This window comes from Struthio camelus, chromosome 21 (genome assembly GCF_040807025.1).
Source record: "Struthio camelus isolate bStrCam1 chromosome 21, bStrCam1.hap1, whole genome shotgun sequence".
NCBI lineage: Eukaryota > Metazoa > Chordata > Aves > Struthioniformes > Struthionidae > Struthio > Struthio camelus.
The window spans coordinates 10,293,817-10,433,638 of record NC_090962.1 but is presented as its reverse complement, the minus strand read 5'-3'; the positions used below and the strand labels follow the sequence as shown (position 1 = coordinate 10,433,638).

Below are 139,822 nucleotides of genomic sequence, written 5' to 3'. Positions count from 1 at the left end.
CAAAGATGATGGAGAGTGGCCTAGCGATAACATCCACCAGCTCCCTCAGCACTCGTGGGTGCATCCCAGCGGGGCCCATGGATGTCAAGTGGATGTCAAGTTTGGACAAAAGATCTCTAACCCGATCCTCCTCGACCAAGGGAGAGTCTTCCTTTCTCCAGCCTTCCTCTCTTGTCCCCAGGGTCTGGAATTCCTGAGGGCTGGCCTTAGCAGTGAAGACTGAAGCAAAGGCAGCATTCAGTAACTCTGCCTTCTCTGTAGCCTTCGTTAAAAGGGCACCCACCCCATTCAGCAGCGGGCCCACGTTTTCCCTAGTCTTCCTTTTGCTTTGGATGTATTTGAAGAAGGCCTTCTTGTTGTCCCTTGCCAGATTTAATTCCAAAGGGGCCTTAGCCTTCCTTGTTGCATCCCTGCAGACTCTGACAATGTCTCTATATTCCTCCCAAGTGGCCTGTCCCCTTTTCCACATTCTGTAGACTTCCTTCTTCTGCTGGAGATTGGCCAGGAGTTCCTAGCTCATCCATGCAGTCTCCTGCTCGCTTTGCTCGACTTCTTACTCAGAGGGATGCATGTGTCCTGAGCCTGGAGGAGGTGATGCTTGAATAGTGGACTTCTTGTTGTCCAGCTTGAAGTCATGGGCCTTAACAAGCTGTCCTCTCTGGGAAAGGGGAGAAAAGAGGGCTGTGAAAAGAACAGGGCCTGGGTTTACGTGTGTATTCAGCAGGCATTCACCAAAGGGAAATGATGCTTAACCAACCTGACAGCCTTCTCTGATGGGACAACTGGCTGGCTAGCTGAGGGCAGAGCAGTGGATGTTGTCCAGCTGGACTTCAGCAAGGCTTTTGACGCTGTCTCCCACAACATCCTGCTAGGTAAGCTCAGGACGTGTGGAACGGATGAGTGGCTGGTGAGGTGGACTGAGAGCTGGCTGCATGGCAAAGCTCAGAGGGCTGTCATCAATGGCGCAGAGTCAAGTTGGAGGCCTGTAGCTAGCGGTGTCCCCCAGGGGTCAATACTGCGCCCAGTATGGTTTAACTTGCACATCAGTGACTTGGATGTAGGGACAGAGTGCACCCTCAGCAAGTTGGCTGATGATACTAAACTGGGAGGAGTGGCTGACACAGCAGAAGGCTGTGCTTCCATTCAGAGGGACCTGGACATGCTGGAGAGATGGGTGGAGAGGAACCTCATGAAATGCAAGAAAGGCAAGTGCAGAGTCCTGCAGCTAGGGAGGAAACACCCCATGGTCCAGTAGAGGCTGGGGGCTGACCTGCTGGAAGGTAGCTCTGCGGAGAAGGGCCTGGGGAAGTCCTGCTGGCAGGCTGCTGCTGGCAAGCAGTGACTGAAGACAGCTCGATGGAGACTTATGTTGTGCTAAAAGCTGACCTGGAGGAGAAGGCCATTTGTTGCCCTCCGGAGTTTTACCTTCTGCTATACCAGACCATGCCGAATGCCAATATATTTGCATAGGAATAGATTTGCATTTAGCATGGGGAGCAAGAACCCCTGCGGAAGATGTGGCGATGAGTCAGGGGACTGACAGAGTAGGTGAGAGCAGTGCCAGAGCGTGCTCTCTGCGCGCTGACCGAATTCCTGTCAAGGCCAGACGTGCGTGTTCCATTTTGTCAACAATGTCTAGCTGCTTCCCGGCCGGTAGCTCCTCAAAGTTAGCACAGCTGAGATAAGGAAATAGTTGTAGTCAATAAGAGGGGGCCTTTGGGTACGAGGTGAGTCCCGCCTGGGTGTCCGAGCCGTACATCCAGCAACGTCCCATGAGCAACCCCTCCGTGTGGTCCCCAGGGCTCCCTGTGCAGTTTGGAGTGCAAATCCTTTATTAAATCTATCCTGTTTAACCCCTCGCGACCCTTGAGTGTTTGTCTGCGCTGGTATCCGACCCTCCCTTTCCTGCCTTGCGGACACCTTTGGTGTAGTCGGCAGGATACTGCTGTGTCCAGCGACTTGGGCCGTTGGAAAGTGCTCCTGAAGCTGCTAAGGATGCTCGCCAGCTGACCCCAGAGGTTGCAAATGCAACCACGGCTCAAGCTGAGAAGCTGGAGCACCCATGTGCCTACTGCAACCATGGATCGAGCTGAGAAGCTCGAGCACCAATGTGCTGCTTGTGGCTGCCTGCATTGCACATCGCTGGTGGTGACAGAGGGGGCGGCGAGATGTCTGTCCCCTGGTGGTGCGGGCACTGGTGCAAAAAGCAGATGGGGATCCAGAAACCTGGGGTGGCAATATGTGGGACCCTGACAAGGCCCACAGTTCAGAGTCAGACACAGAGCCTGAGAGGAAGGTAGCTGCCCGGCTGGTGGCAGAGCAGCAGCTTACCGGAGCAAATGCAGCCAACTGGCAAGGGCCCACAACTGTTTGCAATTGTAAAGCATGAGAGGTGCAGGATATGCAGGGTGCTACAGGTAGCAGCCCTGTGAAGGGTTCTTTGAGTGCCTGTTAAGGTTGTGGGGTGATGGGGCAGATGCCTTTTACTTTACTAGAGAGGAGCTTGATAGGCTGGGGGCTCTGCCCCAGGATCCTAGGCTGTGCAACACCCTCCATACCCCGCAGCAGCAAAACTGAAGCGTTTCCCCCTCCCTAACGGACTGGGTGCTGGGTGCAGCACGTTTAACTTGGCCGACTGCCACAGGCATTGATGGCTGGCTCACCAAGTGGACTACTATTGCAGCAGGCATAAACTAGCTGTGACAGTTCGGAATGTTGTCTGGCATTTATTCCGCCGAGTTGACTGGATTGGATCCCCACGAGCAAAACCTTAGGTCCAAAGTCAGGTGCTGTGAAACAACCTTTTGAAGGGATGGTGCTCCCTGTTTTGGGGGGCGAGGAGACGGGGGGTGGTGACTGTGGGGGAAGTGGCAGTGCCGCTGTCTCTGCTAGCAGCGGTGTCCTCTGTGAGCAGAGATGGGAAGTCAGGAAAGAGGCAGGTAAACATGAAACAGAGACAGGGCGAGTTGCGGCACTATGTTCCGAGACCTGCTGCAAGCCGGCATACCGTGGTGGGAGGTGGACGGCGAGCGGAGGTGGACAAAGCTGCTCGAGCAGTAGCTGCAGCTTCAGCCAGAGCAGCATGCACAGCCCTCGAGGGTTGGGGAGCACAGCGGGCAGCCTGGAGAGGGCGGCGGGGACCAGCAGCACCCACTGCCCGGCCAGCAGTGTGCACGGAGGGGGATCTGCCAGTGGCACAAATGGGGCCAGGCAGCATTGCACCCGCTTAGCTCCACAGCAGTTGCGGACCCAAAAGGGGTATATCCGCAGAGGACAAAAGCCTGGGGATTTGTGGCAAGTTGATTATATTGGACCCTTCTTGGAAAGCCAGCAGCATAGATATGTCCTGACCATTGGAGAAACCTGCTCTGGTCTCTTGTACACCCACTCTTGCTCTGCAGCTACCCAGCCTCACACCATTAAAGTGTTAGAAGATGTGATTGGGTTACGTGGCTGCTGGTGGAAATCCAAAGGGATCGGGGCACTCCTTTAACAGGGAATGGCATTCAAAATTGGGCTGGAGAGCAAGGACTAGCCTGGACCTATCACATACCCCACCACCCGCAAGGGGCGAATGAACAGACTGCTCAGAGAGCAACTGTGCCAACTGTCCCCTCCTGGTACCCTCAGGGGTTGGAGTAAAAACATTTGTCAGGCAGGTGTCTGCCTCAGGGACCGCCCACCCCATGGCTCTACCCGATATGCTCAAATGTGCCAAGGGGGCCGCAGGTGCTTAGAGTGCACCGGCTGCGCCCCCAAGCCTACCACCCCATGCAAGCCATGCCCAGGAGTTCAGGGTTGGCTCTACGATTGCCACGCAAAGAAATAACCCTGGAACCAGACAGCTGTCACCTTGTGAGCATGGGGTTATGCTGCTTAGCCCCTCGTGAACCTTGACTGTCTCTCTACGCCAGTATCCGACCCTCCCTTTCCCACCTTGCAGTCACACCACGGGATTCTTCCAGGCAGGTCCCTGGAGAGGCCCAAGTCTGCTCTCCTCAAGTGCAGGGTTGTGATCCTGCTTTTTTGCCCTGCTCCCTCCTCTCAGTATCCTGAACCCCATCCACCATCTCATGGTCACTGCAGCCAAGGTTGCCCTTGACCTTCCCATCCCCAACGAGCCCTTCACTGTTGGTAAGTGCAAGGTCAAGCAGAGCCGCTCTCCCCAGGGGCTCCTTTCTCAACTTGTATCAGGAGGTTGTCATCGATGGTCTCCAGGGACGGCCTGGGCTTGCTTGTGCCCTGCGGTGCCGTCCCTCCAGCAGCTATTGGGTTGGGAATGAGGGCGGGAAGAGTATAATCTCCTTTTTCAGACCAGTTGCTGTGGCTGAAAGTCAAACAAGAGAAAGGCATGAGGAAACCACGTTCCTGAGGAAAGAATGGATCCAATTTAAAGGGGTCTTCATCTCCTTGGAGGGATCCAATTTAAAGGGGTCTTCCGTCCTTGGAGCTATTCAGAAGCCATCTGGGCAGGGTCCTGGGCAATGTGCTGTGGGTGACCCTGCTTGAGCAGAGGGGTTAGACTAGATGATCTCCAGAGGTCCCTTCCAACCTCAACCGTTCTGTGACTCTGGGCCTCTGTGGTTTTGCAGGTGCTGTGGACACATGTAACAGTGCACACCGCTTCTTCTCTGGCCTGCCTAGCCCTTGCCTTGGTGGCCACAGTTTGCTCTTCCTCAGCCCCTGCCCATGGCACACATCCTTGGGACTGGCTCCCCTGCCACTGTCCCCCCACTATCACAGAAGCTATGAGGGTGCTTGCATCCCCCCAAGAGGAATAAGGCCTGAGAACGTGAGGCTTCCCCCACCTGTCTGAAGACGACCTCATCTGCTTCTTCAGCCTGAGCAGGTGGTTTATAGCAGGTGCCTACTGCAATGTCACCCATGCTGCTCTGCCTGCTACTCCTAACTCTTAAGGTCTCAGCTGGCCCCTCACCTGTCGCCCCGTCTAGGAAAGGCAAGAGCACAGGATCCTGCATGTGAAGGGCACTGTGACCATCTCTCTGAGCTCCCCAGATGGCTCCACACGGCTCTTCTGGCAGGAGACTCACTGGCTGCCATATGAGCAGGCAACCAATTTGGAGCAGCCCATTGCACCACAGGAAACTTCTTCCTGAATGCCGGCAGCTCAGAGTCCGAGGTTGAGCCAGCACTTGCAATAGTGGGCATGCTGCTGCTGTGAACCATCCTGCAGTTGCTGCCAGCTCACTCCTGAGATTCTGCATGTTAGAGCATTTATCCAGAATGCCTCCTTCTTTCCTGCACAGCTTCTTGGGTGAGGAAGGTGGTGTGCAGTGAGAGAAAAGAAGTGTCTGTGTGTGTGTGTGTGTGTGTGTGTGTGTGTGTGTGTGTGTGTGTGTGTGTGTGTGTGTAGGTTTGTGCATGTAGAGGAAGGACATTGTTCCCAGTTGTTCTCTCTCCTGCTGTCCATCAAAGGACAAGCTGGAACTCTTAGTCATGTAGACAAATAGACACAGAATTTGTTTTTTTTTTTTACGTTATCTCCTCTTCAAGTGGCATTTGCCCAGCCGGAAGGCAACCTGTGCTGCCTGGGCTTTTGGGATCCAAAGTAGGCCCGGGCTTGTGGTAAATAGAGCTTCTCTGTTGTAGGTCCCACCTGTGACCTCTACCCTTTGGGGCACTTGCGTCCTTGTGCAAGTGACGGTGCCCCAGAACCAGTGCCCTGTCTTCAGTAGTGACCTGTAGCAGATGCTCAGGGAAGGTGTGAGAGAAGCAAGGAAAGCCGATGCCCCATGTGACTGCCTGTGAGGGAGGACTTGAAGGCAGATGCTGGCGCTGATCCTTGCTGGCTTAGCAAAGAGCTCCCTGGGGCAGGGGGTGGTGGGGTGGGGGCAGCACCCTAAACCACCCAGTGCCGCTGCCCTCACTGCTGTAGGGCCCACACCAGCAAGGTCTGGGGGTGGGATCCCTACAGCCCCTCTGTGACATGCTCAGTGACACGGTCTGAGGTCACTGTGGCACATCCCGCCTCACAGTGACACCTCCCCTCTGCCCAGGGTGTGCCCAGCCCTCCCCACACTGCGCTGGAGTGTGGAGGAGGAGGCAGAGGAGGAGGAGAGTGGAGGAGAAGTTTCCAGGCGGGAACTACAGGCACAACCATGCGGTTCCCGTTTGTGAAGCTGCCAGCGCTCAGGCTCCTCAGCCTTGATGGTGAGGCCTTAGGGGCTCTTCCAGGAGCGCGATCGTGTAGGACACCAACTCCCAAACCAGCGTTGTGTGGGGAGGGCTGGTGGCTGCCACGGGAGCCTGCCTGAGTGCCCCGTGCGGATCAGGGATCGAGGTGGCCCCCCAGGACTCCTGGTTCCCCAGGCAGGAGTCCCGGCCACCGAGGGTCACTGCTTGCCTCGCAGGGCCACTGGCCACCCGCAGTCGTGGCTGGGCCAAGGAGCTGGAGGTGCTCAGGTGGCCGTGAGCAGCCTGTGGAAGCAGGCACCGAATACGGGGGAGCTGGGCCCTGTGGGGAGACCCCTGGGGATGCTCTTGGTGCCCAAGGCTGCTGTGGAGCACAGCACTGTCCTCTGGCCGTGGGGAAATCCATGGCCACCTTTCCCCAGAGAGAGGGGCTGCCCTTGGAGACCAGCACCTGAAAGTGGGAGGCAAGGGGACTCCTGTCCGAAGAAGGCGGAGGGGTTGTGCACCTCTCTTGGGGCTTGGGAGACCGCCTGAAACGCCCGCGCTGGAAATCAGTCGCTTCCCTTTCGCTTTCTGCCTGGCTTCTCTTCTGGGAGTCCAGTCACTGCTTGGAGCTGGGGCACACCCTCCCCCTGCAGATGTGAGATGGTGGCATGGCCTTGTCCAAAACCCTTCCGCTGTCTCTCTTTGAGCTCCAGCCCTCTCCTGTGCTCGCTCTGTGGCCAGAGGCAGCCAAGACCTGGCCTCTGCAGCCCGTCCTGCGTGTGCTTATTCTGCTGCATGTGTGATTACACCTGCATCTGTCACTGTCCTGGCTGGGTACGTGCCGAACGTGGTGAGCTGGCTGGCTCAGAGCCTGATGTGTGTTTCCCTTGCTTTTCAGAGGTCGTGAGAATCTGGGAGAGTGTGTCGGAGTACATGCTACAGCAGATTGTGCTGAACAAGGTGGGTTGTCATCCTGCTCATCTCAGCCCCGGGCCCCATGCACAGTGTCGATGTGCGTCCCCTCCTTGGGAAGAAGAGAGAAGGTTCCCAAAGTGCACAAGGGTGTGACAGAGCAGCTCCTTTGTCCACTGGTCCAAAGGGTCCAGGGCAGCTGTGGGAGAAGAGAGGCTTCACCCCTTTCTGGGGCACTTGCAGTCCTCACTGCTGCAAAGGAAAGACCAGACACAAAGCCTGGGTCGCTCCGCAGGGCTGACTCCACTGCAGGCCACCCCTTGGCCCTTACGTAGCCGAGAAGGTCTCTTCCCTCAGGAACGTTTGTTCAGCTTTTACTTTGCATACCATTGAGAGGGTGCAGAGGAGGGAGGGGACAAAATCTGGCCTTCTCCCAAAGGCGTCTTCTCCAAAGCTTTGCAAGTGCCCCTCCAGCCCCCTTGTTCCTCCAGAGGAACAAGGCACCATCTCCTGAGGAACAAGGCACCATCTTCTGGCCCTGCTGACTCCTCAGTCCATTTGCCCACCTGAAAGCACTTTGTTCCTTTTTTCTCGCCGGGTGCCAGGGCGTGGCCCTCGATGTGCTTGGCATTTTCTATGTCCTGAGGAAGCACTGCAGTGAGGTGAACAGGGAGGTGATTATCCCGCGCTTTCACCTGTCTCCGAGAGTTGCACAGACTCATGGGCTCAGCTATGTCAACAGAGACATTCCTGGTAAGGCAGCAGAGCAAAGCGGTTGCTTCCCCTTGGGACATGTCTGGGGTGGGAGCTGAACGCAATGCAGAACTGACGGAGAGGCATCGCAAATTCCTCCCAAAGGGCCTGAGAGCAACTTCACCTTGTCCCAGCCCAACTGTTGCCCACCACGTAGTGACCTCTCGAGAGGGCGTTGGGGTATTCTTTTGTTTACTAGCACTGCATGCACGTAGACTGTCTGCCCCTGTCCTGCTTTGGAGCTGCCTCCATACCAGTCACTCTTAGGCCATGTTGGATGACTGCAGTCTGACGGAAATGTTTTGGAGCGGTTGTTTCTACCCCAGCTGAGAGGAAAGCAGTGCTGCCCCTGCAGACTGCACCAGAGCTTGTGCAGGCAAACGCCAGTGTTGCTGCTGGCTCTCACAGCCTCCTGCCAGTTCCAAGGGGGTGTAAGTCAGCTGTAAGGCACCTTGCACCCGATCTGGGAGCAAGAGTGTGTGCAAAGCCCCTCCCTGGCCAGATTTCCCTGGGCCTTCTGCTCCCTGCTGCCATGGCTGTGGCTGTAGTTAGACTTGGTTGATGGCTGTGTGCCACAGAGGCCTTGCGTTGGAGTGTGCAGGGGTTGTGAGCGGGGTCAGCCAAAGCTGGCACATCTGACGGTCAGCTCCGCGGGGACGGGCTGGCGGTGGCCAGACTAACCCTGAGGGCTGCTGTGCAGTCTTCTACGCATGCAGCGTGGGCCCAGCAGCCTCCCTGTGGCCATGGGAGCTGGCCACGTCTCCCCTTGTCGCCAGCTGTATTTCAGCTGCTCCCTACCCAACTGGCTTCCTCTTTTGCTGTTTCCTAGACGATCTTGAAATTGTCCCCCTGGACTATGCTCTGCTGTCATCAGCGACGTCCCTTCCCGAGAAGCTAGTGAAGGAGTGCGTGAATGACATTGTGGTGCTGTTCAGCTGGGGCGCGGGACTCGGAGAGGATTACGACCTTGTTTTCAAGGGCATCGGTCTTCTGATGAGCCGAAACAAGAGCCTCACAATGAGATATTCCAAGGAGTTTCTCCTTGCCGTGGATGGCCCTGGAATTGTATTGAAATGTCTCCTCTCTGTAAGTTGAGATTTGTCTCCCGGGCTCCCGAGAGTCCTTCCAAGCTCCTCTCAGAGGACTCTCAAGGTGATGTCTCTCGACCTGCTGCGGAGCACTTGGGAGAGACGTGACCTAGAGCAATGCAAGCTCCCTGTAGAGCTCCTTGCTCTTTGCCTTTGGTGCTCTCGGCAGCGTAGCAGAAGCTGGGAAGAGCTGTCTGCGGTGAAGCCCAAGCTCTTTGCAGCCTAGCGTCCTGTTCCCAAAGGCCTGGGGAAAGAGGCTAGTTTCCTGCACAGCTGCGCAGCTTCTCTCCATTGCAATGCAGGGCTCCTGTTTGTGAAAGACATCCCTGGGGCAGAGTTTCCCTGAGGCAGAGGCAGCCTCTCTCACCCTCAGAAAGCTTTGTGGCCTTTGTGAGTAATGCGATCCCTTCCTTGGCCTCACCTCCCGTGTCTCTGTCCTTTTTGCAGAACCCAAGCACACAATATTGGGTGTTATCAGGCAAAGACGCTGCTGCGTTTCCTGTGCTTCCTGGGGGGATCCGTGTGCTGCCAACGTGAGTATGTTTGCTTGTGTAGCCCGTGGCTGAGCAAGCGAGCAGCTTCTCAGCTCCTGCTTGGTGGTGCTGCATTGCCAGAGCTTGCCCGCTCGTGAGCTCGTTCAAGACTAGCTGGTCCAACGGAAGGGCTTCCAGCCAACTCCTTGCTTGCTCTTTCTTCTTTTGGCCTTGGAGAGGCTTCCCCTCGATCAACGTGGAAGAGTGCTGGGGTTTTACACTCGCAGCATAGACTGGACCGAGAGAGGAATGTCGGCATCCTTTCTCATCAAGCTTCACCTCCTCATTCCCTGTCTTTGGCAAGACATGGCAAAAAGCTGTGAAGTCAAGACTGTGTCTGCTTTTGGCTGTGTGTTGTCCTGGGCGTGGCCACAGCCTCTGTGCAGTGGTGGGTCCAAGACCTGACCTATGCAGGTCCCGTGTGGGGCATTGCCCTGTCTGTTGGGAGACTCCAGGGAAGGAAAGGTGTCCTAAAGGCCGCCTTCTGGGAGCAAGGGGGAGAGAGGAAGAGGAGGGACTTCTTGGCCCAGTGGGAGGCTGTGTCTAGCAGGGCTCTGCAGAGCTCGGTCCTGGCACAGTGTCCTGCGCACTGCTGAGCAGCACATCCCCTGATGACCCGAGGGTACAGAGCTGCCTCTTTACAAGCACTACAGCGTGAATCTGGGAGGGTGTGCCAGCGAGCTGGAGGGCAAGATGTGAATTCACACATGGATGGATCTGGGCACACTGGAGCAAAGGAGAGTACTCTGCTCTCCGTGGGCTCTGTGGAGGCGAGAGGAGAGAGCGTCAGAAGTGGCAGCCAGGAGGACTTGTGTTAGCATACCCTTGCTCCCAGGAAGGCGAGCAAAGCACTGGGACCAGCCCCTGGCAACTGCTCGGCCCATCGAGGCAGGAGCTCTTGGCTGTGTCGTGTGCTTGCCTGAAATGGGCCTCCACGGTGTTGAAGCATCTGCACCTTCTGCTCTGGAAATGTAGAGACCGTGCAGGGACTCTCATCCCTCTCTGAGCCTGCATGCTCCGCGCAAGCGGCAAAGGCAACGTGGAGTCCTTTCTCACAGCTGGGGTCTTCTTGTTTCTAGGTTTGAGATTAAGCCAGGGCCTGGGGGAAAAGCCAAAGAGCCTGGCCCCGAGGGATCCAAGCAGAGAGAAGGTAAAGGACCGTGCAGCTCCCAAGGCAGGACCGAGCAGGTCTGCACACCCTCTTGCTGGAGCGTTCCCAAGCATGCTGTTCTGACGAGGTTTCTTGGTGCACAGTTACAGGGAGTGCTCCGCAGCAGCCTCACCACCGTCGAAAGAGGCGTTCTGCGGGCCAGGCCAAAGGGGCCAAGGAAGGAAAAGGGCAGCAGGGCAGCAGAAAGAAGCCTCTTGACAAGTGAGGCTCTTGGGGAAGTGGAGGAGGGCAACGGGAGGGTCCCGTCCTTGTGGGAGGCAGAGGTTTCCGTTGCACACGCTGTCTGCATTAGCTCTGAAGGGCTCTTAATGCCTCTCCCAAAGGCTGGTGTTTTCTGGCTGGACAGCAAGTGTACAGCAGGTCCTTGTGCGACTTTGTTGTCAGCTCCATGTTCTTGTTCATCTTCTTCCCAGGGAAGATTTTAGCCCCCTCTTATCCAGCATGAGAGGAAATCTGCAGTCGGCTACAGAGGACAAGCTGGGAGAAGACCTGGCTACAGAGAGAAGGAGGCTTTCACCCGTGAAGCTACCTGGGCTCAACATGGACGCCAGCCTAGCCCAGCAATGCCTGGGCATGCAGCCCTCCGAGAGGTGAGGCATGTGGAGAATGGGGCTGGGGCAGCGATGCACTCTTGTCCTTGTGGCAGTGAGAGATTTCCGTTGGACACATTGCTCTCAAAGGCCCTTCACGTGTGTCCCAAGGGCCGGCACTGTCTTGCTGGAGGGCAAGTTTGCAGCAGCATTTTGTGAATCTCTACTGACCGCTTCTTTCTGTTATCTTCTTGTTCACAGATCAAAGGTTTCACGAGCACACTCGGCCACTGAGGGCTCTTTCAAGGCTCTCCAAGAACGACAACCCAAAGGAGGCATGTCGAAGGAGAGTGGGAAAGGAGGTAAAGTAATGGATGAGTCCTGAGACAGGCTTGCAGGTCACCTCTATGTCCTTACTGCCAGGGAATTAAAGGCACAGTCACAAAGTGAAGCCTGGGACAGGAAATCATCCCTCCTGTGGCTCTGTTTGGTGCCAGCCGTTACCCTTCAGGGGCTCGTAATGGCAGCCTGGTGCTCCAAGTTGCAGCTGATCTGCTGAAGGACACTGCCCCGCTGCACTCCATTCCCTCGCCTGTAGTGCCAAGGGCTCTTTCCTTCCAGCACTGACAGAAAGTGCAGCGGGGAAACGGGACTCCGAGGGAATCGGGACTACTGCCCCAGACAGTTCCCTACCAGGACAGAGCAGCCCTGCAAGCGCTTCTTGCCTGAGCTGCCTCAAAGAGGCTCTTGTGAAGAGCTGTCTCATGTCACACCTGCAGGGAGTCCTGCTGAGAAGCGCCTCCTTGCTCGAAGGAGGCTTTTGCCCGTGAAGTTACCTGGGCTCAGAATGGACGCCAGTGTGGCTCAGCAAGGCCTGGGCATGCAGCCCCCCGAGAGGTGAGGCGTGTGGAGAATGGGGCTGAGGCAGTGGTGTGCTCTGCTCCTTGTGGCAGTGAGATGTATCAAAGCTCACACACCCACATCTGCTGCAGAACCACCTGCTGCTGCAGAACCACCTTCTGCCCAGCTTGAGAGCACAGGGGGCAGAGCACACTCATGCTGTGCTGCTACAGACTCTGCCTGCTCTGTAATCTTAGGGTGCTACCAGCAACTGAGGGGAGAGCCTTGAAACAAGACAAGAGCAAAACAGAACAGCAAGGCAGCCACAAAGCGGAAAGCCCTGTTTGCAAAGGGCATCGCAGAATAGGACAGGTACGTGATCTGGCCCCATGTCACCACTGTGTCCTAGGGCACTGTGGAAATGTGGCGCCCTGTGGATACAGCTTCCCCCAAGAGCCCTTGCTAGGTGTTGACCTGCACATTCCGTGGCTTCTTGTGGATCTTGCTGCAGAAGACACAAGTTACTCTTGAGTCCCTCCTCACACCACTGTCTCCGGGCTGCTGCCCCTGGAAAGGGGAAAAGTTAGGCTTTCCCGGGAGAGAAAAGAGACTGGTGCTTTCTAGGGCCTTGGTCATAGCAGGAGGGCTTTTCAGGGCTGGCATTAGGCCCAGGCTATTGCTGTGAGCAAGGCTGAGGGCAAGGGGCAGGAAAACTGCCAGCGGCTGCAATTCCTGCTGCCTGCTTTGCTTGTCTCTGCCCTCCAGGAAGTCTGCTACCTCTGCATGCAGCAGGAGGAACGACGCCTCCAGGCAGCGCGGCGGGAAGAGCTGGCGAGGCAAGAAAGGGCCGAGTGGGCAGAGCACCTGGCCTGCCGGGCAAAGACAGCTGCCCTCAATGCCCAGGTACTGGAAGCGTTTTCAGCTGCTCCAAGGAACCACCTTTCCCTCTCCCAGGCACCACTGGAGGTGTGCTGGTCTGGTCTCCTCGGCATTGTTGTACTGTTGCCTCCCAGGCGTGGGGCAGGTGACTTGTCTTTGCAGCTCACCTGCTCATTCCCATGATGGGAGATTTTGTCAGTGAAAACTATGGGACCCAAAGAGCAATCTGCTGTGCTGCGGACACATGGTCCTGACGCCTGCCTCGAGCTCCAGGACACCCCCCAGCCAGGGTGCCTGCCCTTTGAGGTGGGACACGAGCTCTGCTCATTTTTAACCGATGCCTCAGGGCACACTGCCCACCCCCCGACATGAGAGGTAATGCCATCTTCCTGGGCTTCAGTGGCTGAAGGATGAAGCCTTTCTGGTTCCCGTGCTCGGGAAGAGCAGGCGAGGACTGAGTATGCTGAGAAAGGCTGCAGAGTGCCCGGGTGCCTTGCATGCTGTGCAGGGAGGGATACTTCCTTCAGTGGCACCTCAAGCTACTACACACACTTTTCTCCCTTGTGCAACAGAGGAGACACCGAGCTCCACTGGAAGCCAATATTTCTAAAACAGAGAAAAAGAAGACTACAGAAGAAAGCAGAGAGTCCCTGGTAAGAACTTTGGACAGAAGAAAACCTCCGCCACCTGGGAAGCATAGCCAGCCCCTGGTTGAACACTGGCATCTCCACGGGGATGTGCTGCGTTCATTCTCCTGATGTCCGTGCTGCGGCTGCCTTGTCCCTGCCGAGTGTCCCCCATGGCCTTGCTGTTGTAGGACACAGACTCATGCATTTACCCACTGCTTGATAAGCCTCTCTCTTGCCTTTCAGAGATCCTACTGCCCCACTCCTCCAGCCTCCGTCAGGAGAAGGCAGTATGACAGAGAGCTCCAGGAGAGGAAAGAGGCATGGGGAAAGGAGCCAAAGCGTAAACCGGCGCAGCTCTCCCTCCAGCAGTAAGTGTGCACAGCCCCAGCGTGGACAGGCGCAGCTTAACACCAGGGATCCAGGAGCGGGTCAAAGACGCGGAGCTGTGGGGCTGCATAGGACATCCTCTGATTTCTCCTGGCCAGGGAATGCCCCACATTAGCCCTTGATTCCGAGTTCCTCTCCAGAGCCCCAAGCGACTGCTTTGGGCTTGGCCTGAGTTGAGGACTGGGGGTGCAGGTGGGACTGTGGGGGCGCAGAGCTGGGCTGGGCTGGGCACAAAGGGTCTCAGCAGGGCTGAGAGTGACCTTGTCCCTGCCGTTGCAGCCACAAGTCCCTGCCAGCAAGGCAGAGCCACCGTCGGCTAGAGGTGGCTAAAGCCTGGTGGCAGGAGCCAAAGAACAGGGGAGAGCAAAACCCCTGCAAGGCTCACAGCGAGGAGCAGCTGCTCTGGTGCTTATGTCTGAGCAGGTCTGGGGCTTTTCCTGCCTGTGCTGCCCTGCCTTCCCCGGCCAGCAGCCCTGGGGACACCGGGGCTGTCACTGGCACCACCAGCGCTGAGATGGGGCACGTTTGAGCTTGGCCGTGAACCAGGCACCCTGACACCCAAGGGGACGTGCCTACACCTAACACTGAACACCTCTCCTTTGGCCTCCCTAGCATGGGCGGGAAGATGCCTTTGCAGCCCCGGAGGAGAAATCACTAGCAACTGCTGCTGTGTGAAGGGGAGACCAGCCTCTGCCTGAGATGGTTTTATCTGCAGGGAATAAAAAGGGAGGTGTTGCTCTGAACCCTGTGTGCAATGCCAGAGTGATTTTTACGGACAGAAGGGAATAACATCTGTAGACACCAAGCTAGACACCCACCCACAACACCAGAGCTAGTCCCTTGCGACACCATAGGTTGCCTCTGGCTGCCAACGGGGTCACCTGGGACCTCCACACCCCTCTGCTGCTGGGATGGCTTTTACTCTTGTGTCCAGAGTGCTCTTATATGGGAGGGGGGCGGGAGAGAGGGGAGGTTGCCTCCTAAACTGGAAGAAGATCCATCTATTTCCTATCCCTGCTAGACCCATGCAATAGGTAGCTGGGAGTAGCAAGCAGCTTAGCTCAGCCTGGACATGCTTGCAGAGCTGGTGAGGCAGCTGGGGTGGGCTTTGCTGGCCAGGCACTGGTCATGTGAGTGGGCCTCTCACCCTCCTTGGCACAGGCTGATCCTCCACACTGCTGCCGCCTGCCACCTGTCCTCTCTCACTTCCATTTCCAGCCATTATTCACCTCCATTTCTAGCTCTTTCCCGGGTGTGGGGGGTTCTCTCTCCTGTGTGCACATCTGTGCAGGGAGGGCTGAGTGCTAGCCATGGAGAAGAGGCCAGAGTCACTGGGGCCTGTGTATCTGCCGTGCCAGCAACTGGAGAGAGCAGAGCGCCTGCACCCTGCGGGGGTGTGCATGGCAGTGTGCCCCCTCGCTAGCAGACACCAGGCCAGACTAGCTGGCGAGTAGAGAAAGAGGCTTGGGAGACAAATCTTGGAGTGACCGTGAGTGTAGGCTGCACCCTGCAGCGAGCAGGAGGGTCAGAGAGTTGGCTGCTGGAGGCACTCGAGGGTCTGGGACAGCAAGTGGAGAGATCAGGAGCCTGGAGGTCGCCTACGGGCAAGGTCAGAAGAGTGGACCAGCAAGCGGAGACACCCATCCGTGAGTGTGCGTGTGGCTGTGCGTGAGGCAACCAGGAAAAGAGGGCATCCAGGGCCAGCTACAGCACAGATGGAGTGTCTAAGCCCAGCTTCTGGAGGGATCCATAATATATACGTGTATGTTTTCCACTCACAGGCTTCATACTGACCCGCCAGCGAGGGGAGCAGGATGAGGCCGCTGGGGCAGTTTGTGCGTGCATGAGTGCTGTGTTTGCCCATGCTGACCTGTGTGGCTGGCCGTTATGCATGTACCATGCCCTGTGTGCGTGCATGCACGTGTGCCTACTGGGAACACAGGCACTGTGTCGCTACCGGCTGGCCATGGAGCAGTATCAGCCTCGCCTCCGCTGGGCTGTGGGATTTGGCAACCCCTGACACGGCAGCATTTTTTCAATAGCCCCTGGTCCCTCACTCTGCAGCGCACACGTACGCTTCCTCTGGAGGGGAAAGAAGCAACTGCTGGATGTCACGGTGACGTGCTCCCATGCGGTTGTTTCTAGCCTATCGTCTTCAGCAGCAGGAAGCACCTCAGAAGCAGTTTCACCACAAGCTGTTCTGCTTCTGTTCCTGCAATGAGCTGCTCGGATTGAAGTCAAGTTACCCTCACTTTGCTGGCCTTGTACCTGCTGCTGGCCTATCAGGTACTCAGCCAGAAGCGACCTCACAATCAGCAGTGAAGCCATGAACCTGGTTCTAGCCTATCAGCAGCAGAAACGGGGGTGACTTCACAAGAACCTACATCACCAAGAGCCTGCTGTTGTCCTATCAGCTCAAGAGAAAGAAGTCACCTCACAGCCTGTATCAAACCCCTGGGTCTGCTGCTGGCTGTCAGGGCTGGCTGAGCCAGAAGTGACCTCACAAGCACCTGCCCCAGCCATGTGCTTCCTCATGGGCCTTCAGGTACTCCCACAGAAGGTCCCTCACATCTAACAGCCAAGCCACGTGCCTCCTCGCGGCCTAAGTTTGTTTCTGGCCTAGCAGCTGTGGAGAAAGAAGTAACGTCACAAGCATGTTCACCTGCCAGAGCCTGAGGTTGGCCTGCAACGTGCAGACAAAGGAGTCACCCCACAACCATGGACCACAGCCATGTGCCTCCAGCTTGCCTGTTAGGTACTTGCCAGAAGTGACCTCACAACAAACAACCAGGTCAGGTGCCAAGCACAACCAGCAGTATCCTGGCACCCAGGGCTCTCGGCACAACTCAAACCCTGCAGGGCAAGGGGGACCACGACACCAGCCAACCTTGCTCAGCAGCAGCTCTTCCAGCATGTCACTGGACACCATGTCCCAAATAGCAACAGGCTCTAAAAAGCAAGGAGAGATGTGTCAGGCCCCACATCAGCCACCTCATGACCTCTCAGCAAGCTCCTAACCCAGGGGATGACAGAGGCAGGCATAGGCTAACCCTCCAAAAGACCACTGCCCTCACTCCCAAGCTGGACTTTGCCCCATTTTCAGGCTGCCAGCCTTAGTCTGAGCCCAGAGGGGCTCCGGAGCGGAAACAGGGGCCTGGGAAGGATGCAGTGCCTCTCTGACCCCTGCAAGGGATGCCACCTCCAAGCCAAAACATCATCTGCCCACTGGAGTCAGAAGACAATCCAGTGGGAAGAAACAGAGGTTCTCCCAAATGAGAAGCCAACTTGGATTTTTTAAAAGGCAAAGGATTCATTTCCAACACAGGCATTTCTGGCAGGCACTGGAGGCACCTGTGGGAGCTCCAGGACATGCCAGCCTTGGGGAGGCAGGGCCCCATCCCTTCCAGAGACACTTCCCAAAGGGGGACCTGCTTCCAGGCACAGTTGGCCCTGGGCTGCCACCCCATGAAGGGGTGGAGCCGGGCCCTCAGGAGCCTCTGGGTGCAGGGCAGCCCCAGCACCAAGCCCCAGGAGTCCTCGTTCCATTTTGTCCCCCACAGTGGGCCACTGTCAAAGCTGCTTCTACCCGCCCTGCACTGACAAGCCTTTGCACTGGGCAACCTTTTGCAGGAAGCTGGGGGTTGAGGGGGGAGCGTTCACTCTAGGCTTTGGCCTTTTTCAAAGATGGCATCAAAGTCACATGGGACGCAACAGCCCAAAGTGCAGCCACGGGCTGAGATGCATAGCTGAGCCTCAACGCTGCATTTGAGTGTGGGTCACTCATTTTGTAGAAGTGGAATGTGCTCCCTGTAGGGAAATGTGGGGCAGGACAGCACAGGGCTGTCCTCCTGCAGGCATCAAACGAGGCTCTTTGTTTTTTCAGATTCTCTGCAAGGTTTCTCAGCCTGTGGTGCTTAAGATAGAGATGAAGAAGGGAGAGAAGAGTAAACACACCCTTCACATACATTGTCTTGAGGGCTTCTGGTCCCATCTGGATTATTAGGCCATGAGCTAGGCCAGGAGGGCAAATCTGGGGCAGTTTTCCCATTTCCTATAGCTTTTGAGCAGCTTTGCTACTGAGTGAATCTGGGGCAAGCCATTTCTCAGCTCTGGGTCTCGGGCTTTTCAGGGTCTCCCCAGGGCAATGCTTCTCCCCTGGCAGGTCTCTCCAGCCACCCACAATACCCACCCCCTACTTGGGACACAGGGCTTCTCCAGTCATACCTGGGAGCCCTGACAGCCAGATGGCAGGTCTTGGGTACCGCATGACACCACCTCACCCTCTCCGAGCCCTGCCTGCTCCCATGGACCCTCGGGGTTGGGGAGGGGGAGGCTGAACCCAAGGGCTGAGCTCTGCCTGAAGGGAAGGAGGAGGGCGTTGTGGCCGGCCAGCAGGACCGGGTGGGGGAAGCTGTGCTGCTGAGGACAGGCTGGGGAGGGGGATTTGTGAAGGACTGTGTGTGCCTCGGGCTGGTTGCGTGGCACAGGAAGGACCAGAGCCAGGACAACCTGCAGGATATCTGCAAAGGTGAGTGAGGGCAGCAAGGTGTCACCCAGGGCTGGTGGGGAAGGGGAAAGACCCAGCAGTGAGCAACAATTCCTGCCATGCCCCAGGCGAGGGGGCTGTGCCCCCCATGTGTCTGTGTGTGCATGCATGTGCATGAGCATGCATGCGTGTGCATGGGTGGAGGAGGGTATTCCAGGGACATTTGGGGCATTCCTGATGAGCAATATCCATCTGGTCCTGCTGCCCCCTCCTCCCCGCCAGCTCCCTCCTGGCCCTCGGTGAGCTGGGCGAGCCTGGCCCTGTGCGGAGGGGAGGCTGGGGGCTCACAGGGTCAGGGGTTCATCTCTGCTCTCTCCCAGCCCTTGGAGGCTTGAAGAAGGACACCAGCCCCTCGGCCTCTTCCCTGGCTACCCAACCCGCCTCCATCCAGAGCGGTCAACGTGCACCTGCAGCCCACAAGCGCTGCGCTACCGGCTCTGCAGAGCGGGCAGGAGGTGGCACCCTTGGCTGCTGCCGCAGCCAGAGCCAGTCCTGCAGGCGGCTGCCAGGAGGCACCGCAGGGACGGACACGCGCACACACACGCACACACATGCATGCATGCACACACACACGCACAAACACATGCACGCACACTTGTAGGCATGGGTGTGTACGTGCATGCACATGTGTATGTACACTTGTGTGCATGTGTGTTTTGGCATGTATGTACGTGTGTTTGTGCCTGCAGGTGCATGCCTGTTTGCGCACATGACTGCACATATGTGTGTACATGTGTGAATTTGTGTGCATGTGTGCATTTGCTCCTGTGTGTTCCTGTGTGTGCGCATGTGTTTGCCCTTGGTTTGCATGTGCATGTGTGTGAGTGCGTATGTGTGGGCATGGGCATACATGTGCATATGTATCTCTGTGTACATGTGCATGTGAATTTGCATGTGTGTGTATGTCTGCGTGTGCATGTGCATGCACCTCTGCTTCCAAGCATCTGTGCGTGTGTTCACTCATGGGTGTGTGCACGTGGATGTGCATGTGAGTCTGCACACTACTGCATGTGTGTGCATCTTTGCATGTGTGTGCACAAGTGTATGTGTCAGGGCTGCATAAGGAAGAGCATTACCAGCAAGTCAAGGGAGGTGATCCTTCCTCTTGACCAGCCATGGGGAGGCCACCCCTGGAGTGCTGTGTCCACTGCTGGGCTCCTCAGTTAAAGAAAAAAAAAAAGTCTGTGGGAGTGCTTCTGTGTGTGTAGTATGTCTGTGTGCATGTGAGTGTCCATGAGTGTGTACATGTGTGTGCATGAATGTCCATGTGTGTGCATGTGTGCATGTGTAGGTGCTTGTGTGTGCACGTGTGCTTGATCCTTTGCATGCACGGCTGTGTGCATGCATGTTTGCGCGTGTGTGTGTATGTGTGTTTGCGTGCATGTGTGTGCATATGAGCATGTGAATGTGCATGTGTGTGCACACATGTGCATTTTTCCCTCTGTGTGTGCGCGCACATGCGTCTGTGCAGATGGGGTGGGGCATTGCCAGCCACTCGAGGGAGGTAACCCTTCCCCTGGACTCAGCCCTGGGGAGGCCACCCCTGGAGTGCTGTGTCCACTGCCGGGCTCCCCAGTGGGGAGAGGGGGGGAGGAAAAAAAGACATGGACCTGTTTGTCTTTCCAGCACAGCTGAAGCGCTACCTGCTCTCAAAAATCCTTTTACAAATCTTCTCTTCAGCTGTCAGCTTTCTCTTGGGTAACCTCAGGAAGCTGACAGGTTTAGCACAAAAAGCATTTAGGGGCCTAGTTCAGGCTCTATGCTTGCTGTACGCCTTCTCATTCAAAGGCACCATGGAGAAAAAGTCATTCCTGGAGGTGACAGCACCCATGTGGTGCCTCCCTTTCTGTTTGTACAGACCCTTTGGGCTCCGGCATCACTCCTGCACGTGCCCCGAGCTGCCCAGGCCAAGCAGCTGGGAACAGAGCTCTCGCTTCAGCTCTGCCTTCAGCCTGGCACAGATGTAGAGCAGGCCTGCAGCACGCCCACTGCGCTGAACTCGGAACCATCCCAACAAGCAGAGCCACTTTCCATTAGAAATGACTGCAGCAAAAGTGGTGCGAGGACAAAACCGCCTGCAGTCGGCTCCAGCAGGCACTGCCCTCTGGCGAGGAAATGGGAGCAGCCAGAAAAACCGCCAGGCTGCCTGCAGTGGTCCCTCGGTGCTAATCAGAGCTACCTGCAAGGCAGAGTAAAGCCCACTCCTCCCCTCCGCCCAGCAAAGGGTAGAGGGAAATCGACCTTGACTCACATCGCTGGCAGGTTAGGGAGGATAGCACAAGACTAGCGTAGACTAGCTGAGGTTGGAGGTACATCACCTGGTCCAACCCCCCCGGCTCAACTAGGGTCTCCTAGAGCAGGTTGCCCAGGACTGTGTCCAGACAGCAGGTCAGCCCCCTGCCTGTACTGGTCAAGGGGACTATTCCTGCCCAGCCGGAGCGCTTTGCACTTCCCTTTGTTGAACGTCATGAGGTTCTTCTTGGTGCATTTCTCCAGTCTGCCAAGGGGCCTCCGAATGGCAGCCCAGCCTCCTGGTATATCAGCAACGCCTCTCAGTTTTGTGTCACCTGCAAACTTGCTGAGGATGCCTTCAAGCCCATCATCCAGGTCATTAGTGACGATATTAGAGGGGAAAGAGAAGGCGAAGGGCAACAAAATGCGTCCAGCACCATGGGGCAGGGGGAACTCCCGCATTGATACGCCTACTGACTGCTAGCGGGAATTCACTGGTGGTTTTAAGTGCTGATACCTAAGGCAGGAGCGCAAAGAGCTGCTCTGATGTCTCACACTCGACACGACTACTGTTGTCCCAAAGAAGGGTTCTTTCACCCGGTGTGCAATGAGCCGAAAACACACAGAGTTGAGATGTTTGTTTAATTCATTTCCGCGCAGAGGTGAGTGCTAGGTGGTAATTCCACAAAGCTAGCACACCTGATTGCTACACAGCTTACACTTTACAACAGTTTAAGCAACAGTTAGCAGCATAGTTTACAACTACATGAAGTCATCCTTACTCTTATTGCTTCTGTTAGGTCTCATCTTCATTTAAAGTCACAGCATCCTCTTTTTCTCCTGCGCATGCTCTATGGGGAAGGGGCTTTGATCAGCAGGGGGCTTCCCTGCTTGTGGGTGGGTTTTTTATTATGCCAATTAGGATAGTTCACCCGCAGTTCAAGTAGGTCTCTCCAGTTTTATCAACTGTTTTTGTTCTCTTCAGGTTTATTTGGGAGCTTCCTGATCTGCTTGCCTTATAGTGTTGTCTTGCTCCTTCCTTCAAGGCCTTGTTCATTGTTAACTGGACATGTGAAAGACTGACTAATACCCTAGGCTCCTTTTTTCCCATACCTCCAACAGTTCCCCCCTTTGAGACTTAGAGTAATAATTCATTATTTCCAATCAGTCTCGTGTAGTGTCTTTTGGTTTTTTCCCCTTGGCGTATATCTTGTTGGAATTCTTCTCTATTTCTTATAGGAAGACTTTTAGGGTGGGTTGTGGTTATCCTTACAGGTGAGGATTGTGACGTTGCAGCTCGGATGATTATACCCTTGATACATCTAAAGATTACGCAAATTACTCTAATCAACATTACAAGTATAACCAGGGTTTGGAGCAAATTTGGCAGCCATCTTGTTAAAGGGATTCCCATCCCGTGAAGGATGCTATTTAACCACTCACTTTCCATACTGCTCCTCAGATCACAGCGAGTGTTTGCCACTCGTTCTACTTGATCCAATTGTTTACCTAGATTTTCAGTGATGTTAGGGATATGGACACAGCAACTGTCATTTCTTAAGTCGGAATAGCCGCATACTCCATGTTCATGTAATACAAGCAAATCTCGGACCAAATGACTTTGCAAAGTCATTTTGGAGGGGGCCTGCAAGCGAGAATTTAGGTCCCCCATCCCAATTCCTGTCCATTTTAAAATCGATGTCCCTTCTTTGTTACGCCAGGTTATGGTACTATTGGGTACATTCTTCCACATATGTTCCCACATTGATGTTAAGTTACTTGCGAGTGTTCCCCAAGGTATTGGTGACTCAGCAGACTTTGGAGTTGGCAAACAAATAGTGATCGGAGTTACATCATGGATTTTTCCAAAAGACTGTATAAATTGTAAGATCAGATTTGCATTACTAACAGGTAAACATAGTAAAATTAAGAGTGTTCTTATCCATAGTCCTCTAGACATCGTAGCTTAGTTTGAAAAGATCCGTATTCTATAAGTAAATCTTATGACTACAGGCAGCAATATTGCCAACCTACAACTAGACAATAACCGCTCTCACGAGCACTTTAACTCAGTGTATGCACATTTTGGAGTTCTAAGTGCAATTCATTAACCAGTATAATTCTTAGAGAGCTTTAATTTTAGTGCTCCCGTCTGCGTAGACGTCCACTGCCCTTCTGGAGGAGCTTTTTTCACTCTCGTGTAGTGGATCCGGGAGCCTATCCCTTCCACCTTCACTGCAGTGTATGTAGTTAGGAGCACAAGATAAGGTCCTTTCCACTTTTCTTTTAACGGTTCATCCTTCCAGGTCCGGATATAAACCAGATCTCCAGGCTTGAAATTATGTACTGGAGAGTCTAAAGGAAGTGGAGCTCGCTGGTTGAGATACCTGTGTAAAGAGGATGATACCCGCGAAAAAGATAACAAATAATCTTTCAGGATTTTCTCACCCTTGATATGCATTTGATCGCTCCGATTTCCCATTTCATGAATAGGATATGGTTTTCCGTACAATATTTCAAATGGACTTACCCCTTCCCTTGCCCGTGGAGTAATTCTAATCCTCATTAAAGCAAGCGGTAGAATGTCTACCCATTTACGCTGAGTTTCTTGACACAATTTAGAAATTTCTCTTTTAAGGGTTTGATTCCTTCTTTCCACCTTTCCACTAGACTGTGGTCTCCAAGGGGTATGCAAGTCCCACTGTATTGGGAGGAACTTAGGCACTCCCTGAACTAGTTCTGAAACAAAGTGAGGCCCTTTGTCTGAGGAGATACCCTCAGGAACGCCAGATCTGAGGGTTATTTCCTTTAACAGGATCTTAATTACTTCCCTAGCCCTATTGTTGCGACAGGGGAAAGCCTCAGGCCATCCAGAAAACCTATCTACTAACACAAGTAAATGTTTATGCTGTCCACATTTTGGCAATTCAGAGAAATCTATTTGCCAGTATTCGCCAGGGGTTAGCCCCTCTCTTACTTCACCCATCGGTGGTTTCTTCTGAACTTTAGGGTTGTTTGCACAGCAAGTTTGGCGTTTTGTTACCGTTATATCTGCACTTGTTTGCATTTTCGGCCCTATGGCGTATCTCTTGATACTGCTCCCCATAGCATCTGATCCCATATGTGTGTCCTCATGGAACCTTTTAAGAAGACCCTCCATCATCCTAGATGTGATTAACACTTGTTGGTTTGGAGTTACCCACCGTCCTTCTTCACTTTTGGTACACTTCAGTCTTTCTGAATACTGTGGAGGTTTTAAGTCCAGTGTCCTGCTAGGTATGAGGGCACCTATCACTGATTTATGCACAGCTGCTCTTTTGGCAGCTTGGTCAGCCAACCTGTTGCCTCAAATTATTTCTTCTTGTCCTTTTTGATGAGCTCTGCAGTGAATTATTGCCGCTTCCTTTGGTTCTAGTATGGTCTGTAGTCCTTTTACAATCTCTTGTCCATATTTTATACCGTTCCCCTGGGAGTTCAACAGCCCACGTTCCTTCCAGATAGCTCCGTGAGCATGTACAACTCCAAAGGCATATTTAGAGTCAGTATAAATAGGAACCCTTTGGCCCTTTCCAAGTTCAAGGGCTCGAGTAAGAGCAATGCTTTCTGCTTTTTGTGCCGATGTGTTTCGGGGCAAGGCTTTAGCTTCTATTTCTTCCCAGAGGGTCACCACTGCATATCCGGCTTTCCTTTCCCCATTTTGCCTAAAACTGCTACCATCTGTAAATAAAGTCCAAATCTGCATTTTTCAATGGCTCGTCTTTCAGATCCGGCCTGCTGGTGTATACCTGTTCAATAGTTACTAAACAATCATGCTGTAGAGGTTCTTGTTCTGCCATTGGTCACAAAGTGGCAGGGTTAAGAGTTGATACCACACTTAGGGTAACATCTTGATCTGTCAGTGTGGCTTGGTACCTGGCTAGTCGATTTGGAGAAATCCAGGGCTGTCCCTTTTGATTTCAAATAGCCACCACTGCGTGTGGGACTAATACTGCTATTGGTTGTCCCAAGGCGAGCTTCCGAGCCTCTTGAATTCATAGAGCAGTTGCAGCTACAGCTTGGAAACAGGCCGGCCATCCTTTGCTTACTTCATCCAATTGTTTTGAAAAATAAGCTACTAGCCTTTTCCAGCTTCCAAACAGCTGAGTCACTACCCCCGAAGCCACTTGTGGTTTCTCATGTACATACAACTGGAAAGGTTTTGCTAAATCAGGGAGGCCTAAGGCTGCGGCCTCCATCAATTTTCTTTTAATTTCATCAAAGCTTTTTCGACATTCTGGAGTCCATTCCAGCAGCTCTCCCGGGCCCTTGGTGGCTGCATATACGGGTTTAGCTGTGAGCTCAAAATTGGGAATCCATATCCGGCAGAATCCAGCCATTCCCAGAATCCCTCTTAGCTGCTTTTTGTTTCTTGGTACTGCTATTCGGCATATAGCTTCCTTTCTTTCACCACCACCCCCCACCCCAGTGCCTGTTGTCCTTTTGATATATCAAACCCAAGATACGGGACTTTCTCTCTTGCAATTTGGACCTTCCTTTTCGAGACCCGCTATCCAGCCAGTCCTGGAAAGTTTAACAGGCCTATTGTTGCTTCCATACAAGCTTGTTCAGTATCCGCTCCAATTAAGATGTCATCCACATACTGCAAAAGGCTAACACCATCTTTACCATTTTGCCACTGTTGTAATTCTTTGGCCAATGCCTCACCAAACAAAGGAGGACTGTTTTTAAATGCCTGAGGAAGAACAGTCCAGCACAACTGTCCTTTCCTTCCAGTGGTCGGATTCTCCCATTCCGAGGCAAAAATGCTGCCTTTGCTTCCGTCTTCACTGCTAAGGCCAGTCCTGAGGAATTCCAGACCTTGGAGACAAGAGAGGAAGGCTGGAGAAAGGAAGACTCTCCCTTGGTTGAGGAGGATCGGGTTAGAGATCTTTTGTCCAAACTTGACATCCACAAATCCATGGGCCCCGATGGGATGCACCCACGAGTGCTGAGGGAACTGGCGGATGTTATCGCTAGGCCTCTCTCCATCATCTTTGAAAGGTCCTGGAGATCAGGAGAGGTGCCTGAGGACTGGAAGAAAGCCAATGTCACGCCAGTCTTCAAAAAGGGCAAGAAGGAGGAGCCAGGAAACTACAGGCCTGTCAGCCTCACCTCCATCCCGGGAAAGGTGATGGAACAGCTCATCCTGGAGGTCATCACTAAGCATCTGGAGGACAAGAAGGTGATCAGGAGTAGTCAGCATGGATTCACCAAAGGGAAATCATGCTTGACCAATCTGATAGCCTTCTATGACAGAATGACTGGCTGGGTAGATGAGGGCAGAGCAGTGGATGTTGTCTTTCTGGACTTCAGCAAGGCTTTTGACACTGTCTCCCATCACATCCTCCTAGGTAAGCTCAGGAAGTGTGGGCTAGATGAGTGGACGGTGAGGTGGCTTGAGAACTGGCTGGATGGCCGAGCTCAGAGGGTTGTGGTGAATGGCGCAGAGTCAAGTTGGAGGCCTGTGGCTAGTGGTGTCCCCCAGGGGTCAGTCCTGGGCCCAGTCTTGTTCAATATATTCATCAATGACCTGGAGGAAGGGACAGAGTGCACCCTCAGCAAGTTTGCTGATGATACTAAACTGGGGGGAGTGGCTGACACACCAGAAGACTGTGCTGCCATTCAGAGGGACCTGGACAGGCTGGAGAGGTGGGCGGAGAGGAACCTCATGAAGTTCAACAAAGGCAAGTGCAAGGTCCTGCACCTAGGCAGGAATAATCCCATGCACCAGTACAGGCTGGGGACTGACCTGTTGGAAAGTAGCTCTGCCGAGAAGGACCTGGGAGTGCTGGTGGACAACAAGTTAAACATGAGCCAGCAGTGTGCCCTTGTGGCCAAGAAGGCCAATGGGATCCTAGGGTGCATTAGGCAGAGTGTTGCCAGCAGGTCGAGGGAGGTGATCCTGCCCCTCTATTCAGCCCTGGTGAGGCCTCATCTGGAGTACTGTGTCCAGTTCTGGGCTCCCCAGTACAAGAGAGACATGGCACTCCTCGAGAGAGACCAGCGGAGGGCTACCAAGATGATTAGAGGGCTGGAGCATCTCTCCTATGAAGAAAGACTGCAAGACCTGGGCCTGTTCAGCCTGGAGAAGAGAAGATTGAGAGGGGATCTCATCAACGTGTACAAGTATCTGAAGGGGGAGTGTCAAGAGGATGAGGCCAGCCTCTTCTCCGTGGTGCCCAGCAACAGGACAAGAGGCAATGGGCAGAAACTGAACCACAGGAAGTTCCATCTGAACCTGAGAAAAAACTTCTTCACTGTGAGGGTGACAGAGCATTGGAACAGGTTGCCCAGAGAGGTGGTGGAGTCTCCTTCGCTGGAGATATTCAAAACCCGTCTGGATGTGATCCTGGGCAAAATGCTCTAGGTGACCCTGCTTGAGCAGGGAGGTTGGACTAGATGATCTCCAGAGGTCCCTTCCAACCTAAACGATTCTGTGATTCTGTGATTCTGTGATTCTGTGAAAAAGAGTTTGACTTTGCTCATCTACTGGAATGCAGAAGGCGGCATCTTTTACGTCTAATACTGTGAAATAGGCATTACTCTCAGGTGCAGATGCTAATAGGGTGTAAGGGTTAGACGCCGTGGGATGTCTATCTTTAGTCATTTCATTGTTAGCCCTCAAATCTTGCACTAATCGGCATTCCTGGGAGTGGGGCTTTTCGACTGGCAAAACCGGTCTATTATTTTCAGATTGACATTCTCTAAGTAATCCACATTGTATGAAGATCTTTATCAGGGGTTCAAGGCCTTTGCGAGCTTCCAGCCTAATGGGGTACTGAGGTACCCTTACCGGTTTTGCCCCATCTTTCAGTTCTATTTTAATCGGACTTAACGTTTTTTGCTCTTCCTGGTTTCTTAGAAGCGCACACCAGTGGAATTACCGCATCTAGTACGATGTTGGGGATATTTTCCTCAGGTTCTTCCTCAGTCCTGTCTGCCAGCAAGTAGATCTGGGCCTTCCAGGCAGCTTCAGGTGGGATGTGGAGAGCTGCACAGCATTCTCAGAGAAAGTTACCTGTGCATTTAATTTGCCTAGTCAGTCTCGTCCCAACAGAGGTAGGGGGCATTCTGGCACATATAGAAACTCATGAATTAATTTGGTGTCCCCAATTGTACATTCCATTGGCTGTAAGAATGGCCTTAATGTTCTTTTTCCAGTTGCCCCAACATGAGGTATAGTTACTTTACTTAGGGCTCCTTTACAACTATTCACTACGGCATGAGTGGCCCCACTGACAATTAGAAAATCTATAGTTTCATTCCCCAGCTTAACTGCAACCAGGGGATCAGCTGGGGAAACGTCACTATTTTCCCCGGTCCCCTTCCGTCTGAATCTTCTAACATAATGAGGTTAGGCTCTCCCACCTGATCCTGCCTTCTTACCCTCCTTCGATTTGGGCGTTCATTCTTCCAGTGTCCTCCCTGTCTACAGATCGCACAGTGATTTGGCCCCAATGGGATTCGACTTTCTGAATCTCTTCCCCTTGTCGTTCCACCTCGTCCCCCTCCACCTCTGCCTCTCCTGCTGGCTCTCCCTCTAATATTATTCCCACGTATTGCTGCTGCTAACAGAGATGCTTGCAACTTTATTCTATTCTGCTTCTCTTTTCTTTCCCTCTCATCCCTATTGTTATACACTCTATATGCGATTTCTATCAGTTGAGAAACTGACATCCCTGCTGCTCCATCAACTTTTTGCTACTTTCTCCTTATAGCCTGGGCTGACTGTCCAATAAACAACATATTGAACATTCTCCGCTTTGCCTCATCATCTGCATTCAAACCAGTCCATTTTCTAGCTACTTCACATAACCTTCCATAAAAGGCTGATGGATTTTCCTCTGAGCCCTGCCTCACTTCACACAGTTTAGACCCATTCTTTGGTTTAGGCACTCCATATCGAACCCCATATAGTGTCAATTGCTGATATTGCTTCCACTGAGCTCTTTCTCCCCCCACATTAGGATCCCACTCCGGGTCCCTTGTTGTAGGCAGAAAAGTCTCAGAGTCGCCCTGCCTACCGTTCCTTCTCTCTCCTTCTTCTCTGGCTTTTTCAGCAACCATTCTCTTTTCCTCTAGCGTGAAAAATGTATTTAACAAAGCTTGTACATCTCCCCAGTTGGGATTATGTGTTAGCATTATAGCTTCTAACGACTGGGGCATCTTGTCAGGGCTTTCTCTGTATGAGCCAACCGATTGCTTCCAATTCAACAGGTCAGAGGTAGTAAACAGAACATGCACAAAGACTGGCGGTCCCTCTGGTCCCGCTGCTTGTCTCAAGGGAGCTTGGAAAACTGGTTGGGCATGCCCTCTAGTCCGACTGGAAACAGGACTAAAATTTTCATTGCTCAATGGGGAGCTAGAATCACCTGGGCACTGCTCAATATCTCTGTATGGAGGCGGGGCTGTTGGGACCAGTAACTGTACATCCTCCTGTTCTTCTTCTCCCACAATTTTTCTATCACCCCCACATCGACCACTTTCCTTTTTCCCAGTAGCCGCATACATCACCGACTCAGCTGTTAGCTCACATTCCTGACTAACATCAGCCTCTCTGTACAGAGTCATAAAAGCATCAGCAGAAGGCACTTCATCCCACTTTCCCGTCCGACGGCAAAATAGCATCAATTGTAATATAGTATTGTAGTTTACCGATCCATTCTCTGGCCAGACCTCACCATCACCCAATTTATAAGTTGGCCACCATTGATTACAGTATCTTTTCCTCCTTTCTTTTGTCATCGGGTCGCCTCCAAACTTTTCCCAGTTCTTCAGAATACACTCCAAAGGACTACAGGGAGGGGCACTCGTGGAGTGGTTTGATCCCATAATTTTACTTCTACCTGTACCTGTACCAATTTTTATACCTGGGTGCACCCTGTGTGAGCGCAGCTCCAACAGCCCCCTGCTGCCACGCGTCTATGCACACCCGCTTCGCGAGAATAAAGAACCAAAACCCACCTTGTGTCTGTGCTCGGCTCTGGCAGCCCTCTGCCACCACGCGTCTGTGTGCGGACACACTTCTTATTCCGTGGAAAAACCAACCGTAAAAAGGTGACACTTACCAATCCAGGAGTTCACCCCCCTTTCGCCCTTGTACAAATATCTCTGTGAGCATTGCACCGTTGAGGCACTCACCGCCTCGATGCAGGAGGAGACCCGAAGGAGTCCCCAGTCAACTAGTCGGCACGCGCTGGAGTCCTGTCTGATTTCTCTCCTCCGCCGGGGACGGCAAGACGATCCGGGCAAGGCTTTACGGCCGTCCCGTCTGGGGTGCCTAAAATGTTGTCCCAAAGAAGGGTTCTTTCACCCGGTGTGCAATGAGCCGAAAACACACAGAGTCGAGATGTTTGTTTAATTCATTTCCGCGCAGAGGTGGGTGCTAGGTGGTAATTCCACAAAGCTAGCACACCTGATTGCTACACAGCTTACACTTTACAACAGTTTAAGCAACAGTTAGCAGCATAGTTTACAACTACATGAAGTCATCCTTACTCTTATTGCTTCTGTTAGGTCTCATCTTCATTTAAAGTCACAGCATCCTCTTTTTCTCCTGCGCATGCTCTATGGGGAAGGGGCTTTGATCAGCAGGGGGCTTCCCTGCTTGTGGGTGGGTTTTTTATTATGCCAATTAGGATAGTTCACCCGCAGTTCAAGTAGGTCTCTCCTGTTTAATCAACTATTTTTGTTCTCTTCAGGTTTATTTGGGAGCTTCCTGATCCGCTTGCCTTATAGTGTTGTCTTGCTCCTTCCTTCAAGGCCTTGTTCATTGTTAACTGGACATGTGAAAGACTGACTAATACCCTAGGCTCTTTTTTTCCCATACCTCCAACACTACCTCCACCACAGCAGCACGGTCCCTGCCCTTGAAGCTCTCCGAGGCGACCACAGAAGCTGTAAGCAAGATGTTTTCTCTGAAGGCAACCTTGCTTTGAGGTGACTTTCTCTTCTCGCCTTTGCTTCTCAGCACCTCTTTCTTGGCCTGCTGTGAAGCTGCAAAGCTCTCCTCCCCCTTTCCGAGAGGCCATGAGTTGAGCTGAGGTACAAGGAAAGTGCTAGAGAACACTTCTGGGTGGCTAATGAAGCTTGCCACAGGTGTCCTTCTGGACTATTACAGCCAGTAAGTCTTTTTCTCCAGTTCTGTGGTGCTATCCGCAGTCCCACTGAGCAGGCACAGGATCAGGGCAAGTCAGTCCACCCACAGAAAGAAACCCAGGGAGCTCTATGCAAAGTCTCTGCTGTCCTGCTTGTCTTGACTTGGCTGGCACCGGGACGTCCCCCTGAGCAGGAATGCGGTCTCCCAGCGAGGGCTTCTTGGCTTTTCTGCAGGGAAAAAGGGCACGCTGCGTGCCAGAGACACCTCGAGCGCCTTCTTCTATGGCTGACTACCTGGAGGCTCTCAGTGTCACCCCATGCTTGGAAAAAAAAGAGGAACTCAGGTTCGAGCTCTCATCTTCAGACATGTCTTTTCTGAGACCTCCTGCAGGAAGAGGCTCCCCCCCACCCATTCCCACCTCTGGAGTGACTTTGCTGATGGACGAGGCCCTGAGTTACACTCGCCTCCTGCACTCAGAGCCAGCAAGGGCAGCTTGGCCACACAGGAGTTTCTCAGGCCACTAGGGAGCAGCTTACTACTTTGAGAAAGGTCCCAGATGTCTGTCTACAGAAAGCTGTGAAAAGGAGGCATCTTTATAGAAATACCTATTGAGCCCAGCTGTCACGGCGGGCTCCTCCCCCTCCTTCATGCGCTCTTCCTCCCACCCCCCAGCCTGACCTCTCCATACACAGCACATGGGCAGCGGCTGCGCATGCACCAACTAAAATCCGCCTAGTATGCAAATATGCAACAGATCCTTGGTCAGTGACTAATAGCGGGCTGAAACTTTGCCAGCTTTGCTAAGTTGCCTCTCTGATTGACTGTGCACATAATCCTTAGGCACAAACCGTTGACCAAGTCGGGGACTAAGGCTGGATCCAGCCGCACCTAGACTCCTCTGAGAAGCAGTCTGGACAGCCAGGGGCTTCATTCTGAACCTCGTGACTCAACGGGAGGGTCTCCTTGACACTTTTATCTGAGCCAGTCCTCCTTGTTAAATCACTGTCTTGCTGATGACTGAACTTTGTTAAATCACTGCCTTACCTCTTTAAAGCATGTTGCTGCTTCTCTCTTAGGAGTGAAGTGCCTCACTCCTCACTCATCTCTTTGGAAGCATGCCAGCCAGAGGAGAAGCACTTACACGTGGGAATTCAATGTGAGCAGGCTCAAGGGAGAGGGAAAGACTAAACTTCACCACGCCTCAGCCAAGCAGAGATGCTGGGAAGGAAAGGCTGCAGGGCCTACTGCTTCCACAGGGGTCAGTCCCGCCCTGCCTCAGAGAGATATAGCGCAGCTGCCACTGCCCTCCTGTTCAGCAGAGCTAAGAGCACCTGCCAGCTCACGCAGGGCTCATGCCTTTGAAGCTCTCTGGGGCCTTTCCCCACATGTACCCACTGCAGTACGTCCCATCTGGCCCACCTTCTGCTACGGCATGCTGAACCTTGGCCCAGGAAGCAACTCCAAGGCACACACGACCCACTTTCACTGCTCATCTCCAGCCAAGTCTTCTCCAGGAGGTTGCCAGAGTCTTCACAGACTTGGAGGCCCTGCTTGAGGCACAGCAGGCTCTCCTCTTCATTACCCAGCGCTGGGAGAACGTAGGCTTTCAGGTGGTAGACTCTGGGGTAGAAGACGGGGCTTCTAGAGCACCGAGAGAAAGCTTCTTCTGCAAGCTGCCGAGAAAACAAGGGAGATGCGCGTCAGGAGAAGTCATGGAGCCTGGCGATGGCTTGGCCCTCAGAAGGGCACCAATTCCCCCCCCTCCAAGAGAAAAACCAGCCACAAAGAGACAAGGAGTGCACAGCTAGCAAGGCTGAGATACCACACAATTCTCTCCTGAGCCCTGAGACCTCATATGGAGCAGGCATTTCAGCAAGGCTCCCTAGGCATGGCTGTGCTAGTCTCTTCTCCTCTCTTGCAGATCACTCCAATGAGTGGGCAATTTTCACACGCCCACAAAGACCGCCTTCCCCGACTGCCTTCTCTTCCACCTCTTGCTGACACCCCCTGGGACAGCACTCTTTTGCCACGTTCCCCTCTAACCCACTACACTCTGGCGCCACCCTGACTCCATCCCGTCGGGCCTCCTTCTGCCTCCACAGGTCAACCCACTGCTGTTTGTTAGCAACACAGCTTTCTCTAGAGTGCCCTCGCAGCATGCGCCTCCCCTTCCTCCTCCTCCCTCACCCTGAGGGCCCTGGTGCGGTTCTCACGGGCCCTCGCTGATGCGTGCTCAATCTCCTTTTTCAGCACCAGGCTATGGCACTCCAGGAGCCGGCTGCATGCTTGGGGGGCCAAAAGGGAGGCAGCAGTTCCCTTCAGCAGCCCCTTGGCCTTTCCAAAGGGCTTCTGGAAGTTGTCCCACTGCCCAGGCCTTGCAGACCTTCATCGTCCATGGGGAAAAAAAAAAAAAAGCCCCCTCCCCCCACCCCCACATTTTGTAGAGAGGAGGAAGTAATCAAAAGGTCTCCGAGGCTATAGCCTCCAGCCCCAACCTGGCTTTCAGAGGAAATGTATCCTCCAGGAAAAGGAAGTTATCAGGGACGTGTTGCGGCGGGTGGGGTGTCAATTGCAGTGGGTCATAGCTCCTCTTGCTTAGCCTCACTCAGAGCATCGCCCTCATGCTGTCGTTCCCTCCCCGAGCCCTTGCACTTACTCAGCATTCGGCCTGCATCGAGACAGACCCTCGCCACTCCTCGCCTAAAGTTCAAGGGGAAAAGGAAAGCTGTGGCCAAGGGCCACCAGAGTCATCCTTCCCTGGCCGGGCTCCACCACAGCACATCCAGGAGCTCCTTGCCACCTTGCTCACAGTGCGCACCCTCCCGCCTCCCCTGCCCCTTTCACCACAGCGCCCCACAGGCGGCTGCCTTGGTGGACATGGGACAGGAGCATGTGACAAGCCCACAGCTCACAACTTCCCTGCCACAGTCACGGCCTCGGCTCCTCCCCACTCACAGCAAGGCTCTAACTTACCAAAGAGCCAGGGACAAATACAGTCCAAGCAGCATGCTGCTCTGCGACTTGACAACGCAATTGGCTTCCTTCTGCTCAGCAAAGCTCCGGCACTCTTCAAAGGACTTATACTGCCACCCTGGAATACAAACGTCTCTCAGAGGAGCACTGCCTCCCTCCCCGGCCTTGACTTGCCTCAAGCGTTCGTAGCAGCAGAAAGCTCAAGCACAGCTGGGGAAGGTCTTGGCAGATAAACCACTCAGAGAGCCAGCAAACCTCACAGCAAGGAGGCAAGGGCTGGCCTTCTACCCTAGCTCCTCAGGGCTACTCAGGCTCCACAGAAATGCCCTTGAAGGCAAGGGCAGACTACATCAGGAAGGGAAAAAAGAGGACTCAACTCCCCAGACAGCATTTTCCATTGCAAAACCAGCAGCTTTCTAGCCCTGGACAGAGCCACGCTGCCAGTGATCAGCAACAGCAGTGACTCCGTAGCACAGGCTCTCAGGTGCCTCCTGCATCTCCTGCACATCCCAGCACTGCTAGACCTGCTTCTGCGGGAGCCAGTGCAGAGTGACTCTGAGAAGAGCTTTCAGAACGGGCCGTCTCCAAACACACAATTGTTGCCCTGTTTCCAAAGGGTAGAAGACACTCTAGGAGTCTGCTATTGCTGGCTTGCTTCTGCCTGCACTGGGGAGGCTCTGCCTGCTTCAAACACAGACAAAGCCTCCACTTCTGGTCGACAAGTGGCTGTCTTGCCTGACCAGGAAACAGGCGGGAATCTTTGCAAGCCTCCTGGCTCTCTGGGACTCCCAGTCACTGAGGACTTCCCAGCGGCAAGCAAGAGGAGAAGAAGCACGCCTGCCCAACGATCCCGTGCTCTCCAGCCACCTGCTTCTCTAGCCTGCACAGCACTGCCTCACATTCAAGGTACCTACGGAGGAACACAGTGAGCCTCCCTGGAGCGTCTCCACGGGGAGGGAGCCCAGCCAGCACCAGGACAGGCGGGAGAACCAAGAAGTACCACCCAGGAAACAGGAGTGCTAAAGAGCCTTTCCTGGCACTATGGCCCACGGAGGTCAAGCAAAACTGGGCACTGCCAGCAACCCAGCTTGCACTTGCTTATGACCTCTGAGCTTCCTCTTCCTCACATCTCTCCTCCACCTACTCCTCCAGGCCCACCTCCTGCTGCTCTTGCCCACACTCTCCCTTCCCCTCTCCAGCCTCTCCTCCCTGCTAACCTCTCTCTGCTCGCCTAGCCTTCTTGCCGGCATCTCATCACAAACGGGTCACTCAAAGCACTGCTCCCAAGCTCAAGCACCTGCACTGCCCTCCAGCAAAACAAAGGCTCTCAGCAGCACCACCAAGAGCAGCTGCAGCCCTCACGATACAAGCCTGCTTTTTTACCCACAGGCATGCTTCCCTCGAAAAATTGTGCACGTGCCACTCTCAGGCTCTGTCGTTCCCGTTCTACCCAAACCTCGCTGCTTCGTGCCTCGATCTTGCTAAGACCTATGCATCAGCTGAAGGCTGGGCTTAAGTCTCAGCAGGCTGGGGCCTAGATGCCCGCGACCAGGTATGAATTGCCTCTTCCTTCCCTCCGCATCCCGTTCTGCTTCTTACCCTGCCTCCTGAGGAAGGGAGGAGTCTTTGTTCTTCTCGCAACCCCCCCGGAAGGCATCCAATCCCACCCACCAGGACAGCCCGCAAAGCCCCCCGCTCACCTTACCTCCCCTTTGAGGCTCAGGAAGGTGGCTTCTTCAAAGTACCCAAGCACATTGCCTTTCTTAGCCCCTGAGTTCCTCAGCACCTCTGCTTTGTTCAGGTTCAGGAAGGCCTTTGAACAAGCACACAAAGAGCAGCTGAGTGTCGCTGCCAAGCCTGCCCCCAGCCCCATCGTTCCCTGTTGCCTCCTGCATCTCTCTGAGGAGGCCCTGCACCTGCCCCGGCGATCTCCAGCCTAACACAGTCACGCTGCCTCTCCCACCACGGGCACAAGGGCTCCTTCGCACCACCTCCCTGCAGGTGCGCCTGGTGCAAAGGGCCTGCTTCACTGCCCTGTGTCTCTTGCCACAGGAGAGGCAAACAGGAGGCAAACTCTGCTTCTCACCCCAGCCATTCATCCCCGAGTCCCCACAAAGGCACACCCCCAGGCATGCCCTATTGCAGTGGGCCAATGGGCCTGCCCAGGACAAGGCAATTCAGAGGACTCCACGGGCAGGGGCCTCCGGTCAGCAGGGCAACTCACCAGGTACTTGCTGGAGACGTGCAAGTAGGCAGCCGCACGCTCCAGCAGATAGGAAAAGGCAATTCAGAGGACTCCACGGGCAGGGGCCTCCGGTCAGCAGGGCAACTCACCAGGTACTTGCTGGAGACGTGCAAGTAGGCAGCCGCACGCTCCAGCAGATAGGAAAAGGCTCTGGCATCATTGCCCGTTGCCAGGTGGTGGTGAGCCAGGGCCACAAGCACCAGTTCCACAGCGGCCTTGCAGCTGCACAAACACACACTGTGCATCCCTTCAGTCTTGCTGGGCACCTTACGCATCCATTCGCTCTTAGCCAGAAAACACTCTGCCGCTCTAGTCACAGACAAGATCCTGGAGAAAAAAAAAGGACATCAAAGAACGCACCAGCATCACCAGCGTTGGTCATTCAGACAACACTAGTGGCACGTCCGAGCACAGCACGAGGCCACATGCACGCAGGCATCACGCGGGGGCACTGTCTTTCACTGCCTTCCCAGGCATTGTGAGCGAGCTCGGCCAGTTATTCCTTCTGCCCCACACAACAGTGACCTGCACCCCGTATTTCCCCGTGGTGTTCCAAGCTACAATTGACACCATCACCATTGACTCCTGAGTGGGCTGGGGCCACCCATCCGCACGCTCTCTTCTCCCTGGGCTCCTTCCTCCCTTCTGCTCTTGCTTCTCTCCTCGCTCCAGACCTTTGGCTCTCCCCTAACAGCAAGCAAAGCCAGGACAGCTCACTCACACCGTGCTTTTTGACAAGCTTTGTTTCCTGCCATTGCAGTGATGTCGCCCAGTAGACTGGGCAGCGTGACGAGCCCCGGGGCCCCAGAGCACAGGGACAGCACGCTCAGGCACGGCACAACTGGGACGAGGAGCAACAGCTCCCCTTTCCAGCACCGGCAAGCTATTTGCTGGGCTACACCTGTAAGAAGGAAGCATGAGCACAGAGCCTGTTGGGGCCTTTGCTCACCCTGCTCGCGAGCAACACTGCTCTTTTAGGCAGGCAGAGACACAAGCTGGCATTGCTGCCACCTTCCACAAGGCCACCCTCCTCCCAGGGGCTGCTTTGCCCCTGCACACCTCACACCACTGCTCTCTAACAGATAGCAAGCCGGGCCTGCTCCACCCTAAAGTGACCATCATCACTGTGAGCCCGCTGGCTTCCTCAGCCATGCTCATCTCCACAGACATCTCAACCCAGCTCCCACCCAACACGCCCGCTCTTTCCTAAGCTGCAGCCCACAGGTGCAAACTCCACTTCTCTCCTCTGCACACCCTCAGCCCACTGCCTTCACAATTCATCATCAATACCTTCTCTCCTCACTCCAAACTCTCCTCCAAGAAGCTCTTCTCTTTCCTGCAACTCTTTCTCTTTCTCTTTCCTTCTCCTCTGAACAGAAAGCATTCGGTTAAACACCTCCTTGCCGCACACCGGGGCAGAGCTGCTTCCTGCCATTCTGCAGCAGGAAGAGGACACGAGAGCCACAGGGGTTGACGGCAGCTCCCTTCCCGGCCCCTTCCCCTGAGATCTGCTTTCCCTGTACGGCTGCTGTCATGTCCAATCCCCTTCCAGACAGTAACACAGGTCTCCCCCCTCTGGCTGCACCAGATGGCTACAAACTCAGCAGCAAAGACAGCCAGGGAGGGCCTGCCTTACCTCCTCCGGAACACTCCTGCTGCTCCTGAAAAGCTGCTCCTGACAACAACTGGTGTTTTAACAGCTCCAAGGGTTTCCTGCAGAACAGGCAGCATCCGACAGGGGAGGTTCCTGAAGAGGCTGAGCAGTCATGAAGGGAAGGAAAGTCTTGTGCTGCCCGGAACCATTCCCAAGAAGCTGGTGGGAAGGGGAAGTCAGAAGAAAGAGTGGTGGGAAAACGCCCTGCAGGAAGGAGAGCCACCTCCCGGGTGGCCTGGGCGTGCAGCCAGCAGGTCGAGGGCAGTGGGGCTGCCCCTCTGCTGGGCACTGAGGAGACCGTGCCAGCAGGGCTTGGTCCCAGCAGGGGCTCCCCAGCGCTCCAGCACACGCAGGGACACCCGGGAGCAACTCTGGCAGAGGGGGCCCAGGCCGCGAAGGGGCTGGAGCACACAGCCCCCGCGGGGAGGCCAAGAGCACCTCCCTGGCGCAAGAGCAGCTCTTCCCACAAGTAAGCTCGAGGGCCCACGCAAAGGAGGCCAAGGAGAGCAGCCTGCAGCCCCATGGTCCCCTGCCCACGGGGGCACCCTCCAGCCCCCACCATCCCCCTGCGGGGCACAGCCAGGCAGGGCCCCCACAACTGGGGAGCGGGTCAGGTGTGCCGTCACCACGGCTTCCCCGTGTCAACAGTGACCTCAGCGCCACTGTTCCAGAGCTGTCAAGAGGCCGGTGGTGGGACACGACCCGGGATCGCGCTCTCCACTCCTGCCTGCCATGAGCCAGCCGGAGCGACTGTGGGCCAGGAGGAAGGCGGCGCTGCGCATCAAGAGGAAGGTGGGTGCCACCGTCTGGGACCGCTGCGCCGCCCTCCTCCAGAGTGCCCCAGCTGCCTCGGAGCCCGTGGAGGAGGAGGAGGAGCCCATGGAGGTGGACCCCGCAGAGGGGCAGCTCGCCCTGTGCCTCGTGGACCTGCCCCAGGGGCCAAAGAGGAGGAGGAGGTGCTAGCCCGGCAGGAGGCCCCCCGCTGACCACCAGCCGGGGCACGCCGAGGATCACCAGGCCGCCCGTCACCTCCTGGACCGCCCTGGACTGCCGGGCATCAACATCTGCCCGACAGAGACAGGGCCCACCGCAGGGACACATCCCTCCCACGACTCCCCTCCACCTCCACTGCGGGACGGAGACAGTGCCCGGGAACAGCTCCCACCACCCTGCCACACCTCTGTTTAGGCTACAGGTTAGGTTATAGGATAGATTTTTTAGGAGTAGGATTATTATAGTATTTAGCATTAGGGTTACTCTAGGAGCATTAAGGTTCTTAGCAGTAAGATTTCTTAGTGTAGGGTTGGTTAGTCTATTTTTAGTGTGTAGTTGTTGGCAGTTAGTTACAGTTAGGTAGAGGATTCTTAGTTCACAGTGAATATTCTATGTGTAGGGCACAGTTCTTCTCATTATTATCATTAGGTAGAGTTATTACTTCTGTTCCTAGTAGCATTACAGTTATTAGTTATAGGTATTAGTCTTAGTTATTCTTCTGAGTTCTTCTTCTTCCTTCTTGTAGGGTAGTTCACGGTATAGGGTAGCATTAGGCTAGGTAGCTTCGCGTTGGTTACAGTAGTCTTAGTGTGTAGTTAGTCACAGTTCCAGTAGTCTTAGGGCAGTTACAGGAGCCTTAGTTCACAGTTAGTTCAGTCCTCCTCAGGGTAGAGGTAGTGTCTTTGGAGCCACAGCAAGAGAGGAACGCACAAGAAGGGAGGGACTAACCTGGGCCAGACCTTCACAAAGGCCACGCTCCCAAAAGGTCCTGCAGCACCGAGGCAGCAGCACTGCCACCAAGCACCATCATGCGCACACATGCACGGGGTCCCAGGGCAACTGGGCTCAGTCAGCTGGGCTACGAGGCAAGGCAAGAGTGTGTCTGTGCACAGCTGCTTGTCAGACTGGGCCCCCACAATCAGACTCTTTCCCACTACGGAAAAGCGGCAGGACTCTGGCATCTCTTGCACGACAGGACATGACATGAGGGAGTTTCACCAAACACGTGTCTTAAAGCCAGTGTCTCCAGGTGCAGGAGAACGCCCCATGCAAAGTGACTGCGGCCACGACCGTGTGGGGCATCTCTGCCTTCCTAAGAAACCTTGGCAGGAGCCTGGACAAAGCACTAACAACAGCAACTTGACTTCGTGTCTCTCCTCAACGCTTGCATCTCCTGAACCGCTCGCAGTGTCCCCTCACCGGTGGTTGATTTTGCATTTCCTATATCTCTACAGCAATCCTGGAATCTTTCTGCAGTGCACACTCAGAGGGGTGCACCTGAGAACCTGTAAAGTGGACACCTCAGAGAGATTTGGCATTGAAAAAAATTAAGGAGGCATTAAGGAAAGCGCTGGCTCTAGGGCTCCCTGATTATAAAAAACCTTCCCAGCTGTACATTCAGGAACAAGGGGTTGCCAGGGGAGTGCTGACTCCAATGCTACGTCCCCAACCCAAACCAGCCACATATTAGTTAGTACAAGTGGATGCCATCCTTTTGGGGACTCCTGGACGTATCCGTGCGGTGGCTGCTGCAGCAATCATTGTTGAGACATGTCCAACCATGCTTCTGGGACACCCTCTGACAGCACACGTCCCACACAAAGTGGAAATGTTATTGAAGAATTTTGTGTCTCATGTTCCAGCTCCACAGCGAGCACATAAATATGAACTACTTCTCTTAATGATGGGCAATGTGACTATACAACATTGTAATACATTGAATCCAGCTACCCTGCTTCCCTTGCCCAGCGACGGAGAAAAACATTACCGTGAATGCACTAGGGTACCAAAGTATACTAACATACTAAAGTATGCTTTTGGAGTTTGTCATGCAGTAGGGGCACTATGGAAAGAGTGAGGGTTCTTAACCTCCGGCGGAAAGAACATCGCAAAGGGCCCACAAGTCCGCAAACTGCTGGATGCTATTCAAGATCCTAAACACAGTGCTATTCCTCATTGCCCTGCACATCGCCAAGGTAGGCCCACCGTAGAAAAAGGGAACAATTCTGCTGATTCAGCTGCCCGAGCAGCTGCCTTGCAATGGGATGTTTTGTTATGCCCCACTGTGATGGATGGACCAGACGTGTCCCAGCTATCCAACATACATGACAAAGAATGTACCAAGGAAGAAAAGGAGAGGTGGGAACAGCTTGGAGGGGGACAAGGCGAAACTGGAATTTGGACAATAGGAGGTAAGCCTGTATTGCCTAGGAAAGATCTGCTACCTGTGGCACCATGGCTCCATGAAAAAGGACAAGGCGGAATTGAAGGTGTTGCGGCACAAATAAAAAGACTCCTGGGCAGCTCCAGAGAGATATGCAGTTTCAAAGTAAATAGTATCCAGCTGTGATCAATGTCACAATGAATAGGACAGCAAAAACAAAATGAGCAAAGGTGTGTGCAGAAACTAACCTAACCTAACCTCAAAATGGCCAGAGGTTTTAAGTTAAAGGTACATCCGAAAGCATACATGGGAACCAAAGTGGGAAGGAGCGTACACTGTACTTGTGTCTTCCTATTCTGCAGTTAAAATTGCTGAGCGGCAATCCTGGGCTCCTCATTCGCATGCTAAAACACACAATCCACCAGAATGCTTATCGGAAGAGTCTTCTTCATTAGAGGATGTTGTTTGGAAGCGATGGAAGGATGGAGAGCAATTCGCTGGGAGGCTCTCACCACAGATCCTTAGGTACGGCAACAGGCTGCTACCAAGAATGCCACACGTACTGCATGGGTAACTATGGTAGCCTCGACAAGGGGTTGCAGAGAAGCACATCTTTTGCTGTTTTGCTGATAAAACGGTTACTTTGGAAAGAGAAGAAGAAATGGGCCGTTGTTGTAGTAAGACCTGTCATGCTGAACAATGTTGTATAGAGGTATAGAGGTTCCTGTGAATGCTCGTGCGAGTCTCAATGACATTTCTATGGACGGTCGCATTGTGTGTCAGGTAAAACATGACTTAACTACTCCTACGATCACTAGTAGCATTACTCCCACTACTCAACCTCCCACCCCTAAACTAAAACTTTGGACATATCTAATAGGACCGTACGTGATGAAGAAAGGAGGTCAACAAACCGTGCTGCTTAATCCAACTTGGTCCTTCAAACAAGTAGAACTCAGCTTGCAAGTAAACATCACAGGGCTCAAGCCCCAACGCGCGCCTTTCTTGCAAAACGTATACGTTGCATGGGAGACATGGTTAAACAGCAGGGAACAAAACCTAAGAAAACGACACATCACGGGCCTGATGGGGACTGGCCTAGGTGTATTAAATGGTATCGATGCAGAAGTGCTGATGAATAAATCGGGCGCACCCACAACAGATTTGTTTAAGCTGCAACATCCGTTGCCATCATCGTTGACCGCAGCAGGGAAAGTACAATGGCTGATACCAGACCTGTTACCTCGGAGGGAGGAGATTAATGAGCAAGACCACCGATTAACAATAGACACGTTAGGGGTACTTCAAGGAAACACCTCACTTGCCCTTAGCTGCATTCAAGCCCAACTTTGGCTACAAACAATAGCTGCCTCAGGAATAAGGGAAGGGGAGAATGGTATGCTTCCAGCAGAAATCCAAACATTAATATGGGAAAAGAGTGCCGTATCGGACCGGAAATATCAAGCTGGGTGGCAAATGCCTAAGTTTACATTCAGTAAAGAGCAAAAAGTGGTAACTGCTTTTGCCCTCACTATTCAACAAGCATGGGGTAATGTTAGATCACAATAAGAGTTTAAATTTGCGCGTGTGTAACTTCACAATGCTAAAGGCACGTGGCTGCAATTATCCAAGCCCAGTAACAACTCCTCAGTTACTCCAGGAAAATTATTCATTGAGTCATGAATCGTGAGATCACCAGTACCTACTGGAATGAATCTCCATCTATTGAAGGAAGTACTACACCATGACCAACTGCGGACATTGCTCCACAAGGTCAAAGAAACAGGGAAAAGCACACTGATGACCGTAGAGCATGACAGAACAACAAATTCAAATGAGACTTGAAAGAGTCAAAAAGGACGCGGCACGTCAATGGTGGGAAACTTTGTTTGGGTGGTCTCCCACCGCTTCTGCCTTCCATAATCGTTTGCTGCATCCTGTAGTGATTCTGCTCTGTCTAGGCATCGTGTGCTTTGCACTCACCTTGGCATTGTATATCAAATTTCGGAGGCGGGCTGCTCGCCTTGGAAAATGGATAGATTACGAAGAGGAACAGCCAGAAAAACAAATGGGGGGTTTGTAAGAAAACCACTGTCATTTCCATTGGCATAACCTTGATTCAACTTAGCATCAGTGCTTGGAGCAGTGAAGCCTGCAGGCCTAAGCTTGAACTTTAACCAAACCTGTGGCGTACTGCTGACAGAACAACTGCAGAACCAGCTCAAATCAGCCCTCAAAGACACAGCACACAATGGACAGAGGTCTCGGTTAACCTCCAGATAAGATAAGGCGCTGTGAAGCAGGAACAGCAGCAACTGTCCTGGGATGTAGACATGAACCAATCAAAAGGATAGAGACCACCCACTCAGGAAAGAAGCCTGGAAGAGACTGTCACTGGCAGGCGGGGAAATAAGACTGTAAGGAGTATAATCACCCCCACATTTCTTTGTTCTCGGTCCCTCTTTGGAGGCACCCAGCTCGAGCTGAAATAAACCATCGTATAAGAGTCTGATTCAGACTTAGCGGTGAATGCCTGGGGACCTTTGTAACAATATAAAGCACATTAGTCCCTGTGGACATGGTTTTCTGGAAAGCTTGGGACATGCAGCTTACTTCACAACATATAATGTTTGTTGTCATCATTTCACTCTGTGCGGAGGTAACAGGTGTGTGCTCATACGCTAATCTTGTCCTGCAGTACACAACAACTGTCACAACTCAGACACGCTGAGGCTGCATCACACACCTCTCCCATCCCAATGTATCCTGGGATGCAGCCCTGCCCTTCTGCTGTGTCAGCCACTCCTCCCAGTTTAGTATCATCAGCCAACTTGCTGAGGGTGCACTCTGTCCCTACATCCAAGTCACTGATGTGCAAGTTAAACCATACTGGGCGCAGTATTGACCCCTGGGGGACACCGCTAGCTACAGGCCTCCAACTTGACTCTGCGCCATTGATGACAGCCCTCTGAGCTTTGCCATGCAGCCAGCTCTCAGTCCACCTCACCAGCCACTCATCCGTTCTGCACGTCCTGAGCTTACCTAGCAGGATGTGAATGCCTGGGGACCTTTGTAACAATTTGGTCTGAGACAACCAGAGGAGGAGGAAACTCCATATTAGTGCTGCTTAACCCTTGGCAGCGAGAATTACACTATGCTGCACCAACCACGGCCCTGTGGGGAAAAGCTAGCGCTAATTTGGGAAAGCATAGCCAATCCTACTCGTGAGGCTGTGCAAGCCCTTACTGCTGAACTATCAGCAATACAGCAAATGGCATTGTAAAATCAGGGGCACTCAGCTTCCTCCTAGCTGCCACAGGCACCTTTTGTACCCTCACTGGGGAAGACTGTTGTACCTTTATACCCCAAAATGACAATCCAGTGTTCCATGAGATTCAGAAAACACTTGGCGCTGTCAACACACTACATCACAGTGACCATTAGTCCCTGCGGACGTGGTTTTCTGGAAAGCTTGGGACACGGAGCTTCTCTTATTTCACAATGTATAATGTGTGTGGTCATCATTTTACTGTGTGCGGAGGGAACAGTTGTGTGCTCGTATGCTGATCTTGTTATGCAGTAAACAAGCTGTAAGACTGTAAGACTGCCATGTAGGAGCAAGCACTAAACACTTATAAGGGGGCAGCCGTGCTGCACCGGGAGTCCTTGCTCTTTACAGGTCCCTCAAGTTAGCGAACATCTGACAGCATGCTGGGCACGAGGCCATCCCTGGTGCAACGCCACATGGCCGTGCCCACCTCCCCGGTGCCGATAATGCGAGGGAGGGCAGGAGCCAGCATGGCCGGCCCCCGCGCACCCTGCGCATCCTCCCATGTGTGCTGCTGCTCCCTGCCTGAAAGCACCACTCGGGCTCCCCTGGGGGCTCTCCGACAGCCCCTGCCCCCTGCCACAGCCCAGGCTTCGGGGCCCAGTCCCCTCCAGAGAGCCTCACAGGCCCCCCAGCAGAGCGGCCCAGCAGCAGCCGCTCCCAGCAGGAGCCTTTCCCAGCAGAGGCTGCCCTGGCGGACAACTGCTCCCGGCCGGCCCAGCCCCGCCGCCCCCCACGCCCTCCCCACCCTCGGGCCCAGCGCCCAGGGAGCAGTCGCTGCCTCCCCGGCACACGAGCACGCCACAGGCTGCGGCATCGCTCGCGGCTCCCCGCGCGGCCGCCGGGAACGGCGCTTTCGGCCGCCGCGGCTTCTCCCGAGCCCCGAGAGCGGAGGCGCCGCCGGCCGGGGCCAGGGCCGAGCCAGCGGCAGCCGTGGCCGCCCAGGCCCCGCCCCCACGGCCTGGACGGGACGCCTCCCCCCCACAGACCCCGCCCCCTTCCGCCACGCGCTCCCCATTGGCTCCCGCGGCTCGTGGGCTCCCGGGGCGGGACACGCCCCAGGGGGAGGGCGGCACTGCGCCTGCGCCTGCCCCGCGGGAGAGGGGGAGAGGGGGAGAGGGGGGGTGGGCGGGGGGAGCGGGGCTCTGGGCAGGCGGGGCTCTGGGCATGCGTGCTGGCGCGGAGGAGGGGCACTGAGGGCCGGGGCGGGGCCGGCTCTGCGCAGGCGCTGTGGCGGCACGGCCAGGCGGGGCCGGAGCGTGCGGCCCGCGGCTGCCCCGGCCCCGGCGCCGGCGCCGGCCAGGCGGCGTGTGCAGCCCGGTCAGGCCGCGCGCGGCGGGAGCCGATGGGGGAGCGCGGTGGGGCTGGGGGGAAGGGCCGTGGGGCGGGAGGCGTCACTTCCGGCGCAGGCGGGCGGGGGAGCAGGTGTGGCAATGGCTGCCGCCCGGCTGGGCCTGGCTGGGCCCGGTTCCCCCCCGCCGTCCCTCGGCCCCCTCCGCCGACGCCGACCCGCGTGGCGGCTGCCGAGCCGTCCCGCCGCCTGCCCCCGCCCCGCTGCCTGGCGGCGCCCCCGGCGCGGGGCGGGGGCGCTGCTGCCGGGGCTGCCGCGCAGCCTCGCCCCGGTGTCGCGGCTCGGGCACTGCGTGGTGCCCGCTGGTGGCCCTGGGCCCTCTGGGTCGCTGGGAGGAGTTTTGGAAGTAAACCCTGGGCTGTGGCGGGGGGCAGGGGCTGTCTGTGAGGCGCCCGGTGAGCCCGAGTGGTGCTTTCAGGCAGTGGTGCAGAAGTGCAGCGCTCAGTTGTTTGGATGGCTGTGCTGTGTGAGGAGTGCCCTGCTTCTTGTGCAGCTTGAAGTTGTGGGCCTGAAGAAGCTGTTCTGTCGGGGAAAGGGGAGAGGAGAGGGCTGTGAAAAGGGCAGGGCCGGAGCTTGGGGACGTAGGTGTAGAAGGAGAGTGTTTTTTTAAGGGCCCAGTGAGTGTGGGATAGCCAGAGAGTGTGTTGCAGGTGTGCCCTGTGAAAAGGGGTCTCTTTGGTGACAATGCAGATACTCCTTGGTGGAGGAGAAGGGATGTCTCGACAGGCAGCTTCAATGTCTGTGTAGTTTTAAGGAGGTGTCAATGCAGGGCAGCCCGAGCAGCCTGTAATACCTGTGTGTCTGGTGAGCTGGTGCGTAGAGCTCTGTGGGCACTGCCTCTTTGCCTGTCCTACCATGGAAGGAGCACCTGAGTAAGCTTGTGCTGATGCCCAGTGTTGCCGTAGCTGTGGGGTCCTGAGCGTCTTGTGTGCGTCCTCAGGAACGCACAGAGACACGCGTGCGGTGGCCAAGGTTAGCCTGCGTACAAGAGAGGTCACATGAGGCAGCTTGCTAGCTCCGTTGAGCAAGGAGTGGGGGTTGTCGGTCACGTGGCTTGGAAAGGGCTAAGGAAAGAAGGGTCTAGTGAAGCCTGGCGACTAATGCTGCAGAGTGAGGGAAACGGGTGTTGTTTGTACTTTGTTAGGCCAGCTTCAGCCAAGAAGGAGCTGCTGTGATGGTGAGAGGCGCTGCGGTTTCTTTGCCTTCCTTAAGGAGCCTGGGATGCCGGGAGGCCTGTTGCAGTGAGTCAGCTGCTCAGCACGGAGTTCTGATTGCCTGACTCCAGTGTGGTCACGTGCAGTTCCCCCTGTGTTGTCCAACTCCAGGTCAGCCGTGAGGAGCTCCACCCGCTAAGGAAGGTCGCCTGGGTCGAGGCTAAGGTATAACTTGCTGCAGCGCAGTGGTGTTCTCATGCAGTGTGTATTGAAAAATACCCCTTGCCCAAGTATGTGAGGTCTCTTTTCCAAGTTGTGTGCTGACCCTTTTATGTGCCCCCAAGTCTCCAAAGCATCTGAGTGTGGGTTCTGTTTTTTCAGCCTTGAAGGGTTTGGTATTTCTGAAGGCAGGAGTCAGTCATGCTTTCTGCAGTGGCTCTGTGAGCACCTTCCTGCTGGCTGTTGCAAGGGCCTTTGTTGCCGCTTACTGAAGCCAGTGTCACCTTTTTGTTTCCAGGTTTGTGCATAAAGATGAGCAATCGGAAGAAGAATTTGCTGAGAAGGCCTGCCTAAAAGGTACTGTGGCAATGTGCTGATCCAGTGTAGAGATGCCAGAAGTGTGTTGCCCTCATAGGAACGTATCTTTCAGTCCTCCAGAGCTTGGAGAATGACAGCAGCCCCCAGGTGCGCTACGAGGGGGTGCAGACAATCTTCATCCTCCAAGCGCCCAGGAAAGTGCCCCCATCGGGCTTCTCCTGCTGAGGCCTGTGTGCCCGCCTGCCGAGAGCCTGGCAGCGATGGCACGCAGCTGTGGGCCCTGGGTCACCCTGAGCATCTGCAAATTGGGTGTCTCCAACTCTCCGATCCACCCGCTGTGCAGAGGACATGAAGTGAAGCAGGTGGCTCGGGGGCCACGTCCGGCTGGGCTTGCCCAAGGATGGAGACAGTGCAACCTGCCTGGGAAAGTTGTTCCCATGCCTGCCTACCCCCCTAGTCCTTTTTTTCCTCCCGTTTACCTGGAAGGCTGGGGCAGATAGGGCTGGCAAGGTGAGTGTATTGCGGGGAGCATGGGTGCCCGAGTTGGGCCCCGGAGAGGAGCTGCCTGCAGCTGGGAGCGCAAGTGGTGAGGGAGGGCATGGGAGCGTGTGTGCGCTGTGGGGCCTGGCAGCGAATGCGAAGGCAAAGCTAGTGGCTGTTGCCCTCACAGTGACATTGCAGGCATTCCAAGGCCCACTGTTTGCCTGACTTCCTGTCTTCCTTTTGGTGGGCCCCAAGGCTCTCTGTGTCCTTCCTGGTGCATCCCCGCTGCCCCCATGTGCTTTTCTATGTGCTCAGGCCACTCGGGGTGCCTTTTGGTGCTCCCCAGTAGCCTGAGGACAGCATGTGCCCCCTCAGTGCGCTCGGTGCTGTGTGGGTGCTCTGTGGGGCCGCATTCAGGGCATAGGGATGGCATGGCCAGTCCCCAGCACCCCAGTGAGCAGTAGCACACACAGAAGGATGGGCAGGGTGTGTGTGTGCCGGCCATGCTGACTCCTGCCCTCCCTCGCATTTTCGGCACCGGGGAGGTGGGCACGGCCATGTGGCGTTGCACCAGGGATGGCGTCATGCCCAGGATTCTGTCAGATGTTCACTAACTTAAGGGGGCCTGTAAAGAGCAAGGACTCCCGGTGCAGCACGGCTGCCCCCTTATAAGTGTTTATTGCTTGCTCCTACATGGCAATCTTACAGGCTGCTTTGCTTTGGCCAAGCACTAAACTGTTATCCTTCACTCCCCTTGGGCTCAAAGCTAAGTTGCTGTCTTGTGGCTCCCGATGCCTCGATGCCTTGTCAGTCACGGAGGAATGGCAGTGTGGGCATCCCCTTCTCACCGACTGGTGTCCAGGGGGCAGTCCGGAGCAGGGTCATCACCATATGGGGTGGCATTAAGCTTTCATAATTCTCCCTGTTGTTCCCCCCGAAAGCAGCAGCTTAAACCCCTCCCCAGCTGTGTTTTATCCAACAACTTCCACTCCCTACAACTCCCTTCTCTACTTCTTTATCTCTAATTTCCCCACTGTTTTCCCAGAAGTGGTGAGAGTTTCTGCAGTGCCATGCGGTTTTGCATCACTATGTTCCCCCACGGCTCTGCAGTGAGGTGCCTCAGGCCGGGGACACGCCAGGGGGTTGCCAACTGGAGGTAGGCACCAGCGCATGCTGCTGGCATGGGGGCTGTGCTCTGCAGGAGGCCCCGTCTTGCCTGCAGGCTGTGACATTGTCCACCCTTTGACACTGTTGGAAACCTTTGTGATTTGAAATATGTAGAGCTCAGTTTTGCCCAAACCATTTTTCCAGGATTCATATGCAGGATACATTGGGATGGGAGAGGTGTGTGATGCAGCCTCAGCGTGTCTGAGTTGTGACAGTTGTTGTGTACTGCAGGACAAGATTAGCGTATGAGCACACACCTGTTCGCTCCACACAGAGTGAAATGATGACAACAAACATTATATGTTGTGAAGTAAGCTGCATGTCCCAAGCTTTCCAGAAAACCATGTCCACAGGGACTAATGTGCTTTATATTGTTACAAAGGTCCCCAGGCATTCACCGCTAAGTCTGAATCAGACTCTTATACGATGGTTTATTTCAGCTCGAGCTGGGTGCCTCCAAAGAGGGACCGAGAACAAAGAAATGTGGGGGTGATTATACTCCTTACAGTCTTATTTCCCCGCCTGCCAGTGACAGTCTCTTCCAGGCTTCTTTCCTGAGTGGGTGGTCTCTATCCTTTTGATTGGTTCGTGTCTACATCCCAGGAGAGTTGCTGCTGTTCCTGCTTCACAGTGCCTTATCTTATCTGGAGGTTAACTGAGACCTCTGTCCATTGTGTGCTGTGTCTTTGAGGGCTGATTTGAGCTGGTTCTGCAGTTGTTCTGTCAGCAGTATGCCACAGGTTTGGTTAAAGTTCAAGCTTAGGCCTGCAGGCTTCACTGCTCCAAGCACTGATGCTAAGTTGAATCAAGGTTATGCCAATGGAAATGACAGTGGTTTTCTTACAAACCCCCCATTTGTTTTTCTGGCTGTTCCTCTTCGTAATCTATCCATTTTCCAAGGCGAGCAGCCCGCCTCCGAAATTTGATATACAATGCCAAGGTGAGTGCAAAGCACACGATGCCTAGACAGAGCAGAATCACTACAGGATGCAGCAAACGATTATGGAAGGCAGAAGCGGTGGGAGACCACCCAAACAAAGTTTCCCACCATTGACGTGCCGCGTCCTTTTTGACTCTTTCAAGTCTCATTTGAATTTGTTGTGTGTCATGCTCTACGGTCATCAGTGTGCTTTTCCCTGTTTCTTTGACCTTGTGGAGCAATGTCCGCAGTTGGTCATGGTGTAGTACTTCCTTCACTAGATGGAGATTCGTTCCAGTAGGTACTGGTGATCTCAGAATTCATGACTCAATGAATAATTTTCCTGGAGTAACTGAGGAGTTGTTACTGGGCTTGGATAATTGCAGCCACGTGCCTTTAGCATTGTGAAGTTACACACGCGCAAATTTAAACTCTTATTGTGATCTAACATTACCCCATGCTTGTTGAATAGTGAGGACAAAAGCAGTTACCACTTTTTGCTCCTTACTGAATGTAAACTTAGGCATTTGCCACCCAGCTTGATATTTCCGGTCCGATACGGCACTCTTTTCCCATATTAATGTTTGGATTTCTGCTGGAAGCATACCATTCTCCCCTTCCCTTATTCCTGAGGCAGCTATTGTTTGTAGCCAAAGTTGGGCTTGAATGCAGCTAAGGGCAAGTGAGGTGTTTCCTTGAAGTACCCCTAACGTGTCTATTGTTAATCGGTGGTCTTGCTCATTAATCTCCTCCCTCCGAGGTAACAGGTCTGGTATCAGCCATTGTACTTTCCCTGCTGCGGTCAACGATGATGGCAACGGATGTTGCAGCTTAAACAAATCTGTTGTGGGTGCGCCCGATTTATTCATCAGCACTTCTGCATCGATACCATTTAATACACCTAGGCCAGTCCCCATCAGGCCCGTGATGTGTCGTTTTCTTAGGTTTTGTTCCCTGCTGTTTAACCATGTCTCCCATGCAACGTATACGTTTTGCAAGAAAGGCGCGCGTTGGGGCTTGAGCCCTGTGATGTTTACTTGCAAGCTGAGTTCTACTTGTTTGAAGGACCAAGTTGGATTAAGCAGCACGGTTTGTTGACCTCCTTTCTTCATCACGTACGGTCCTATTAGATATGTCCAAAGTTTTAGTTTAGGGGTGGGAGGTTGAGTAGTGGGAGTAATGCTACTAGTGATCGTAGGAGTAGTTAAGTCATGTTTTACCTGACACACAATGCGACCGTCCATAGAAATGTCATTGAGACTCGCATGAGCGTTCACAGGAACCTCTGTACAACATTGTTCAGCATGACAGGTCTTACTACAACAACGGCCCATTTCTTCTTCTCTTTCCAAAGTAACCGTTTTATCAGCAAAACAGCAAAAGATGTGCTTCTCTCTGCGACCCCTTGTCGAGGCTACCATAGTTACCCATGCAGTATGTGCGGCATTCTTGGTAGCAGCCTGTTGCCGTACCTAAGGATCTGTGGTGAGAGCCTCCCAGCGAATTGCTCTCCATCCTTCCATCGCTTCCAAACAACATCCTCTAATGAAGAAGACTCTTCCGATAAGCATTCTGGTGGATTGTGTGTTTTAGCATGCGAATGAGGAGCCCAGGATTGCCGCTCAGCAATTTTAACTGCAGAATAGGAAGACACAAGTACAGTGTACGCTCCTTCCCACTTTGGTTCCCATGTATGCTTTCGGATGTACCTTTAACTTAAAACCTCTGTCCATTTTGAGGTTAGGTTAGGTTAGTTTCTGCACACACCTTTGCTCATTTTGTTTTTGCTGTCCTATTCATTGTGACATTGATCACAGCTGGATACTATTTACTTTGAAACTGCATATCTCTCTGGAGCTGCCCAAGAGTCTTTTTATTTGTGCCGCAACACCTTCAATTCCGCCTTGTCCTTTTTCATGGAGCCATGGTGCCACAGGTAGCAGATATTTCCTAGGCAATACAGGCTTACCTCCGATTGTCCAAATTCCAGTTTTGCCTCGTCCCCCTCCAAGCTGTTCCCACCTCTCCTTTTCTTCCTTGGTACATTCTTTGTCATGTATGTGGGATAGCTGGGACACGTCTGGTCCATCCATCGCAGTGGGGCATAACAAAACATCCCATTGCAAGGCAGCTGCTCGGGCAGCTGAATCAGCAGAATTGTTCCCTTTTTCTACGGTGGGCCTACCTTGGCGATGTGCAGGGCAATGAGGAATAGCACTGTGTTTAGGATCTTGAATAGCATCCAGCAGTTTGCGGACTTGTGGGCCCTTTGCGATGTTCTTTCCGCCGGAGGTTAAGAACCCTCGCTCTTTCCATAGTGCCCCTACTGCATGACAAACTCCAAAAGCATACTTTGAATCAGTATAAATATTAACAGTTTTACCTGTAGAAAGTCTTGCTGCTCTTGCCAAAGCAACCAGTTCGGCCCCTCATGCGCTCGTAGTAGGTTTTAGGGGCCGAGCTGCCAGTATGTCGAAATCAGATCCTACTGCGTAGCCACTTTGCCGCTTGCCCTCATGATAAGAGGAAGATCCATCTACGTCCAAAACTAAATCTGGGTTTGGGAAGGGAGTCTGTTGTAAGTCTTGGCGAGGTTTTTCCACAAGTTGCATTACCCTAGTGCACTCACGGTAACGTTTTTCTCCGTTGCTGGGCAAGGGAAGCAGGGTAGCTGGATTCAATGTATTACAATGTTGTATAGTCACATTGTCCATCATTAAGAGAAGTAGTTCATATTTATGTGCTCGCTGTGGAGCTGGAACGTGAGACACAAAATTCTTCAATAACATTTCCACTTTGTGTGGGACGTGTGCTGTCAGAGGGTGTCCCAGAAGCATGGTTGGACATGTCTCAACAATGATTGCTGCAGCAGCCACCGCACGGATACGTCCAGGAGTCCCCAAAAGGATGGCATCCACTTGTACTAACTAATATGTGGCTGGTTTGGGTTGGGGACGTAGCATTGGAGTCAGCACTCCCCTGGCAACCCCTTGTTCCTGAATGTACAGCTGGGAAGGTTTTTTTATAATCAGGGAGCCCTAGAGCCAGCGCTTTCCTTAATGCCTCCTTAATTTTTTTCAATGCCAAATCTCTCTGAGGTGTCCACTTTACAGGTTCTCAGGTGCACCCCTCTGAGTGTGCACTGCAGAAAGATTCCAGGATTGCTGTAGAGATGCAGGAAATGCAAAATCAACCACCGGTGAGGGGACACTGCGAGCGGTTCAGGAGATGCAAGCGTTGAGGAGAGACACGAAGTCAAGTTGCTGCTGTTAGTGCTTTGTCCAGGCTCCTGCCAAGGTTTCTTAGGAAGGCAGAGATGCCCCACACGGTCATGGCCGCAGTCACTTTGCATGGGGCGTTCTCCTGCACCTGGAGACACTGGCATTAAGACACGTGTTTGGTGAAAGTTCCTCATGTCATGTCCTGTCGTGCAAGAGATGCCAGAGTCCTGCTGCTTTTCCGTAGTGGGAAAGAGTCTGATTGTGGGGGCCCAGTCCGACAAGCAGCTGTGCACAGACACACTCTTTCCTTGCCTCGTAGCCCAGCTGACTGAGCCCAGTTGCCCTGGGACCCCGTGCATGTGTGCGCATGATGGTGCTTGGTGGCAGTGCTGCCGCCTCGGTGGTGCAGGACCTTTTGGGAGCAGGGCCTTTGTGAAGGTCTGGCCCAGGTTAGTCCCTCCCTTCTTGTGCGTTCCTCTCTCGCTGTGGCTCCAAAGACACTACCTCTACACTGAGGAAGACCGAACTAACTGTGAACTAAGACTCCTGTAACTGCCCTAAGACTACTGGAACTGTGACTAACTACACACTAAGACTACTGTAACCAACGCGAAGCTACCTAGCCTAATGCTACCCTATACCGTGAACTACCCTACAGGAAGGAAGAAGAAGAACTCAGAAGAATAACTAAGACTAATACCTATAACGAATAACTGTAATGCTACTAGGAACAGAAGTAATAACTCTACCTAATGATAGTAATGAGAAGAACTGTGCCCTACACATAGAATATTCACTGTGAACTAAGAATCCTCTACCTAACTGTAACTAACTGCCAACAACTACACACTAAAAATAGGCTAACCAACCCTACACTAAGAAATACTACTACTAAGAACCTTAATGCTCCTAGAGTAACACGAATGCTAAATGCTATAATACTCCTACTCCTAAAAAAATCTATCCTATAACCTAACCTGTAGCCTAAACAGAGGTGTGGCAGGGTGGTGGGAGCTGTTCCTGGGCGCTGTCTCTGTCCCGCAGTGGAGGTGGAGGGAAGTCGTGAGATGTGTCCCCGCGGTGGGCCCTGTCACTGCCGGGCAGATGTTGGTGTCCGGCAGCCCAGGGCAGGCCAGGAGGCGATGGCGGCCCGGTGATCCTCGGCGTGCCCCGGCTGGTGGGCTCAGCTCCCCGTGGCTGGGTGCTGGCAGCAGCCTGGTGTTGCTGGGGGGGCTGTGCCGCAGCTGGTGGTCAGCGGGGTGCCTCCTGCCGGGCTAGCACCTCCTCCTCCTCTTTGGTCCCTGCGGCAGGTCCACGAGGCACAGGGCGAGCTGCCCCTCTGTGGGGTCCACCTCCATGGGCTCCTCCTCCTCCTCCTCCACGGGCTCCGAGGCGGCTGGGGCACTCTGGAGGAGGGCGGCGCGGCGGTCCCAGACGGTGGCACCCACCTTCCTCTTGATGCGCAGCGCCACCTTCCTCCTGGCCCACAGTCGCTCCGGCTGGCTCATGGCAGGCAGGAGTGGAGAGCGCGATCCCGGGTCGTGTCCCACCACCGGCCTCTTGACAGCTCTGGGACAGTGGCGCTGAGGTCACTGTTGACACGGGGAGGCCGTGGTGACGGCACACCTGACCCGCTCCCCAGTTGCGGGGGCCCTACCTGGCTGTGCCCCGCAGGGGGATGGTGGGGGCTGGAGGGTGCCCCCATGGGCAGGGGACCATGGGGCTGCAGGCTGCTCTCCTTGGCCTCCTTTGCGTGGGCCCTCGAGCTTACTTGTGGGAAGAGCTGCTCTTGCGCCAGGGAGGTGGTCTTGGCCTCCCCGCGGGGACTGTGTGCTCCAGCCCCTTCGTGGCCTGGGCCCCCTCTGCCAGAGTCGCTCCCGGGTGTCCCTGCGTGTGCTGGAGCGCTGGGGAGCCCCTGCTGGGACCAAGCCCTGCTGGCACGGTCTCCTCAGTGCCCAGCAGAGGGGCAGCCCCACTGCCCTCGACCTGCTGGCTGCACGCCCAGGCCACCCGGGAGGTGGCTCTCCTTCCTGCAGGGCGTTTTCCCACCACTCTTTCTTCTGACTTCCCCTTCCCACCAGCTTCTTGGGAATGGTTCCGGGCAGCACAAGACTTTCCTTCCCTTCATGACTGCTCAGCCTCTTCGGGAACCTCCCCTGTCAGATGCTGCCTGTTCTGCAGGAAACCCTTGGAGCTGTTAAAACACCAGTTGTTGTCAGGAGCAGCTTTTCAGGAGCAGCAGGAGTGTTCCGGAGGAGGAAAGGCAGGCCCTCCCTGGCTGTCTTTGCTGCCGAGTTTGTAGCCATCTGTTGCAGCACTGCAGCTGGGTGAGCGGTCTCACTGCAGCTCACGTTCGCCAAGGATGCTGCTGCTGCGTGACCACAGGCAGAGCCTGAGTTCCTCCAGCTTGTTTCCAGGCTGTGTGCATTGGAGTGCAGAGACTTGTGGCAGGTGTGCTTTTGCCCTCTTTGGTCCTTCCCTCGCATTTATTGCTATGGCCTGACGTAGCAGTTGTGAAAGACCAGGGCCTGTGCGTGCCATGCCTGTGTGGTTCCCCCGGCCAGTGTAGACAACCTCTCTGGGAGCAGGGGGTGGTCTTCTTGTCTGGCAGCATGAAGAGCCGGCTGCTCTGCACAGGAGCCAGGATGCAGAGTGGTACGGCTGGGTGCAGATCAGGGCCCCGAGAGGGTGGTCAGGTCAGACAGAGTGCAGGGCTCAGCCAGCAAGCCTGTAGTGACGAGGCAGGTGTGAAGGCAGGCCAGGAAGCCCAGCGAGCAGGTGCTGCTCCAGGTCAGGCTCGCAGAGGCAGAAGACGTGGCACAGACAGAGGTGCTGCACAACTGCAGCAGAGCGCAGGCCGGGGCCAGCAGTAATGCACTCACTGCAGTACTCACTCGTGTGCAAAGCACATGCACTCACTGTTGGCATGGAATTGACCACTGTTACATGCACTTTGGGGTTGGGCATGGCTTTCCTGGGGTTTTTCGGGAGCCTTCCAGGGTGAGGTAACCATGACCAGAAACTTGTGGGCAGCCTTGTGGCCAGTGTACTGCCGGTGGTGCAAAAGTCAGGTTTCTTGACTCCAGGCCTGTTCCCTGGGGCCCACAAGGGATTGGCTTCCTGGAAGAGCTCTGCAGTTTCCATGTGTGGTGAGCATGTAGGGGACGGCGGGGCTGGGCCAGCCCTGGAGGAGCTGTCCTGCAGGGGAGCCTCTGCTGGGAAAGGCTCCTGCCTGGGAGCTGCTGCTGCTGGGCCCAGCTCTGCTGGTAGGGGGGGAGCGACCTGTGTGACTGTCTGGAAGGGGATTGGACACGACAGCAGCTGTACAGTGAAGGCAGATCTCAGGGGAAGGGGCCGGGAAGGGAGCTGCCGTCAGCCCCTGTGGCTCTCGTGTCCTCTTCCTGCTGCAGAATGGCAGGAAGCAGCTCTGCCCCGGTGTGCGGCAAGGAGGTGTTTAACCGAATGCTTTCTGTCCAGAGGAGAAGGAAAGAGAAAGAGAAAGAGCTTTCATTGAGGAGAGAAGGTATTGATGATGAATTGTGAAGGCAGTGGGCTGAGGGTGTGCAGAGGAGAGAAGTGGAGTTTGCACCTGTGGGCTGCAGCTTAGGAAAGAGCGGGCATGTTGGGTGGGAGCTGGGTTGAGTTGTCTGTGGAGATGAGCATGGCTGAGGAAGCCAGCGGGCTCACAGTGACGATGGTCACTTTAGGGTGGAGCAGCCTTGGCTTGCTATCTGTTAGAGAGCAGTGGTGTGAGGTGTGCAGGGGTAAAGCAGCCCCTGGGAGGAGGGTGGCCTTGTGGAAGGTGGCAGCAATGCCAGCTTGTGTCTCTGCCTGCCTACAAGAGCAGTGTTGCTTGCGAGCAGGGTGAGCAAAGGCCCCAACAGGCTCTGTGCTCATGCTTCCTTCTTCCACCCTTCCTCCCGCCCCCTCCCATATAAGAGCAGTCTGGACACAAGGGCAAAAGCCCTCCCAGCAGCCGCAGGGTGTGGAAGTCCTGATGCGGACTTCCTGAGCACGGGAACCAGAAAAGGCTTCATCCTTCAGCCACTGAAGCCCAGGAAGATGGCATTACTTCTCATGTCGGGGGGTGGGCAGTGTGCCCTGAGGCGTCGGTTAAAAATGAGCAGAGCTCGTGTCCCACCTCAAAGGGCAGGCACCCTGGCTGGGGGGTGTCCTGGAGCTCGAGGCAGGCGTCAGGACCATGTGCCCGCAGCACAGCAGATTGCTCTTTGGGTCCCGTAGTTTTCACTGACAGTCTCCCATCATGGGAATGAGCACTTGAACTGCAAAGACAAGTCACCCGTCCCCGCTCAGGGGGACGTCCCGGTGCCAGCCAAGTCAAGACAAGCAGGACAGCAGAGACTTTGCATAGAGCTCCCTGGGTTTCTTTCTGTGGGTGGACTGACTTGCCCTGATCCTGTGCCTGCTCAGTGGGACTGCGGATAGCACCACAGAACTGGAGAAAAAGACTTACTGGCTGTAATAGTCCAGAAGGACACCTGTGGCAAGCTTCATTAGCCACCCGGAAGTGTTCTCTAGCACTTTCCTTGTACCTCAGCTCAACTCATGGCCTCTCGGAAAGGGGGAGGAGAGCTTTGCAGCTTCACAGCAGGCCAAGAAAGAGGTGCTGAGAAGCAAAGGCGAGAAGAGAAAGACACCTCAAAGCAAGGTTGCCTTCAGAGAAAACATCTTGCTTACAGCTTCTGTGGTCCCCTCGGAGAGCTTCAAGGGCAGGGACCGTGCTGCTGTGGCGGAGGTAGTGTTGGAGGTATGGAAAAAAAGGAGCCTAGGGTATTAGTCAGTCTTTCACATGTCCAGTTAACAATGAACAAGGCCTTGAAGGAAGGAGCAAGACAACACTATAAGGCAAGCAGATCAGGAAGCTCCCAAATAAACCTGAAGAGAACAAAAACAGTTGATAAAACAGGAGAGACCTACTTGAACTGCGGGTGAACTATCCTAATTGGCATAATAAAAAACCCACCCACAAGCAGGGAAGCCCCCTGCTGATCAAAGCCCCTTCCCCATAGAGCATGCGCAGGAGAAAAAGAGGATGCTGTGACTTTAAATGAAGATGAGACCTAACAGAAGCAATAAGAGTAAGGATGACTTCATGTAGTTGTAAACTATGCTGCTAACTGTTGCTTAAACTGTTGTAAAGTGTAAGCTGTGTAGCAATCAGGTGTGCTAGCTTTGTGGAATTACCACCTAGCACTCACCTCTGCGCGGAAATGAATTAAACAAACATCTCAACTCTGTGTGTTTTCGGCTCATTGCACACCGGGTGAAAGAACCCTTCTTTGGGACAACAGTAGTCGTGTCGAGTGTGAGACATCAGAGCAGCTCTCTGCGCTCCTGCCTTAGGTATCAGCACTTAAAACCACCAGTGAATTCCCGCTAGCAGTCAGTAGGCGTATCAATGCGGGAGTTCCCCCTGCCCCATGGTGCTGGACGCATTTTGTTGCCCTTCGCCTTCTCTTTCCCCTCTAATATCGTCACTAATGACCTGGATGATGGGCTTGAAGGCATCCTCAGCAAGTTTGCAGGTGACACAAAACTGAGAGGCGTTGCTGATATACCAGGAGGCTGGGCTGCCATTCGGAGGCCCCTTGGCAGACTGGAGAAATGCACCAAGAAGAACCTCATGACGTTCAACAAAGGGAAGTGCAAAGCGCTCCGGCTGGGCAGGAATAGTCCCCTTGACCAGTACAGGCAGGGGGCTGACCTGCTGTCTGGACACAGTCCTGGGCAACCTGCTCTAGGAGACCCTAGTTGAGCCGGGGGGGTTGGACCAGGTGATGTACCTCCAACCTCAGCTAGTCTACGCTAGTCTTGTGCTATCCTCCCTAACCTGCCAGCGATGTGAGTCAAGGTCGATTTCCCTCTACCCTTTGCTGGGCGGAGGGGAGGAGTGGGCTTTACTCTGCCTTGCAGGTAGCTCTGATTAGCACCGAGGGAGCACTGCAGGCAGCCTGGCGGTTTTTCTGGCTGCTCCCATTTCCTCGCCAGAGGGCAGTGCCTGCTGGAGCCGACTGCAGGCGGTTTTGTCCTCGCACCGCTTTTGCTGCAGTCATTTCTAATGGAAAGTGGCTCTGCTTGTTGGGATGGTTCCGAGTTCAGCGCAGTGGGCGTGCTGCAGGCCTGCTCTACATCTGTGCCAGGCTGAAGGCAGAGCTGAAGCGAGAGCTCTGTTCCCAGCTGCTTGGCCTGGGCAGCTCGGGGCACGTGCAGGAGTGATGCCGGAGCCCAAAGGGTCTGTACAAACAGAAAGGGAGGCACCACATGGGTGCTGTCACCTCCAGGAATGACTTTTTCTCCATGGTGCCTTTGAATGAGAAGGCGTACAGCAAGCATAGAGCCTGAACTAGGCCCCTAAATGCTTTTTGTGCTAAACCTGTCAGCTTCCTGAGGTTACCCAAGAGAAAGCTGACAGCTGAAGAGAAGATTTGTAAAAGGATTTTTGAGAGCAGGTAGCGCTTCAGCTGTGCTGGAAAGACAAACAGGTCCATGTCTTTTTTTCCTCCCCCCCTCTCCCCACTGGGGAGCCCGGCAGTGGACACAGCACTCCAGGGGTGGCCTCCCCAGGGCTGAGTCCAGGGGAAGGGTTACCTCCCTCGAGTGGCTGGCAATGCCCCACCCCATCTGCACAGACGCATGTGCGCGCACACACAGAGGGAAAAATGCACATGTGTGCACACACATGCACATTCACATGCTCATATGCACACACATGCACGCAAACACACATACACACACACGCGCAAACATGCATGCACACAGCCGTGCATGCAAAGGATCAAGCACACGTGCACACACAAGCACCTACACATGCACACATGCACACACATGGACATTCATGCACACACATGTACACACTCATGGACACTCACATGCACACAGACATACTACACACACAGAAGCACTCCCACAGACTTTTTTTTTTTCTTTAACTGAGGAGCCCAGCAGTGGACACAGCACTCCAGGGGTGGCCTCCCCATGGCTGGTCAAGAGGAAGGATCACCTCCCTTGACTTGCTGGTAATGCTCTTCCTTATGCAGCCCTGACACATACACTTGTGCACACACATGCAAAGATGCACACACATGCAGTAGTGTGCAGACTCACATGCACATCCACGTGCACACACCCATGAGTGAACACACGCACAGATGCTTGGAAGCAGAGGTGCATGCACATGCACACGCAGACATACACACACATGCAAATTCACATGCACATGTACACAGAGATACATATGCACATGTATGCCCATGCCCACACATACGCACTCACACACATGCACATGCAAACCAAGGGCAAACACATGCGCACACACAGGAACACACAGGAGCAAATGCACACATGCACACAAATTCACACATGTACACACATATGTGCAGTCATGTGCGCAAACAGGCATGCACCTGCAGGCACAAACACACGTACATACATGCCAAAACACACATGCACACAAGTGTACATACACATGTGCATGCACGTACACACCCATGCCTACAAGTGTGCGTGCATGTGTTTGTGCGTGTGTGTGTGCATGCATGCATGTGTGTGCGTGTGTGTGCGCGTGTCCGTCCCTGCGGTGCCTCCTGGCAGCCGCCTGCAGGACTGGCTCTGGCTGCGGCAGCAGCCAAGGGTGCCACCTCCTGCCCGCTCTGCAGAGCCGGTAGCGCAGCGCTTGTGGGCTGCAGGTGCACGTTGACCGCTCTGGATGGAGGCGGGTTGGGTAGCCAGGGAAGAGGCCGAGGGGCTGGTGTCCTTCTTCAAGCCTCCAAGGGCTGGGAGAGAGCAGAGATGAACCCCTGACCCTGTGAGCCCCCAGCCTCCCCTCCGCACAGGGCCAGGCTCGCCCAGCTCACCGAGGGCCAGGAGGGAGCTGGCGGGGAGGAGGGGGCAGCAGGACCAGATGGATATTGCTCATCAGGAATGCCCCAAATGTCCCTGGAATACCCTCCTCCACCCATGCACACGCATGCATGCTCATGCACATGCATGCACACACAGACACATGGGGGGCACAGCCCCCTCGCCTGGGGCATGGCAGGAATTGTTGCTCACTGCTGGGTCTTTCCCCTTCCCCACCAGCCCTGGGTGACACCTTGCTGCCCTCACTCACCTTTGCAGATATCCTGCAGGTTGTCCTGGCTCTGGTCCTTCCTGTGCCACGCAACCAGCCCGAGGCACACACAGTCCTTCACAAATCCCCCTCCCCAGCCTGTCCTCAGCAGCACAGCTTCCCCCACCCGGTCCTGCTGGCCGGCCACAACGCCCTCCTCCTTCCCTTCAGGCAGAGCTCAGCCCTTGGGTTCAGCCTCCCCCTCCCCAACCCCGAGGGTCCATGGGAGCAGGCAGGGCTCGGAGAGGGTGAGGTGGTGTCATGCGGTACCCAAGACCTGCCATCTGGCTGTCAGGGCTCCCAGGTATGACTGGAGAAGCCCTGTGTCCCAAGTAGGGGGTGGGTATTGTGGGTGGCTGGAGAGACCTGCCAGGGGAGAAGCATTGCCCTGGGGAGACCCTGAAAAGCCCGAGACCCAGAGCTGAGAAATGGCTTGCCCCAGATTCACTCAGTAGCAAAGCTGCTCAAAAGCTATAGGAAATGGGAAAACTGCCCCAGATTTGCCCTCCTGGCCTAGCTCATGGCCTAATAATCCAGATGGGACCAGAAGCCCTCAAGACAATGTATGTGAAGGGTGTGTTTACTCTTCTCTCCCTTCTTCATCTCTATCTTAAGCACCACAGGCTGAGAAACCTTGCAGAGAATCTGAAAAAACAAAGAGCCTCGTTTGATGCCTGCAGGAGGACAGCCCTGTGCTGTCCTGCCCCACATTTCCCTACAGGGAGCACATTCCACTTCTACAAAATGAGTGACCCACACTCAAATGCAGCGTTGAGGCTCAGCTATGCATCTCAGCCCGTGGCTGCACTTTGGGCTGTTGCGTCCCATGTGACTTTGATGCCATCTTTGAAAAAGGCCAAAGCCTAGAGTGAACGCTCCCCCCTCAACCCCCAGCTTCCTGCAAAAGGTTGCCCAGTGCAAAGGCTTGTCAGTGCAGGGCGGGTAGAAGCAGCTTTGACAGTGGCCCACTGTGGGGGACAAAATGGAACGAGGACTCCTGGGGCTTGGTGCTGGGGCTGCCCTGCACCCAGAGGCTCCTGAGGGCCCGGCTCCACCCCTTCATGGGGTGGCAGCCCAGGGCCAACTGTGCCTGGAAGCAGGTCCCCCTTTGGGAAGTGTCTCTGGAAGGGATGGGGCCCTGCCTCCCCAAGGCTGGCATGTCCTGGAGCTCCCACAGGTGCCTCCAGTGCCTGCCAGAAATGCCTGTGTTGGAAATGAATCCTTTGCCTTTTAAAAAATCCAAGTTGGCTTCTCATTTGGGAGAACCTCTGTTTCTTCCCACTGGATTGTCTTCTGACTCCAGTGGGCAGATGATGTTTTGGCTTGGAGGTGGCATCCCTTGCAGGGGTCAGAGAGGCACTGCATCCTTCCCAGGCCCCTGTTTCCGCTCCGGAGCCCCTCTGGGCTCAGACTAAGGCTGGCAGCCTGAAAATGGGGCAAAGTCCAGCTTGGGAGTGAGGGCAGTGGTCTTTTGGAGGGTTAGCCTATGCCTGCCTCTGTCATCCCCTGGGTTAGGAGCTTGCTGAGAGGTCATGAGGTGGCTGATGTGGGGCCTGACACATCTCTCCTTGCTTTTTAGAGCCTGTTGCTATTTGGGACATGGTGTCCAGTGACATGCTGGAAGAGCTGCTGCTGAGCAAGGTTGGCTGGTGTCGTGGTCCCCCTTGCCCTGCAGGGTTTGAGTTGTGCCGAGAGCCCTGGGTGCCAGGATACTGCTGGTTGTGCTTGGCACCTGACCTGGTTGTTTGTTGTGAGGTCACTTCTGGCAAGTACCTAACAGGCAAGCTGGAGGCACATGGCTGTGGTCCATGGTTGTGGGGTGACTCCTTTGTCTGCACGTTGCAGGCCAACCTCAGGCTCTGGCAGGTGAACATGCTTGTGACGTTACTTCTTTCTCCACAGCTGCTAGGCCAGAAACAAACTTAGGCCGCGAGGAGGCACGTGGCTTGGCTGTTAGATGTGAGGGACCTTCTGTGGGAGTACCTGAAGGCCCATGAGGAAGCACATGGCTGGGGCAGGTGCTTGTGAGGTCACTTCTGGCTCAGCCAGCCCTGACAGCCAGCAGCAGACCCAGGGGTTTGATACAGGCTGTGAGGTGACTTCTTTCTCTTGAGCTGATAGGACAACAGCAGGCTCTTGGTGATGTAGGTTCTTGTGAAGTCACCCCCGTTTCTGCTGCTGATAGGCTAGAACCAGGTTCATGGCTTCACTGCTGATTGTGAGGTCGCTTCTGGCTGAGTACCTGATAGGCCAGCAGCAGGTACAAGGCCAGCAAAGTGAGGGTAACTTGACTTCAATCCGAGCAGCTCATTGCAGGAACAGAAGCAGAACAGCTTGTGGTGAAACTGCTTCTGAGGTGCTTCCTGCTGCTGAAGACGATAGGCTAGAAACAACCGCATGGGAGCACGTCACCGTGACATCCAGCAGTTGCTTCTTTCCCCTCCAGAGGAAGCGTACGTGTGCGCTGCAGAGTGAGGGACCAGGGGCTATTGAAAAAATGCTGCCGTGTCAGGGGTTGCCAAATCCCACAGCCCAGCGGAGGCGAGGCTGATACTGCTCCATGGCCAGCCGGTAGCGACACAGTGCCTGTGTTCCCAGTAGGCACACGTGCATGCACGCACACAGGGCATGGTACATGCATAACGGCCAGCCACACAGGTCAGCATGGGCAAACACAGCACTCATGCACGCACAAACTGCCCCAGCGGCCTCATCCTGCTCCCCTCGCTGGCGGGTCAGTATGAAGCCTGTGAGTGGAAAACATACACGTATATATTATGGATCCCTCCAGAAGCTGGGCTTAGACACTCCATCTGTGCTGTAGCTGGCCCTGGATGCCCTCTTTTCCTGGTTGCCTCACGCACAGCCACACGCACACTCACGGATGGGTGTCTCCGCTTGCTGGTCCACTCTTCTGACCTTGCCCGTAGGCGACCTCCAGGCTCCTGATCTCTCCACTTGCTGTCCCAGACCCTCGAGTGCCTCCAGCAGCCAACTCTCTGACCCTCCTGCTCGCTGCAGGGTGCAGCCTACACTCACGGTCACTCCAAGATTTGTCTCCCAAGCCTCTTTCTCTACTCGCCAGCTAGTCTGGCCTGGTGTCTGCTAGCGAGGGGGCACACTGCCATGCACACCCCCGCAGGGTGCAGGCGCTCTGCTCTCTCCAGTTGCTGGCACGGCAGATACACAGGCCCCAGTGACTCTGGCCTCTTCTCCATGGCTAGCACTCAGCCCTCCCTGCACAGATGTGCACACAGGAGAGAGAACCCCCCACACCCGGGAAAGAGCTAGAAATGGAGGTGAATAATGGCTGGAAATGGAAGTGAGAGAGGACAGGTGGCAGGCGGCAGCAGTGTGGAGGATCAGCCTGTGCCAAGGAGGGTGAGAGGCCCACTCACATGACCAGTGCCTGGCCAGCAAAGCCCACCCCAGCTGCCTCACCAGCTCTGCAAGCATGTCCAGGCTGAGCTAAGCTGCTTGCTACTCCCAGCTACCTATTGCATGGGTCTAGCAGGGATAGGAAATAGATGGATCTTCTTCCAGTTTAGGAGGCAACCTCCCCTCTCTCCCGCCCCCCTCCCATATAAGAGCACTCTGGACACAAGAGTAAAAGCCATCCCAGCAGCAGAGGGGTGTGGAGGTCCCAGGTGACCCCGTTGGCAGCCAGAGGCAACCTATGGTGTCGCAAGGGACTAGCTCTGGTGTTGTGGGTGGGTGTCTAGCTTGGTGTCTACAGATGTTATTCCCTTCTGTCCGTAAAAATCACTCTGGCATTGCACACAGGGTTCAGAGCAACACCTCCCTTTTTATTCCCTGCAGATAAAACCATCTCAGGCAGAGGCTGGTCTCCCCTTCACACAGCAGCAGTTGCTAGTGATTTCTCCTCCGGGGCTGCAAAGGCATCTTCCCGCCCATGCTAGGGAGGCCAAAGGAGAGGTGTTCAGTGTTAGGTGTAGGCACGTCCCCTTGGGTGTCAGGGTGCCTGGTTCACGGCCAAGCTCAAACGTGCCCCATCTCAGTGGTGGTGGTGCCAGTGACAGCCCCGGTGTCCCCAGGGCTGCTAGCCAGGGAAGGCAGGGCAACGCAGGCAGGAAAAGCCCCAGACCTACTCAGACATACATACCAGTGCAGCTGCTCCTCGCTGTGAGCCTTGCAGGGGTTTTGCTCTCCCCTGTTCTTTGGCTCCTGCCACCAGGCTTTAGCCACCTCTAGCTGACGGTGGCTCTGCCTTGCTGGCAGGGACTTGTGGCTGCAACGGCAGGGACAAGGTCACTCTCAGCCCTGCTGAGACCCTTTGTGCCCAGCCCAGCCCAGCTCTGCGCCCCCACAGTCCCACCTGCACCCCCAGTCCTCAACTCAGGCCAAGCCCAAAGCAGTCGCTTGGGGCTCTGGAGAGGAACTCGGAATCAAGGGCTAATGTGGGGCATTCCCTGGCCAGGAGAAATCAGAGGATGTCCTATGCAGCCCCACAGCTCCGCGTCTTTGACCCGCTCCTGGATCCCCGGTGTTAAGCTGCGCCTGTCCACGCTGGGGCTGTGCACACTTACTGCTGGAGGGAGAGCTGCGCCGGTTTACGCTTTGGCTCCTTTCCCCATGCCTCTTTCCTCTCCTGGAGCTCTCTGTCATACTGCCTTCTCCTGACGGAGGCTGGAGGAGTGGGGCAGTAGGATCTCTGAAAGGCAAGAGAGAGGCTTATCAAGCAGTGGGTAAATGCATGGGTCTGTGTCCTACAACAGCAAGGCCATGGGGGACACTCGGCAGGGACAAGGCAGCCGCAGCACGGACATCAGGAGAATGAACGCAGCACATCCCCGTGGAGATGCCAGTGTTCAACCAGGGGCTGGCTATGCTTCCCAGGTGGCGGAGGTTTTCTTCTGTCCAAAGTTCTTACCAGGGACTCTCTGCTTTCTTCTGTAGTCTTCTTTTTCTCTGTTTTAGAAATATTGGCTTCCAGTGGAGCTCGGTGTCTCCTCTGTTGCACAAGGGAGAAAAGTGTGTGTAGTAGCTTGAGGTGCCACTGAAGGAAGTATCCCTCCCTGCACAGCATGCAAGGCACCCGGGCACTCTGCAGCCTTTCTCAGCATACTCAGTCCTCGCCTGCTCTTCCCGAGCACGGGAACCAGAAAGGCTTCATCCTTCAGCCACTGAAGCCCAGGAAGATGGCATTACCTCTCATGTCGGGGGGTGGGCAGTGTGCCCTGAGGCATCGGTTAAAAATGAGCAGAGCTCGTGTCCCACCTCAAAGGGCAGGCACCCTGGCTGGGGGGTGTCCTGGAGCTCGAGGCAGGCGTCAGGACCATGTGTCCGCAGCACAGCAGATTGCTCTTTGGGTCCCATAGTTTTCACTGACAAAATCTCCCATCATGGGAATGAGCAGGTGAGCTGCAAAGACAAGTCACCTGCCCCACGCCTGGGAGGCAACAGTACAACAATGCCGAGGAGACCAGACCAGCACACCTCCAGTGGTGCCTGGGAGAGGGAAAGGTGGTTCCTTGGAGCAGCTGAAAACGCTTCCAGTACCTGGGCATTGAGGGCAGCTGTCTTTGCCCGGCAGGCCAGGTGCTCTGCCCACTCGGCCCTTTCTTGCCTCGCCAGCTCTTCCCGCCGCGCTGCCTGGAGGCGTCGTTCCTCCTGCTGCATGCAGAGGTAGCAGACTTCCTGGAGGGCAGAGACAAGCAAAGCAGGCAGCAGGAATTGCAGCCGCTGGCAGTTTTCCTGCCCCTTGCCCTCAGCCTTGCTCACAGCAATAGCCTGGGCCTAATGCCAGCCCTGAAAAGCCCTCCTGCTATGACCAAGGCCCTAGAAAGCACCAGTCTCTTTTCTCTCCCGGGAAAGCCTAACTTTTCCCCTTTCCAGGGGCAGCAGCCCGGAGACAGTGGTGTGAGGAGGGACTCAAGAGTAACTTGTGTCTTCTGCAGCAAGATCCACAAGAAGCCACGGAATGTGCAGGTCAACACCTAGCAAGGGCTCTTGGGGGAAGCTGTATCCACAGGGCGCCACATTTCCACAGTGCCCTAGGACACAGTGGTGACATGGGGCCAGATCACGTACCTGTCCTATTCTGCGATGCCCTTTGCAAACAGGGCTTTCCGCTTTGTGGCTGCCTTGCTGTTCTGTTTTGCTCTTGTCTTGTTTCAAGGCTCTCCCCTCAGTTGCTGGTAGCACCCTAAGAATACAGAGCAGGCAGAGTCTGTAGCAGCACAGCATGAGTGTGCTCTGCCCCCTGTGCTCTCAAGCTGGGCAGAAGGTGGTTCTGCAGCAGCAGGTGGTTCTGCAGCAGATGTGGGTGTGTTTGACAAGTTGCATTAGCATCCCCAGAGCAAGAGATGCCCTGAGCTTTGGCACATCTCACTGCCACAAGGAGCAGAGCACACCACTGCCCCAGCCCCATTCTCCACACGCCTCACTGTGGAAGGTATTTTGGGAAGTCGGCTACGTGACGAGAGACATGAAGACACGGCTGCAAGAACTGCTTGGATGTAGCTGTGTATCAGGAGGCAATGTGAAACGCGCCTGGGTCGCGTGGATTTGGGGAAGTGTCTGGTTGAGCGGATGTGGGGTTGAGGCTAGGTTTTGTATCAGCAAAAATGCCGGTACAAACAGGCTGACCGCATCTGGCTGTCGGGCATGATAAGTAACTAATGTTAGCAACCTATAAGGAGCTTGGCTGTTGCAATATGTATGAGCTAATTAACTCTATTATATAAGTCATGAAAAGGTGCAAATAAACTGAGGCTTGTGATCATCATCGGATGAGCATGTCTCCCGTTGCTTCCGACAAATGGTGACCCCGACGTGATCCACGGCGGAGCAACGAGGTGGGCAGGTCCTTTGCAGCGAGGACGGCTAAAACACAGCGAAGAAAACTGTGTCGAGCCCCGGGCGTTCGCATCGGCGTACCCGGCTGATACGCGCTGCCGAGACCTTGGAGAGCTGCAACAGCGCTGACGTGAATCAGGTATGCAGAGGCAAGCAGCGTATAACCTTTTTACCAGCTTCCTGCAAAAGAGGCAAGTCAAGGGGCTGGACCTCCAAAAAGAGCTTCCTGGATTACTGGCCTACGGACACTCCCAGGGCTGTTTTCTGAATCCTCATACAGTCCATGAGTTGTCCGAGTGGCGTAAGCTGGGTGATAAGCTCTGGGAGGCTGCGATTGATGGAGATAAGTTGGCCAAAAAGTTGGGTAAAACCTGGAGGGCCGTCCATAATGAGTTGCTGCAGTACCAGGCTGAGCAGCGGGCGGCAGAGCAGGTCTCTGCCGCACATGAAAAAAATAAGACTTATGGCACGGATTGGCCACGAGATATTCCCTTACCCCCGAGTACGTCTACTGTCTATTTGCCCCCTCCCCTTCCCCCCCCTCCCTCCCCTCCTTCTCCTCCTCCTGGCGAGTCGGCCCCTGCGGGCTCGGCCCCTGACGAGAATGCGACTTCGGCCCCCCCTCCCCCGGAGCCGCCCCCGGGGGCGGAAGCCGACTTGGCTGATGCCATGGCTAAGGACCGTCGGGAGGCCTGGGCTGCGCTCGCCAGGGAGAGTCTGGAACGGGGGGACGCGGATGTGCTGCAGGCGGCGGAGCAGCTTGCCTGCCCCGTCACCTTCCAGGCTGCTCCGGGGGGCGGCGTGCAGGCAGTGATAACCGCCCTAGATTGGAAACTTTTGTCGCAATTGCGGGCGACTGTCAGTCAGTTTGGGGCCCACAGTGAACCAGTGAGGCAAATGCTTGACTACCTTTGGAGCACGCAGATACTTCTGCCCGCGGATTGCAGAGGGATAATTCGGTTGATTTTTACTCAGCATCAACAATTGTTGTTTAATGCCCATTGGCAGAGCTTGGTTCACGAGTCGGTGGCTTGCCAACGACAGCCGGGCGACCCCTTACACGGCGTGACGGTGGAGGAACTTATGGGCATCGGCCCATTCCTCCGCACCGAGGCGCAGGCCCTGCTGGGCCCCGATAAGTTACGGGAGGCGATGCAGTTGGTGCGCCGTGCCATTGATCGTGTTAAGGAGCCCGGTGGTGTACCAGTGTACATGGGCATTAAACAAGGTAGAGATGAGACGTTTGGAGCCTTTATCGATAAGGCTGCAGCAGCTATAGAGAGAGCTGGGGTCCCTGAGTACATGCGGGGCGCCTTGCTGAAGCAGTGCGCCCTACAAAATTGTAATACTACTACTCGTAACATTCTGAGCACCCTCAGTGCCAATTGGACGATTGAGGAGGCATTGGAAAGGCTGGCCCAGGTACCTATTGGACCCCAGGCCCTGGTAGTGGAAGCCATTAAGCAACTAGGTGTCGGGTTACAGGAACAGACTAGGACGTCTCAGACGCAGGTCTTAGCAGCTCTTGCACCTCTCCAAGCGTCAGTGGCCACCCGGCAGAATGTGGGGCGAAGTTTCCCCCGAGTGAAATGCTACCGCTGCGGACTCCCGGGTCATGTCCGGAAGGAATGTACCGCGTCTGGTGTCTGGTGTGCTAGATGTCGTTCAGACAGCCACAACATTGGTGCTTGCCGTCGCCGTTCGGGAAACTTCAGTGGGAGCGCGAGTCGGAGCAGCCGCGCACAGACACAAGTAGCTGTTACACAACTTCCCAGCTCAGACCAGCAACGAGAGGGAGTCTCGGACTTGACCTGGCATCCGCTGTAGATGTTACCCTCCTGACCACTCAGCCCCATCGCATTCCTACTGGGGTGTACGGTCCTGTCATGATTCAAAACAAGTCTGTGGGGGCATTGTTGCTCGGCAGATCATCAGCATCAATGTTGGGACTCTTTGTTCTACCTGGCGTCATTGACGCTGATTATACCGGAGAAATAATGATAATGCTGCACACTCCTTTTCCACCCATACGGATAACCAAAGGACAACGTATTGCTCAATTAATCCCGTTGGAACAACTTACAAAGGAAATACCCTCGTTAGCCAACAAGGACCGGGGGGGACAAGGATTCGGTTCCTCCGGGGGACTGACTCTCCTGACCTTGACTCTAAATGATCGACCTAGACATAAAGTTGAACTTGCCTATAATGATCAACAAGTGACTCTTATGGCTCTTTTGGATACTGGCGCAGACTCTAGCATAATCGCCCCGTCGCAGTGGCCCCAGGGATGGCCCCTGTTTCCATCAAACACTACGGTCACCGGAGTTGGGGGCATGACGTTTGCGCAACGAACACCTACATTGAAAGTAAAGCTAGAGGGGCGACAAGTTTCTGCTGTGTTTTCTGTGGTACAACTACCACCAACAGTGCAGTGCCTAATCGGCAGAGATATACTCGCTCAATTAGGGGTTGTGCTCACGAATGAACACCCTTTAGCCTTTTAGCCATTGCTTGGACTTTCCCAATTCCCATTACCTGGACTACCAACACACCGGTATGGGTTAAGCAATGGCCACTAAAACGGGAAAGTCTGTTTCATGCTCATCAATTAGTAAACGAGCAATTCCAACAAGGCCATTTACGTCTCTCCACTAGTCCATGGAACTCCCCAATATTTGTCATAAAGAAGAAATCGGGCAAATATCGACTGCTACATGATTTGAGGGAAATCAACAAGCAAATGGAGCCCATGGGTGCCTTACAACCAGGGTTGCCTAACCCAGCCATGATTCCTGAACATTGGTCCCTGCTGATCATCGATTTAAAGGACTGCTTCTTTACCATCGACCTGCACCCTCAGGATCGGAAGCGATTTGCTTTCACTTTGCCCTCCCTCAACAGAGAGGGTCCAGATCAACGGTTTAAATGGACAGTGTTGCCACAAAAGTCCGTTGTGGGTACCTGCGAAGTGGACGAAACCTGCTCTCGATCCTTTCGCTACGGCAGTGTCTGATGCAGCTGACCCTCCAACAGCTAAAGGGTCCGAATAGGGGGAGAGTGCCAATATGGCTTCGCGGTTGTTGCCTTATAACACTGTGCCTTACCAGCTCTGCCTTTTACTTTGCTTCCCCTCCAAATGTGTGGCTAACATGGGCTACGAAAACGCATACCACTTCCTTCTGTCTGGCTTTAGCGTCGGCTACTGACCCTTTTCGCACATGCCTGGTGGGTATACCTGGGTTTAATGTATCCGATTTTACTACGTTGTCCACCGGCCGATGTGATGGCCACCTTACTGATAGTGAATGTACAGCAAGACTCTTGGCAGCTCTGAACAAAACTATACCGTGGGACCCCCAGGAGATCAGGCTCCTGGGAAGCCGAATGCTAAATAGTTCGGCAAATGAGTCGGGATGCACTGAATTGGGCAACTTCAGGTGGGGTGTGGACGATCCCACGTTTTGGCTTACTCCCAGGAGCTACCCCTTTTGGAATAAAACATACATGTGCGGTCCCTATAGAACCTACGGATGGGGACCGAGAGATGTAAAGGTTTGGGCTAATGACAGTGCAAAAGCATTACCTCGTAATACCTATTTAATTTGTGGGGATCGGGCCTGGCAGGGAATTCCAAGGCATGCCCACGGGGGCCCGTGCTACCTAGGAAAATTGACCCTTTTCATGCCAAATGTTACCGTGATGTCACACCTCCTGTTCAACAAGACTCACCGTGAAAAGAGAACCCTATCTGCACTTACTCCCGACTGCAGCGATCAAGTCGAACTCTGGGTGCCCACAGCTAATTTGTTTGCCTCCATAGTCCCCGGGGTGGGTACTGCTCATGCACTCCGTACTATCAGCAAACTCGCTTGCTGGATGGTGAAACAATCCAACGTGACGACTCAGGTCCTTAGTGAATTGGCACAAGATATGGAGAACCTGCAACATCAGGTCCTCCAGAATAGAGCTGCCATTGATTTTTTGCTATTGGCACACGGCCATGGTTGTACGGAGTTCGAAGGTATGTGCTGCTTCAATCTATCCTCTAATTCTGAGTCTGTTCATAAACAGCTGCAATGGCTCAAAGATCACACCAAGGACATTAAGGTCGTCAATAACCCATTGGACAGCTGGCTCACTTCTCTTGGCATTGGCCCCTGGCTCAAAACCTTGCTCATGTACGGCATAAATGTAGGACTTATGCTGCTGCTGCTTTTGCTGATATTACCTTGCTTAGTTTCCTACCTTCGCAAGCTGTTTTTGCGCTTACTTGCTAAAGTACAGATTAACTATGCCCTACTACAAGAAAGCGGGGGACGTGTGGAAGGTATTTTGGGAAGTCGGCTACGTGACGAGAGACATGAAGACACGGCTGCAAGAACTGCTTGGATGTAGCTGTGTATCAGGAGGCAATGTGAAACGCGCCTGGGTCGCGTGGATTTGGGGAAGTGTCTGGTTGAGCGGATGTGGGGTTGAGGCTAGGTTTTGTATCAGCAAAAATGCCGGTACAAACAGGCTGACCGCATCTGGCTGTCGGGCATGATAAGTAACTAATGTTAGCAACCTATAAGGAGCTTGGCTGTTGCAATATGTATGAGCTAATTAACTCTATTATATAAGTCATGAAAAGGTGCAAATAAACTGAGGCTTGTGATCATCATCGGATGAGCATGTCTCCCGTTGCTTCCGACACCTCACCTCTCGGGGGGCTGCATGCCCAGGCCTTGCTGAGCCACGCTGGTGTCCATTCTGAGCCCAGGTAACTTCACGGGCGAAAGCCTCCTTCGAGCAAGGAGGCGCTTCTCAGCACGACTCCCTGCAGGTGTGACATGAGACAGCTCTTCACAAGAGCCTCTTTGAGGCAGCTCAGGCAAGAAGCACTTGCAGGGCTGCTCCGTTCTGGTAGGAAACAGTCTGTGGCAGTAATTCTGATTCCCTTGGAGTCCCGTTTCCCCGCAAGACTCACATCCTTTCTGACAGTGCTGGAAGGAAAGAGCACATTGGCTTTCCCAAGCAGCAAGCAGCGCCACAGGAGGGGCACTTTCCTATCCCAAGCATCACAGAGTAACTTTGCCTTTAATTCCCTGGCAGTAAGGACATAGAGGTGACCCGCAAGCCTGTCTCAGGACTCATCCATTACTTTACCTCCTTTCCCACTCTCCTTCGACATGCCTTCTTTGGGTTGTCGTTCTTGGAGAGCCTTGAAGGAGCCCTCAGTGGCCGAGTGTGCTCGTGAAACCTTTGATCTGTGAATAAGAAGATAACAGAAAGAAGCGGTCAGTAGAGATTCACAAAATGCTGCTGCAAACTTGCCCTCCAGCAAGACAGTGCCGGCCCTTGGGACACACGTAAAGGGCCTTTGAGAGCAATGTGTCCAACGGAAATCTCTCACTGCCACAAGGACAAGAGCGCATCGCTGCCCCAGCCCCATTCTCCACATGCCTCACCTCTCGGAGGGCTGCATGCCCAGGCATTGCTGGGCTAGGCTGGCGTCCATGTTGAGCCCAGGTAGCTTCACAGGTGAAAGCCTCCTTCTCTCTGTAGCCAGGTCTTCTCCCAGCTTGTCCTCTGTAGCCGACTGCAGATTTCCTCTCATGCTGGATAAGAGGGGGCTAAAATCTTCCCTGGGAAGAAGATGAACAAGAACATGGAGCTGACAACAAAGTCGCACAAGGACCTGCTGTACACTTGCTGTCCAGCCAGAAAACACCAGCCTTTGGGAGAGGCGTTAAGAGCCCTTCAGAGCTAATGCAGACAGCGTGTGCAACGGAAACCTCTGCCTCCCACAAGGACGGGACCCTCCCGTTGCCCTCCTCCACTTCCCCAAGAGCCTCACTTGTCAAGAGGCTTCTTTCTGCTGCCCTGCTGCCCTTTTCCTTCCTTGGCCCCTTTGGCCTGGCCCGCAGAACGCCTCTTTCGGCGGTGGTCAGGCTGCTGCGGAGCACTCCCTGTAACTGTGCACCAAGAAACCTCGTCAGAACAGCATGCTTGGGAACGCTCCAGCAAGAGGGTGTGCAGACCTGCTCGGTCCTGCCTTGGGAGTTGCACGGTCCTTTACCTTCTCTCTGCTTGGATCCCTTGGGGCCAGGCTCTTTGGCTTTTCCCCCAGGCCCTGGCTTAATCTCAAACCTAGAAACAAGAAGACCCCAGCTGTGAGAAAGGACTCCACGTTGCCTTTGCCGCTTGCGCGGAGCATGCAGGCTCAGAGAGGGATGAGAGTCCTGCACGGTCTCTACATTTCCAGAGCAGAAGGTGCAGACGCTTCAACACCGTGGAGGCCCATTTCAGGCAAGCACATGACACAGCCAAGAGCTCCTGCCTCGATGGGCCGAGCAGTTGCCAGGGGCTGGTCCCAGTGCTTTGCTCGCCTTCCCGGGAGCAAGGGTATGCTAACACAAGTCCTCCTGGCTGCCACTTCTGACGCTCTCTCCTCTCGCCTCCACAGAGCCCACGGAGAGCAGAGTACTCTCCTTTGCTCCAGTGTGCCCAGATCCATCCATGTGTGAATTCACATCTTGCCCTCCAGCTCGCTGGCACACCCTCCCAGATTCATGCTGTAGTGCTTGTAAAGAGGCCGCTCTGTACCCTCGGGTCATCAGGGGATGTGCTGCTCAGCAGTGCGCAGGACACTGTGCCAGGACCGAGCTCTGCAGAGCCCTGCTAGACACAGCCTCCCACTGGGCCAAGAAGTCCCTCCTCTTCCTCTCCGCCTTGCTCCCAGAAGGCGCCCTTTAGGACACCTTTCCTTCCCTGGAGTCTCCCAACAGACAGGGCAATGCCCCACACGGGACCTGCATAGGTCAGGTCTTGGACCCACCACTGCACAGAGGCTGTGGCCACGCCCAGGACAACACACAGCCAAAAGCAGACACAGTCTTGACTTCACAGCTTTTGGCCATGTCTTGCCAAAGACAGGGAATGAGGAGGTGAAGCTTGATGAGAAAGGATGCCGACATTCCTCTCTCGGTCCAGTCTATGCTGCGAGTGAAAAACCACAGCACTCTTCCACGTTAATCCAGGGGAGGCCTCTCCGAGGCCAAAAGAAGAAAGAGCAAGCAAGGAGTTGGCTGGGAGCCCTTCCGTTGGACCAGCTAGTCTTGAACGAGCTCACGAGCGGGCAAGCTCTGGCAATGCAGCACCACCAAGCAGGAGCTGAGAAGCTGCTCGCTTGCTCAGCCACGGGCTACACAAGCAAACATACTCACGTTGGCAGCACACGGATCCCCCCAGGACGCACAGGAAACGCAGCAGCGTCTTTGCCTGACAACACCCAATATTGTGTGCTTGGGTTCTGCAAAAAGGACAGAGACACGGGAGGTGAGGCCAAGGAAGGGATCGCATTACTCACAAAGGCCACAAAGCTTTCTGAGGGTGAGAGAGGCTGCCTCTGCCTCAGGGAAACTCTGCCCCAGGGATGTCTTTCACAAACAGGAGCCCTGCATTGCAATGGAGAGAAGCTGCACAGCTGTGCAGGAAACTAGCCTCTTTCCCCAGGCCTTTGGGAACAGGATGCTAGGCTGCAAAGAGCTTGGGCTTCACCGCAGACAGCTCTTCCCAGCTTCTGCTACGCTGCCGAGAGCACCAAAGGCAAAGAGCAAGGAGCTCTACAGGGAGCTTGCATTGCTCTAGGTCACGTCTCTCCCAAGTGCTCCGCAGCAGGTCGAGAGACATCACCTTGAGAGTCCTCTGAGAGGAGCTTGGAAGGACTCTCGGGAGCCCGGGAGACAAATCTCAACTTACAGAGAGGAGACATTTCAATACAATTCCAGGGCCATCCACGGCAAGGAGAAACTCCTTGGAATATCTCATTGTGAGGCTCTTGTTTCGGCTCATCAGAAGACCGATGCCCTTGAAAACAAGGTCGTAATCCTCTCCGAGTCCCGCGCCCCAGCTGAACAGCACCACAATGTCATTCACGCACTCCTTCACTAGCTTCTCGGGAAGGGACGTCGCTGATGACAGCAGAGCATAGTCCAGGGGGACAATTTCAAGATCGTCTAGGAAACAGCAAAAGAGGAAGCCAGTTGGGTAGGGAGCAGCTGAAATACAGCTAGGGACAAGGGGAGACGTGGCCAGCTCCCATGGCCACGGGGAGGCTGCTGGGCCCACGCTGCATGCGTAGAAGACTGCACAGCAGCCCTCAGGGTTAGTCTGGCCACCGCCAGCCCGTCCCCGCGGAGCTGACCGTCAGATGTGCCAGCTTTGGCTGACCCCGCTCACAACCCCTGCACACTCCAACGCAAGGCCTCTGTGGCACACAGCCATCAACCAAGTCTAACTACAGCCACAGCCATGGCAGCAGGGAGCAGAAGGCCCAGGGAAATCTGGCCAGGGAGGGGCTTTGCACACACTCTTGCTCCCAGCTCGGGTGCAAGGCGCCTTACAGCTGACTTACACCCCCTTGGAACTGGCAGGAGGCTGTGAGAGCCAGCAGCAACACTGGCGTTTGCCTGCACAAGCTCTGGTGCAGTCTGCAGGGGCAGCACTGCTTTCCTCTCAGCTGGGGTAGAAACAACCGCTCCAAAACATTTCCATCAGACTGCAGTCATCCAACATGGCCTAAGAGTGACTGGTATGGAGCCAGCTCCAAAGCAGGACAGGGGCAGACAGTCTACGTGCATGCAGTGCTAGTAAACAAAAGAATACCCCAACGCCCTCTCGAGAGGTCACTACGTGGTGGGCAACAGTTGGGCTGGGACAAGGTGAAGTTGCTCTCAGGCCCTTTGGGAGGAATTTGCGATGCCTCTCCGTCAGTTCTGCATTGCGTTCAGCTCCCACCCCAGACATGTCCCAAGGGGAAGCAACGGCTTTGCTCTGCCGCCTTACCAGGAATGTCTCTGTTGACATAGCTGAGCCCATGAGTCTGTGCAACTCTCGGAGACAGGTGAAAGCGCGGGATAATCACCTCCCTGTTCACCTCACTGCAGTGCTTCCTCAGGACATAGAAAATGCCAAGCACATCGAGGGCCACGCCCTGGCACCCGGCGAGAAAAAAGGAACAAAGTGCTTTCAGGTGGGCAAATGGACTGAGGAGTCAGCAGGGCCAGAAGATGGTGCCTTGTTCCTCAGGAGATGGTGCCTTGTTCCTCTGGAGGAACAAGGGGGCTGGAGGGGCACTTGCAAAGCTTTGGAGAAGACGCCTTTGGGAGAAGGCCAGATTTTGTCCCCTCCCTCCTCTGCACCCTCTCAATGGTATGCAAAGTAAAAGCTGAACAAACGTTCCTGAGGGAAGAGACCTTCGCATCTACGTAAGGGCCAAGGGGTGGCCTGCAGTGGAGTCAGCCCTGCGGAGCGGCCCAGGCTTTGTGTCTGGTCTTTCCTTTGCAGCAGTGAGGACTGCAAATGCCCCAGAAAGGGGTGAAGCCTCTCTTCTCCCACAGCTGCCCTGGACCCTTTGGACCAGTGGACAAAGGAGCTGCTCTGTCACACCCTTGTGCACTTTGGGGACCTTCTCTCTTCTTCCCAAGGAGGGGACGCACAGCGCCACTGTGCATGGGGCCCGGGGCTGAGATGAGCAGGATGACAACCCACCTTGTTCAGCACAATCTGCTGTAGCATGTACTCCGACACGCTCTCCCAGATTCTCACGACCTCTGAAAAGCAAGGGAAAGACACATCAGGCTCTGAGCCAGCCAGCTCACCACGTTCGGCACGTACCCAGCCAGGACAGTGACAGATGCAGGTGTAATCACGCATGCAGCAGAATAAGCACACGCAGGACGGGCTGCAGAGGCCAGGTTTTGGCTGCCTCTGGCCGCAGAGTGAGCACAGGAGAGGGCTGGAGCTCAAAGAGAGACAGCGGAAGGGTTTTGGACAAGGCCATGCCACCATCTCACATCTGCAGGGGGAGGGTGTGCCCCAGCTCCAAGCAGTGGCTGGACTCCCAGAAGAGAAGCCAGGCAGAAAGCGAAAGGGAAGCGACTGATTTCCAGCGTGGGCGTTTCAGGCGGTTTCCCAAGTCCCAAGAGAGGTGCACAACCCCTCCGCCTTCTTCGGACAGGAGTCCCCTTGCCTCCCGCTTTCAGGTGCTGGTCTCCAAGGGCAGCCCCTCTCTCTGGGGAAAGGTGGCCATGGATTTCCCCACGGCCAGAGGACAGTGCTGTGCTCCACAGCAGCCTTGGGCACCAAGAGCATCCCCAGGGGTCTCCCCACAGGGCCCAGCTCCCCCGTATTCGGTGCCTGCTTCCACAGGCTGCTCACGGCCACCTGAGCACCTCCAGCTCCTTGGCCCAGCCACGACTGTGGGTGGCCAGTGACCCTCAGTGGCCGGGACTCCTGCCTGGGGAACCAGGAGGGCAGGGGCAGAGCCAGGCCCTGCACCCAGGAGTCCTGGGGGGCCACCTCGATCCCTGATCCGCACGGGGCACTCAGGCAGGCACCCATGGCAGCCACCAGCCCTCCCCACACAACGCTGGTTTGGGAGTTGGTGTCCTACACAATCGCGCTCCTGGAAGAGCCCCTAAGGCCTCACCATCAAGGCTGAGTAGCCTGAGCGCTGGCAGCTTCACAAACGGGAACCGCATGGTTGTGCCTGTAGTTCCCGCCTGGAAACTTCTCCTCCACTCTCCTCCTCCTCTGCCTCCTCCTCCTCCTCCGCACTCCAGCGCAGTGTGGGGAGGGCTGGGCACAGCCTGGGCAGAGGGGAGGTGTCACTGTGAGGCGGGATGTGCCACAGTGACCTCAGACCGTGTCACAGAGCGTGTCACAGAGGGGCTGCAGGGATCCCACCCCCAGACCTTGCTGGTGTGGGATCCCTACAGCAGTGAGGGCAGCTGCCCTGGGTGGTTTAGGGTGCTGCCCCCACCCCACCACCCCCTGCCCCAGGGAGCTCTTTGCTAAGCCAGCAAGGATCAGCACCAGCATCGGCCTTCAAGTCCTCCCTCACAGGCGTCACATGGGGCATCTGAATGCTTGTGGATTGCAAACATAGACATGGGTTCAAGGGGGTCCAACAAATGGGTACCGCGATGGTTCAGACACGGCTTCATGGCCCAGCTCCTATAACTGCAAAGTGCTGCAAATAAGGACAGTGTGTCAGAGGGGAAAAAAAAATCATCATTCTCGGCTTTCCTTGCTTCTCTCACACCTTCCCTGAGCATCTGCTACAGGTCACTACTGAAGACAGGGCACTGGCTCTGGGGCACCGTCACTTGCACAAGGACGCAAGTGCCCCAAAGGGTAGAGGTCACAGGTGGGACCTACAACAGAGAAACTCTGTTTACCACAAACCTGGCCCTACTTTGGATCCCAAAAGCCCAGGCAGCACAGGTTGCCTTCCGGCCGGGCAAATGCCACTTGAAGAGGAGATAACTTAAAAAAAACAAATTCTGTGTCTATTTGTCTACATGACTAAGAGTTCCAGCTTGTCCTTTGATGGACAGCAGGAGAGAGAACAACTGGGAACAACGTCCTTCCTCTACATGCACACACCTACACACACACACACACACACAGACACACACACACACACAGACACTTCTTTTCTCTCACTGCACACCACCCTCCTCACCCAAGAAGCTGCGCAGGAAAGAAGGAGGCATTCCGGAGAAATGCTCTAACATGCAGAATCTCAGGAGTGAGCTGGCAGCAACTGCAGGATGGTTCACAGCAGCAGCATGGCCACTCCTGCCACTTTGGGACCATCAGCCACTCTGTCCCCTCATCCAGGTCATTGATGAGTAAGTTAAACTGCATTGGAGCCAGTGTTGGGGTGCACCGCTAGTCACTGGCCTCCAGCTAAGACTCTGTGCTACTGATGACAACCTTCTGAGCTTGGCTGCTCAGCCAGTTTTCAGGCCACCTCACTGTCTGCTCAGCTAGCCTGTACTTCATCAGCTTGCTTGTGAGGATGTTAGGAGAGCCAGTGTCAAAAGCTTCCTTTTGCTGCTACTCACAATCTTATCTTTTGCAGCTACACAGTCCCATTCACAGGCTGGCTATGCTGCATACCCAGGCGTGGCATTGTCTGCTGGTGCTCTGCTAATAGCGGTCACTCTTCAGCATAGGGGGAATGGCCATCCTCAGCAAGGGAAACCGGGCTTCTCTTGTTTGGAGATGAAGACCCCTTTAAATTGGATCCATTCTTTCCTCAGGAACGTGGTTTCCTCATACCTTTCTCTTGTTTGACTTTCAGCCACAGCAACTGGTCTGAAAAGGGAGATTATACTCTTCCCGCCCTCATTCCCACCCCAATAGCTGCTGGAGGGACAGCACCGCAGGGCACAAGCAAGCCCAGGCCGTCCCTGGAGAGCATCAATGACAACCTCCTGATACAAGTTGAGAAAGGAGCCCCTGGGGAGAGCGGCTCTGCTTGACCTTGCACTTACCAACAGTGAAGGGCTCGTTGGGGATGGGAAGGTCAAGGGCAACCTTGGCTGCAGTGGCCATGAGATGGTGGATGGGGTTCAGGATACTGAGAGGAGGGAGCAGGGCAAAAAAGCAGGATCACAACCCTGCACTTGAGGAGAGCAGACTTGGGCCTCTCCAGGGACCTGCCTGGAAGAATCCCGTGGTGTGACTGCAAGGTGGGAAAGGCAGGGTCAGATACTGGCGTAGAGAGACAGTCAAGGTTCACGAGGGGTTAAGCAGCATAGATTTAAGAAAGAATTTACCCTCGAATCCCATGGTGTGACTGCAAGGTGGGAAAGGGAGGGTCGGATACTGGCGTAGAGAGACAGTCAAGGTTCACGAGGGGTTAAGCAGCATAGATTTAAGAAAGAATTTACCCTCCAAACTGCGCGGGGAGCCCTGGGAACTGTGGACAAGGTGCGTACCTGCCTTTCACTCATTACCTTAATTAACAGCTGAGGAGTACAAGCAGCTACGTTGTACTACATCTATAGAGTACATTATAACATATAGGCCAGGAGTACAATGCGCTTTCCCCATAGTGCAAAATTTGACAGCCGTGATGATAGTCACTGCCAGGGGTTGTCCCACGCTGATTCTTTGCACTTTCCGTCGTGCAGTACTTGGAGTAGGCTCATTGGCTTGTAGACGTTGGGTTTGATGCAATGATTTCCCCTCCCGACTGTCCGGGTTTAGTCAGATCAGGCACCCACACAGCACACCCTGTAGACCCCAAACCACCTGGCTGCTGGGTGGGCTGCAAGGAATCTCCTTCCGGGATTGTGAGGACCCCTATCCGCTCATACATCCGTTGGGCTATTTGGTCTCCCTGTGTACTTCACAGGGCTTAGGAACCAGTGTAATGGATCGCAACCTTCACCACCTCAAGCCAATTCAAGGCAATGACCCCCTGCAATGATATCCACCCCCCTGGACAGCTACACTATTGCAGGGCACCAAGCAACCATACTACCCTTTATGTATGGCGACCGCCATCCCCATGCTCACAAGGTGACAGCTGTCTGGTTCCAGGGTTATTTCTTTGCGTGGCAATCACAGAGCCAACCCTGAACTCCTGGGCATGGCTTGCATGGGGTGGTAGGCTTGGGGGGTGCAGCCGGTGCACTCTAAGCACCTGTGGCCCCCTTGGCACATTTGAGCATATCGGGTAGAGCCATGGGGTGGGCGGTCCCTGAGGCAGGCAGCTGCCTGACAAATGTTTTTACTCCAACCCCTGAGGGTACCAGGAGGGGACAGTTGGCACAGTTGCTCTCTGAGCAGTCTGTTCATTTGCCCCTTGCGGGTGGTGGGGTACCACACAGAATCACAGAATCGTTTAGGTTGGAAGGGACCTCTGGAGATCATCTCGTCCAACCTCCCTGCTCAAGCAGGGTCCTCTAAAGCATATTGCCCAGGATCACATCCAGACGGGTTTTGAATATCTCCAGGGAAGGAGACTCCACTACCTCTCTGGGCAACCTGTTCCAATGCTCTGTCACCCTCACAGTCAAGAAATTTTTTCTCAGGTTCAGATGGAACTGCCTGTGGTTCAGTTTCTGCCCATTGCCTCTTGTCCTGTTGCTGGGCACCATGGAGAAGAGACTGGCCTCATCCTCTTGACACTATGGGATATGTGATAGGTCCAGGCTAGTCCTTGCTCTCCAGGCCAATTTTGAATGCCGTTCGCTGTTAAAGGAGTGCCCCGATCCCTTTGGATTTCCACCAGCAGCCACGTAACCCAATCACATCTTCTAACACTTTAATGGTGTGAGGCTGGGTAGCTGCAGAGCAAGAGTGGGTGTACAAGAGACCAGAGCAGGTTTCTCCAGTGGTCAGGACATATCTATGCTGCTGGCTTTCCAAGAAGGGTCCAATATAATCAACTTGCCACACCTCCCCAGGCTTTTGTCCTCTGTGGATAAACCCCTTTTGGGTCCGCAACTGCTGTGGAGCTAAGCGGGTGCAATGCTGCCTGGCCCCATTTGTGCCACTGGCAGATCCCCCTCCGTGCACACTGCTGGCCGGGCAGTGGGTGCTGCTGGTCCCCGCCGCCCTCTCCAGGCTGCCTGCTGTGCTCCCCCACCCTCGAGGGCTGTGCATGCTGCTCTGGCTGAAGTGCAGCTACTGCTCGAGCAGCTTTGTCCACCTCCACTCGCCGTCCACCTCCCACCATGGTATGCCGGCTTGCAGCAGGTCTCGGAACATAGTGCCGCAACTCTCCCTGTCTCTGTTTCATGTTTACCTGCCTCTTTCCTGACTTCCCATCTCTGCTCACAGAGGACACCACTGCTAGCAGAGACAGCGGCACTGCCACTTCCCCCACGGTCACCGGCCCCCGTCCCTCACCCCCCAAAACAGGGAGCACCATCGCTTCAAAAGGTTGTTTCACAGCACCTGACTTTGGACCTAAGGTTTTGCTCATGGGGATCCATTCCAGTCAACTCGGCGGAATAAATGCCAGACAACATTCCAAACTGTCACAGCTAGTTTATGCCTGCTGCAATAGTAGTCCACTTGGTGAGCCAGCCATCAATGCCTGTGGCAGTCGGCCAAGTTAAACGTGCTGCACCCAGCACCCAGTCCGTTAGGGAGAGGGAAACGCTTCAGTTTTGCTGCTGCGGGGTATGGAGGGTGTTGCACAGCCTAGGATCCTGGGGCAGAGCCCCCAGCCTATCAAGCTCCTCTCTAGTAAAGTAAAAGGCATCTGCCCCATCACCCCACAACCTTAACAGGCACTCAAAGAACCCTTCACAGGGCTGCTACCTGTAGCACCCTGCATATCCTGCACCTCTCATGCTTTACAATTGCAAACAGTTGTGGGCCCTTGCCAGTTGGCTGCATTTGCTCCGGTAAGCTGCTGCTCTGCCACCAGCCGGGCAGCTACCTTCCTCTCAGGCTCTGTGTCTGACTCTGAACTGTGGGCCTTGTCAGGGTCCCACATATTGCCACCCCAGGTTTCTGGATCCCCATCTGCTTTTTGCACCAGTGCCCGCACCACCAGGGGACAGACATCTCGCCGCCCCCTCTGTCACCACCAGCGATGTGCAATGCAGGCAGCCACAAGCAGCACATTGGTGCTCGAGCTTCTCAGCTCGATCCATGGTTGCAGTAGGCACATGGGTGCTCCAGCTTCTCAGCTTGAGCCGCGGTTGCATTTGCAACCTCTGGGGTCAGCTGGCGAGCGTCCTTAGCAGCTTCAGGAGCACTTTCCAACGGCCCAAGTCGCTGGACACAGCAGTATCCTGCCGACTACACCAAAGGTGTCCGCAAGGCAGGAAAGGGAGGGTCGGATACCAGCGCAGACAAACACTCAAGGGTCGCAAGGGGTTAAACAGGATAGATTTAATAAAGGATTTGCACTCCAAACTGCACAGGGAGCCCTGGGGACCACACGGAGGGGTTGCTCATGGGACGTTGCTGGATGTACGGCTCGGACACCCAGGCGGGACTCACCTCGTACCCAAAGGCCCCCTCTTATCGACTACAACTATTTCCTTATCTCAGCTGTGCTAACTTTGAGGAGCTACCGGCCGGGAAGCAGCTAGACATTGTTGACAAAATGGAACACGCACGTCTGGCCTTGACAGGAATTCGGTCAGCGCGCAGAGAGCACGCTCTGGCACTGCTCTCACCTACTCTGTCAGTCCCCTGACTCATCGCCACATCTTCCACAGGGGTTCTTGCTCCCCATGCTAAATGCAAATCTATTCCGATACAAATATATTGGCATTCGGCATGGTCTGGTATAGCAGAAGGTAAAACTCCGGAGGGCAACAAATGGCCTTCTCCTCCAGGTCAGCTTTTAGCACAACATAAGTCTCCATCGAGCTGTCTTCAGTCACTGCTTGCCAGCAGCAGCCTGCCAGCAGGACTTCCCCAGGCCCTTCTCCGCAGAGCTACCTTCCAGCAGGTCAGCCCCCAGCCTCTACTGGACCATGGGGTGTTTCCTCCCTAGCTGCAGGACCCTGCACTTGCCGTTCTTGCATTTCATGAGGCTCCTCTCCACCCATCTCTCCAGCATGTCCAGGTCCCTCTGAATGGCAGCACAGCCTTCTGCTGTGTCAGCCACTCCTCCCAGTTTAGTATCATCAGCCAACTTGCTGAGGGTGCACTCTGTCCCTACATCCAAGTCACTGATGTGCAAGTTAAACCATACTGGGCGCAGTATTGACCCCTGGGGGACACCGCTAGCTACAGGCCTCCAACTTGACTCTGCGCCATTGATGACAGCCCTCTGAGCTTTGCCATGCAGCCAGCTCTCAGTCCACCTCACCAGCCACTCATCCGTTCTGCACGTCCTGACCTTACCTAGCAGGATGCGAATGCCTGGGGACCTTTGTAACAATTTGGTCCGAGACAACCAGAGGAGGAGGAAACTCCGTATTAGTGCTGCTTAACCCTTGGCAGCGAGAATTACACTATGCTGCACCGACCACGGCCCTGTGGGGAAAAGCTAGCGCTAATTTGGGAAAGCATAGCCAATCCTACTCTTGAGGCTGTGCAAGCCCTTACCGCTGAACTATCAGCAATACAGCAAATGGCATTGTAAAATCAGGGGGCACTCAGCTTCCTCCTAGCTGCCACAGGCACCTTTTCTACCCTCACTGGGGAAGACTGTTGTACCTTTATACCCCAAAATGACAATCCAGTGTTCCATGAGATTCAGAAAACACTTGGCGCTGTCAACACACTACATCACAGCGACCATTAGTCCCTGCGGACGTGGTTTTCTGGAAAGCTTGGGACACGGAGCTTCTCTTATTTCACAATGTATAATGTGTGTTGTCATCATTTTACTGTGTGCGGAGGGAACAGTTGTGTGCTCGTATGCTGATCTTGTTATGCAGTAAACAAGCTGTAAGACTGTGAGACTGCCATGTAGGAGCAAGCACTAAACACTTATAAGGGGGCAGCCGTGCTGCACCGGGAGTCCTTGCTCTTTACAGGTCCCTCAAGTTAGCGAACATCTGACAGCATGCTGGGCACGAGGCCATCCCTGGTGCAACGCCACATGGCCGTGCCCACCTCCCCGGTGCCGATAATGCGAGGGAGGGCAGGAGCCAGCATGGCCGGCCCCCGCGCACCCTGCGCATCCTCCCGTGTGTGCTGCTGCTCCCTGCCTGAAAGCACCACTCGGGCTCCCCTGGGGGCTCTCCGACAGCCCCTGCCCCCTGCCACAGCCCAGGCTTCGGGGCCCAGTCCCCTCCAGAGAGCCTCACAGGCCCCCCAGCAGAGCGGCCCAGCAGCAGCCGCTCCCAGGCAGGAGCCTTTCCCAGCAGAGGCTGCCCTGGCGGACAACTGCTCCCGGCCGGCCCAGCCCCGCCGCCCCCCACGCCCTCCCCACCCTCGGGCCCAGCGCCCAGGGAGCAGTCGCTGCCTCCCCGGCACACGAGCACGCCACAGGCTGCGGCATCGCTCGCGGCTCCCCGCGCGGCCGCCGGGAACGGCGCTTTCGGCCGCCGCGGCTTCTCCCGAGCCCCGAGAGCGGAGGCGCCGCCGGCCGGGGCCAGGGCCGAGCCAGCGGCAGCCGTGGCCGCCCAGGCCCCGCCCCCACGGCCTGGACGGGACGCCTCCCCCCCACAGACCCCGCCCCCTTCCGCCGCGCGCTCCCCATTGGCTCCCGCGGCTCGTGGGCTCCCGGGGCGGGACACGCCCCAGGGGGAGGGCGGCACTGCGCCTGCGCCTGCCCCGCGGGAGAGGGGGAGAGGGGGGGTGGGCGGGGGGAGCGGGGCTCTGGGCAGGCGGGGCTCTGGGCATGCGTGCTGGCGCGGAGGAGGGGCACTGAGGGCCGGGGCGGGGCCGGCTCTGCGCAGGCGCTGTGGCGGCACGGCCAGGCGGGGCCGGAGCGTGCGGCCCGCGGCTGCCCCGGCCCCGGCGCCGGCGCCGGCCAGGCGGCGTGTGCAGCGCGGTCAGGCCGCGCGCGGCGGGAGCCGATGGGGGAGCGCGGTGGGGCTGGGGGGAAGGGCCGTGGGGCGGGAGGCGTCACTTCCGGCGCAGGCGGGCGGGGGAGCAGGTGTGGCAATGGCTGCCGCCCGGCTGGGCCTGGCTGGGCCCGGTTCCCCCCCGCCGTCCCTCGGCCCCCTCCGCCGACGCCGACCCGCGTGGCGGCTGCCGAGCCCTCCCGCCGCCTGCCCCCGCCCCGCTGCCTGGCGGCGCCCCCGGCGCGGGGCGGCGGCGCTGCTGCCGGGGCTGCCGCGCAGCCTCGCCCCGGTGTCGCGGCTCGGGCACTGCGTGGTGCCCGCTGGTGGCCCTGGGCCCTCTGGGTCGCTGGGAGGAGTTTTGGAAGTAAACCCTGGGCTGTGGCGGGGGGCAGGGGCTGTCTGTGAGGCGCCCGGTGAGCCCGAGTGGTGCTTTCAGGCAGTGGTGCAGAAGTGCAGCGCTCAGTTGTTTGGATGGCTGTGCTGTGTGAGGAGTGCCCTGCTTCTTGTGCAGCTTGAAGTTGTGGGCCTGAAGAAGCTGTCCTGTCCGGGAAAGGGGAGAGGAGAGGGCTGTGAAAAGGGCAGGGCCGGAGCTTGGGGACGTAGGTGTAGAAGGAGAGTGTTTTCTTAAGGGCCCAGTGAGTGTGGGATAGCCAGAGAGTGTGTTGCAGGTGTGCCCTGTGAAAAGGGGTCTCTTTGGTGACAATGCAGATACTCCTTGGTGGAGGAGAAGGGATGTCTCGACAGGCAGCTTCAATGTCTGTGTAGTTTTAAGGAGGTGTCAACGCAGGGCAGCCCGAGCAGCCTGTAATACCTGTGTGTCTGGTGAGCTGGTGCGTAGAGCTCTGTGGGCACTGCCTCTTTGCCTGTCCTACCATGGAAGGAGCACCTGAGTAAGCTTGTGCTGATGCCCAGTGTTGCCGTAGCTGTGGGGGACCTGAGCGTCTTGTGTGCGTCCTCAGGAGCGCACAGAGACACGCGTGCGGTGGCCAAGGTTAGCCTGCGTACAAGAGAGGTCACGTGAGGCAGCTTGCTAGCTCCGTTGAGCAAGGAGTGGGGGTTGTCGGTCACGTGGCTTGGAAAGGGCTAAGGAAAGAAGGGTCTAGTGAAGCCTGGCGACTAATGCTGCAGAGTGAGGGAAACGGGTGTTGTTTGTACTTTGTTAGGCCAGCTTCAGCCAAGAAGGAGCTGCTGTGATGGTGAGAGGCGCTGCGGTTTCTTTGCCTTCCTTAAGGAGCCTGGGATGCCGGGAGGCCTGTTGCAGTGAGTCAGCTGCTCAGCACGGAGTTCTGATTGCCTGACTCCAGTGTGGTCACGTGCAGTTCCCCCTGTGTTGTCCAACTCCAGGTCAGCCGTGAGGAGCTCCACCCGCTAAGGAAGGTCGCCTGGGTCGAGGCTAAGGTATAACTTGCTGCAGCGCAGTGGTGTTCTCATGCAGTGTGTATTGAAAAATACCCCTTGCCCAAGTATGTGAGGTCTCTTTTCCAAGTTGTGTGCTGACCCTTTTATGTGCCCCCAAGTCTCCAAAGCATCTGAGTGTGGGTTCTGTTTTTTCAGCCTTGAAGGGTTTGGTATTTCTGAAGGCAGGAGTCAGTCATGCTTTCTGCAGTGGCTCTGTGAGCACCTTCCTGCTGGCTGTTGCAAGGGCCTTTGTTGCCGCTTACTGAAGCCAGTGTCACCTTTTTGTTTCCAGGTTTGTGCATAAAGATGAGCAATCGGAAGAAGAATTCGCTGAGAAGGCCTGCCTAAAAGGTACTGTGGCAATGTGCTGATCCAGTGTAGAGATGCCAGAAGTGTGTTGCCCTCATAGGAACGTATCTTTCAGTCCTCCAGAGCTTGGAGAATGACAGCAGCCCCCAGGTGCGCTACGAGGGGGTGCAGACAATCTTCATCCTCCAAGCGCCCAGGAAAGTGCCCCCATCGGGCTTCTCCCGCTGAGGCCTGTGTGCCCGCCTGCCGAGAGCCTGGCAGCGATGGCACGCAGCTGTGGGCCCTGGGTCACCCTGAGCATCTGCAAATTGGGTGTCTCCAACTCTCCGATCCACCCGCTGTGCAGAGGACATGAAGTGAAGCAGGTGGCTCGGGGGCCACGTCCGGCTGGGCTTGCCCAAGGATGGAGACAGTGCAACCTGCCTGGGAAAGTTGTTCCCATGCCTGCCTACCCCCCTAGTCCTTTTTTTCCTCCCGTTTACCTGGAAGGCTGGGGCAGATAGGGCTGGCAAGGTGAGTGTATTGCGGGGAGCATGGGTGCCCGAGTTGGGCCCCGGAGAGGAGCTGCCTGCAGCTGGGAGCGCAAGTGGTGAGGGAGGGCATGGGAGCGTGTGTGCGCTGTGGGGCCTGGCAGCGAATGCGAAGGCAAAGCTAGTGGCTGTTGCCCTCACAGTGACATTGCAGGCATTCCAAGGCCCACTGTTTGCCTGACTTCCTGTCTTCCTTTTGGTGGGCCCCAAGGCTCTCTGTGTCCTTCCTGGTGCATCCCAGCTGCCCCCATGTGCTTTTCTATGTGCTCAGGCCACTCGGGGTGCCTTTTGGTGCTCCCCAGTAGCCTGAGGACAGCATGTGCCCCCTCAGTGCGCTCGGTGCTGTGTGGGAGCTCTGTGGGGCCGCATTCAGGGCATAGGGATGGCATGGCCAGTCCCCAGCACCCCAGTGAGCAGTAGCACACACAGAAGGATGGGCAGGGTGTGCGTGAGCCGGCCATGCTGACTCCTGCCCTCCCTCGCATTATCGGCACCGGGGAGGTGGGCACGGCCATGTGGCATTGCACCAGGGATGGCGTCATGCCCAGGATTCTGTCAGATGTTTGCTAACTTGAGGGGGCCTGTAAAGAGCAAGGACTCCCGGTGCAGCACGGCTGCCCCCTTATAAGTGTTTATTGCTTGCTCCTACATGGCAATCTTACAGGCTGCTTTGCTTTGGCCAAGCACTAAACTGTTATCCTTCACTCACCTTGGGCTCAAAACTAAGTTGCTGTCTTGGGGCTCCCGATGTCTCAATGCCTTGTCAGTCACAGAGGAATGGCAGTGTGGGCATCCCCTTCTCACCGACTGGTGTCCAGGGGGCAGTCCGGAGCAGGGTCTTTACCATATAGGGTGGCATTAAGCTTTCATAATTCTCCCTGTTGTTCCCCCCGAAAGCAGCAGCTTAAACCCCTCCCCAGCTGTGTTTTATCCAACAACTTCCACTCCCTACAACTCCCTTTTCTACTTTTTGATCCCTAATTTCCCCACTGTTCCCCGGAAGTGGTGAGAGTTTCTGCGGTGTCATCCCATTTTGCATCACTATGTTCCCCCAAGGCTCTGCAGTGAGGTGCCTCAGGCCGCGGATACCCCAGGGGGTTGCCGACTGGCGGGAGGCACCAGCGCATGCTGCTGGCATGGGGGCTGTGCTCTGCAGGAGGCCCCGTCTTGCCTGCAGGCTGTGACATTGTCCACCCTTTGACACTGTCGGAAACCTTTGTGATTTGAAATATGTAGAGCTCAGTTTTGCCCAAACCATTTTTCCAGGATTCATATGCAGGATACGTTGGGATGGGAGAGGTGTGTGATGCAGCCTCAGCGTGTCTGAGTTGTGACAGTTGTTGTGTACTGCAGGACAAGATTAGCGTATGAGTACACACCTGTTCGCTCCACACAGAGTGAAATGATGACAACACACATTATATGTTGTGAAGTAAGAGAAGCTACATGTCCCAAGTTTTTCAGAAAACCATGTTCGCAGGGACTAATTGTCGCTGTGATGTAGTGTATTGACAGCGCCAAGTGTTTTCTGAATCTCATGGAAACCTGATTGTCATTTTGGGGTATAAAGGTACAACGGTCTTCCCCAGTGAGGGTACAAAAGGTGCCTGTGGCAGCTAGGAGGAAGCTGAGTGCCCCCTGATTTTACAATGCCATTTGCTGTATTGCTGATAGTTCAGCGGTAAGGGCTTGCACAGCCTCACGAGTAGGATTGGCTAGGCTTTCCCAAATTAGCGCTAGCTTTTCCCCACAGGGCCGTGGTCGGTGCTGCATAGGCATAGTGTAATTCTCGCTGCCAAGGGTTAAGCAGCACTAATATGGAGTTTCCTCCTCCTCTGGTTGTCTCGGACCATATTGTTACAAAGGTCCCCAGGCATTCACCACTAATCACTAATCCGAATCAGACTCTTATACGATGGTTTATTTCAGCTCGAGCTGGGTGCCTCCGAAGAGGGACCGAGAACAACCACAGGTTTGGTTAAAGTTCAAGCTTAGGCCTGCAGGCTTCACTGCTCCAAGCACTGATGCTAAGTTGAATCAAGGTTATGCCAATGGAAATGACAGTGGTTTTCTTACAAACCCCCCATTTGTTTTTCTGGCTGTTCCTCTTCGTAATCTATCCATTTTCCAAGGCGAGCAGCCCGCCTCCGAAATTTGATATACAATGCCAAGGTGAGTGCAAAGCACACGATGCCTAGACAGAGCAGAATCACTACAGGATGCAGCAAACGATTATGGAAGGCAGAAGCGGTGGGAGACCACCCAAACAAAGTTTCCCACCATTGACGCGCTGTGTCTTTTTTGACTCTTTCAAGTCTCATTTGAATTTGTTGTTCTGTCATGCTCTACGGTCATCAGTGTGCTTTTCCCTGTTTCTTTGACCTTGTGGAGCATTGTCCGCAGTTGGTCATGGTGTAGTACTTCCTTCACTAGATGGAGATTCGTTCCAGTAGGTACTGGTGATCTCACAATTCATGACCCAATGAATAATTTTCCTGGAGTAACTGAGGAGTTGTTACTGGGCTTGGATAATTGTAGCCACGTGCCTTTAGCATTGTGAAGTTACACACGCGCAAATTTAAACTCTTATTGTGATCTAACATTACCCCATGCTTGTTGAATAGTGAGGACAAAAGCAGTTACCACTTTTTGCTCCTTACTGAATGTAAACTTAGGCATTTGCCACCCAGCTTGATATTTCCGGTCCGATACGGCACTCTTTTCCCATATTAATGTTTGGATTTCTGCTGGAAGCATACCATTCTCCCCTTCCCTTATTCCTGAGGCAGCTATTGTTTGTAGCCAAAGTTGGGCTTGAATGCAGCTAAGGGCAAGTGAGGTGTTTCCTTGAAGTACCCCTAACGTGTCTATTGTTAATCGGTGGTCTTGCTCATTAATCTCCTCCCTCCGAGGTAACAGGTCTGGTATCAGCCATTGTACTTTCCCTGCTGCGGTCAACGATGATGGCAACGGATGTTGCAGCTTAAACAAATCTGTTGTGGGTGCGCCCAATTTATTCATCAGCACTTCTGCATCGATACCATTTAATACACCTAGGCCAGTCCCCATCAGGCCCGTGATGTGTCGTTTTCTTAGGTTTTGTTCCCTGCTGTTTAACCATGTCTCCCATGCAACGTATACGTTTTGCAAGAAAGGCGCGCGTTGGGGCTTGAGCCCTGTGATGTTTACTTGCAAGCTGAGTTCTACTTGTTTGAAGGACCAAGTTGGATTAAGCAGCACGGTTTGTTGACCTCCTTTCTTCATCACGTACGGTCCTATTAGATATGTCCAAAGTTTTAGTTTAGGGGTGGGAGGTTGAGTAGTGGGAGTAATGCTACTAGTGATCGTAGGAGTAGTTAAGTCATGTTTTACCTGACACACAATGCGACCGTCCATAGAAATGTCATTGAGACTCGCACGAGCATTCACAGGAACCTCTGTACAACATTGTTCAGCATGACAGGTCATACTACAACAACGGCCCATTTCTTCTTCTCTTTCCAATGTAACCTTTTTATCAGCAAAACAGCAAAAGATGTGCTTCTCTCTGCGACCCCTTGTCGAGGCTACCATAGTTACCCATGTAGTATGTGCGGCATTCTTGGTAGCAGCCTGTTGCCGTACCTAAGGATCTGTGGTGAGAGCCTCCCAGCGAATTCCTCTCCGTCCTTCCATCGCTTCCAAACAACATCCTCTAATGAAGAAGACTCTTCCGATAAGCATTCTGGTGGATTGTGTGTTTTAGCATGTGAATGAGGAGCCCAGGATTGCCGCTCAGCAATTTTAACTGCAGAATAGGAAGACACAAGTACAGTGTACGCTCCTTCCCACTTTGGTTCCCATGTATGCTTTCGGATGTACCTTTAACTTAAAACCTCTGTCCATTTTGAGGTTAGGTTAGGTTAGTTTCTGCACACACCTTTGCTCATTTTGTTTTCGCTGTCCTATTCATTGTGACATTGATCACAGCTGGATACTATTTACTTGGAAACTGCATATCTCTCTGGAGCTGCCCAGGAGTCTTTTTATTTGTGCCGCAACACCTTCAATTCCGCCTTGTCCTTTTTCATGGAGCCATGGTGCCACAGGTAGCAGATCTTTCCTAGGCAATACAGGCTTACCTCCGATTGTCCAAATTCCAGTTTTGCCTCGTCCCCCTCCAAGCTGTTCCCACCTCTCCTTTTCTTCCTTGGTACATTCTTTGTCATGTATGTTGGATAGCTGGGACACGTCTGGTCCATCCATCGCAGTGGGGCATAACAAAACACCCCATTGCAAGGCAGCTGCTCGGGCAGCTGAATCAGCAGAATTGTTCCCTTTTTCTACGGTGGGCCTACCTTGGTGATGTGCAGGGCAATGAGAAATAGCACTGTGTTTAGGATCTTGAATAGCATCCAGCAGTTTGCGGACTTGTGGGCCCTTTGCGATGTTCTTTCCGCCGGAGGTTAAGAACCCTCGCTCTTTCCATAGTGCCCCTACTGCATAGCAAACTCCAAAAGCATACTTTAGTATGTTAGTATACTTTAGTACCCTAGTGCATTCACGGTAATGTTTTTCTCCGTCGCTGGGCAAGGGAAGCAGGGTAGCTGGATTCAATGTATTACAATGTTGTATAGTCACATTGTCCATCATTAAGAGAAGTAGTTCATATTTATGTGCTCGCTGTGGAGCTGGAACGTGAGACACAAAATTCTTCAATAACATTTCCACTTTGTGTGGGACGTGTGCTGTCAGAGGGTGTCCCAGAAGCATGGTTGGACATGTCTCAACAATGATTGCTGCAGCAGCCACCGCACGGATACGTCCAGGAGTCCCCAAAAGGATGGCATCCACTTGTACTAACTAATATGTGGCTGGTTTGGGTTGGGGACGTAGCATTGGAGTCAGCACTCCCCTGGCAACCCCTTGTTCCTGAATGTACAGCTGGGAAGGTTTTTTATAATCAGGGAGCCCTAGAGCCAGCGCTTTCCTTAATGCCTCCTTAATTTTTTTCAATGCCAAATCTCTCTGTGGTGTCCACTTTACAGGTTCTCAGGTGCACCCCTCTGAGTGTGCACTGCAGAAAGATTCCAGGATTGCTGTAGAGATGCAGGAAATGGAAAATCAACCACCGGTGAGGGGACACTGCGAGCGGTTCAGGAGATGCAAGCATTGAGGAGAGACATGAAGTCAAGTTGCTGTTGTTAGTGCTTTGTCCAGGCTCCTGCCAAGGTTTCTTAGGAAGGCAGAGATGCCCCACACGGTCGTGGCCGCAGTCACTTTGCATGGGGCGTTCTCCTGCACCTGGAGACACTGGCATTAAGACACGTGTTTGGTGAAAGTCCCTCATGTCATGTCCTGTCGTGCAAGAGATGCCAGAGTCCTGCTGCTTTTCCATAGTGGGAAAGAGTCTGATTGTGGGGGCCCAGTCCGACAAGCAGCTGTGCACAGACACACTCTTTCCTTGCCTCGTAGCCCAGCTGACTGAGCCCAGTTGCCCTGGGACCCCATGCATGTGTGCGCATGATGGTGCTTGGTGGCAGTGCTGCCGCCTCGGTGCTGCAGGACCTTTTGGGAGCAGGGCCTTTGTGAAGGTCTGGCCCAGGTTAGTCCCTCCCTTCTTGTGCGTTCCTCTCTCGCTGTGGCTCCAAAGACACTACCTCTACCCTGAGGACGACCGAACTAACTGTGAACTAAGACTCCTGTAACTGCCCTAAGACTACTGGAACTGTGACTAACTACACACTAAGACTACTGTAACCAACGCGAAGCTACCTAGCCTAATGCTACCCTATACCGTGAACTACCCTACAAGAAGGAAGAAGAACTCAGAAGAATAACTAAGACTAATACCTATAACTAATAACTGTAATGCTACTAGGAACAGAAGTAATAACTCTACCTAATGATAATAATGAGAAGAACTGTGCCCTACACATAGAATATTCACTGTGAACTAAGAATCCTCTACCTAACTGTAACTAACTGTCAACAACTACACACTAAAAATAGGCTAACCAACCCTACACTAAGAAATCTTACTACTAAGAACTTTAATGCTCCTAGAGTAACCCTAATGCTAAATACTATAATAATCCTACTCCTAAAAAATCTATCCTATAACCTAACCTGTAGCCTAAACAGAGGTGTGGCACGGTGGTGGGAGCTGTTCCCGGGCGCTGTCTCCGTCCCGCAGTGGAGGTGGAGGGGAGTCGTGGGAGGGATGTGTCCCCGCGGTGGGCCCTGTCTCTGCCGGGCAGATGTTGATGCCCGGCAGTCCAGGGTGGTCCAGGAGGTGACGGGCGGCCCGGTGATCCTCGGCCTGCCGCAGCTGGTGGTCAGCGGGGTGCCTCCTGCCGGGCTAGCACCTCCTCCTCCTCTTTGGCCCCTGGGGCAGGTCCACGAGGCACAGGGCAAGCTGCCCCTCTGCGGGGTCCACCTCCATGGGCTCCTCCTCCTCCTCCACGGGCTCCGAGGCGGCTGGGGCACTCTGGAGGAGGGCGGCGCGGCGGTCCCAGACGGTGGCACCCACCTTCCTCTTGATGCGCAGCGCCGCCTTCCTCCTGGCCCACAGTCGCTCCGGCTGGCTCATGGCAGGCAGGAGTGGAGAGCGCGATCCCAGGTCGTGTCCCACCACCGGCCTCTTAACAGCTCTGGAACAGTGGCGCTGAGGTCACTGTTGACACGGGGAGGCCGTGGTGACGGCACGCCTGACCCGCTCCCCAGTTGCGGGGGCCCTACCTGGCTGTGCCCCGCAGGGGGATGGTGGGGGCTGGAGGGTGCCCCTGTGGGCAGGGGACCATGGGGCTGCAGGCTGCTCTCCTTGGCCTCCTTTGCATGGGCCCTCGAGCTTACTTGTGGGAAGAGCTGCTCTTGCGCCAGGGAGGTGGTCTTGGCCTCCCCGCGGGGGCTGTGTGCTCCAGCCCCTTCGCGGCCTGGGCCCCCTCTGCCAGAGTCGCTCCCGGGTGTCCCTGCATGTGCTGGAGCGCTGGGGAGCCCCTGCTGGGACCAAGCCCTGCTGGCACGGTCTCCTCAGTGCCCAGCAGAGGGGCAGCCCCACTGCCCTCGACCTGCTGGCTGCACGCCCAGGCCACCCGGGAGGTGGCTCTCCTTCCTGCAGGGCGTTTTCCCACCACTCTTTCTTCTGACTTCCCCTTCCCACCAGCTTCTTGGGAATGGTTCCGGGCAGCACAAGACTTTCCTTCCCTTCATGACTGCTCAGCCTCTTCAGGAACCTCCCCTGTCGGATGCTGCCTGTTCTGCAGGAAACCCTTGGAGCTGTTAAAACACCAGTTGTTGTCAGGAGCAGCTTTTCAGGAGCAGCAGGAGTGTTCCAGAGGAGGAAAGGCAGGCCCTCCCTGGCTGTCTTTGCTGCTGAGTTTGTAGCCATCTGTTGCAGCACTGCAGCTGGGTGAGCGGTCTCATGCCAGCCCACGTTCGCCAAGGATGCTGCTGCTGCGTGACCACAGGCAGAGCCTGAGTTCCTCCAGCTTGTTTCCAGGCTGTGTGCATTGGAGTGCAGAGACTTGTGGCAGGTGTGCTTTTGCCCTCTTTGGTCCTTCCCTCGCATTTATTGCTATGGCCTGACGTAGCAGTTGTGAAAGACCAGGGCCTGTGCGTGCCATGCCTGTGTGGTTCCCCCGGCCAGTGTAGACAACCTCTCTGGGAGCAGGGGGTGGTCTTCTTGTCTGGCAGCATGAGGAGCCGGCTGCTCTGCACAGGAGCCAGGATGCAGAGTGGTACGGCTGGGTGCAGATCAGGGCCCCGAGAGGGTGGTCAGGTCAGACAGAGTGCAGGGCTCAGCCAGCAAGCGTGTAGTGACGAGGCAGGTGTGAAGGCAGGCCAGGAAGCCCAGCGAGCAGGTGCTGCTCCAGGTCAGGCTCACAGAGGCAGAAGACGTGGCACAGACAGAGGTGCTGCACAACTGCAGCAGAGCGCAGGCCGGGGCCAGCAGTAATGCACTCACTGCAGTACTCACTCGTGTGCAAAGCACATGCACTCACTGTTGGCATGGAATTGACCACTGTTACATGCACTTTGGGGTTGGGCATGGCTTTCCTGGGGTTTTTCGGGAGCCTTCCAGGGTGAGGTAACCATGACCAGAAACTTGTGGGCAGCCTTGTGGCCAGGGTACTGCTGGTGGTGCAAAAGTCAGGTTTCTTGACTCCAGGCCTGTTCCCTGGGGCCCACAAGGGATTGGCTTCCTGGAAGAGCTCTGCAGTTTCCATGTGTGGTGAGCATGTAGGGGACGGCGGGGCTGGGCCAGCCCTGGAGGAGCTGTCCTGCAGGGGAGCCTCTGCTGGGAAAGGCTCCTGCCTGGGAGCTGCTGCTGCTGGGCCCAGCTCTGCTGGTGGGGGGAGACCGTGTGTTACTGTCTGGAAGGGGATTGGACACGACAGCAGCTGTACAGTGAAGGCAGATCTCAGGGGAAGGGGCCGGGAAGGGAGCTGCCGTCAGCCCCTGTGGCTCTCGTGTCCTCTTCCTGCTGCAGAATGGCAGGAAGCAGCTCTGCCCCGGTGTGCGGCAAGGAGGTGTTTAACCGAATGCTTTCTGTTCAGAGGAGAAGGAAAGAGAAAGAGAAAGAGTTGCAGGAAAGAGAAGAGCTTCTTGGAGGAGAGTTTGGAGTGAGGAGAGAAGGTATTGATGATGAATTGTGAAGGCAGTGGGCTGAGGGTGTGCAGAGGAGAGAAGTGGAGTTTGCACCTGTGGGCTGCAGCTTAGGAAAGAGCGGGCGTGTTGGGTGGGAGCTGGGTTGAGATGTCTGTGGAGATGAGCATGGCTGAGGAAGCCAGCGGGCTCACAGTGATGATGGTCACTTTAGGGTGGAGCAGGCCCGGCTTGCTATCTGTTAGAGAGCAGTGGTGTGAGGTGTGCAGGGGCAAAGCAGCCCCTGGGAGGAGGGTGGCCTTGTGGAAGGTGGCAGCAATGCCAGCTTGTGTCTCTGCCTGCCTAAAAGAGCAGTGTTGCTCGCGAGCAGGGTGAGCAAAGGCCCCAACAGGCTCTGTGCTCATGCTTCCTTCTTACAGGTGTAGCCCAGCAAATAGCTTGCCGGTGCTGGAAAGGGGAGCTGTTGCTCCTCGTCCCAGTTGTGCCGTGCCTGAGCGTGCTGTCCCTGTGCTCTGGGGCCCTGGGGCTCGTCACGCTGCCCAGTCTACTGGGCGACATCACTGCAATGGCAGGAAACAAAGCTTGTCAAAAAGCAACGGTGTGAGTGAGCTGTCCTGGCTTTGCTTGCTGTTAGGGGAGAGCCAAAGGTCTGGAGCGAGGAGAGAAGGCAAGAGATAAGGGAGGAAGGAGCCCAGGGAGAAGAGAGCGTGCGGATGGGTGGCCCCAGCCCACTCAGGAGTCAATGGTGTCAATTGTAGCCTGGAACACCACGGGGAAACGCTGGGTGCAGGTCACTGTTGTGTGGGGCAGAAGGAATAACTGGCCGAGCTCGCTCACCATGCCTGGGAAGGCAGTGAAAGACAGTGCCCCCGCGTGATGCCTGCGTGCATGTGGCCTCGTGCTGTGCTTGGACGTGCCACTAGTGTTGTCTGAATGACCAACGCTGGTGATGCTGGTGCGTTCTTTGATGTCCTTTTTTTTTCTCCAGGATCTTGTCTGTGACTAGAGCGGCAGAGTGTTTTCTGGCTAAGAGCGAATGGATGCGTAAGGTGCCCAGCAAGACTGAAGGGATGCACAGTGTGTGTTTGTGCAGCTGCAAGGCCGCTGTGGAACTGGTGCTTGTGGCCCTGGCTCACCACCACCTGGCAACGGGCAATGATGCCAGAGCCTTTTCCTATCTGCTGGAGCGTGCGGCTGCCTACTTGCACGTCTCCAGCAAGTACCTGGTGAGTTGCCCTGCTGACCGGAGGCCCCTGCCCGTGGAGTCCTCTGAATTGCCTTGTCCTGGGCAGGCCCATTGGCCCACTGCAATAGGGCATGCCTGGGGGTGTGCCTTTGTGGGGACTCGGGGATGAATGGCTCGGGGTTGAGAAGCAGAGTTTGCCTCCTGTTTGCCTCTCCTGTGGCAAGAGACACAGGGCAGTGAAGCAGGCCCTTTGCACCAGGCGCACCTGCAGGGAGGTGGTGCGAAGGAGCCCTTGTGCCCGTGGTGGGAGAGGCAGCGTGACTGTGTTAGTCTGGAGATCGCCGGGGCAGGTGCAGGGCCTCCTCAGAGAGATGCAGGAGGCAACAGGGAACGATGGGGCTGGGGGCAGGCTTGGCAGCGACACTCAGCTGCTCTTTGTGTGCTTGTTCAAAGGCCTTCCTGAACCTGAACAAAGCAGAGGTGCTGAGGAACTCAGGGGCTAAGAAAGGCAATGTGCTTGGGTACTTTGAAGAAGCCACCTTCCTGAGCCTCAAAGGGGAGGTAAGGTGAGCGGGGGGCTTTGCGGGCTGTCCTGGTGGGTGGGATTGGATGCCTTCGGGGGGGTTGCGAGAAGAACAAAGACTCCTCCCTTCCTCAGGAGGCAGGGTAAGAAGCAGAACGGGATGCGGAGGGAAGGAAGAGGCAATTCATACCTGGTCGCGGGCATCTAGGCCCCAGCCTGCTGAGACTTAAGCCCAGCCTTCAGCTGATGCATAGGTCTTAGCAAGATCGAGGCACGAAGCAGCGAGGTTTGGGTAGAACGGGAACGACAGAGCCTGAGAGTGGCACGTGCACAATTTTTCGAGGGAAGCATGCCTGTGGGTAAAAAAGCAGGCTTGTATCGTGAGGGCTGCAGCTGCTCTTGGTGGTGCTGCTGAGAGCCTTTGTTTTGCTGGAGGGCAGGGCAGGTGCTTGAGCTTGGGAGCAGTGCTTTGAGTGACCCGTTTGTGATGAGATGCCGGCAAGAAGGCTAGGCGAGCAGAGAGAGGTTAGCAGGGAGGAGAGGCTGGAGAGGGGAAGGGAGAGTGTGGGCAAGAGCAGCAGGAGGTGGGCCTGGAGGGGTAAGTGGAGGAGAGATGTGAGGAAGAGGAAGCTCAGAGGTCATAAGCAAGTGCAAGCTGGGTTGCTGGTCTAGCAGTGCTGGGATGTGCAGGAGATGCAGGAGGCACCTGAGAGCCTGGCTACGGAGTCACTGCTGTTGCTGATCACTGGCAGCATGCCTCTGTCCAGGGCTAGAAAGCTGCTGGTTTTGCAATGGAAAATGCTGTCCGGGGAGTTGAGAGTCCTCTTTTTTCCCTTCCTGATGTAGTCTGCCCTTGCCTTCAAGGGCATTTCTGTGGAGCCTGAGTAGCCCCAAGGCGCTAGGGTAGAAGGCCAGCCCTTGCCTCCTTGCTGTGAGGTTTGCTGGCTCTCTGAGTGGTTTATCTGCCAAGACCTTCCCCAGCTGTGCTTGAGCTTTCTGCTGCTACGAATGCTTGAGGCAAGTCAAGGCCGGGGAGGGAGGCAGTGCTCCTCTGAGAGACGTTTGTATTCCAGGGTGGCAGTATAAGTCCTTTGAAGAGTGCCGGAGCTTTGCTGAGCGGAAGGAAGCCAATTGCGTTGTCAAGTCGCAGAGCAGCATGCTGCTTGGACTGTATTTGTCCCTGGCTCTTTGGTAAGTTAGAGCCTTGCTGTGAGTGGGGAGGAGCCGAGGCCGTGACTGTGGCAGGGAAGTTGTGAGCTGTGGGCTTGTCACATGCTCCTGTCCCATGTCCACCAAGGCAGCCGCCTGTGGGGCGCTGTGGTGAAAGGGGCAGGGGAGGCGGGAGGGTGCGCACTGTGAGCAAGGTGGCAAGGAGCTCCTGGATGTGCTGTGGTGGAGCCCGGCCAGGGAAGGATGACTCTGGTGGCCCTTGGCCACAGCTTTCCTTTTCCCCTTGAACTTTAGGCGAGGAGTGGCGAGGGTCTGTCTCAATGCAGGCCGAATGCTGAGTAAGTGCAAGGGCTCGGGGAGGGAACGACAGCATGAGGGCGATGCTCTGAGTGAGGCTAAGCAAGAGGAGCTATGACCCACTGCAATTGACACCCCACCCGCCGCAACACGTCCCTGATAACTTCCTTTTCCTGGAGGATACATTTCCTCTGAAAGCCAGGTTGGGGCTGGAGGCTATAGCCTCGGAGACCTTTTGATTACTTCCTCCTCTCTACAAAATATGTGTGTGTGTGTGTGTGTGTGTGTGTGGCTTTTTTTTTTTTTTCCCGTGGACGATGAAGGTCTGCAAGGCCTGGGCAGTGGGACAACTTCCAGAAGCCCTTTGGAAAGGCCAAGGGGCTGCTGAAGGGAACTGCTGCCTCCCTTTTGGCCCCCCAAGCATGCAGCCGGCTCCTGGAGTGCCATAGCCTGGTGCTGAAAAAGGAGATTGAGCATGCATCAGCGAGGGCCCGTGAGAGCTGCGCCAGGGCTCTCAGGGTGAGGGAGGAGGAGGAAGGGGAGGCGCATGCTGCGAGGGCACTCTAGAGAAAGCTGTGTTGCTAACAAACAGCAGTGGGTTGACCTGTGGAGGCAGAAGGAGGCCCGACGGGATGGAGTCAGGGTGGTGCCAGAGTGTAGTGGGTTAGAGGGGAACGTGGCAAAAGAGTGCTGTCCCAGGGGGTGTCAGCAAGAGGTGGAAGAGAAGGCAGTCGGGGAAGGCGGTCTTTGTGGGCATGTGAAAATTGCCCACTCATTGGAGTGATCTGCAAGAGAGGAGAAGAGACTAGCACAGCCATGCCTAGGGAGCCTTGCTGAAATGCCTGCTCCATATGAGGTCTCAGGGCTCAGGAGAGAATTGTGTGGTATCTCAGCCTTGCTAGCTGTGCACTCCTTGTCTCTTTGTGGCTGGTTTTTCTCTTGGAGGGGGGGGAATTGGTGCCCTTCTGAGGGCCAAGCCATCGCCAGGCTCCATGACTTCTCCTGACGCGCATCTCCCTTGTTTTCTCGGCAGCTTGCAGAAGAAGTTTTCTCTCGGTGCTCTAGAAGCCCCGTCTTCTACCCCAGAGTCTACCACCTGAAAGCCTACGTTCTCCCAGCGCTGGGTAATGAAGAGGAGAGCCTGCTGTGCCTCAAGCAGGGCCTCCAAGTCTGTGAAGACTCTGGCAACCTCCTGGAGAAGACTTGGCTGGAGATGAGCAGTGAAAGTGGGTCGTGTGTGCCTTGGAGTTGCTTCCTGGGCCAAGGTTCAGCATGCCGTAGCAGAAGGTGGGCCAGATGGGACGTACTGCAGTGGGTACATGTGGGGAAAGGCCCCAGAGAGCTTCAAAGGCATGAGCCCTGCGTGAGCTGGCAGGTGCTCTTAGCTCTGCTGAACAGGAGGGCAGTGGCAGCTGCGCTATATCTCTCTGAGGCAGGGCGGGACTGACCCCTGTGGAAGCAGTAGGCCCTGCAGCCTTTCCTTCCCAGCATCTCTGCTTGGCTGAGGCGTGGTGAAGTTTAGTCTTTCCCTCTCCCTTGAGCCTGCTCACATTGAATTCCCACGTGTAAGTGCTTCTCCTCTGGCTGGCATGCTTCCAAAGAGATGAGTGAGGAGTGAGGCACTTCACTCCTAAGAGAGAAGCAGCAACATGCTTTAAAGAGGTAAGGCAGTGATTTAACAAAGTTCAGTCATCAGCAAGACAGTGATTTAACAAGGGTCGATGGCAAGGTTCCCCCGGTTATTTACTGCGTGGAGGACTGGCTCAGATAAAAGTGTCAAGGAGACCCTCCCGTTGAGTCACGAGGTTCAGAATGAAGCCCCTGGCTGTCCAGACTGCTTCTCAGAGGAGTCTAGGTGCGGCTGGATCCAGCCTTAGTCCCCGACTTGGTCAACGGTTTGTGCCTAAGGATTATGTGCACAGTCAATCAGAGAGGCAACTTAGCAAAGCTGGCAAAGTTTCAGCCCGCTATTAGTCACTGACCGAGGATCTGTTGTATATTTGGAGTGCACCAAGGTATAAAAATTGGTACAGGTACAGGTAGAAGTAAAATTATGGGATCAAACCACTCCACGAGTGCCCCTCCCTGTAGTCCTTTGGAGTGTATTCTGAAGAACTGGGAAAAGTTTGGAGGCGACCCGATGACAAAAGAAAGGAGGAAAAGATACTGTAATCAATGGTGGCCAACTTATAAATTGGGTGATGGTGAGGTCTGGCCAGAGAATGGATCGGTAAACTACAATACTATATTACAATTGATGCTATTTTGCCGTCGGACGGGAAAGTGGGATGAAGTGCCTTCTGCTGATGCTTTTATGACTCTGTACAGAGAGGCTGATGTTAGTCAGGAATGTGAGCTAACAGCTTGAGTCGGTGATGTATGCGGCTACTGGGAAAAAGGAAAGTGGTCGATGTGGGGGTGATAGAAAAATTGTGGGAGAAGAAGAACAGGAGGATGTACAGTTACTGGTCCCAACAGCCCCGCCTCCATACAGAGATATTGAGCAGTGCCCAGGTGATTCTAGCTCCCCATTGAGCAATGAAAATTTTAGTCCTGTTTCCAGTCGGACTAGAGGGCATGCCCAACCAGTTTTCCAAGCTCCCTTGAGACAAGCAGCGGGACCAGAGGGACCGCCAGTCTTTGTGCATGTTCTGTTTACTACCTCTGACCTGTTGAATTGGAAGCAATCGGTTGGCTCATACAGAGAAAGCCCTGACAAGATGCCCCAGTCGTTAGAAGCTATAATGCTAACACATAAGCCCAACTGGGGAGATGTACAAGCTTTGTTAAATACATTTTTCACGCTAGAGGAAAAGAGAATGGTTGCTGAAAAAGCCAGAGAAGAAGGAGAGAGAAGGAACGGTAGGCAGGGCGACTCTGAGACTTTTCTGCCTACAACAAGGGACCCGGAGTGGGATCCTAATGTGGGAGGAGAAAGAGCTCAGTGGAAGCAATATCAGCAATTGACACTATATGGGGTTCGATATGGAGTGCCTAAACCAAAGAATGGGTCTAAACTGTGTGAAGTGAGGCAGGGCTCAGAGGAAAATCCATCAGCCTTTTATGGAAGGTTATGTGAAGTAGCTAGAAAATGGACTGGTTTGAATGCAGATGATGAGGCAAAGCGGAGAATGTTCAATATGTTGTTTATTGGACAGTCAGCCCAGGCTATAAGGAGAAAGTAGCAAAAAGTTGATGGAGCAGCAGGGATGTCAGTTTCTCAACTGATAGAAATCGCATATAGAGTGTATAACAATAGGGATGAGAGGGAAAGAAAAGAGAAGCAGAATAGAATAAAGTTGCAAGCATCTCTGTTAGCAGCAGCAATACGTGGGAATAATATTAGAGGGAGAGCCAGCAGGAGAGGCAGAGGTGGAGGGGGACGAGGTGGAACGACAAGGGGAAGAGATTCAGAAAGTCGAATCCCATTGGGGCCAAATCACTGTGCGATCTGTAGACAGGGAGGACACTGGAAGAATGAACGCCCAAATCGAAGGAGGGTAAGAAGGCAGGATCAGGTGGGAGAGCCTAACCTCATTATGTTAGAAGATTCAGACGGAAGGGGACCGGGGAAAATAGTGACGTTTCCCCAGCTGATCCCCTGGTTGCAGTTAAGCTGGGGAATGAAACTATAGATTTTCTAATTGTCAGTGGGGCCACTCATGCCGTAGTGAATAGTTGTAAAGGAGCCCTAAGTAAAGTAACTATACCTCTTGTTGGGGCAACTGGAAAAAGAACATTAAGGCCATTCTTACAGCCAATGGAATGTACAATTGGGGACACCAAATTAATTCATGAGTTTCTATATGTGCCAGAATGCCCCCTACCTCTGTTGGGACGAGACTGACTAGGCAAATTAAATGCACAGGTAACTTTCTCTGAGAATGCTGTGCAGCTCTCCACATCCCACCTGAAGCTGCCTGGAAGGCCCAGATCTACTTGCTGACAGACAGGACTGAGGAAGAACCTGAGGAAAATATCCCCAACATTGTACTAGATGCGGTAATTCCACTGGTGTGCGCTTCTAAGAAACCAGGAAGAGCAAAAAACGTTAAGTCCGATTAAAATAGAACTGAAAGATGGGGCAAAACCGGTAAGGGTACCTCAGTACCCCATTAGGCTGGAAGCTCGCAAAGGCCTTGAACCCCTGATAAAGATCTTCATACAATGTGGATTACTTAGAGAATGTCAATCTGAAAATAATAGACCGGTTTTGCCAGTAGAAAAGCCCCACTCCCAGGAATGCCGATTAGTGCAAGATTTGAGGGCTAACAATCAAATGACTAAAGATAGACATCCCACGGCGTCTAACCCTTACACCCTATTAGCATCTGCACCTGAGAATAATGCCTATTTCACAGTATTAGACGTAAAAGATGCCGCCTTCTGCATTCCAGTAGATGAGCAAAGTCAAACTCTTTTTGCCTCGGAATGGGAGAATCCGGCCACTGGAAGGAAAGGACAGTTGTGCTGGACTGTTCTTCCTCAGGCATTTAAAAACAGTCCTCCTTTGTTTGGTGAGGCATTGGCCAAAGAATTACAACAGTGGCAAAATGGTAAAGATGGTGTTAGCCTTTTGCAGTATGTGGATGACATCTTAAGTGGAGCGGACACTGAACAAGCTTGTATGGAAGCAACAATAGGCCTGTTAAACTTTCCAGGACTGGCTGGATAGCGGGTCTCGAAAAGGAAGGTCCAAATTGCAAGAGAGAAAGTCCGGTATCTTGGGTTTGATATATCAAAAGGACAACAGGCACTGGGGTGGGGGGTGGTGGTGAAAGAAAGGAAGCTATATGCCGAATAGCAGTACCAAGAAACAAAAAGCAGCTAAGAGGGATTCTGGGAATGGCTGGATTCTGCCGGATATGGATTCCCAATTTTGGGCTCACAGCTAAACCCGTATATGCAGCCACCAAGGGCCCGGGAGAGCTGCTGGAATGGACTCCAGAATGTCGAAAAAGCTTTGATGAAATTAAAAGAAAATTGATGGAGGCCGCAGCCTTAGGCCTCCCTGATTTAGCAAAACCTTTCCAGCTGTATGTACATGAGAAACCACAAGTGGCTTCTGGGGTAGTGACTCAGCTGTTTGGAAGCTGGAAAAGGCCAGTAGCTTATTTTTCAAAACAATTGGATGAAGTAAGCAAAGGATGGCCGGCCCGTCTCTGAGCTGTAGCTGCAACTGCTCTATGAATTCAAGAGGCTCGGAAGCTCGCCTTGGGACAACCAATAGCAGTATTAGTCCCACACGCAGTGGTGGCTATTTGAAATCAAAAGGGACACCCCTGGATTTCTCCAAATCGACTAGCCAGGTACCAAGCCACACTGACAGATCAAGAAGATGTTACCCTAAGTGTGGTATCAACTCTTAACCCTGCCACTTTGTGACCAATGGCAGAACAAGAACCTCTACAGCATGATTGTTTAGTAACTATTGAACGTATTGAGGTATACGCCAGCAGGCCGGATCTGAAAGACGAGCCATTGAAAAATGCAGATTTGGACTTTATTTACAGATGGTAGCAGTTTTAGGCAAAATGGGGAAAGGAAAGCCGGATATGCAGTGGTGACCCTCTGGGAAGAAATAGAAGCTAAAGCCTTGCCCCGAAACACATCGGCACAAAAAGCAGAAAGCATTGCTCTTACTCGAGCCCTTGAACTTGGAAAGGGCCAAAGGGTTCCTATTTATACTGACTCTAAATATGCCTTTGGAGTTGTACATGCTCACGGAGCTATCTGGAAGGAACGTGGGCTGTTGAACTCCCAGGGGAACGGTATAAAATATGGACAAGAGATTGTAAAAGGACTACAGACCATACTAGAACCAAAGGAAGCGGCAATAATTCACTGCAGAGCTCATCAAAAAGGACAAGAAGAAATAATTTGAGGCAACAGGTTGGCTGACCAAGCTGCCAAAAGAGCAGCTGTGCGTAAATCAGTGATAGGTGCCCTCATACCTAGCAGGACACTGGACTTAAAACCTCCACAGTATTCAGAAAAAGAAAATCAACTAGCAGAAAGATTGAAGTGTACCAAAAGTGAAGAAGGACGGTGGGTAACTCCAAACCAACAAGTGTTAATCACATCTAGGATGATGGAGGGTCTTCTTAAAAGGTTCCATGAGGACACACATATGGGATCAGATGCTATGGGGAGCAGTATCAAGAGATACGCCATAGGGCCGAAAATGCAAACAAGTGCAGATATAACGGTAACAAAACGCCAAACTTGCTGTGCAAACAACCCTAAAGTTCAGAAGAAACCACCGATGGGTGAAGTAAGAGAGGGGCTAACCCCTGGCGAATACTGGCAAATAGATTTCTCTGAATTGCCAAAATGTGGACAGCATAAACATTTACTTGTGTTAGTAGATAGGTTTTCTGGATGGCCTGAGGCTTTCCCCTGTCGCAACAATAGGGCTAGGGAAGTAATTAAGATCCTGTTAAAGGAAATAACCCTCAGATCTGGCGTTCCTGAGGGTATCTCCTCAGACAAAGGGCCTCACTTTGTTTCAGAACTAGTTCAGGGAGTGCCTAAGTTCCTCCCAATACAGTGGGACTTGCATACCCCTTGGAGACCACAGTCTAGTGGAAAGGTGGAAAGAAGGAATCAAACCCTTAAAAGAGAAATTTCTAAATTGTGTCAAGAAACTCAGCGTAAATGGGTAGACATTCTACCGCTTGCTTTAATGAGGATTAGAATTACTCCACGGGCAAGGGAAGGGGTAAGTCCATTTGAAATATTGTACGGAAAACCATATCCTATTCATGAAATGGGAAATCGGAGCGATCAAATGCATATCAAGGGTGAGAAAATCCTGAAAGATTATTTGTTATCTTTTTCGCAGGTATTATCCTCTTTACACAGGTATCTCAACCAGCGAGCTCCACTTCCTTTAGACTCTCCAGTACATAATTTCAAGCCTGGAGATCTGGTTTATATCCAGACCTGGAAGGATGAACCGTTAAAAGAAAAGTGGAAAGGGCCTTATCTTGTGCTCCTAACTACATACACTGCAGTGAAGGTGGAAGGGATAGGCTCCCGGATCCACTACACGAGAGTGAAAAAAGCTCCTCCAGAAGGGCAGTGGACGTCTATGCAGACGGGAGCACTAAAATTAAAGCTCTCTAAGAATTATACTGGTTAATGAATTGCACTTAGAACTCCAAAATGTGCATACACTGAGTTAAAGTGCTCGTGAGAGCGGTTATTGTCTAGTTGTAGGTTGGCAATATTGCTGCCTGTAGTCAGCAAGCATAAGATTTACTTATAGAATACGGATCTTTTCAAACTAAGCTACGATGTCTAGAGGACTATGGAGAAGAACACTCTTAATTTTACTATGTTTACCTGTTAGTAATGCAAATCTGATCTTACAATTTATACAGTCTTTTGGAAAAATCCATGATGTAACTCCGATCACTATTTGTTTGCCAACTCCAAAGTCTGCTGAGTCACCAATACCTTGGGGAACACTCGCAAGTAACTTAACATCAATGTGGGAACATATGTGGAAGAATGTACCCAATAGTACCATAACCTGGCGTAACAAAGAAGGGACATCGATTTTAAAATGGACAGGAATTGGGATGGGGGACCTAAATTCTCGCTTGCAGGCCCCCTCCAAAATGACTTTGCAAAGTCATTTGGTCCGAGATTTGCTTGTATTACATGAACATGGAGTATGCGGCTATTCCGACTTAAGAAATGACAGTTGCTGTGTCCATATCCCTAACATCACTGAAAATCTAGGTAAACAATTGGATCAAGTAGAACGAGTGGCAAACACTCGTTGTGATCTGAGGAGCCATATGGAAAGTGAGCATCCTTCACAGGATGGGAATCCCTTTAACAAGATGGCTGCAGAATTTGCTCCAAACCCTGGTTATACTTGTAATGTTGATTAGAGTAATTTGCGTAATCTTTAGATGTATCAAGGGTATAATCATCCGAGCTGCAACGTCACAATCCTCACCTGTAAGGATAACCACAACCCACCCTAAAAGTCTTCCTATAAGAAATAGAGAAGAATTCCAACAAGATATACGCCAAGGGGAAAAAACCAAAAGACACTACACGAGACTGATTGGAAATAATGAATTATTACTCTAAGTCTCAAAGGGGGGAACTGTTGGAGGTATGGGAAAAAAGGAGCCTAGGGTATTAGTCAGTCTTTCACCTGTCCAGTTAACAATGAACAAGGCCTTGAAGGAAGGAGCAAGACAACACTATAAGGCAAGCAGATCAGGAAGCTCCCAAATAAACCTGCAGAGAACAAAAACAGTTGATAAAACAGGAGAGACCTACTTGAACTGCGGGTGAACTATCCTAATTGGCATAATAAAAAACCCACCCACAAGCAGGGAAGCCCCCTGCTGATCAAAGCCCCTTCCCCATAGAGCATGCGCAGGAGAAAAAGAGGATGCTGTGACTTCAAATGAAGATGAGACCTAACAGAAGCAATAAGAGTAAGGATGACTTCATGTAGTTGTAAACTATGCTGCTAACTGTTGCTTAAACTGTTGTAAAGTGTAAGCTGTGTAGCAATCAGGTGTGCTAGCTTTGTGGAATTACCACCTAGCACCCACCTCTGCGCGGAAATGAATTAAACAAATATCGCGACTCTGTGTGTTTTCGGCTCATTTCACACCGGGTGAAAGAACCCTTCTTTGGGACAACAGTAGTCGTGTCGAGTGTGAGACATCAGAGCAGCTCTCTGCGCTCCTGCCTTAGGTATCAGCACTTAAAACCACCAGTGAATTCCTGCTAGCAGTCAGTAGGCATAGCAGCGCGGGAGTTCCCCCTGCCCCATGGTGCTGGACGCATTTTGTTGCCCTTTGCCTTCTCTTTCCCCTCTAATATCTTCACTAATGACCTGGATGATGGGCTTGAAGGCATCCTCAGCAAGTTTGCAGGTGACACAAAACTGAGAGGCGTTGCTGATATACCAGGAGGCTGGGCTGCCATTCGGAGGCCCCTTGGCAGACTGGAGAAGTGCACCAAGAAGAACCTCATGACGTTCAACAAAGGGAAGTGCAAAGTGCTCCGGCTGGGCAGGAATAGTCCCCTCGAGCAGTACAGGCAGGGGGCTGACCTGCTGTCTGGACACAGTCCTGGGCAACCTGCTCTAGGAGACCCTAGTTGAGCCGGGGGGGTTGGACCAGGTGATGTACCTCCAACCTCAGCTAGTCTACGCTAGTCTTGTGCTATCCTCCCTAACCTGCCAGCGATGTGAGTCAAGGTGGATTTCCCTCTACCCTTTGCTGGGCGGAGGGGAGGAGTGGGCTTTACTCTGCCTTGCAGGTAGCTCTGATTAGCACCGAGGGACCACTGCAGGCAGCCTGGCGGTTTTTCCGGCTGCTCCCATTTCCTTGCCAGAGGGCAGTGCCTGCTGGAGCCGACTGCAGGCGGTTTTGTCCTCGCACCGCTTTTGCTGCAGTCATTTCTAATGGAAAGTGGCTCTGCTTGTTGGGATGGTTCTGAGTTCAGCGCAGTGGGCGTGCTGCAGGCCTGCTCTACATCTGTGCCAGGCTGAAGGCAGAGCTGAAGCGAGAGCTCTGTTCCCAGCTGCTTGGCCTGGGCAGCTCGGGGCACGTGCAGGAGTGATGCCGGAGCCCAAAGAGCTAGAAACGGAGGTGAATAATGGCTGGAAATGGAGTTGAGAGAGGCCAGGCAGCAGGTGTCAGCAGTGTGGAGGATCAGCCTGTGCCAAGGAGGGTGAGAGGCCAAGCCTTGCCCAGGCAGCTGACCAGTAAAGCACCCCTCGCCCACGCCCAGCTGCCTCACCCTCTCCGCAAGCATATGGAGGCCGAGCTAAGCTGCGTGCTACTCACAGCTACCTATTGCATGGCTTGCCCAAGAGGACTCCTTTGTCCTTTGGGTGTGGACCCTGCTTGCAGAGTCTTTGCAGGAGGGAGAAGTTGCCCAGGAAAGTCACCCAGAGGTAACTGGGCTGCAGAGCCCATCATGCTGCCCTTGGGCCCATGGCAGCAGGGTTGTGGTGTGGGCTCAGAGTGCGCACCTCCCCGGGCTGCCCACCGGGAGCCCCAGGGCCTTTGCTGCAGAGCTGCTGGCCAGTCAGTCCCCTCCACTCTTGGGGCAGCTTGTAGAGAAGTCGTCTAGCAGGGCTGGGAAATAGATGGATCTTCTTCCAGCTTAGGAGACATCCCACCCTTCCTCCTGCCCCCCTCCCATATAAGAGCAGTCTGGACACAAGGGCAAAAGCCCTCCCAGCAGCCGCAGGGTGTGGAAGTCCCAGGTGACCCCGTTGCAAGTGAGAGGCAACCTGTGGTGCCCCGAGGGACTGGCCCCAGCAGTGCAGGCGGAGGGCCCTTGACATTGCACAAGTTCAGGTGCTGCACAAGCAGGGCAGGGCACAGGGCTATGCCTCCCTGCCCACACCCTACGCGACCTGCAGGGTGCATGTGCCCACAGTGGGGTCTGTGCACACACCGCAGGCTGTGTACATGCCTATGCCGCGCTGCATGTGCTGTTGATGTGCACATGACGTGCACATGTGGGCCATATATACATGCCATGCCCTGTCGATGCACGCTTTGGTGGGGAGGCACGCAGTGTGGTGTGTGTGCACGTTATTCCCTTCTGTCCCTAAAAATCACTCTGGCATCTCTCACAGGCTTCAGAGCAGCACCTGCCTTTTTATTCCCTGCAGAGGCTGGTCTCCCCTTCACACAGCAGCAGTTGCTACTGATTTCCCCTCCGGGACTGCAAGGGCCTCTTCTCGCTGGTGCTAGGGAGGCCAAAGGAGAGGTATTCAGTGTTAGGTGTAGGCACGTCCCCTTGGGTGTCAGGGTGCCTGGTTCACGGCCAAGCTCAAACATGCCCCGTCTCAGCGGTGGTGGTGCCAGTGATAGCCCCGGTGTCCCCAGGGCTGCTGGCCGGGGAAGGCAGGGCAACGCAGGCAGGAAAAGCCCCAGACCTGCTCAGACATAAGCACCAGAGCAGCTGCTCCTCGCTGTGAGCCTTGCAGGGGTTTTGCTCTCCCCTGTTCTTTGGCTTCTGCCACCAGGCTTTAGCCACCTCTAGCCGACGGTGGCTCTGCCTTGCTGGCAGGGACTTGTGGCTGCAGCAGCAGGGACAAGGTCACTCTCAGCCCTGCTGAGACCCTTTGTGCCCAGCCCAGCCCAGGCCTGCACCCCCACAGTCCCATCTGCACCCCCAGTCCTCAACTCAGGCCAAGCCCAAAGCAGTCGCTTGGGGCTCTGGAGGGGAACTCGCAGTCAAGGGCTAATGCGGGGCATTCCCTGGCCAGGAGAAATCAGAGGATGTCCTATGCAGCCCCATGGCTCTGGGCCGGGATCTTTGACCCGCTCCTGGATCCCCGGCGTTAAGCTGCGCCTGTCCACGCTGGGGCTCTGCACACTTACTGCTGCAGGGAGAGCTGCGCCGGTTTACGCTTTGGCTCCTTTCCCCATGCCTTCCAGTGGAGCTCGGTGTCTCCTCTGTTGCACAAGGGAGAAAAGTGTGTGTAGTAGCTTGAGGTGCCACTGAAGGAAGTATCCCTCCCGGCACAGCATGCAAGGCACCCGGGCACTCTGCAGCCTTTCTCAGCATACTCAGTCCTCGCCTGCTCTTCCCGAGCACGGGAACCAGAAAGGCTTCATCCTTCAGCCACTGAAGCCCAGGAAGATGGCATTACCTTTCATGTCGGGGGGTGGGCAGTGTGCCCTGAGGCATCGGTTAAAAATGAGCAGAGCTCGTGTCCCACCTCAAAGGGCAGGCACCCTGGGCGGGGGGTGTCCTGGAGCTCGAGGCAGGCGTCAGGACCATGTGCCCGCAGCACAGCAGATTGCTCTTTGGGTCCCGTAGTTTTCACTGACAAAGTCTCCCATCATGGGAATGAGCAGCTGAGCTGCAAAGACAAGTCACCTGCCCCACGCCTGGGAGGCAGGTCTGCTGCTCTGCCCACTCGGCCCTTTCTTGCCTCTCCAGCTCTTCCCACCATGCTGCCTGGAGGCGTCGTTCCTCCTGCTGCATGCAGAGGAGGCAGACTTTCTGGAGGGCAGAGACAGGCCCAGCAGGCAGCAGGAATTGCAGCCGCTGGCAGTTTTCCTGCCCCTTGCCCTCAGCCTTGCTCACAGCAATAGCCTGGGCCTAATGCCAGCCCTGAAAAGCCCTCCTGCTATGACCAAGGCCCTAGAAAGCACCAGTCTCTTTTCTCTCCCGGGAAAGCCTAACTTTTCCCCTTTCCAGGGGCAGCCCGGAGACAGTGGTGTGAGGAGGGACTCAAGAGTAACTTGTGTCTTCTATAGCAAGATCCACAAGAAGCCACGGAATGTGCAGGTCAACACCTAGCAAGGGCTCTTGGGGGAAGCTGTATCCACAGGGCGCCACATTTCCACAGTGCCCTAGGACACAGTGGTGACATGGGGCCAGATCACGTACCTGCCCTGTGGTGCGATACCCTTTGCAAACAGGGCTTTCCGCTTTGTGGCTGCCTGGCTGAGCTGTTTTGCTCTTATCTTTTTTTGAGGCTCTCCCCTGAGTTGCTGGTAGCACCCTAAGAATACAGAGCAGGCAGAGTCTGTAGCAGCACAGCATGAGTGTGCTCTGCCCCCTGTGCTCTCAAGCTGGGCAGAAGGTGGTTCTGCAGCAGCAGGTGGTTCTGCAGCAGATGTGGGTGTGTTTGACAAGTTGCATTAGCATCCCCAGAGCAAGAGATGCCCTGAGCTTTGGCACATCTCACTGCCACAAGGAGCAGAGCACACCACTGCCTCAGCCCCATTCTCCACACGCCTCACCTCTCGGGGGGCTGCATGCCCAGGCCTTGCTGAGCCACGCTGGCGTCCATTCTGAGCCCAGGTAACTTCACGGGCGAAAGCCTCCTTCGAGCAAGGAGGCGCTTCTCAGCAGGACTCCCTGCAGGTGTGACATGAGACAGCTCTTCAGAAGAGCCTCTTTGAGGCAGCTCAGGCAAGAAGCACTTGCAGGGCTGCTCCGTCCTGGTAGGGAACTGTCTGGGGCAGTAGTCCCGATTCCCTCGGAGTCCCGCTTCCCCCCTGCACTTTCTGTCAGTGCTGGAAGGAAAGAGCCCTTGGCACTACAGGTGAGGGAATGGAGTGCAGTGGGGCAGTGTCCTTCAGCAGATCAGCTGCAACTTGGAGCACCAGGCTGCCCTGAGGTCTCCTTCTATTACAAGCCCCTGAAGGGTAACGGCTGCCACCAAACAGAGCCACAGGAGGGGCCGTTTCCTATCCCAGGCCTCACTTTGTGACTGTGCCTTTAATTCCCTGGCAGTAAGGACATAGAGGTGACCCGCAAGCCTGTCTCAGGACTCATCCATTACTTTACCTCCTTTCTCACTCTCCTTCGGCATGCCTCCTATGAGCTGTTGTTCCTGGAGAGCCTTGAAGGAGGCCTCAGTGGCCAAGTGTGCTCGTGCAAGCTCAGATCTGGAAACGAAAACATCACAAAAAAAAAAAGAAGATGACACGAGCGTCTCAAAAAACCTTGCTGCCCACTTGCCCTCCAGCAAGACAGTGCCCACCCGTGGGACACACGTGAAGGGCCTTTGAGAGCAATGTGTCCAACGGAAATCTCTCACTGCCACAAGGACAAGAGCGCATTGCTGCCCCAGCCCCATTCTCCACACGCCTCACCTCTCGGGGGGCTGCATGCCCAGGCCTTGCTGAGCCACGCTGGTGTCCATTCTGAGCCCAGGTAACTTCACGGGCGAAAGCCTCCTTCGAGCAAGGAGGCGCTTCTCAGCACGACTCCCTGCAGGTGTGACATGAGACAGCTCTTCAGAAGAGCCTCTTTGAGGCAGCTCAGGCAAGAAGCACTTGCAGGGCTGCTCCGTCCTGGTAGGGAACTGTCTGGGGCAGTAGTCCCGATTCCCTCGGAGTCCCGTTTCCCCGCTGCACTTTCTGTCAGTGCTGGAAGGAAAGAGCCCTTGGCACTACAGGCGAGGGAATGGAGTGCAGTGGGGCAGTGTCCTTCAGCAGATCAGCTGCAACTTGGAGCACCAGGCTGCCATTACGAGCCCCTGAAGGGTAACGGCTGCCACCAAACAGAGCCACAGGACGGATGGTTTCCTGTCCCAGGCTTCACTTTGTGACTTTGCCTTTAATTCCCTGGCAGTAAGGATGCAGGAGGAACCTGCAAGCCTGTGCCAGGAATCCTCCACTACTTTACCTTCTTGCTTTCTCTCTGTAGCCAGGTCTTCTCCCAGCTTGTCCTCTGTAGCCGACTGCAGATTTCCTCTCATGCTGGATAAGAGGGGGCTAAAATCTTCCCTGGGAAGAAGATGAACAAGAACATGGAGCTGACAACAAAGTCGCACAAGGACCTGCTGTACACTTGCTGTCCAGCCAGAAAACACCAGCCTTTGGGAGAGGCGTTAAGAGCCCTTCAGAGCTAATGCAGACAGCGTGTGCAACGGAAACCTCTGCCTCCCACAAGGACGGGACCCTCCCGTTGCCCTCCTCCACTTCCCCAAGAGCCTCACTTGTCAAGAGGCTTCTTTCTGCTGCCCTGCTGCCCTTTTCCTTCCTTGGCCCCTTTGGCCTGGCCCGCAGAACGCCTCTTTCGGCGGTGGTCAGGCTGCTGCGGAGCACTCCCTGTAACTGTGCACCAAGAAACCTCGTCAGAACAGCATGCTTGGGAACGCTCCAGCAAGAGGGTGTGCAGACCTGCTCGGTCCTGCCTTGGGAGTTGCACGGTCCTTTACCTTCTCTCTGCTTGGATCCCTTGGGGCCAGGCTCTTTGGCTTTTCCCCCAGGCCCTGGCTTAATCTCAAACCTAGAAACAAGAAGACCCCAGCTGTGAGAAAGGACTCCACGTTGCCTTTGCCGCTTGCGCGGAGCATGCAGGCTCAGAGAGGGATGAGAGTCCTGCACGGTCTCTACATTTCCAGAGCAGAAGGTGCAGACGCTTCAACACCGTGGAGGCCCATTTCAGGCAAGCACATGACACAGCCAAGAGCTCCTGCCTCGATGGGCCGAGCAGTTGCCAGGGGCTGGTCCCAGTGCTTTGCTCGCCTTCCCGGGAGCAAGGGTATGCTAACACAAGTCCTCCTGGCTGCCACTTCTGACGCTCTCTCCTCTCGCCTCCACAGAGCCCACGGAGAGCAGAGTACTCTCCTTTGCTCCAGTGTGCCCAGATCCATCCATGTGTGAATTCACATCTTGCCCTCCAGCTCGCTGGCACACCCTCCCAGATTCATGCTGTAGTGCTTGTAAAGAGGCCGCTCTGTACCCTCGGGTCATCAGGGGATGTGCTGCTCAGCAGTGCGCAGGACACTGTGCCAGGACCGAGCTCTGCAGAGCCCTGCTAGACACAGCCTCCCACTGGGCCAAGAAGTCCCTCCTCTTCCTCTCCGCCTTGCTCCCAGAAGGCGCCCTTTAGGACACCTTTCCTTCCCTGGAGTCTCCCAACAGACAGGGCAATGCCCCACACGGGACCTGCATAGGTCAGGTCTTGGACCCACCACTGCACAGAGGCTGTGGCCACGCCCAGGACAACACACAGCCAAAAGCAGACACAGTCTTGACTTCACAGCTTTTGGCCATGTCTTGCCAAAGACAGGGAATGAGGAGGTGAAGCTTGATGAGAAAGGATGCCGACATTCCTCTCTCGGTCCAGTCTATGCTGCGAGTGTAAAACCCCAGCACTCTTCCACGTTAATCCAGGGGAGGCCTCTCCGAGGCCAAAAGAAGAAAGAGCAAGCAAGGAGTTGGCTGGGAGCCCTTCCGTTGGACCAGCTAGTCTTGAACGAGCTCACGAGCGGGCAAGCTCTGGCAATGCAGCACCACCAAGCAGGAGCTGAGAAGCTGCTCGCTTGCTCAGCCACGGGCTACACAAGCAAACATACTCACGTTGGCAGCACACGGATCCCCCCAGGACGCACAGGAAACGCAGCAGCGTCTTTGCCTGACAACACCCAATATTGTGTGCTTGGGTTCTGCAAAAAGGACAGAGACACGGGAGGTGAGGCCAAGGAAGGGATCGCATTACTCACAAAGGCCACAAAGCTTTCTGAGGGTGAGAGAGGCTGCCTCTGCCTCAGGGAAACTCTGCCCCAGGGATGTCTTTCACAAACAGGAGCCCTGCATTGCAATGGAGAGAAGCTGCACAGCTGTGCAGGAAACTAGCCTCTTTCCCCAGGCCTTTGGGAACAGGACGCTAGGCTGCAAAGAGCTTGGGCTTCACCGCAGACAGCTCTTCCCAGCTTCTGCTACGCTGCCGAGAGCACCAAAGGCAAAGAGCAAGGAGCTCTACAGGGAGCTTGCATTGCTCTAGGTCACGTCTCTCCCAAGTGCTCCGCAGCAGGTCGAGAGACATCACCTTGAGAGTCCTCTGAGAGGAGCTTGGAAGGACTCTCGGGAGCCCGGGAGACAAATCTCAACTTACAGAGAGGAGACATTTCAATACAATTCCAGGGCCATCCACGGCAAGGAGAAACTCCTTGGAATATCTCATTGTGAGGCTCTTGTTTCGGCTCATCAGAAGACCGATGCCCTTGAAAACAAGGTCGTAATCCTCTCCGAGTCCCGCGCCCCAGCTGAACAGCACCACAATGTCATTCACGCACTCCTTCACTAGCTTCTCGGGAAGGGACGTCGCTGATGACAGCAGAGCATAGTCCAGGGGGACAATTTCAAGATCGTCTAGGAAACAGCAAAAGAGGAAGCCAGTTGGGTAGGGAGCAGCTGAAATACAGCTGGGGACAAGGGGAGACGTGGCCAGCTCCCATGGCCACGGGGAGGCTGCTGGGCCCACGCTGCATGCGTAGAAGACTGCACAGCAGCCCTCAGGGTTAGTCTGGCCACCGCCAGCCCATCCCCGCGGAGCTGACCGTCAGATGTGCCAGCTTTGGCTGACCCCGCTCACAACCCCTGCACACTCCAACGCAAGGCCTCTGTGGCACACAGCCATCAACCAAGTCTAACTACAGCCACAGCCATGGCAGCAGGGAGCAGAAGGCCCAGGGAAATCTGGCCAGGGAGGGGCTTTGCACACACTCTTGCTCCCAGCTCGGGTGCAAGGCGCCTTACAGCTGACTTACACCCCCTTGGAACTGGCAGGAGGCTGTGAGAGCCAGCAGCAACACTGGCGTTTGCCTGCACAAGCTCTGGTGCAGTCTGCAGGGGCAGCACTGCTTTCCTCTCAGCTGGGGTAGAAACAACCGCTCCAAAACATTTCCATCAGACTGCAGTCATCCAACATGGCCTAAGAGTGACTGGTATGGAGCCAGCTCCAAAGCAGGACAGGGGCAGACAGTCTACGTGCATGCAGTGCTAGTAAACAAAAGAATACCCCAACGCCCTCTCGAGAGGTCACTACGTGGTGGGCAACAGTTGGGCTGGGACAAGGTGAAGTTGCTCTCAGGCCCTTTGGGAGGAATTTGCGATGCCTCTCCGTCAGTTCTGCATTGCGTTCAGCTCCCACCCCAGACATGTCCCAAGGGGAAGCAACGGCTTTGCTCTGCCGCCTTACCAGGAATGTCTCTGTTGACATAGCTGAGCCCATGAGTCTGTGCAACTCTCGGAGACAGGTGAAAGCGCGGGATAATCACCTCCCTGTTCACCTCACTGCAGTGCTTCCTCAGGACATAGAAAATGCCAAGCACATCGAGGGCCACGCCCTGGCACCCGGCGAGAAAAAAGGAACAAAGTGCTTTCAGGTGGGCAAATGGACTGAGGAGTCAGCAGGGCCAGAAGATGGTGCCTTGTTCCTCAGGAGATGGTGCCTTGTTCCTCTGGAGGAACAAGGGGGCTGGAGGGGCACTTGCAAAGCTTTGGAGAAGACGCCTTTGGGAGAAGGCCAGATTTTGTCCCCTCCCTCCTCTGCACCCTCTCAATGGTATGCAAAGTAAAAGCTGAACAAACGTTCCTGAGGGAAGAGACCTTCGCATCTACGTAAGGGCCAAGGGGTGGCCTGCAGTGGAGTCAGCCCTGCGGAGCGGCCCAGGCTTTGTGTCTGGTCTTTCCTTTGCAGCAGTGAGGACTGCAAATGCCCCAGAAAGGGGTGAAGCCTCTCTTCTCCCACAGCTGCCCTGGACCCTTTGGACCACTGGACAAAGGAGCTGCTCTGTCACACCCTTGTGCACTTTGGGGACCTTCTCTCTTCTTCCCAAGGAGGGGACGCACAGCGCCACTGTGCATGGGGCCCGGGGCTGAGATGAGCAGGATGACAACCCACCTTGTTCAGCACAATCTGCTGTAGCATGTACTCCGACACGCTCTCCCAGATTCTCACGACCTCTGAAAAGCAAGGGAAAGACACATCAGGCTCTGAGCCAGCCAGCTCACCACGTTCGGCACGTACCCAGCCAGGACAGTGACAGATGCAGGTGTAATCACGCATGCAGCAGAATAAGCACACGCAGGACGGGCTGCAGAGGCCAGGTTTTGGCTGCCTCTGGCCGCAGAGTGAGCACAGGAGAGGGCTGGAGCTCAAAGAGAGACAGCGGAAGGGTTTTGGACAAGGCCATGCCACCATCTCACATCTGCAGGGGGAGGGTGTGCCCCAGCTCCAAGCAGTGGCTGGACTCCCAGAAGAGAAGCCAGGCAGAAAGCGAAAGGGAAGCGACTGATTTCCAGCGTGGGCGTTTCAGGCGGTTTCCCAAGTCCCAAGAGAGGTGCACAACCCCTCCGCCTTCTTCGGACAGGAGTCCCCTTGCCTCCCGCTTTCAGGTGCTGGTCTCCAAGGGCAGCCCCTCTCTCTGGGGAAAGGTGGCCATGGATTTCCCCACGGCCAGAGGACAGTGCTGTGCTCCACAGCAGCCTTGGGCACCAAGAGCATCCCCAGGGGTCTCCCCACAGGGCCCAGCTCCCCCGTATTCGGTGCCTGCTTCCACAGGCTGCTCACGGCCACCTGAGCACCTCCAGCTCCTTGGCCCAGCCACGACTGTGGGTGGCCAGTGACCCTCAGTGGCCGGGACTCCTGCCTGGGGAACCAGGAGGGCAGGGGCAGAGCCAGGCCCTGCACCCAGGAGTCCTGGGGGGCCACCTCGATCCCTGATCCGCACGGGGCACTCAGGCAGGCACCCATGGCAGCCACCAGCCCTCCCCACACAACGCTGGTTTGGGAGTTGGTGTCCTACACAATCGCGCTCCTGGAAGAGCCCCTAAGGCCTCACCATCATGGCTGAGTAGCCTGAGCGCTGGCAGCTTCACAAACGGGAACCGCATGGTTGTGCCTGTAGTTCCCGCCTGGAAACTTCTCCTCCACTCTCCTCCTCCTCTGCCTCCTCCTCCTCCTCCGCACTCCAGCGCAGTGTGGGGAGGGCTGGGCACACCCTGGGCAGAGGGGAGGTGTCACTGTGAGGCGGGATGTGCCACAGTGACCTCAGACCGTGTCACAGAGCGTGTCACAGAGGGGCTGCAGGGATCCCACCCCCAGACCTTGCTGGTGTGGGATCCCTACAGCAGTGAGGGCAGCTGCCCTGGGTGGTTTAGGGTGCTGCCCCCACCCCACCACCCCCTGCCCCAGGGAGCTCTTTGCTAAGCCAGCAAGGATCAGCACCAGCATCGGCCTTCAAGTCCTCCCTCACAGGCGTCACATGGGGCATCTGAATGCTTGTGGATTGCAAACATAGACATGGGTTCAAGGGGGTCCAACAAATGGGTACCGCGATGGTTCAGACACGGCTTCATGGCCCAGCTCCTATAACCGCAAAGTGCTGCAAATAAGGACAGTGTGTCAGAGGGGAAAAAAAAATCATCATTCTCGGCTTTCCTTGCTTCTCTCACACCTTCCCTGAGCATCTGCTACAGGTCACTACTGAAGACAGGGCACTGGCTCTGGGGCACCGTCACTTGCACAAGGACGCAAGTGCCCCAAAGGGTAGAGGTCACAGGTGGGACCTACAACAGAGAAACTCTGTTTACCACAAACCTGGCCCTACTTTGGATCCCAAAAGCCCAGGCAGCACAGGTTGCCTTCCGGCCGGGCAAATGCCACTTGAAGAGGAGATAACTTAAAAAAAACAAATTCTGTGTCTATTTGTCTACATGACTAAGAGTTCCAGCTTGTCCTTTGATGGACAGCAGGAGAGAGAACAACAGGGTACAACGTCCTTCCTCTACATGCACACACCTACACACACACACACACACACACACAGACACACACACACAGACACTTCTTTTCTCTCACTGCACACCACCCTCCTCACCCAAGAAGCTGCGCAGGAAAGAAGGAGGCATTCCGGAGAAATGCTCTAACATGCAGAATCTCAGGACTGAGCTGGCAGCAACTGCAGGATGGTTCACAGCAGCAGCATGGCCACTCCTGCCACTTTGGGACCATCAGCCACTCTGTCCCCTCATCCAGGTCATTGATGAGTAAGTTAAACTGCATTGGAGCCAGTGTTGGGGTGCACCGCTAGTCACTGGCCTCCAGCTAAGACTCTGTGCTACTGATGACAACCTTCTGAGCTTGGCTGCTCAGCCAGTTTTCAGGCCACCTCACTGTCTGCTCAGCTAGCCTGTACTTCATCAGCTTGCTTGTGAGGATGTTAGGAGAGCCAGTGTCAAAAGCTTCCTTTTGCTGCTACTCACAATCTTATCTTTTGCAGCTACACAGTCCCATTCACAGGCTGGCTATGCTGCATACCCAGGCGTGGCATTGTCTGCTGGTGCTCTGCTAATAGCGGTCACTCTTCAGCATAGGGGGAATGGCCATCCTCAGCAAGGGAAACCGGGCTTCTCTTGTTTGGAGATGAAGACCCCTTTAAATTGGATCCATTCTTTCCTCAGGAACGTGGTTTCCTCATACCTTTCTCTTGTTTGACTTTCAGCCACAGCAACTGGTCTGAAAAAGGAGATTATACTCTTCCCGCCCTCATTCCCACCCCAATAGCTGCTGGAGGGACAGCACCGCAGGGCACAAGCAAGCCCAGGCCGTCCCTGGAGAGCATCAATGACAACCTCCTGATACAAGTTGAGAAAGGAGCCCCTGGGGAGAGCGGCTCTGCTTGACCTTGCACTTACCAACAGTGAAGGGCTCGTTGGGGATGGGAAGGTCAAGGGCAACCTTGGCTGCAGTGGCCATGAGATGGTGGATGGGGTTCAGGATACTGAGAGGAGGGAGCAGGGCAAAAAAGCAGGATCACAACCCTGCACTTGAGGAGAGCAGACTTGGGCCTCTCCAGGGACCTGCCTGGAAGAATCCCGTGGTGTGACTGCAAGGTGGGAAAGGCAGGGTCAGATACTGGCGTAGAGAGACAGTCAAGGTTCACGAGGGGTTAAGCAGCATAGATTTAAGAATTTACCCTCGAATCCCATGGTGTGACTGCAAGGTGGGAAAGGGAGGGTCGGATACTGGCGTAGAGAGACAGTCAAGGTTCACGAGGGGTTAAGCAGCATAGATTTAAGAAAGAATTTACCCTCCAAACTGCGCGGGGAGCCCTGGGAACTGTGGACAAGGTGCGTACCTGCCTTTCACTCATTACCTTAATTAACAGCTGAGGAGTACAAGCAGCTACGTTGTACTACATCTATAGAGTACATTATAACATATAGGCCAGGAGTACAATGCGCTTTCCCCATAGTGCAAAATTTGACAGCCGTGATGATAGTCACTGCCAGGGGTTGTCCCACGCTGATTCTTTGCACTTTCCGTCGTGCAGTACTTGGAGTAGGCTCATTGGCTTGCAGACGTTGGGTTTGATGCAATGATTTCCCCTCCCGACTGTCCGGGTTTAGTCAGATCAGGCACCCACACAGCACACCCTGTAGACCCCAAACCACCTGGCTGCTGGGTGGGCTGCAAGGAATCTCCTTCCGGGATTGTGAGGACCCCTATCCGCTCATACATCCGTTGGGCTATTTGGTCTCCCTGTGTACTTCACAGGGCTTAGGAACCAGTGTAATGGATCGCAACCTTCACCACCTCAAGCCAATTCAAGACAATGACCCCCTGCAATGATATCCACCCCCCTGGACAGCTACACTATTGCAGGGCACCAAGCAACCATACTACCCTTTATGTATGGCGACCGCCATCCCCATGCTCACAAGGTGACAGCTGTCTGGTTCCAGGGTTATTTCTTTGCGTGGCAATCACAGAGCCAACCCTGAACTCCTGGGCATGGCTTGCATGGGGTGGTAGGCTTGGGGGGTGCAGCCGGTGCACTCTAAGCACCTGTGGCCCCCTTGGCACATTTGAGCATATCGGGTAGAGCCATGGGGTGGGCGGTCCCTGAGGCAGGCAGCTGCCTGACAAATGTTTTTACTCCAACCCCTGAGGGTACCAGGAGGGGACAGTTGGCACAGTTGCTCTCTGAGCAGTCTGTTCATTTGCCCCTTGCGGGTGGTGGGGTATCACACAGAATCACAGAATCGTTTAGGTTGGAAGGGACCTCTGGAGATCATCTAGTCCAACCTCCCTGCTCAAGCAGGGTCCTCTAAAGCATATTGCCCAGGATCACATCCAGACGGGTTTTGAATATCTCCAGGGAAGGAGACTCCACTACCTCTCTGGGCAACCTGTTCCAATGCTCTGTCACCCTCACAGTCAAGAAATTTTTTCTCAGGTTCAGATGGAACTGCCTGTGGTTCAGTTTCTGCCCATTGCCTCTTGTCCTGTTGCTGGGCACCATGGAGAAGAGACTGGCCTCATCCTCTTGACACTATGGGATATGTGATAGGTCCAGGCTAGTCCTTGCTCTCCAGCCCAATTTTGAATGCCGTTCCCTGTTAAAGGAGTGCCCCGATCCCTTTGGATTTCCACCAGCAGCCACGTAACCCAATCACATCTTCTAACACTTTAATGGTGTGAGGCTGGGTAGCTGCAGAGCAAGAGTGGGTGTACAAGAGACCAGAGCAGGTTTCTCCAGTGGTCAGGACATATCTATGCTGCTGGCTTTCCAAGAAGGGTCCAATATAATCAACTTGCCACACCTCCCCAGGCTTTTGTCCTCTGTGGATAAACCCCTTTTGGGTCCGCAACTGCTGTGGAGCTAAGCGGGTGCAATGCTGCCTGGCCCCATTTGTGCCACTGGCAGATCCCCCTCCGTGCACACTGCTGGCCGGGCAGTGGGTGCTGCTGGTCCCCGCCGCCCTCTCCAGGCTGCCTGCTGTGCTCCCCCACCCTCGAGGGCTGTGCATGCTGCTCTGGCTGAAGTGCAGCTACCGCTCGAGCAGCTTTGTCCACCTCCACTCGCCGTCCACCTCCCACCATGGTATGCCGGCTTGCAGCAGGTCTCGGAACATAGTGCCGCAACTCTCCCTGTCTCTGTTTCATGTTTACCTGCCTCTTTCCTGACTTCCCATCTCTGCTCACAGAGGACACCGCTGCTAGCAGAGACAGCGGCACTGCCACTTCCCCCACGGTCACCGGCCCCCGTCCCTCACCCCCCAAAACAGGGAGCACCATCGCTTCAAAAGGTTGTTTCACAGCACCTGACTTTGGACCTAAGGTTTTGCTCATGGGGATCCATTCCAGTCAACTCGGCGGAATAAATGCCAGACAACATTCCGAACTGTCACAGCTAGTTTATGCCTGCTGCAATAGTAGTCCACTTGGTGAGCCAGCCATCAATGCCTGTGGCAGTCGGCCAAGTTAAACGTGCTGCACCCAGCACCCAGTCCGTTAGGGAGGGGGAAACGCTTCAGTTTTGCTGCTGCGGGGTATGGAGGGTGTTGCACAGCCTAGGATCCTGGGGCAGAGCCCCCAGCCTATCAAGCTCCTCTCTAGTAAAGTAAAAGGCATCTGCCCCATCACCCCACAACCTTAACAGGCACTCAAAGAACCCTTCACAGGGCTGCTACCTGTAGCACCCTGCATATCCTGCACCTCTCATGCTTTACAATTGCAAACAGTTGTGGGCCCTTGCCAGTTGGCTGCATTTGCTCCGGTAAGCTGCTGCTCTGCCACCAGCCGGGCAGCTACCTTCCTCTCAGGCTCTGTGTCTGACTCTGAACTGTGGGCCTTGTCAGGGTCCCACATATTGCCATCCCAGGTTTCTGGATCCCCATCTGCTTTTTGCACCAGTGCCCGCACCACCAGGGGACAGACATCTCGCCGCCCCCTCTGTCACCACCAGCGATGTGCAATGCAGGCAGCCACAAGCAGCACATTGGTGCTCGAGCTTCTCAGCTCGATCCATGGTTGCAGTAGGCACATGGGTGCTCCAGCTTCTCAGCTTGAGCCGCGGTTGCATTTGCAACCTCTGGGGTCAGCTGGCGAGCATCCTTAGCAGCTTCAGGAGCACTTTCCAACGGCCCAAGTCGCTGGACACAGCAGTATCCTGCCGACTACACCAAAGGTGTCCGCAAGGCAGGAAAGGGAGGGTCGGATACCAGACAAACACTCAAGGGTCGCAAGGGGTTAAACAGGATAGATTTAATAAAGGATTTGCACTCCAAACTGCACAGGGAGCCCTGGGGACCACACGGAGGGGTTGCTCATGGGACGTTGCTGGATGTACGGCTCGGACACCCAGGCGGGACTCACCTCGTACCCAAAGGCCCCCTCTTATCGACTACAACTATTTCCTTATCTCAGCTGTGCTAACTTTGAGGAGCTACCGGCCGGGAAGCAGCTAGACATTGTTGACAAAATGGAACACGCACGTCTGGCCTTGACAGGAATTCGGTCAGCGCGCAGAGAGCACGCTCTGGCACTGCTCTCACCTACTCTGTCAGTCCCCTGACTCATCGCCACATCTTCCACAGGGGTTCTTGCTCCCCATGCTAAATGCAAATCTATTCCGATACAAATATATTGGCATTCGGCATGGTCTGGTATAGCAGAAGGTAAAACTCCGGAGGGCAACAAATGGCCTTCTCCTCCAGGTCAGCTTTTAGCTCAACATAAGTTTCCATCGAGCTGTCTTCAGTCACTGCTTGCCAGCAGCAGCCTGCCAGCAGGACTTCCCCAGGCCCTTCTCCGCAGAGCTACCTTCCAGCAGGTCAGCCCCCAGCCTCTACTGGACCATGGGGTGTTTCCTCCCTAGCTGCAGGACTCTGCACTTGCCTTTCTTGCATTTCATGAGGCTCCTCTCCACCCATCTCTCCAGCATGTCCAGGTCCCTCTGAATGGCAGCACAGCCTTCTGCTGTGTCAGCCACTCCTCCCAGTTTAGTATCATCAGCCAACTTGCTGAGGGTGCACTCTGTCCCTACATCCAAGTCACTGATGTGCAAGTTAAACCATACTGGGCGCAGTATTGACCCCTGGGGGACACCGCTAGCTACAGGCCTCCAACTTGACTCTGCGCCATTGATGACAGCCCTCTGAGCTTTGCCATGCAGCCAGCTCTCAGTCCACCTCACCAGCCACTCATCCGTTCTGCACGTCCTGACCTTACCTAGCAGGATGCGAATGCCTGGGGACCTTTGTAACAATTTGGTCCGAGACAACCAGAGGAGGAGGAAACTCCGTATTAGTGCTGCTTAACCCTTGGCAGCGAGAATTACACTATGCTGCACCGACCACGGCCCTGTGGGGAAAAGCTAGCGCTAATTTGGGAAAGCATAGCCAATCCTACTCTTGAGGCTGTGCAAGCCCTTACCGCTGAACTATCAGCAATACAGCAAATGGCATTGTAAAATCAGGGGGCACTCAGCTTCCTCCTAGCTGCCACAGGCACCTTTTCTACCCTCACTGGGGAAGACTGTTGTACCTTTATACCCCAAAATGACAATCCAGTGTTCCATGAGATTCAGAAAACACTTGGCGCTGTCAACACACTACATCACAGCGACCATTAGTCCCTGCGGACGTGGTTTTCTGGAAAGCTTGGGACACGGAGCTTCTCTTATTTCACAATGTATAATGTGTGTTGTCATCATTTTACTGTGTGCGGAGGGAACAGTTGTGTGCTCGTATGCTGATCTTGTTATGCAGTAAACAAGCTGTAAGACTGTGAGACTGCCATGTAGGAGCAAGCACTAAACACTTATAAGGGGGCAGCCGTGCTGCACCGGGAGTCCTTGCTCTTTACAGGTCCCTCAAGTTAGCGAACATCTGACAGCATGCTGGGCACGAGGCCATCCCTGGTGCAACGCCACATGGCCGTGCCCACCTCCCCGGTGCCGATAATGCGAGGGAGGGCAGGAGCCAGCATGGCCGGCCCCCGCGCACCCTGCGCATCCTCCCGTGTGTGCTGCTGCTCCCTGCCTGAAAGCACCACTCGGGCTCCCCTGGGGGCTCTCCGACAGCCCCTGCCCCCTGCCACAGCCCAGGCTTCGGGGCCCAGTCCCCTCCAGAGAGCCTCACAGGCCCCCCAGCAGAGCGGCCCAGCAGCAGCCGCTCCCAGGCAGGAGCCTTTCCCAGCAGAGGCTGCCCTGGCGGACAACTGCTCCCGGCCGGCCCAGCCCCGCCGCCCCCCACGCCCTCCCCACCCTCGGGCCCAGCGCCCAGGGAGCAGTCGCTGCCTCCCCGGCACACGAGCACGCCACAGGCTGCGGCATCGCTCGCGGCTCCCCGCGCGGCCGCCGGGAACGGCGCTTTCGGCCGCCGCGGCTTCTCCCGAGCCCCGAGAGCGGAGGCGCCGCCGGCCGGGGCCAGGGCCGAGCCAGCGGCAGCCGTGGCCGCCCAGGCCCCGCCCCCACGGCCTGGACGGGACGCCTCCCCCCCACAGACCCCGCCCCCTTCCGCCGCGCGCTCCCCATTGGCTCCCGCGGCTCGTGGGCTCCCGGGGCGGGACACGCCCCAGGGGGAGGGCGGCACTGCGCCTGCGCCTGCCCCGCGGGAGAGGGGGAGAGGGGGGGTGGGCGGGGGGAGCGGGGCTCTGGGCAGGCGGGGCTCTGGGCATGCGTGCTGGCGCGGAGGAGGGGCACTGAGGGCCGGGGCGGGGCCGGCTCTGCGCAGGCGCTGTGGCGGCACGGCCAGGCGGGGCCGGAGCGTGCGGCCCGCGGCTGCCCCGGCCCCGGCGCCGGCCAGGCGGCGTGTGCAGCGCGGTCAGGCCGCGCGCGGCGGGAGCCGATGGGGGAGCGCGGTGGGGCTGGGGGGAAGGGCCGTGGGGCGGGAGGCGTCACTTCCGGCGCAGGCGGGCGGGGGAGCAGGTGTGGCAATGGCTGCCGCCCGGCTGGGCCTGGCTGGGCCCGGTTCCCCCCCGCCGTCCCTCGGCCCCCTCCGCCGACGCCGACCCGCGTGGCGGCTGCCGAGCCGTCCCGCCGCCTGCCCCCGCCCCGCTGCCTGGCGGCGCCCCCGGCGCGGGGCGGCGGCGCTGCTGCCGGGGCTGCCGCGCAGCCTCGCCCCGGTGTCGCGGCTCGGGCACTGCGTGGTGCCCGCTGGTGGCCCTGGGCCCTCTGGGTCGCTGGGAGGAGTTTTGGAAGTAAACCCTGGGCTGTGGCGGGGGGCAGGGGCTGTCTGTGAGGCGCCCGGTGAGCCCGAGTGGTGCTTTCAGGCAGTGGTGCAGAAGTGCAGCGCTCAGTTGTTTGGATGGCTGTGCTGTGTGAGGAGTGCCCTGCTTCTTGTGCAGCTTGAAGTTGTGGGCCTGAAGAAGCTGTCCTGTCCGGGAAAGGGGAGAGGAGAGGGCTGTGAAAAGGGCAGGGCCGGAGCTTGGGGACGTAGGTGTAGAAGGAGAGTGTTTTCTTAAGGGCCCAGTGAGTGTGGGATAGCCAGAGAGTGTGTTGCAGGTGTGCCCTGTGAAAAGGGGTCTCTTTGGTGACAATGCAGATACTCCTTGGTGGAGGAGAAGGGATGTCTCGACAGGCAGCTTCAATGTCTGTGTAGTTTTAAGGAGGTGTCAACGCAGGGCAGCCCGAGCAGCCTGTAATACCTGTGTGTCTGGTGAGCTGGTGCGTAGAGCTCTGTGGGCACTGCCTCTTTGCCTGTCCTACCATGGAAGGAGCACCTGAGTAAGCTTGTGCTGATGCCCAGTGTTGCCGTAGCTGTGGGGGACCTGAGCGTCTTGTGTGCGTCCTCAGGAGCGCACAGAGACACGCGTGCGGTGGCCAAGGTTAGCCTGCGTACAAGAGAGGTCACGTGAGGCAGCTTGCTAGCTCCGTTGAGCAAGGAGTGGGGGTTGTCGGTCATGTGGCTTGGAAAGGGCTAAGGAAAGAAGGGTCTAGTGAAGCCTGGCGACTAATGCTGCAGAGTGAGGGAAACGGGTGTTGTTTGTACTTTGTTAGGCCAGCTTCAGCCAAGAAGGAGCTGCTGTGATGGTGAGAGGCGCTGCGGTTTCTTTGCCTTCCTTAAGGAGCCTGGGATGCCGGGAGGCCTGTTGCAGTGAGTCAGCTGCTCAGCACGGAGTTCTGATTGCCTGACTCCAGTGTGGTCACGTGCAGTTCCCCCTGTGTTGTCCAACTCCAGGTCAGCCGTGAGGAGCTCCACCCGCTAAGGAAGGTCGCCTGGGTCGAGGCTAAGGTATAACTTGCTGCAGCGCAGTGGTGTTCTCATGCAGTGTGTATTGAAAAATACCCCTTGCCCAAGTATGTGAGGTCTCTTTTCCAAGTTGTGTGCTGACCCTTTTATGTGCCCCCAAGTCTCCAAAGCATCTGAGTGTGGGTTCTGTTTTTTCAGCCTTGAAGGGTTTGGTATTTCTGAAGGCAGGAGTCAGTCATGCTTTCTGCAGTGGCTCTGTGAGCACCTTCCTGCTGGCTGTTGCAAGGGCCTTTGTTGCCGCTTACTGAAGCCAGTGTCACCTTTTTGTTTCCAGGTTTGTGCATAAAGATGAGCAATCGGAAGAAGAATTCGCTGAGAAGGCCTGCCTAAAAGGTACTGTGGCAATGTGCTGATCCAGTGTAGAGATGCCAGAAGTGTGTTGCCCTCATAGGAACGTATCTTTCAGTCCTCCAGAGCTTGGAGAATGACAGCAGCCCCCAGGTGCGCTACGAGGGGGTGCAGACAATCTTCATCCTCCAAGCGCCCAGGAAAGTGCCCCCATCGGGCTTCTCCCGCTGAGGCCTGTGTGCCCGCCTGCCGAGAGCCTGGCAGCGATGGCACGCAGCTGTGGGCCCTGGGTCACCCTGAGCATCTGCAAATTGGGTGTCTCCAACTCTCCGATCCACCCGCTGTGCAGAGGACATGAAGTGAAGCAGGTGGCTCGGGGGCCACGTCCGGCTGGGCTTGCCCAAGGATGGAGACAGTGCAACCTGCCTGGGAAAGTTGTTCCCATGCCTGCCTACCCCCCTAGTCCTTTTTTTCCTCCCGTTTACCTGGAAGGCTGGGGCAGATAGGGCTGGCAAGGTGAGTGTATTGCGGGGAGCATGGGTGCCCGAGTTGGGCCCCGGAGAGGAGCTGCCTGCAGCTGGGAGCGCAAGTGGTGAGGGAGGGCATGGGAGCGTGTGTGCGCTGTGGGGCCTGGCAGCGAATGCGAAGGCAAAGCTAGTGGCTGTTGCCCTCACAGTGACATTGCAGGCATTCCAAGGCCCACTGTTTGCCTGACTTCCTGTCTTCCTTTTGGTGGGCCCCAAGGCTCTCTGTGTCCTTCCTGGTGCATCCCAGCTGCCCCCATGTGCTTTTCTATGTGCTCAGGCCACTCGGGGTGCCTTTTGGTGCTCCCCAGTAGCCTGAGGACAGCATGTGCCCCCTCAGTGCGCTCGGTGCTGTGTGGGAGCTCTGTGGGGCCGCATTCAGGGCATAGGGATGGCATGGCCAGTCCCCAGCACCCCAGTGAGCAGTAGCACACACAGAAGGATGGGCAGGGTGTGCGTGAGCCGGCCATGCTGACTCCTGCCCTCCCTCGCATTTTCGGCACCGGGGAGGTGGGCACGGCCATGTGGCATTGCACCAGGGATGGCGTCATGCCCAGGATTCTGTCAGATGTTTGCTAACTTGAGGGGGCCTGTAAAGAGCAAGGACTCCCGGTGCAGCACGGCTGCCCCCTTATAAGTGTTTATTGCTTGCTCCTACATGGCAGTCTTACAGGCTGCTTTGCTTTGGCCAAGCACTAAACTGTTATCCTTCACTCACCTTGGGCTCAAAACTAAGTTGCTGTCTTGGGGCTCCCGATGCCTCGATGCCTTGTCAGTCACGGAGGAATGGCAGTGTGGGCATCCCCTTCTCACCGACTGGTGTCCAGGGGGCAGTCCGGAGCAGGGTCTTTACCATATAGGGTGGCATTAAGCTTTCATAATTCTCCCTGTTGTTCCCCCCGAAAGCAGCAGCTTAAACCCCTCCCCAGCTGTGTTTTATCCAACAACTTCCACTCCCTACAACTCCCTTTTCTACTTTTTGATCCCTAATTTCCCCACTGTTCCCCGGAAGTGGTGAGAGTTTCTGCGGTGTCATCCCATTTTGCATCACTATGTTCCCCCACGGCTCTGCAGTGAGGTGCCTCAGGCCGCGGATACCCCAGGGGGTTGCCGACTGGCGGGAGGCACCAGCGCATGCTGCTGGCATGGGGGCTGTGCTCTGCAGGAGGCCCCGTCTTGCCTGCAGGCTGTGACATTGTCCACCCTTTGACACTGTCGGAAACCTTTGTGATTTGAAATATGTAGAGCTCAGTTTTGCCCAAACCATTTTTCCAGGATTCATATGCAGGATACGTTGGGATGGGAGAGGTGTGTGATGCAGCCTCAGCGTGTCTGAGTTGTGACAGTTGTTGTGTACTGCAGGACAAGATTAGCGTATGAGTACACACCTGTTCGCTCCACACAGAGTGAAATGATGACAACACACATTATATGTTGTGAAGTAAGAGAAGCTACATGTCCCAAGTTTTTCAGAAAACCATGTTCGCAGGGACTAATTGTCGCTGTGATGTAGTGTATTGACAGCGCCAAGTGTTTTCTGAATCTCATGGAAACCTGATTGTCATTTTGGGGTATAAAGGTACAACGGTCTTCCCCAGTGAGGGTACAAAAGGTGCCTGTGGCAGCTAGGAGGAAGCTGAGTGCCCCCTGATTTTACAATGCCATTTGCTGTATTGCTGATAGTTCAGCGGTAAGGGCTTGCACAGCCTCACGAGTAGGATTGGCTAGGCTTTCCCAAATTAGCGCTAGCTTTTCCCCACAGGGCCGTGGTCGGTGCTGCATAGGCATAGTGTAATTCTCGCTGCAAAGGGTTAAGCAGCACTAATATGGAGTTTCCTCCTCCTCTGGTTGTCTCGGACCATATTGTTACAAAGGTCCCCAGGCATTCACCACTAATCACTAATCCGAATCAGACTCTTATACGATGGTTTATTTCAGCTCGAGCTGGGTGCCTCCGAAGAGGGACCGAGAACAATCACAGGTTTGGTTAAAGTTCAAGCTTAGGCCTGCAGGCTTCACTGCTCCAAGCACTGATGCTAAGTTGAATCAAGGTTATGCCAATGGAAATGACAGTGGTTTTCTTACAAACCCCCCATTTGTTTTTCTGGCTGTTCCTCTTCGTAATCTATCCATTTTCCAAGGCGAGCAGCCCGCCTCCGAAATTTGATATACAATGCCAAGGTGAGTGCAAAGCACACGATGCCTAGACAGAGCAGAATCACTACAGGATGCAGCAAACGATTATGGAAGGCAGAAGCGGTGGGAGACCACCCAAACAAAGTTTCCCACCATTGACGCGCTGTGTCTTTTTTGACTCTTTCAAGTCTCATTTGAATTTGTTGTTCTGTCATGCTCTACGGTCATCAGTGTGCTTTTCCCTGTTTCTTTGACCTTGTGGAGCATTGTCCGCAGTTGGTCATGGTGTAGTACTTCCTTCACTAGATGGAGATTCGTTCCAGTAGGTACTGGTGATCTCACAATTCATGACCCAATGAATAATTTTCCTGGAGTAACTGAGGAGTTGTTACTGGGCTTGGATAATTGTAGCCACGTGCCTTTAGCATTGTGAAGTTACACACGCGCAAATTTAAACTCTTATTGTGATCTAACATTACCCCATGCTTGTTGAATAGTGAGGACAAAAGCAGTTACCACTTTTTGCTCCTTACTGAATGTAAACTTAGGCATTTGCCACCCAGCTTGATATTTCCGTTCCGATACGGCACTCTTTTCCCATATTAATGTTTGGATTTCTGCTGGAAGCATACCATTCTCCCCTTCCCTTATTCCTGAGGCAGCTATTGTTTGTAGCCAAAGTTGGGCTTGAATGCAGCTAAGGGCAAGTGAGGTGTTTCCTTGAAGTACCCCTAACGTGTCTATTGTTAATCGGTGGTCTTGCTCATTAATCTCCTCCCTCCGAGGTAACAGGTCTGGTATCAGCCATTGTACTTTCCCTGCTGCGGTCAACGATGATGGCAACGGATGTTGCAGCTTAAACAAATCTGTTGTGGGTGCGCCCAATTTATTCATCAGCACTTCTGCATCGATACCATTTAATACACCTAGGCCAGTCCCCATCAGGCCTGTGATGTGTCGTTTTCTTAGGTTTTGTTCCCTGCTGTTTAACCATGTCTCCCATGCAACGTATACGTTTTGCAAGAAAGGCGCGCGTTGGGGCTTGAGCCCTGTGATGTTTACTTGCAAGCTGAGTTCTACTTGTTTGAAGGACCAAGTTGGATTAAGCAGCACGGTTTGTTGACCTCCTTTCTTCATCACGTACGGTCCTATTAGATATGTCCAAAGTTTTAGTTTAGGGGTGGGAGGTTGAGTAGTGGGAGTAATGCTACTAGTGATCGTAGGAGTAGTTAAGTCATGTTTTACCTGACACACAATGCGACCGTCCATAGAAATGTCATTGAGACTCGCACGAGCATTCACAGGAACCTCTGTACAACATTGTTCAGCATGACAGGTCATACTACAACAACGGCCCATTTCTTCTTCTCTTTCCAATGTAACCTTTTTATCAGCAAAACAGCAAAAGATGTGCTTCTCTCTGCGACCCCTTGTCGAGGCTACCATAGTTACCCATGTAGTATGTGCGGCATTCTTGGTAGCAGCCTGTTGCCGTACCTAAGGATCTGTGGTGAGAGCCTCCCAGCGAATTCCTCTCCGTCCTTCCATCGCTTCCAAACAACATCCTCTAATGAAGAAGACTCTTCCGATAAGCATTCTGGTGGATTGTGTGTTTTAGCATGCGAATGAGGAGCCCAGGATTGCCGCTCAGCAATTTTAACTGCAAAATAGGAAGACACAAGTACAGTGTACACTCCTTCCCACTTTGGTTCCCATGTATGCTTTCGGATGTACCTTTAACTTAAAACCTCTGGCCATTTTGAGGTTAGGTTAGGTTAGTTTCTGCACACACCTTTGCTCATTTTGTTTTCGCTGTCCTATTCATTGTGACATTGATCACAGCTGGATACTATTTACTTGGAAACTGCATATCTCTCTGGAGCTGCCCAGGAGTCTTTTTATTTGTGCCGCAACACCTTCAATTCCGCCTTGTCCTTTTTCATGGAGCCATGGTGCCACAGGTAGCAGATCTTTCCTAGGCAATACAGGCTTACCTCCGATTGTCCAAATTCCAGTTTCGCCTCGTCCCCCTCCAAGCTGTTCCCACCTCTCCTTTTCTTCCTTGGTACATTCTTTGTCATGTATGTTGGATAGCTGGGACACGTCTGGTCCATCCATCGCAGTGGGGCATAACAAAACATCCCATTGCAAGGCAGCTGCTCGGGCAGCTGAATCAGCAGAATTGTTCCCTTTTTCTACGGTGGGCCTACCTTGGCGATGTGCAGGGCAATGAGGAATAGCACTGTGTTTAGGATCTTGAATAGCATCCAGCAGTTTGCGGACTTGTGGGCCCTTTGCGATGTTCTTTCCGCCGGAGGTTAAGAACCCTCGCTCTTTCCATAGTGCCCCTACTGCATAGCAAACTCCAAAAGCATACTTTAGTATGTTAGTATACTTTAGTACCCTAGTGCATTCACGGTAATGTTTTTCTCCGTCGCTGGGCAAGGGAAGCAGGGTAGCTGGATTCAATGTATTACAATGTTGTATAGTCACATTGTCCATCATTAAGAGAAGTAGTTCATATTTATGTGCTCGCTGTGGAGCTGGAACGTGAGACACAAAATTCTTCAATAACATTTCCACTTTGTGTGGGACGTGTGCTGTCAGAGGGTGTCCCAGAAGCATGGTTGGACATGTCTCAACAATGATTGCTGCAGCAGCCACCGCACGGATACGTCCAGGAGTCCCCAAAAGGATGGCATCCACTTGTACTAACTAATATGTGGCTGGTTTGGGTTGGGGACGTAGCATTGGAGTCAGCACTCCCCTGGCAACCCCTTGTTCCTGAATGTACAGCTGGGAAGGTTTTTTATAATCAGGGAGCCCTAGAGCCAGCGCTTTCCTTAATGCCTCCTTAATTTTTTTCAATGCCAAATCTCTCTGAGGTGTCCACTTTACAGGTTCTCAGGTGCACCCCTCTGAGTGTGCACTGCAGAAAGATTCCAGGATTGCTGTAGAGATGCAGGAAATGGAAAATCAACCACCGGTGAGGGGACACTGCGAGCGGTTCAGGAGATGCAAGCGTTGAGGAGAGACATGAAGTCAAGTTGCTGTTGTTAGTGCTTTGTCCAGGCTCCTGCCAAGGTTTCTTAGGAAGGCAGAGATGCCCCACACGCTCGTGGCCGCAGTCACTTTGCATGGGGCGTTCTCCTGCACCTGGAGACACTGGCATTAAGACACGTGTTTGGTGAAAGTCCCTCATGTCATGTCGTGTCGTGCAAGAGATGCCATAGTCCTGCTGCTTTTCCATAGTGGGAAAGAGTCTGATTGTGGGGGCCCAGTCCGACAAGCAGCTGTGCACAGACACACTCTTGCCTTGCCTCGTAGCCCAGCTGACTGAGCCCAGTTGCCCTGGGACCCCGTGCATGTGTGCGCATGATGGTGCTTGGTGGCAGTGCTGCCGCCTCGGTGCTGCAGGACCTTTTGGGAGCGTGGCCTTTGTGAAGGTCTGGCCCAGGTTAGTCCCTCCCTTCTTGTGCGTTCCTCTCTCGCTGTGGCTCCAAAGACACTACCTCTACCCTGAGGACGACCGAACTAACTGTGAACTAAGACTCCTGTAACTGCCCTAAGACTACTGGAACTGTGACTAACTACACACTAAGACTACTGTAACCAACGCGAAGCTACCTAGCCTAATGCTACCCTATACCGTGAACTACCCTACAAGAAGGAAGAAGAAGAACTCAGAAGAATAACTAAGACTAATACCTATAACTAATAACTGTAATGCTACTAGGAACAGAAGTAATAACTCTACCTAATGATAATAATGAGAAGAACTGTGCCCTACACATAGAATATTCACTGTGAACTAAGAATCCTCTACCTAACTGTAACTAACTGTCAACAACTACACACTAAAAATAGGCTAACCAACCCTACACTAAGAAATCTTACTACTAAGAACTTTAATGCTCCTAGAGTAACCCTAATGCTAAATACTATAATAATCCTACTCCTAAAAAATCTATCCTATAACCTAACCTGTAGCCTAAACAGAGGTGTGGCACGGTGGTGGGAGCTGTTCCCGGGCGCTGTCTCCGTCCCGCAGTGGAGGTGGAGGGGAGTCGTGGGAGGGATGTGTCCCCGCGGTGGGCCCTGTCTCTGCCGGGCAGATGTTGATGCCCGGCAGTCCAGGGTGGTCCAGGAGGTGACGGGCGGCCCGGTGATCCTCGGCCTGCCGCAGCTGGTGGTCAGCGGGGTGCCTCCTGCCGGGCTAGCACCTCCTCCTCCTCCTTGGCCCCTGGGGCAGGTCCACGAGGCACAGGGCAAGCTGCCCCTCTGCGGGGTCCACCTCCATGGGCTCCTCCTCCTCCTCCACGGGCTCCGAGGCGGCTGGGGCACTCTGGAGGAGGGCGGCGCGGCGGTCCCAGACGGTGGCACCCACCTTCCTCTTGATGCGCAGCGCCGCCTTCCTCCTGGCCCACAGTCGCTCCGGCTGGCTCATGGCAGGCAGGAGTGGAGAGCGCGATCCCGGGTCGTGTCCCACCACCGGCCTCTTAACAGCTCTGGAACAGTGGCGCTGAGGTCACTGTTGACACGGGGAGGCCGTGGTGACGGCACGCCTGACCCGCTCCCCAGTTGCGGGGGCCCTACCTGGCTGTGCCCCGCAGGGGGATGGTGGGGGCTGGAGGGTGCCCCCATGGGCAGGGGACCATGGGGCTGCAGGCTGCTCTCCTTGGCCTCCTTTGCATGGGCCCTCGAGCTTACTTGTGGGAAGAGCTGCTCTTGCGCCAGGGAGGTGGTCTTGGCCTCCCCGCGGGGGCTGTGTGCTCCAGCCCCTTCGCGGCCTGGGCCCCCTCTGCCAGAGTCGCTCCCGGGTGTCCCTGCATGTGCTGGAGCGCTGGGGAGCCCCTGCTGGGACCAAGCCCTGCTGGCACGGTCTCCTCAGTGCCCAGCAGAGGGGCAGCCCCACTGCCCTCGACCTGCTGGCTGCACGCCCAGGCCACCCGGGAGGTGGCTCTCCTTCCTGCAGGGCGTTTTCCCACCACTCTTTCTTCTGACTTCCCCTTCCCACCAGCTTCTTGGGAATGGTTCCGGGCAGCACAAGACTTTCCTTCCCTTCATGACTGCTCAGCCTCTTCAGGAACCTCCCCTGTCGGATGCTGCCTGTTCTGCAGGAAACCCTTGGAGCTGTTAAAACACCAGTTGTTGTCAGGAGCAGCTTTTCAGGAGCAGCAGGAGTGTTCCAGAGGAGGAAAGGCAGGCCCTCCCTGGCTGTCTTTGCTGCTGAGTTTGTAGCCATCTGTTGCAGCACTGCAGCTGGGTGAGCGGTCTCACCGCAGCCCACGTTCGCCAAGGATGCTGCTGCTGCGTGACCACAGGCAGAGCCTGAGTTCCTCCAGCTTGTTTCCAGGCTGTGTGCATTGGAGTGCAGAGACTTGTGGCAGGTGTGCTTTTGCCCTCTTTGGTCCTTCCCTCGCATTTATTGCTATGGCCTGACGTAGCAGTTGTGAAAGACCAGGGCCTGTGCGTGCCATGCCTGTGTGGTTCCCCCGGCCAGTGTAGACAACCTCTCTGGGAGCAGGGGGTGGTCTTCTTGTCTGGCAGCATGAGGAGCCGGCTGCTCTGCACAGGAGCCAGGATGCAGAGTGGTACGGCTGGGTGCAGATCAGGGCCCCGAGAGGGTGGTCAGGTCAGACAGAGTGCAGGGCTCAGCCAGCAAGCCTGTAGTGACGAGGCAGGTGTGAAGGCAGGCCAGGAAGTCCAGCGAGCAGGTGCTGCTCCAGGTCAGGCTCACAGAGGCAGAAGACGTGGCACAGACAGAGGTGCTGCACAACTGCAGCAGAGCGCAGGCCGGGGCCAGCAGTAATGCACTCACTGCAGTACTCACTCGTGTGCAAAGCACATGCACTCACTGTTGGCATGGAATTGACCACTGTTACATGCACTTTGGGGTTGGGCATGGCTTTCCTGGGGTTTTTCGGGAGCCTTCCAGGGTGAGGTAACCATGACCAGAAACTTGTGGGCAGCCTTGTGGCCAGTGTACTGCTGGTGGTGCAAAAGTCAGGTTTCTTGACTCCAGTCCTGTTCCCTGGGGCCCACAAGGGATCGGCTTCCTGGAAGAGCTCTGCAGTTTCCATGTGTGGTGAGCATGTAGGGGACGGCGGGGCTGGGCCAGCCCTGGAGGAGCTGTCCTGCAGGGGAGCCTCTGCTGGGAAAGGCTCCTGCCTGGGAGCTGCTGCTGCTGGGCCCAGCTCTGCTGGTGGGGGGAGAGCGACCTGTGTGACTGTCTGGAAGGGGATTGGACACGACAGCAGCTGTACAGTGAAGGCAGATCTCAGGGGAAGGGGCCGGGAAGGGAGCTGCCGTCAGCCCCTGTGGCTCTCGTGTCCTCTTCCTGCTGCAGAATGGCAGGAAGCAGCTCTGCCCCGGTGTGCGGCAAGGAGGTGTTTAACCGAATGCTTTCTGTTCAGAGGAGAAGGAAAGAGAAAGAGAAAGAGTTGCAGGAAAGAGAAGAGCTTCTTGGAGGAGAGTTTGGAGTGAGGAGAGAAGGTATTGATGATGAATTGTGAAGGCAGTGGGCTGAGGGTGTGCAGAGGAGAGAAGTGGAGTTTGCACCTGTGGGCTGCAGCTTAGGAAAGAGCGGGCGTGTTGGGTGGGAGCTGGATTGAGATGTCTGTGGAGATGAGCATGGCTGAGGAAGCCAGCGGGCTCACAGTGATGATGGTCACTTTAGGGTGGAGCAGCCTTGGCTTGCTATCTGTTAGAGAGCAGTGGTGTGAGGTGTGCAGGGGCAAAGCAGCCCCTGGGAGGAGGGTGGCCTTGTGGAAGGTGGCAGCAATGCCAGCTTGTGTCTCTGCCTGCCTAAAAGAGCAGTGTTGCTCGCGAGCAGGGTGAGCAAAGGCCCCAACAGGCTCTGTGCTCATGCTTCCTTCTTACAGGTGTAGCCCAGCAAATAGCTTGCCGGTGCTGGAAAGGGGAGCTGTTGCTCCTCGTCCCAGTTGTGCCGTGCCTGAGCGTGCTGTCCCTGTGCTCTGGGGCCCCGGAGCTCGTCACGCTGCCCAGTCTACTGGGCGACATCACTGCAATGGCAGGAAACAAAGCTTGTCAAAAAGCAACGGTGTGAGTGAGCTGTCCTGGCTTTGCTTGCTGTTAGGGGAGAGCCAAAGGTCTGGAGCGAGGAGAGAAGGCAAGAGATAAGGGAGGAAGGAGCCCAGGGAGAAGAGAGCGTGCGGATGGGTGGCCCCAGCCCACTCAGGAGTCAATGGTGTCAATTGTAGCCTGGAACACCACGGGGAAACGCTGGGTGCAGGTCACTGTTGTGTGGGGCAGAAGGAATAACTGGCCGAGCTCGCTCACCATGCCTGGGAAGGCAGTGAAAGACAGTGCCCCCGCGTGATGCCTGCGTGCATGTGGCCTCGTGCTGTGCTTGGACGTGCCACTAGTGTTGTCTGAATGACCAACGCTGGTGATGCTGGTGCGTTCTTTGATGTCCTTTTTTTTTCTCCAGGATCTTGTCTGTGACTAGAGCGGCAGAGTGGTTTCTGGCTAAGAGCGAATGGATGCGTAAGGTGCCCAGCAAGACTGAAGGGATGCACAGTGTGTGTTTGTGCAGCTGCAAGGCCGCTGTGGAACTGGTGCTTGTGGCCCTGGCTCACCACCACCTGGCAACGGGCAATGATGCCAGAGCCTTTTCCTATCTGCTGGAGCGTGCGGCTGCCTACTTGCACGTCTCCAGCAAGTACCTGGTGAGTTGCCCTGCTGACCGGAGGCCCCTGCCCGTGGAGTCCTCTGAATTGCCTTGTCCTGGGCAGGCCCATTGGCCCACTGCAATAGGGCATGCCTGGGGGTGTGCCTTTGTGGGGACTCGGGGATGAATGGCTCGGGGTTGAGAAGCAGAGTTTGCCTCCTGTTTGCCTCTCCTGTGGCAAGAGACACAGGGCAGTGAAGCAGGCCCTTTGCACCAGGCGCACCTGCAGGGAGGTGGTGCGAAGGAGCCCTTGTGCCCGTGGTGGGAGAGGCAGCGTGACTGTGTTAGGCTGGAGATCGCCGGGGCAGGTGCAGGGCCTCCTCAGAGAGATGCAGGAGGCAACAGGGAACGATGGGGCTGGGGGCAGGCTTGGCAGCGACACTCAGCTGCTCTTTGTGTGCTTGTTCAAAGGCCTTCCTGAACCTGAACAAAGCAGAAGTGCTGAGGAACTCAGGGGCTAAGAAAGGCAATGTGCTTGGGTACTTTGAAGAAGCCACCTTCCTGAGCCTCAAAGGGGAGGTAAGGTGAGCGGGAGGCTTTGCGGGCTGTCCTGGTGGGTGGGATTGGATGCCTTCCGGGGGGGTTGCGAGAAGAACAAAGACTCCTCCCTTCCTCAGGAGGCAGGGTAAGAAGCAGAACGGGATGCGGAGGGAAGGAAGAGGCAATTCATACCTGGTTGCGGGCATCTAGGCCCCAG

At 54.8% G+C, this 139,822-nt stretch overlaps 2 protein-coding genes and 1 long non-coding RNA gene across 7 annotated transcripts; 2 read left to right on the top strand and 1 right to left on the bottom strand.

Annotated features, from left to right (window-relative positions):
- The first annotated feature begins 13,424 nt into the window (after positions 1 to 13,424).
- LOC138061793 (uncharacterized) lies at positions 13,425 to 14,600 on the top strand. Its single transcript, XR_011135705.1, has 4 exons — positions 13,425 to 13,497; positions 13,717 to 13,841; positions 14,140 to 14,265; positions 14,473 to 14,600. It is a non-coding gene; the product is annotated as an uncharacterized lncRNA (long non-coding RNA).
- Positions 14,601 to 45,377: 30,777 nt separating this feature from the next.
- LOC138061792 (uncharacterized) lies at positions 45,378 to 108,804 on the top strand. Of its 5 annotated transcripts, XM_068915656.1 has the most exons (7): positions 86,093 to 86,174; positions 87,351 to 87,585; positions 87,878 to 87,936; positions 97,999 to 98,236; positions 98,650 to 98,757; positions 101,220 to 101,473; positions 107,031 to 108,804. In XM_068915656.1, exons 4-7 carry the CDS (start codon positions 98,051 to 98,053, stop codon positions 107,080 to 107,082), a joined length of 600 nt encoding a protein of 199 aa, XP_068771757.1. In that variant the 5' UTR covers positions 86,093 to 86,174; positions 87,351 to 87,585; positions 87,878 to 87,936; positions 97,999 to 98,050; the 3' UTR covers positions 107,083 to 108,804. The 5 variants fall into 5 exon arrangements, 4 of the variants coding, with proteins under 4 accessions (XP_068771759.1, XP_068771760.1, XP_068771757.1 ...); XM_068915658.1 differs by lacking the exons at positions 86,093 to 86,174; positions 87,351 to 87,585 and adding an exon at positions 45,378 to 45,453; XM_068915659.1 differs by lacking the exons at positions 86,093 to 86,174; positions 87,351 to 87,585; positions 87,878 to 87,936 and adding an exon at positions 47,156 to 47,214.
- On the bottom strand, positions 64,967 to 73,514 carry LOC138061864 (inner centromere protein-like). Its single transcript, XM_068916357.1, has 7 exons — positions 73,366 to 73,514; positions 73,059 to 73,164; positions 66,684 to 66,754; positions 65,988 to 66,066; positions 65,644 to 65,768; positions 65,220 to 65,345; positions 64,967 to 65,012 (listed from the first exon to the last, which is right to left on the bottom strand). Exons 1-7 carry the CDS (start codon positions 73,512 to 73,514, stop codon positions 64,967 to 64,969), a joined length of 702 nt encoding a protein of 233 aa, XP_068772458.1.
- Positions 108,805 to 139,822: the final 31,018 nt, after the last annotated feature.

Bases quoted from the DNA above. Each gene is read 5' to 3' on its own strand.
- LOC138061864 (XM_068916357.1), bottom strand. From the start codon at position 73,514: ATGAGAGGAAATCTGCAGTCGGCTACAGAGGACAAGCTGGGAGAAGAC. The intron at 66,755-73,058 runs GTAATGGATGAG...TCTGCCCTCCAG, and splicing joins AGAGTGGGAAAGGAGGTAAA to GAAGTCTGCTACCTCTGCAT. The intron at 65,013-65,219 runs GTATGTATGTCT...TGGCCTCCCTAG, and splicing joins AGCGAGGAGCAGCTGCACTG to CATGGGCGGGAAGATGCCTT.
- LOC138061792 (XM_068915655.1), top strand. From the start codon at position 98,051: ATGCGTAAGGTGCCCAGCAAGACTGAAGGGATGCACAGTGTGTGTTTG. The intron at 98,237-98,649 runs GTGAGTTGCCCT...GCTTGTTCAAAG, and splicing joins ACGTCTCCAGCAAGTACCTG to GCCTTCCTGAACCTGAACAA. The intron at 98,758-101,219 runs GTAAGGTGAGCG...TTTTCTCGGCAG, and splicing joins TCCTGAGCCTCAAAGGGGAG to CTTGCAGAAGAAGTTTTCTC.